Source organism: Leptidea sinapis, chromosome 26 (genome assembly GCF_905404315.1).
Source record: "Leptidea sinapis chromosome 26, ilLepSina1.1, whole genome shotgun sequence".
In the NCBI taxonomy this organism is placed as follows: Eukaryota; Metazoa; Arthropoda; class Insecta; order Lepidoptera; family Pieridae; genus Leptidea; species Leptidea sinapis.
Window position 1 is genome coordinate 5,093,528 of NC_066290.1, and position 144,179 is coordinate 5,237,706.

Sequence of the window (144,179 nt, forward strand, 5' to 3'; positions counted from 1 at the left end):
CGTTGGGGGCATACCAAAGAGGGGGCAAACGGGCAAGAGGCTCACGGGATGGGGAGAGGTGAGGCAACCGCCCATGGACATCCGCAACAACAGGTGTGTCAAGAAATGCGTTGCCGGCCTTTAAGGTGGGAGTATGCTTTTTTCTTGAAGGTCCCAAAGTCGTATCTGTTCGGGAAGACCGCTGCCGGTAGTTGATTCCACAACGTGGCTGTGCGAGGCAAGAAATTTCGAAGAAAAGGCGCGGTTGTGGAATGCCAGACGTCTACGTGATGCGGATGGTACTTTGCACGTAATGTCCGATGGTGGAATTCGGCCGCTGGAATCAACCCGAACAGCTCCTCTGAGCACTCCCCGTGATAAATGCGGTAGAAGATGCAGAGATATATCGACGCCAAGTATGCCAATACAGGCTGTGGCAGTTAGAGGAGTAATCTCGAATCGAGGGGATACAACAAAGGGAGACTTTTTAGTGGTGAACGCACAAACTTGTGTCTTCTTGGGGTTGAATTAGACTAAATTTTGTCGGCCCCATTCCGAGACTTTGCAAAGCATAGTCTCGATTTCAGACACAAGTTTGATCCGGTTCTCGTCAACGCTATCCCGGGACATGTTGGCACGGCCAGTGGAGGAATCATACCCCGTGCTGTCGTCTGCATAGCAATGAATATTGCTGATTTGCAGAATATCATTGATATGCAGAAGAAACAGCGTAGGGGATAGCACACAACCTTGCGGGACACCAGAATTTATGGGTTTTAAGTCGGAGCATGCACCGTTGATAACAACCTTGATGCTCCGATCAGCCAAAAAGCTAGTGACCCATTTGCACAACTTCTCGGGAAGCCCATAAGATGGCAGTTTCGCTATAAGCGCTTTATGCCACACCCGATCAAAGGCCTTCGCTATGTCCAAACTCACCGCCAACGCCTCTCCCTTCGACTCAACCGCTTGCGCCCATTTATGGGTGAGGTACGCAATAAGATCACCAGCTGAGCGACCCTGACGGAAACCGTACTGGCAGTCGCTGATCAGCTGGTGCCCCTCTAGGTATCCCAAGAGCTGGCGGTTGATGATCGACTCCATTACTTTGGAGAAAATGGAGGTATCAAGAAAACTCAGGCGTCGAGAACAGACATCCTCCCTGACGTAAACGCACACGCCAGCCCGTGGTATAAAGGAGTGTTCCAAATTATACCCCGGGTAGGAAAGGTAAGATGAATCAGCCAGGGAGGATATCTGTGTCTCGGTTAAAAAGAGCAGGGCCGGCTTTGCCGTCTCCAGGTGAAAGTGGACGGCATTTAAATTTGAGCGAAGCCCCCTGATGTTGCAAAAGTCCACAGCGAGTGTGGAGGAGGGTGATTTGAGCCTCCTGCGCTGTTTGCCCCGAGTCAGCGCAGATTTGCCCCCTCCAGAATACGCGGGGCAGCCTGGGCAACCACTGTTAGGTACAGGCCCTAATTGTGGACGCCCAGGGACGGATTCTCCAGGGCTGCATAGCCTGGTACCGTCCTGGAGTAGTCTCGTTTTAGTCTGTGCTGCCATTTGTATTTGGGAGGGGGGGTGTAGGCCTCCAGATACCCCACTCACCGGACGAAACACAGCGGCATATCCGCTATTTCACGCCGGTTTCGAGTGGGGGAGTGGTATTTCTCCGGGCGTGCCGGGCCAATTCGGTTGTGTCCGTGAGGACCCAACATGGCACTACCACTCCTACTATCACCGTATCCTACTACCACTCCTACGTCTTCCGTTACGTAGTCGCCATTCGTGGACTTTACTGCTCCACCACATCTGTCGAAGAAATGTGCCAATATGCCTTGTAATAATTGCAAACGCACGCCCTAAATAGAGATAGTGAGGTTGGTTTGATGCCCGTTCGTTGAGAATGGGACCCACCGTAATCGTATGCCGCTCAATAATGCCAAAAATCACCAATCGAATGTACCTGTTCGCAAACTGGCGACTATTTGCTAACATCATGTACCTTAACGTTAAGGCGAAGAATAAGCAGAAAACACGCAAACAAGGTGTTCTTATATAAGTTTTGTGGTGAAAATATAGCATTTGGAGCTATGAACACTACATTATCCTGTTACACATATCCTTAAGTCTTACTTGTAGGTTGCTAATGCTTGCTGTTAGTTAAACTTAACACTCCAGAGCTATTATGAATTATCAGTTTTGTTTGCAGTAAAACAAGTTTTTTCTCGGCATGATGCATTTGTTTAGTATACTGCTCTCATAAAAGTTGTTCTTATAGCTTTTACTTTTTTGTGTTGGTACATTTATTACGATTAGTAATCAATAACGAGGATTGCAAGCAATTAAACTGTTTGCGCCTGTTAAAATGTTAAATTTTCGACGCAAGAATTTTGAAAATATTGGCTTTGTTACATAGGAGTCGTGAACTCATATCGCTCAAGGTCGCCGGCATTTAGTGTCGCCTTAATATGACGAGAACATAAGATACTGCGCGGGGTCTTGCTTGAGCTAGTTCGATGCTGGAGTATGGGTGATTAGTAGGATAAGCACACCTTCTTTTAACTTTCTAATATTCTAATTACATAAATAAAAAAATTAATACAAGTGTTACTGATATCTATATTTTATAAATCACAAACACGGCGTTTTATTCCTCCCCAAAATATAAAATAGTCGAAAGGTATTAATGAGAAAAGCTTAAAATTGCTGAGATTGAGTTTTTAGGTGGTCGAGATCAAAAGCTATTCAGGTACAAACATTTCCCATAGAGTTACCTTGATAATGAGGTTTGTTCACGTATTAAAAATGGTCATTTTGTCCAAAATGGTTTGTTACAAGTCAGTATTTTTTAAGTTTTAACTACCAATGCTTATGCTTAGCATGCATACATAGGCAGGAGTCGAGCGGGTCACTAGTGATATACAAATAACTGTATTCTCTGCGGAATGCTACAGCCGGTCACAGTGTATCGGGAACAACCAATTTGAGCAACTCAGAGTAGTCATCGTCTAGTCTTCTTTTTATTGTCCACCCCTGGTGGAGGTGGAAGGAGGATATCAGAGCCGGGCCCTGTACCCTGGCTCTTCTTCTTCCAATACGTTGGAAGAGTCTTTGGGTGTGTAGGCTTCTTCGTTATTTCACAACTGCTTTTTTAATTTTTTTTCTATACCTAAATATTTTCACTCATACTCAGATGACGAAGATATCGAGCGAGAACGAAGGGCCCTCGCTGTCAGAGGAAACATGCTTACGCGACGATTCGCTAAATGCAGTAGGGATGTAAAGGCTACCCTATTCTTACTTAAAGCTTACTGCCTAGGTATATACACCTGTCAGCTGTGGGTAACATTTACACACAATGTATTTAGAAGAATAAGGGTCCAGTGTAATGATACTTGATAGGGCCCTTATGAATCTTCCGAGATGCTGCAGCGCATCAGGCATGTTCATTGAGGGTGGGGTCCCTGACATCTTCGCTGTAATAAGAACGAGAATCGCGATATTTTGGAGTCGATTGCGCAGCTAAAAAATAAAATCCTCACGGCTATACCTCACATGGAGAATGACAAAAAATAAATTGGACTTGTAATTAGTATTATGAATGTTTATATTTTGGGCACCACACCCCTATACAGTGATGGTTTTCAAGTTTTTATGTTTACTTTTAATTAGAATAAAGAATTAATGTTAACAATGCGACGTAATTGGCCTGAAATAAAAGAATTATTATTATTATTATAGTAACACGCGTACGAGAGATTTTTGAAGCAATAACGCAAACGCGCGCTCATAATGTAACGCTCGTTGAGGTAATGACGGCCAAAGTCAGCTCGAATCGACTAAGTACTTGTATAATTATACGTATTCTAGCCATAAATACTGTTACAGTTAAAAATAAACAAAATATTATATTTGAATTTGGAATCTATCATTTTGATGATGATTCACATGATTCATTGTTGTTGTTTGTTCATTGAGTTTTCTCTTTTGGCGCCAATACATTGTACAATGTTTTGCAATACACTTAAAATGGAGTGGGGTGGGGTGATAAAGAGAATCGCTGTGATTGCATAATACAAAGTCAAAGAAGCCAAATGCAATTTTTAAAACTGTTCCATACCCTTGGTATTAGTAAAATGATTGTGTACCGGGCTATTAATAGGTAGGTACAATGAGACCTCCTCTGTTAGTTATAGAAAAAGATCTGGCCGTCTACGTGGTGCTTGTACGAAAAAGGTGGTCAAATCAGTAAGGAAAAGAATACAAAAATATCCTGTCCCAAATCAAAATATTTTATCTCGGGAGATGAAGATAGCATCTAGAACCATGTCGCTTGCAGCTTTATAAGAGACGTACCTACTGGTCATTTCTTATCTGATAATTTAAAAAAAGCGGCCAAGTGTAAGTCGGACTCGTCCATGAAGGGTTCCGTAGCAGCAAGTAACATAATATATAAGTTATAAAGATAAGAAAATTATATTAAATTATTCATAATATGAAAAAGGCATAAAATCTATGCTTAAAATCATACAGTGCAAATGAGCTCTCATCAATTATACGTATTAAAAAAAAACTACTTACTAGATCTCGTTCAAACCATTTTCGGTGGAAGTTTACATGGAACATCCACGGACTAGTAAAAAATAAGGACTCCATTTTACCTTACATAACAGTGTAGCAGCATAATAAGCCGATTAACGTGTAAATACATAGCCCCACGCACACACTTACACTAATACAAGCCGACAGGCGGCCATTATGAGAATTGTCATCGTCTGTGACAGATCAGTTTGCGTCTCAATAAATTATTTTAAAAAGGCCGTCGCGCGATGTGAAAACGTGTAAAAACAGTACTACGGAACATAAAAATTGTCAAGGAATTACATTTCACAGATAGAATAGTCACACTTTTTTTGTTCTTTTCATAATACAAATTAATTCGATGTTTGGAACACAAAACTTCCACAACGCGTGATAGTAACATCCAGTGTGACCGAAAATAAACAGGGAAATTACCCGAAAAATTGGGTAATCCATATTTTAATGGTGTTCTAAGTAGATAATTCATTTTTTTTATGAAAATAAGGGTCGAGACGTGCAGGACGTTCCGCTGATCATAATTGATACGCCCTGCCCATTAAAATGCAGTGCCGCTCAGGATTCTTGAAATACCCAAAAATTTTTAAGCGGCACTACATCTGCGCTCGTCACCTTGAGACATAAGATGTCAAGTCTCATTTGGCCAGTAATTTATTTAAGTCTTTACCAACAATTTTTTAAAGTAGTGTGGAACACTACTTCAAACCGGCCCATATTTGTGTGCTTTATAACGTGCGGTTCTGGCCACATAACGAGTATTGTAATCTTTGAACAGAGCTACTCGAATTGTCGGGGTCCAGTACTCTCTGAAAATTTCCATTAATTGGCGTTGTGGAGAGACGTTGCGTCTTAGAAGACACAAAATGACTGACTGATGGCAGACCGCATTTGTCACGGGCATAAAAGTATGATTTATAATTTTGTCTTTCTAGTAAAATGACGCTGTACCGAGAGCTAAACTTAAGACCCTTTATCCGTTATATGTGTTACTATATGATGTGTAATTACTTAGCAACCAAATCACTATAAAGAACATAGGTAGTTGTTTGTTCTCTAAAAATCTACTTATTTGATACCACATCAGTGGCAAAAAAAAAACGAATTTAAGAATGAATTTTGTGTAGGTATTCTTAAAAATAAGAAATGTTAGTACGTCATTTTTATATCAGTTAAAACAAAGATACTGCAAACAAGACACGGGCACAGGAATCAAACCAGCAATCCTTACTTTCAAGGTGTAACTGTTTATGTAATTTATTTATTTACCCATAATATGACGATATTTATTTTTATTTAAGAAAACCATCTGATTATCAGATATTAAAAAATCGGAGCTACAAGTAACGTGGCTATATAATAACTATGACTAATAACGGAAAAAAATTTGTGGTATCTGGTATCCCCCGTAACTGCACACACACTAGCGTAATGTTGCTTCACTTCTTAATATCATGGCACGGAGTCCTTCTTTTTTTATTCGTCTGTAGGTACATCATATATTTTTTTAGTTTTATCATTCTCTTATTTTAGAAGTTACAAGGACACATTTTACCACTTCAGAAGTGTCCCCCGCGCAAATTATTCAGTTTAGAAAAAATTATATTACAAACCTCGATATTATTTTTGAAGACCTATCCATAAGTATCCCACACGTATGGGTTTGATGAAAAAAACATTTTGAGTTTCAAAGGATGGGAGGTACCCCCAAAATTTATTGTTTTTTTTTTCTAATTTTGTGTGAAAATGTTATTGCACGCGGACATTGTACAAGGTACCATCTACACGCTTCAATACAGGGCTACAGCAAACCCAAGCGCTGGCAGCTATTTCAGTCAACGGATCAGCCTAGTTAGCGGAAATGCTGCCAGTTTTCTTAGTAGGTAATCATAGTATCCTAACTAAAGTTAGAAGCATTGTTTTCCTTGAATAAATAATATACCGTACCGCTAAAGTGAAAGGATAAATCATACGTTGATTTGGGATTCCACAAAAGTTAAGGTTAATTAGTCATCACGGAAACGAATAGCCGATATTTAACATTGACGTGAAACAAAGTAATGCGTGTTGGCTTACGATCGGTGACTCGCGTCCATTACTTGTTGACGTCGTGTATAATTTAAAACTGGCATGCATGTATAATAGCGATGAACTGATGTTTTCCCGTTAAACTGGTATGGTAATCTCTGCGGAGTTGATTGTATGCGTCATTACCGATCGAAAACGGCAAGATTTTGCAACATATCAACGAAAACTGTCCAAACAGACGCGGGTGTTATCAAAACAAATAAAATGAATTAAATTAATAATTCCAATCTTAAATGCAGAACACGTTCTGTGTCTCATGCATATTCTTGTGATATGAATTATAATAATTATTGCTTAGTCGAGTTGTGTGTTTGTCTACGTCTTTATGTGTTGTGTTGTGTTCACGCTAGAGTGAGATAAAAAACATGGCGTTAAAATACATTGTTATTCTTGTGATTTCGTACTTATCAGCGACGGAAAGTTGTAAGTTCTTTGTTTTACCAGTTGTTAAGGCTAATTAGTGCTTTTACGCAAATTATCGTGGTAAAACGTGTTCAATGTTCTTAGTAACATAGAAGTCGTATTTTGTTATTGAGTAGAAGGACAAACTACCGTGCTGGTCACATGGCCTGGTGAGTGATCACCGCCCATACTTACTTTCTACACCAGAGGGATCACAGGACCGATGTCGGCCTTAAGTTTGGTGTAAGAATTAGTTGAAGGTGGAATAGGAAACATTTTAGTTAGGATGAAGGCGGAAGAAATGATTCTTTAAAACCAAACTATAGGTGAACCTCAGATTTGCAGGTAGATGATCTAGCAGCCTGATAATATGTGAACAATTTTGATTTGTCAATGTGTGTGTTAGCTAGTGGTTTATCATTCAAAATACTGAGGAGTAAGGAACTAATGTCAAGAGTCGCTGACTGTTAACTAGTTGTCTATCAAAATCAGTTAAAGTAACAACAGGTTCGCTTTCCTTTTCTATCTTGTTGTATCTCCGTTAGAGATGTTCTTCTCTCTCGCACATTTTTTTTTGCTATACGATAGTATATGGTTATTCTATGGTACAACTTGTTTTCCGCACCACACTGGTAATGAGAACATGTACCTATGTCCTGCAAAACCCAACGATACACATTTCTTTGAAGTAGCTTTACACGCTTATGTTTATAATAGCATGAAAGAACCGGTAAAGAACGTATAAATAACATTGAAATGTGTTAACTTTTGTAAGTTTACTGATCTTGACATGATATTTACTTTTAGCGGAAAAACAAATCATTAATTTTTCATTGGTATGTTTGTGTGTTGAGGCTTATCTTTGAAACGGATAATTTTTTAAATCACTTTAGCTGGAATAAATAAAAAAACTTTTATAACAAAATTGCTACGTGTGTGATGGTATATACTTATATTAAAGAGTATCTTGGAACTTTGAAATTTTAATTACTTACTTGATAACCAATTTATCTTATAATTTTAACTCGTTATTACCTCTCCCACTTTTAAAACAATTGTCACTCATTTTTTTATGCCTTTTAATCAAAAATAAATAGATAGATTTCATATCTGTTTAGTCGACACATAATGCCAGCGGCCTTCAGCTATTAGGAAGTAACTTGAGTCGCTCTCCATAACCTCAACACGTACCCACGCAATGCACCTTTCTTGCACCTTTATCAAGCATTCAATAGACATTTTATAATATTACTTCATCAATTTTTGTGCCTGTGTAAGGCCTTCCTTTATTAGTGATTTGGCATTACTTACCTTTTAATAATTTTTTAGAAACCTTTGCACGGCTTTGATCCCTATGGCATCACGTAAACTCACACGGAGGGTTAAGCTCAAGATATTCCGGTCCAACGTGAAGACCGTATTGCTGTATGGGTGTGAGATGTGGAAGGTCACCAAGTACATCTCTCATCAACTTCAGGTTTAGGTCAACCGATGCCTTTGCAATATCCTCGGTATTGACTGGCCCGACAAAATTTCCAACGATCAATTTTGGCAACGCTGTCATGAAGTCCCAATAGGCAACACACTGCTGCTCTTGGTAACTTCAACCAGCCGTCCCTGCCACCGTTGTACATGAGAAATGACACCCTGGCCCATACGGCAAAAGACAAAGCTGATCTTCTGTGCGCTCTTTTTGCCTCCAACTCGACTCTTGACGACAACGGAAACACACCGCCGACCATCCCGCGGTGGATGATTGTCAGAGCTCTATGCCTGAAGTACAGTTCAGACAGAAAACTGTTCCGCGAGCTCTGTTTTCGTTGGACGTCAGGAAGTCGAGCGGGCTGGATGGAATTTCCCCAATCGTGCGTGGGATATAGCGAACGCCATTAATCGTGTAGGTATGACACTAGGCGCTTCTCTCAAAACTTCCATCATTTGGGCTTCCCGAGAGCTTATGCAAGTGGACCTCCAGCATTTAAAGAAGCTCTCGCTAAATAACTGGATTAGGGATCAGACAGTAGAAGGTAGTATTTTGTGAACGGTACGTATCGCGCGGAAGTTCCTCAGTCTGTCATCCTACCCACCGGCGGAATTGTAGTGAACCTACGACGACGGGACTCTTTTTTTATATTTATATTCATAATGTTGTTTTTTAAAAATATGTTGTAGAAGGTGTAGAAGGGCCACCCTCTTAATTTAAACACAGAATTCTTATAATCACTGTATTTGGGCAGTCTCCAACTAGAATTCATAAGAAGTTATAAATACTCAAACTTAGCACTAGCTTATATAAGGCACGCCTGTCAACTGTGATAATGTTACCAACAGTACTGTTGTCTGTTAGTTGTCACTGCTGTAGTGGCAAGCTACTTGTAAAGATCTGAATATTTTATGATATTATAGTTATTCTAATCATATTTAAACTGTAGTGATAATTATATAAAAAAATACTTAAACAGTAATAAAAAATAAATAAAAGTAATGAATTATAGCAGTTAACAAACGCAGTAATTGTTAATAGGGATATCTTATGGCTATGCCGTTGGTAGCGTTTTGAACACATTAACAAATCCCCTGACAACTCCTGCAAATTTGTGTTTGATAGTGTCAAATACGTACGAGGTAGGCTGCAATAGTTCACATTAAGGTCGTTGTGCCTCTGTACTGCAGTATTATTGTTTCACAGGTATTGTAATAAATTAATGTTTTCAGCGTACCCTGGTGAAAGTTGCTTCGCTGTCGACCAGCCAGGTACATGTATGAGGCTGTCGAGATGTTCGGGACTCTTGCTAGAAATAAAACGAGCTGGGACTCCTATGCCTGCACACATGAGACGAAAACTGCAATCCCTTGGGTGTGGATTTGAATCTAATGAGCCCTTGGTAAATAGGTATACCATATAAATACGTTGAGTAAAGACAAAACACTGTTATTTTATGTGCTTTGTTAATTTTTTTTCACGCAAGTATTCTAGAGAAGAAGGCATAGCTTACAGACCTCCATTGGATATCCTCAAATTCTAAATTCGAATATTTTTATTCAAAATAGGATATGATTTCGTCTATTGAAAGTCAAAAACTAAAACCCATTTGAAAAAACACCTGAGAAGAACGGGCACAAGAAACTCAGCGGGCTTCTTTTTTGTCAAACATATAGTTACAAAGTAATATCGTACAATAAAACTTATTATTAAATAGCCTAAGGGCGGTCACTCCATTCCCAATCTGTGGTATCATTAAGAAAGTCATTTATTCTATCGTAACCTTTCTACACAAAAGTTTTTTAAAAACATCTCCGGCTATGATAAAAATTCTAACTGGTGGTCAGAAATGTAGACGGGCGAACAAGGCTTGTATTAATATTTATTAAAATATCTATTTATTGTATACAGGTATGCTGCGCCTCAATAACAGATAATTCTAACACGAACTATGATGATAAAGACATCAGAGAGAGACCAAGTCAACAGCAACCACATACTCCTGATATGAGTGATGTCAACAAGCGTGGAGAGAATGACAACTCAGAACAGATTCCAGAGGACGTAAGCAGACACCCGAACCGGCATTTGTTGGAGAAAAATTGTGGGACAATAGAGAGTGATAGAATCTTTGGAGGGAACAGGACGCGACTGTTCGAGATGCCGTGGATGGTTCTTCTGTCATATGAATCAGGTAATGCAATGTTATAATTAAAACACATTCAATCATCATAGGTATTATATATAATATATCATATGTATTGACGACCTGTATAGCCGAGTGGTTAGCGATCCTACCTACTAAGCTAGAGGTCCCGGGTTCGAATCCTGGTGGGTGCAAGTATTTATATGATGAATATGGATGTTTGTTTCCGAGTCATGGATGTTTAAATGTATTTATGTTTGTTTAAGTATATTGTATTAAATATATCGTTGTTTTGCAACCCGTAACACAGGCTATATATGCCTAATTTGGGGCAAGATAATTTGTGGTAAAAGTGTGTCAATATTATATTATATTATATTATTATTATATCTATTGACTATAATAATAGGTCAAACCTTGCATCATGTCTTTTTTTATTTCCGAAAATCATATTTTTTCTAAGAGACAATTCAAGACGTCGCTAAGGAAGAACAATTGCTTTATACAAAGATTCCGGAGAATGGAGAGGTGTATAAATAGTGAAGTAATATACTTTGAAAAGCAGTAAATATCTAAATATATAAAAATGAATTGCTGTTCGTTAGTCTCTCTAAAACTCGAGAACGGCTGGATCGATTTGGCTAATTTTGGTCTTGAATTATTTGTGGAAGTCCAGAGAAGGTTTAAAAGGTGAATAAATATGAAAATGCTCGGAATTAAATAAAAACAACGATTTTGATTTTTCTTTGATGTGTCCCCCGTCGTTCAGTAATCAAATTAAAATAATAGTTTAAAATGAATGAATGAACTTCAGCTGAACAGTTGTTAATTATATATCAGATTATTTTTATGTAGATTGATAAATCTTAATTTTTGTCGAAAAATAAAATTTCTGAACCTAACTGCACCAACAAAACAAAAAGTTTATCAGAAAGCTTTGAATTGATTAACAGATTGTATCATAACTGTGTGTGTCTTATCAACATCAAATTGAAACCTTATATATAGCCAGTATTTCAAGAAAACTCTGTTTTGTAACTTAGGAATATCGTGTGTATTTAATCGAAAATAATAATAAAATTTCATTCGTACCGAGCATTTTTTTTATTTGTTTTTATAAAAAAGATTCCTTTTGTTTGTTTTAAGTCTATTTTATACAAAAGTTTAGGTATTTTATTTATCGATTGACGCAGTACGAAGTCTGCCGGGTCAGCTAGTATTATTATAAACTTAATGGCACATCCTACGTCAAATCGCTTAGCAAGATCTTGACCTTTATCAATAATTCGATACCAATCACGTTAAAATAAATATATGTTATAGTTCACGATTCGATCTAGCTACTATATTATACAGAAACATGATTACAAAGAATTTCTTCGACAGAATAAAATCACAAAATTGTCTCCAAACCAAAACTAAACCGTCAGCATTAAAACAATACTTTGAATATTAACTTTAAAACTTTGCATAGTAACTAACTAAACTAAATTGAATGCAGCGATCATCTTACATAGATTCTTAAAATAACCATTTCATTAATTAAAAAGAAATATTTATTCGGATTTTTGTTGGATGCTCAGGATCAGTGTCGTTGTGTCTGTCTGTCTGTGGATGTCGGAGGGCGTGAGTACTGGCTGTGTCACTCAGCACTCGGGCACAGATATAATCTTACATTACTTGATCGCTGCTGCCAAATATTTGTTTTCAGTGGTTATAAAAAACACTAAATATCGAGAATTAATAAAAAGGCCTGCATACTAAATCACATTCTTTAAATATATTTTTGAACTCTTATACTCTTTGATCTAGCCACAAATTAGAAAATCCATTTTTCTTTATCATATCATATCTGGCAATAATTATATATTTATTTGCAAAAAACATAGTAAACAATGGTGTTAAAATATTGTAATAATGAGGTTATATGTTTTGCTAGCACTATTCCTGGGATGCAAATATTTAACTTAATACAATTAATATCATAATTTCTTATCCATAAATTCCTTAACACTATAAAAATTAAAAGCATTTAGCCAACTATATAGCTTATTCTTAAATAATCTAGAATTTAAATTTTTCATGCTACTCGGTAACTTATCATAAACACGAACATATCACATACACAACATCATGTAGAATGAGTCTTTGTGGATCACGTTGGTTCCGTAGATTTAGATCATTAGCTGACTTAAACAATTCTTTATTTTTTAACAAACATACATATTATCTTGAAAATATAAAGCGACGGCAAAGGTAACAATCCTAGTTTTTTTTTATTTTATTAATATGGGTTGACACGATTTCTCAGAAGGCATCCCGTACATTGCCCTAATACACTTTACTTGAGCAATAAATGCTCTGTTTATATCTGTACTGTGTCCCCATAATATAGAAAGCCCGTAACGCAGTAGCGATTCTACATGTGAGTGATAAGTCATGATAGCAGTTTTTCGGCTTGTTACGTATTTGACTTGTTTAAGCGCATATGTAAATATTAAATAATAACTCAGAAAGTGAGTTAATAGTGACGATTTCTTTCATAAATTTATATTCAGTTTAAATGAAGTTTATTTTCATTCTCAAAAAGTATTGGCACTTACATCAGAAATTGTAATTTAACAACTATAATATTTACAAACGGTTACGTTATTTTGAGGGTATCTACGTAAACAGAGCAATACAATAGTAAGGTGAATGCTATTCACAATGTTAATTTCAGATAAGATAATATAAATCAAAACACTCATGAAAATACTGTGCTAAAATATTTCATAATTATTCAGTTTATGTCTTTGAAGAATCGCTTCAAAAGAAGTCAATCTTTGGTCATTTATATCCGAGGGTTGGGTGTTGTATAACTTAGTACCCTTAAAGCATCATTTATGTCGTGTTTTAATATGCAACGCTTTTCATTAGGTCATTTTGGAAAAAGTGCTACGACCCTGTTAATTCCTATATAGAAATAAATTAAAGTAGGAATGCTCGCGTTAATTCAAAAAATATCCTTTACCACATTGTGGGAATGGCGCCATCGCCATTGTTTTATGAAAAACTTGAATAAATAACAAACTTCATGCGTCTCTTCTTCTCAGGCATCCATCACTCTTGCGAATGATTGTAACAATTTGATTGTTATTAAGTTCTTTATGAATCTAACAGTAAACGTGTGCTTAAAGACAATGTAAGCAGTAAGCACACTTTTCTTCGTAGTCGTCCACTGTCACTGTCCGAATCAAGTCTGAACTACACTAACTGTTTTACATTGCTGCTTATTCTTCAATATATTCTAAACAACTGGAGTAAATGCGGCAATGTATAGATATGGCAGTCGAAGATTAAAATGATGTAATTTGTGGCATGTTCCATATATCGGCTTTGTTTTTATACAACATATAGAACGTCATTAATGACAATAATAAATTTAAGGTCGAGGTCTAAAGCTAAGCTGTGGAGGTACCCTAATAAATGAATGGTACGTGCTGACTGCGGCCCATTGTGTCTCATTCCTTGGATCCAAGCTGAAGCTGCGAGCTGTGATACTAGGAGAGTATGACGTCAGAAAGGAAACTGATTGTGAGAGAATCGAAGGAGAGTTGTTTTGTGCACCCCCGGCTATGGTAAGTGTTAAATCTTTTATTCGGTTCTCCGTGTAGGATGCAACTTCGGTGTGCGAGTTTCTTTAGGGCTGCAATTGAGTTAAATTAATGAAAGTAAGAAGTGATTGTGATTGGCTATGATGTGAGTCGTATTCTTATTATTTTTATGATTTGGGGATTCTATAAATCCTAGGATCTATTGTGCCTCCTTCTTGCGCTAGCGCGCCTGCCCTCAACTTAAAAGTTAAGGAGGAGAATCGAGGCTACTTACTAGGATACGTGTTACTGTGTAAATTATATCTTCGAGACTTTTATAAGGCGTAGGATTCTCAGAGGGTCCAGACAGGGCACGTCCTCTGCTTTAAGTGAAGGTGTTTTAAGATACCCCAGCCTGATTCTGGCAATGGCTTCGCATTCCAGAAGAATGTGTATGGGGTCTTCAGTGGCTTCGCAGCAGAATCTGCACAGGTTTGATTCACTGAGACCCATTCTGGCTAGGTGCAGATTCAGCTTGCAATGGCCGGATAGGAACCCCGTGAGGGCTCTCAGTTGTGTCCTGTCCAAGCCTATGCATTTTTTGGCGCGCTTATGTCGATAGTTGCCTAGGAGCATCTTAGCTTGCCGATGGCCTGGTAGCGAGGACCAGTAACTGGCTGCCTCCAGCATTTCTTGATTCCTTAGGACATTGCGGATAAGAGATTCTCCAGCTCCACGAAAGGGTTCAGTGCCTATGATGGGGGATTAGGCTCCATCCTTAGCTAGCTGATCAGCTTTCTCATTACCTACTATACCTTTGTGCCCCGGTATCCAAGCCAGGGTAACTTTATTTCTCTGGCAGAGGACATCCAGTTTTCTTCTGCATTCCCACACTAACCGTGAAGTTATTGTTTAGGACGTCAGTGCCTTGAGAGCTGCTTGGCTATCTGACATTATGGCAATGTTCCTTGACTGGTAATTCCTGTCGAGGTTCATTTGTAGGCATCTGTCTAGTGCATATACTTCCGCCTGGTATATAGTTGCTGCTTACCTAAGGCTTCATGATAATTGATTGCTGGGCCAAAATCTCCAACACCGGTACCGGTTTGAGTCCTGGAGCCATCCGTTATGGTGTGACTGTACCACTTTATCGTAAACCGAGATTTAACAGCAAAATGGCAGATTCAGTGAATCAATTTTTTCTTTCAATCACGTTAATGAGGTTGATAAATACTCAATTGCCAATAGCAACCAACAATTAGGGTCATATCTCATGAATAAATTTTGTATTAAAAAAACATAAAATATTTAAAAAGGATTTTTAATAAAAAAAATTAATACCACCTACAAAAACATTTACAAACAAGCTATCATGCCCGGACGAGAAAAAAATAAGGACTCCGTGTCACCTTACATAACAGTGAGGCACCAAAACAAGTCGCACAACGCATACACTTACGCTAATACAAGCCGATCCTCCGCCATTATGAGATTTGACATCGTCTGTGACAGATCAGTTAGCGTCGCAATAAAATATTTTAAAAATGCCGTCGTGCGTTGTGAAAAGATGTAAAAACAATAATATGAAAGTATTTGTGGATCATGGACTCAATGACTGATTTATTGCCTTTTGATTTTTTTTATGTTTTTATAAATATAGTAAATTCTCTGTGAACCGCTCAACATATTTAATAATATTTACTTTCAGAATGTGTCAATCGAACGCACAATACCACATCCAGGATATCGACCCGAAACATTGTTCGACGATATTGCTCTCATTCGACTGTCGCAGCCGGCGGACTTTACCGTAGGTAAGAACGTATCACCCAAGCACAGCCCTAGCTACACCCACCAGCTTTCATGACTGACTACAACAGATTACAGATAACTCAGCTTATTAGAGGCGCGTTCATATTATACGCTCGGAGGGCAACTTTTCACACTGACGCAGTTTCGAACCTCCGAGTAAAACTTTCTGCTGACGCAATTTGTTTGTTTGACACCGGAGTGATGCAACTTTTTAATCCTTAATATTTTTTGTTGGAAAACATTGTTTCGTTTATCTGGCAATTGAGAATTGAGCAGGATATTAGTTTAATGTAGTACAATCATGCTTTGGGATTGCCAAGGTACTGCAGTCCCTCGGGTATGTTTGCTGAATCGAGGGTGCCTGATTTCTATGCTGTGATGAGAAAAAGAGTTGCTTCCTTCTGGGATAGACTCCGCAAATCTCAGAACTGCATTCTCCAAACGGTTTGTGACGGGATGCCTAGCAATATTTTTTCATATTGGCTATCTGTGCATAAAAACAAAAATAGTAAATAAATGATGGTGCTTGGACCAAGACGCCTGGGAAGAGCTTTATTCATAATAATATATTATTATAACTTTTGTGTAAATTTTACATTTTATCTTTATATAATGTATTAGAATATGAGTACTTATTTGTTTCATAATATGTATACTGGGTAATTTATCCTTTAATAAAAACTTATTATTATTATTATTAAAGTCACACAACTATAATATATTTTTTTCAGACAGTATGAAGCCTATATGTCTACCCATAACTCCAAGCTTACAAAATGAAAGATTAGAAGGACAACAGGGCGTGGTTGCCGGCTGGGGGTCCACAGAAGATGGGCTTCAGTCGCCCGTGCTGCTCAGCGTCGCCCTGCCCATCATTACTAACAGCGAGTGTCAAGGCATCTATAACGAGTACGTGTTCATTCTGCCTCTATTTAGATATTTTTATTTTTATACTAAATCCAAAAGAATTGCTAAAAGATATTTATGTGGTAAAGGTATCTACAATATAAATGACTTTCTTAATGATACCACAGATTGGGAATGGAGCGACCGCCCGCAGGCTAATAAATATTAAGTTTTATTGTACGTTACATTGTAACCATATTTTTTTATGATACAAAAAAGAAACTTCCTGAGTTTCTTGCGCCCGTTCTTCTCAGGTCTGAGGCATACTTTTTTAGAATGGGTGTTAGTAAATATTTGAATTTGAATTAAATTTATTTTTAAATCTGGCTATGTCATGCTTTGTCCGGGCATGTTTAAATTAAGTCATAAAATACCATATGTGGATAAGATACAGGCATGGAATACCATATTGTATTTTTTTAACTTGGATGGCGGTGATTTTTAGTTACAAAACTTTGTTTTTTTTTAATAGTTTGTAGAAAATTAAATCTATAATATCAGTCTAGTATGTTAATGTTTAAGTAAGTGTAGTGTTATGTTTAATTGAAGCGGTTTTAATTAGAAACAGCCCGGTAACAGACAGACGGACTGACATATGAATGATAAGATGGATGGCCAGAGGCATTTTAGTAAAAGGACATCCAAGTCTTAAAAGAAGGCAATAAAATGTGGAAATATTAATATATTTCAGATCACCGCACATTTATAACAAACAGTTGTGTGCCGGAGGTGTTCAAGATAAGGACTCATGTGGCGGTGATTCCGGGGGCCCGTTGATGTTACCTGGAAGATTCAGGAATCTTGGAGTACGCTACGTGCAGCGTGGCATAGTATCCTACGGGTCGAAGCGGTGTGGGGTTGGCGGGTATCCTGGAGTTTATACTCGAGTAGCCTTCTACATGAAATGGATATTGGATAATATGAGTGCTTAACGTTACAAATAATTAATGTATGATTGGACATTGAGGGCATAGTCCCAATTTATATGTCGCTGCATCGTATCCGGCTCGAAGGATCAAATTTCCCGCGGACTTAACTCAAACTCGAGCCCGATTTTGAGCAGTATTCATGCCTATTTAACGACGGGTAGATTCCAAAAAGATTACTCATTCTTTTTATACCTAGTATCCATGTTATTATAACTATTTTATAAGTTGTTGTACATTATAATTTGTAAATATTACAGAAATAAAGACCATTTTGTATTATTATTATTATTATTATTATTTTAGTGATTTTATGAATAGAAATTTTGTCGGGCAGCTGCTCGGACAGTCTTCGTTCTGTCAAAAGTTAATAGTAAAAATGTATCGATATTATTTAAACGAGTGTAAAAAACAAAAATAATTAATTTACGTTATTACTGAGTGAGCGACTGACTGCGAGTGACGAGAAATTAACAGGACAGCAACTTACAAACATTCAAATTCAAATTCAAATATTTTTATTCAAAATAGGATTTTAAATCACTTATTGAACGTCAAAAACTACCACCCATTCAAAAGAGACTGCCTCAGTCAGACCTGAGAAGAATGGGCGCTAGAATGGAATGCAAACACTAATTTGAGTTACTTAAAATACAAAATGAAAAGCTTCATATTATCTGAGCGATCTTATATTTGTTTAAGTGTCAATGTTACATCCTGCATATTGTTCAATATTTGGCATTACAGTATTTATTTAAACTCATGTTTCGAATAAAAGAAACCACTTTGTATAATACTATAATGAGCACAGCTTAAATTTTTTTTTGAAAATTTGCTCATGAAATAACCAAAGATACCTACACCTAAATAAGCCAAGATATTTAATTGTTTATTATTATTATTCCGAAAAAATAAATCAAAATGTATTTACTTAAATCAAATGAACAAAAAACAACGCTACTGGTACGCAGCCCAACTCACCTGACAACCCAATTTGAATTCGCGCGCATCAAACTCTCTGTAGTTTTAATTAAGGCGCTATAATCCTAAAAAGTAACATTTTTGAAAATCTACTTAAAATACTTCTATAAATACTACGGTTCCAGTTTCCATTCGATCCCAAATTCGTTCTCTGCCCCCTCGAGAAGCTCGGATACGGTATCCATATTGTTGAAATCATAATTTTGCGCGGCGGACATCTTGGATTTAAAAAAAACCTGCACGATACAAGGCTAGTAGGGTAGATGTTCTACTTACTAGTGGCCGTGCGCTAAACCTGCACGATACTTGTATCGTGCAGTACTACTAGCCTTGGCTAGTAGGGAAGCCCGAGAGTAAGAAATACTCTTCCTCAATCGGTGTCACTCGCTCTCTCCCTTGAAGAAATACCTCCTCAAGAAGAACAAAAACGTCTCAAATTTTCCTGACGCTCTATTCCGTTCCATTTTTAAAAAAATTACCCTCATGCGCCTAAAGAAGTTTCACTTCAAAATGCATAAAAATATCACAGCATTTCTTACTTTGCGCAACTGTAAGTTTTATAAAATATTACGCGGTCCGTCCGGGGTGAGTTCGTTGACCCGCATCGCTTGGCTCGTGTCTCTGCCATGCCCGGGTTGAACGTATATCTAACGCTATAGATATATATCTAAAAAGCGCTTTTTGCCTAGTGTTGGGAAAACATCGCCTTAAAAATAGTATCAAAATAAAAATAGACATAAGACCTCAAACAGAATATCAGTAACCAATAATCATTTGTAAAGCAGCTTACAAAAGAAGCTTAAGGTGAATTTTTTAGTAGTTCGTTATGTAAAACTTCAATTGGAAAACTAATCTTAATATTTAAGTTGCCCTCTCTGTATTTCTAGTCGCTTACTTAGTAATTTAGTCGCACGGCTACAATTTTAATATCTGAAATGATTATATGGATTTTATTATAAATCAATTTTCGTTGATACTGTAGTTAATTTTTCAGTTACTCAAATTCATACCGCTCAAGTTATTAAGACAATTCTTTTTTTTTATTCGATCGTTTTGTAATTCCCCAAAATAATATACGTATATGTAACGTTATTACCGAATGATCCCATTATTAATGTCTTAACAATAAGGAAGATTACTTACAAAAACAAGTTTTCCATTTCGTAGACTGCAATACTTTATCAACTTGATGGTACTTACTCATTTTTTTTTTATGGAATAGGAGGACAAACGAGCGTACGGGTCACCTGGTGTTAAGTGATCACCGCCGCCCACAATCTCTTGCAACACCAGAGGAATCACAAGAGCGTTGCCGGCCTTTAAGAAAGGAGTATGCGCTTTTTTTGAAGGTACCCATGACGTATCGTCGCGGAAACAGCGCATAACGAAGCTCATTCCACAGCTTGGTAGTACGTGGAAGAAAGCTCCTTGAAAATTGCACTGTGGAGGACTGCTACACATCCAGATGGTGAGGATGATATCCTAACTTGTGGCGTGTCGTGCGAAGGTGGAATTTGGCGGCAGGAACCAGGTTAAACAGCTCTTCGGAGCACTCCCCGTGATAAATGCGGTAGAAGACACACAATGAAGCGACTTCTCTACGCAACGCCAAGTAATGCCGTTCACAGAGCACTGGGTCCCCCACAATTCGAGCTGCTCTACGTTGCACGCGATCGCGCATCGAGCTGATACTGGGGTGCGCCAGGCCAGAGATGACAGCAATACTCCATGTGGACCTGCGCTTTGTACAGCGCTAGAATGTGGGCCGGCTTGAAGTATTGCCGTGCTCTAATTATGACGCCCAGTTTCTTTGAAGCCAATTTGGCTTTGCCCTCCAGATGATGATATTTATCATTGTTTTATGGTATACAATGTTTTTTGTTTGGTAAGTTGGCGGGTAAGCAAATGAAGCTGTTGAAACAGTACTTATTTTTTTGTATGTTTGTAAGGAAATGCATGGAATCAGTTCTAGTTTCTGAAACTTGTGAGTACAATGGCTCCAACCAATGAAAGGCAGTGATTTCACTATTCTATTTGCGTAAAACAATCCTTTTGCTTAATTTTTATAATTCAATGCCTTGCAATACGAGCAAATTAAGTTCATAGATCCAATAGCACCGCATTCGTTAGGGCTGTAGTCAATTGAAACGTCATAACTGAATGACGCTCGTGAAACATTGAATTCGACGCAAGACGACGCGATGCATGTAACACATTGACGTTCTATACATATGATGTAACCTTAAAAAAAGCTCGTACACCTTCCCTAAGGGCGGCGGTGACTACATAACACCTAATACAAACCCCTTTCTTTCAATTCGAAAGAAAACAAATTGAAAGAAATAGAATTTTTAATAAAATTGGTCCTTATTTATTTAATTTTGCGTTACTAATGCCCAAAGACGACGTAATTAGTACATAATAAGGCTGGCACTGCCTATTAAAATGTGTGGAAGTGGAATTTAGTGGTCTATGAAACGTGCAGTAAGAATTGACAATAGTTTGAACTATTAATTACAACATTACAAATTAGTGATATTATGGCGAAGGAATATAATCCGGCTAGGTTTGAAAGCGCACAGTTGCTTAAAACGTAGTGGATTTCGGCTGTTTCAATTTTTACAAGATTATACCCGTCATCTGTCAATCTATCAATGACTGCACGTTTCATATAATCTCTCTTTTCATAGAGAGTTTCACTAGGCTGCTAATGCTGTAAATTGCGGACAACGTCAACAACCACAGTCGAGACAGTGTGTACGTATTTAACAGCTTAACAAAGGCGTTTACCCACTATTTGTATCTATAAGACATATTGTAATCTAATATTATATGCTCTATGGCCTATGCTATGATTTCGATGTACCAACTTATCTCGTAGGCTATGGATTTTTATTTATGTTATTATTCATGATTTATTTTATTTAAGTTATTTTTTTTATAAATAATTTTACCTTAATTTATTTAATTTCGAGTAATCTTTACTACCTTTGGACGACAACTACTTAAGTAGGTAAGTAAATATAACAGATTTACTGTACTGTAGCTATCCAAATGTTTTCTTTAGTGTTAATTCGGCCAATATTTGTCTTTAAAAACAATTCGACACGTGTTTCGCCTCTACACGCGGCATCCTCTGGATATATGTTGTCTCGCCAAAATCTGGCATGAGACTGAAGACTTCAGAGAATAATAACACTAAAGAAAACTCAAAAATTTTGGATAATTATGGTTTTCTATAAAGTAACGCCCTACTTCAATAAATTTTCTGTACTGTAGCTATAAAACTAGTTATAGTAAATGGTATATATTGTGTTGAAACATGAAATACATACATTAGCGGTCTCTTGAAGCAAAGCGAAGCTGACCAATCAAAAGACTTTTGAAGTCGAATAGTTTAAGACGCAAACAAAAGTAAACCGTGATGAGTAAGATGGGACTTACAACCGGAGTCGAAAGTCGAATAAGGAATCGTTGTATTTTGTTGATAATTTTATATTATAAAATATTGGGAGTGGTATACCCCTCGCCAAACTCATTCGCTTCCAAGTTGTCTCCTAATATTATTATTATTTTTATGAAGCCCTCTGAGTTTGTTGCGCCCATTCAAACTTTTTCGAATGGGTGGTAGTTTTTTACTTCCAGTAAGTGATTTTATTACCTATTTACAGCAACTTAAAAATATTTGAACTTGCTGTAAATAAATACGCAGTAACATAAAAAGTATGTATGGGTACGCATGCGAAGAACTAAACCTCTTCGGCCAAAAAAACTTAAAAATAATTATTCCTCGTGCTATTTAACGTTTGTGGAAAGAACAATATTGTTATAAAGAAATATTAAATAAAACCATTGAAAATATTATTATACCCCATAATTTAGATAACGTACATTTAAATATCGTAAAATTATTGGCATACCAGTATAAAGAAATGGGTGTTTGTTACTTTACAAATCATACATACTTGAAAGTTGTAAATAAACTATTCTATAAAAGTATTCTTAAAACCCACGCTCAGAATTTAATCAGAAACTCATCACAACGTTCGTTTGTTGCATTGAAATGCATTCACGACTGTCTCAACTGTGTGTACCGAGTGTATACCGAACTTGAGCGACGCAAGCTATAACGTTCCGGCCGTTTGTACCAAGATAGAATACCTACTGTATACTTATTGCTAACATTACCGTGGCCGCAATACTCTGGGGACAGACATGAGGACTTAATTTGGACTCTTTCAAAATTTTCATTACAGGGATGTAACTACACCATCCGGCAACGGTTCCAAACTGGAAAGCCTTACAAATAAAATTGATATAAAGTTATAACTGAGAATAAACCAAGAATTCGCAAAATGTTGACTATATCGTTGACAACACGTGTCAATACAATGCTAATTTTGAAGTTTTCCGAATGTCAGGCAGCCTTGCAAATAAACGCGGGAAACGTTATGAGCCAATCATAGGCAAAAATGTCTATGTGCAAATTTTGCACATTCTTGGTTTATTCACAGTTATAAATTTTTACCGAGTTTATAACTAGCGTATAGATAACCTGACAGCCGATAATGCGTGAAAAATTTTGATTTGTCAATGTGTGCGTTAGCCAGAGGTTTATTATTCAAAATAATAAGGAACTTATGTCAATCGTGGCTGAATGTTTACGTGTTGTCAATAAAAATCCGTTACAGTAATAGATTCGTTTTATTTATCTTAAACTATCTTGCTGTATCTCCGTAAGAGATGTTCTTCTCTGTCTTTGTTTGCTCCGTGTAAATTAAAAACTATTTCAACAATATTGTCATATTGTTTTTGATAATTTGATACATCCTTGTCAAACCCCACAAAGGAACGTAGTGTTTAAATTCTCTTTGCCCACAAATAAACGCAAGCATGTAAAATATACATTATTATTATTCATACCTAAAAATTATGTCTAAAATGCCTTTTACCAACAAGGTACAGAAATATTCATGACTAAGTGCGATTTCGTTAGTCAGAAGAAGAAAGAAACTGATGATGATCGTTATCAACATAGGAGACAAGTGGGAGAAGCTGCTCCATCATCAAACCAACCAGGGCCTTCAGGAACACGTCAACGGTGCAGCAGGTCGATGTCACATTCCGCAACAAAACAGAAGATTACATCACAAGGCGGTACCAAGCCATTCCAAGACGACACTAAGATTACAAATGAAATCACATTTAGCCAAACCAAGCCCCGCCAGAGAAAGCAAAATGTAAGCTATTGTTTGTAAATTAACTTTATGTTAGTAGTTATCTAAATGTTAGTGTTAATTCCGCGTCTAATAGTGCAGTATGCACAGTGCAGTCCTAGATGCAGTATGCACCTCCTGCCCGCACGTACGACTTACAGTTAGGCCGTTTGTCCACCGCTACCGTCACCGGGACGTCACCGACAATGAGATAATTTCTGGCCGAGATCAAGTTGACGTGACCGTGATCGTTTTTTGTCCACTGCGACGATCTCAGTGGTTCAGTCAGTTTGTTGTAGTTGTCGTGGGTGGTAGTGTGTAGAAATAAAACAAATTAGGGGATGCGTTCAATCGACAACAACTTCTCCTTCTGCTTTTGTACGTTAGAAGGAAAAGCAAAGAATTTATCCGACAATACGCGAAATATACATTAGAGGAGCGATTTATGTACCTCACGACTAGTTTTTAACCGTCTTTAAAAAGGAGAAGTTTCTCAATTCGATCGGTTTTATTTTATGTATGTACACCGTTTACGTTGAGACTTATGATCCAATTTACGTAATTCTTCTTTAGTTCGATGCGGAATAGATGCCATTTGGTCCCATAAAAATTTTAAATAGTTTGGCCGAGTAGTTTTGATTTTATGAACATTTTATATAAATATTTTTGTTTTCGTGGATGATGTTATTATAGTTTGTGTACTGCTTATAGGAGTTTACATTGAGTTTGATTAGTGGTCGTAGACCACCTGTCATTCAAAGCTAACAAACGTTCTTCACAATATTTCAATGTCTCACAAGAACGTGAAATAGGGGATCTATATTATTGTTTAAGGCACGCGGAACCTTTCGTAGGCATAGATAGCTATTTAAAAAAAAAATTAATATATGACAATAAAAAAAACGAAATCTTATAGTTTACCTGATTAATGACACTAAAAAATAAAATAGAAACTACGTTTTATAAACCGACTTCAAAAACTCATAACTATAAAATAACTTAATAGAGATTTAATTTATGCAAATTTTATTACCTTTAATATTAATAAAATGCAATTATTTGTATGTACTATGGCCAAATCTTTGTCTTCTCGTAAGCCCAGTATTGACGACTAGGGATTAGAATTCCCGTATTAATATAGATATTTTATTTTTCACAGGATCGTGGTATCATCGACAAGCTAAGGAGTAATTGGAAGAAACTGATCCATTTCTGGTTGAAGAAATATCAGGATCCGTTCCATATGCAACTTCTAAAGAGCGTCATTTTCTTTACTGTTGGCTTAAAATTGTTCGATGATATTAAAAGGCATGTTGCGAAAACCGAGTAAAAATAAAGAATTAATTAATTGAGATTTTTTAGTTATTTATTGAAGTAGTTTAACCCCCTTATTCATAATGGTCCGCTAACTTTAAACAGCCGCTAAGGAATGTTTTTTCTCATTCTGACTTAGGTCAATAGAAGAAGACAGAGTAAGAATTAGCAATGCTTTAAGTTAGCAGACTATTATGAATAAGGGGGTAAATGTTTTAGTGTTCCAAGTCGGTTTATTTGTGATTCACGAAAATAGATTGCATAGACCCTCGAACTTAATTTAACTGAATATTATATAATATGCAGAATGTCTTAAGGAGCAGTAGATAGTGAAGGAAATAAAGATATTTCTCATTCAAGTTTTGGAGATTATGAGAAATACGATAGTGTATAGACGCTTCATTGTTTTGGTAAGTTTAATTCGTAAAAGAGTTTTATTTTGAGTGTTAGTACAACATTATTTTGCCCTGTAGATATTTATTGAGCAAATATGGATGGATTGTTCGACCTAGGCATACGAGTACATTCTAAAGTCAAATCGGCGATGTACCGAGCATGAGACAATAAAAGACAGGTTAACTTGTAATCAATCATTTAGACACGGACGAGTAAAAAAAGTATTTTAGTAGTCCTTGCGTTTAGAATGGATTTTTTTTAAATTTGAACGCAAAGGAATCTACTATGACAGTTCCTTCAAAGGGTTTTTTGTTTAATTTTAAATTTTTATTTGTATTTTTCTTCTTTAACTTGTTAATTTCAAAATCAGTTTAACCCGAGTCCAGTCACTTTAAGTGTTTTTTTCAGTATTTTGGCATAATACATTATCAAAGCGCGTTTGTAATCTGCAGTTGAGACACCCAAGTTGGTCTTGTGCTGTAAAAAATTAAACCATAAATCGAAAAAGCTGTATATTTTGCCCCTGCTGATTAATGGGATGCAAGGGATCTTGGGAGACGATTCTGCGTACGAATATAGTTTGTATAATAAACAATGAAGCTCAATAAGTAGAACCGTCTAGACACACCAGTCACTACGGTGCACGGTGTGGTGGTTCGATCCTCGCCCGCCACGTACCAATGTACGAACGTCTATGCGACGCTTAATAAGCTCGGCACTCGGCAACGGTCCAGCATTCTGCTATTTATTTATTATGTTGTTATTTCTCTGGTATTTCAAAAGAGTATCGACCGTAGTCATCACTTACTATCACGTTTGTTTATTTAAACGTTTTTCCTCGTCTTTCATAAAAAAACGTGTACAAACAAACATACGTTTTTTAAACACTACTTGTGGCCTCACTGACGAAATTACACCATATTTTAATTATTTCTTTTAATCATTAATGTACTGACACACTAGCTTTAAGAGGATATGTATGTATAAATGTTAGTCGAGTTCATCGAACAAAATATTTCACAAGTATAAAAAACATAAGTTTATCATGAGGAAAACTTGCAAACGGCTGATGACGCAGTGTTCGAGTTTAGCTTGCCGGTCAACTGGTATGACGGGATAGTAAACAAGTAACTACGTTATCACTTTGATTTATATTATTATATTACAACAGCTCTTCATTTGGTGGACTTATCAGAACGATAACGAATGTGTCGGAGAGAGCACTGTGTTAATAAATTTTAAATAATAATGACTGAATTATTGTGCGTCAACGTTGTGCTTTGGATTTTGTTATCGTACACCGGACTTGGATATGGTCAAAGTAAGTTTTATATTATTTTAATATTAAAACTCTGTGAACGACCAGAATACCACGATATATATCATTTTTTATCTGTTTGCACATGAACTTTAAGGTTAAGATCATTTATTGGGTTCATGCGCAGTTACAATTACTGTGACAAGAAATGTTGTATATTGTGGTAATTCCTTGCGGGATAGAAATTACATCAACTAAAAAGTTCGGACTTTTATCGAAATGTCAGAATTTTTGTCCGGACTTTTACTAAATTTTACAGTTTTCCCACAATTACTATGGTTACCATACTAATTTTGGGAAAACTGTCGCCTAATATACATTACATTGTTCCTTACGCTTGGAACGCTCCGGGTCTTACCTACTAAGGGACTTGGGCAGCAATTGTGTGCAAGACCGCAATAAACTAAATTAAGAATCTTATAATAATATGTTATGTTTTTAAAGTGATAACCTTCACTTCTAGGATTAATACACAAATAATATTTGAAAAACAAAAGATGAAGCCACAACCTGAGAGTTGAACAAAGTAAACAGAATTTTATAACGAGGCAGTACTCGAACGGTTAGCTCAGTTGGTTAGAGCACCGGCACGGGACGCCGGAGGTCGTGGGTTCGAATCCCCCACATCGTTCATAAAATTTTGTTTTTCAAATTATATTTGTGTATTAATCTTATAATACTGAAATATTGATGAATATTTTTTAATATGTATTTCCTTTAGCACTTTATTTTGATCAGACTGATTGTGGGTGCGTTCAGATGGACCTGAGTGTTATGATTTTTGGGTAACACCAACCAACCAATAAATTCATTTCAATCAATAGAAAGTATTTATATCTGTCATTATAATGAGTATGACTTGTATATGCCAGAAAAATATAATGTAGAAGGAGTATTTTAGGGTACCTTCTCTATTACAAAGAACACTGTAAATAAACAAACAATATAAATAGTGATATTATAATAGACACATAAACAAGGTGACATCCACTTAATAGAGACATTAATAAAAGTGTTAATGAACAAATTCTTACTTGAGTCTTTCTAGCCTTTGAGTAGAATTACATATTAGCCTTAGTGTAATACAAGTGGCACAACATTATAATAATAATATACATAGGTACTGTATGCTGTAGCGCTATTCAGTACGACCTGACATGACCTGTCATGTGAGGCCGTACTACTACTACTACCGTCCAGGCACATTCCCTTGCAACACTAGAGGAATCACATGAGCGTTGCCGGCCTCCAAAGAAGGTGTACGCGTTTTTTTTGAAGGTACCCATGTCGTATCGTCCGGCAAACACCTCACATAGAAGATCATTCCACAGCTTTGTAGTACGTGGAAGAAAGCTCCTTGAAAAACGCACTGTGGAGGACGGCCAAACATTCCAGACGGTGGATGACATAATGATGACTAATTTGTGCCGTGTCTTGCAAAGGTGGAATTCGGCAGCAGGAATCAGGTGAAACAGCTCTTCGGAACACCCAAACACCCCCCGTGATAGATGAGGTAGAAGACACACAATGAAGCGACATGTCTACGCTACGCCAAGTGATCCACCGTTTACAAAGAACTGAGTCCCCGACAATTCGAGCTGCTCTACATTGCACGCGATCAAATCGATCGAGCTAATACTGGGGTGCGCCAGACCAGAGATGACAGCAATACTCCATGTTTGGCCAAACCTGCGCTTTGTAGAGCGCTAGAATGTGGGCCGGCTTGAAGTATTGCCGTACTCTATTAATGACGCCCAGCTTCCTCGAACCCAATTTGGCTTAGCCCTCCAGATGACGGTGGATTTGGCAACCGCTCGAGATTTCGAGACCCAGTCTTCCGATACTTGGCGAGGCTGTAAGGGAAGTTTTGAACGTTTCTTCTTCTGGAGGTCATAATGTAAAAAGCTACACAAATAATAGGAAATGCGAGAAAAACAGATATTACACTAAAAAAACTTAACCGAATAGATAGTAGCAAATTTGTGGGAAGTGTCAGGTCCTACAAGTTTTGCGTACTATAGTTGATAGTGGCACTTCTTACTTACGTTGCTCGTTATTTAGCTATGCTATTGTGTGAGAACTGTCTTATCCTTCAATTTTACTTAGTACGTAGTTACAATATTATGTCAGATAACAAGTATTCAACACTTTATATACCTTAAGGGAGAAGTTAGTCTTGTAGGTTCTTACTACTAACATTAAATAGGTCGTCAACTAACCTAGCAGATCTTGCAATTGTATCTCATCGAAACGAAATGATATAATTACCTAAAAAATACAAAAAAATCACTGACATTAAAGCATCGTTTGTGGTGATGTGTAAAAACTGGCTCGTAGGTTTAGTGGTATAAGCTTCTATCACCTGAATGACTGATCTGGCCAGTAAGGTTCATGTTGGGTTCTTATATTCAGATGGGATGGTAAGCCGCATCGTAACGTAACGCGTTACGGCGCCAGTCTGTCTGGCTTCCCTTTCTTTTATGCATACAGCACCGGTGGGCAGGCTCCTCCTCTCTCACTCTAACCAATTGTTACTTTTGTAGGAGTAAATAATGATACTAATAATGTACATTCACAAAATTCTAATCTACATATTCAAGAATTGTATCTAAGAATAAAATATATGTTATAATCAATACAGAATTTTATTAATAAGTAACCTTACCTTACATTATTTATTTATTTACTTAGATAGTTACACCAACAACACGTCATTATACAATTAAAATTTTAGCAAGTACACAAGGGATAGTACGATACGCCATGTCCTTACAGCTGGTGTAAACAGCATTTACAATAGTATGTTAAGCATAACAAACTTCGAACAACAAGTTACAAAATTTCAATATTAAATAGTTCAACTTAGATTAGCTTTTTTTAATTTTTTTTCTGAGCTATGTTGTGGCCAGCCTTGTATGTCAGTAGTGGAGTTTTTTTTTTGGAAAGGACGAAAATTCATTTACGTATTGAAGACCCCGAAACGGGGCCCATATGTCGGGCTCAGGTGTAAACACCCCCTACCGACTAAAAACCTCTTCTGTGCTGATAGCAATAAAGGCTTTTACAACGAAGCCGGGCGGGGCCTTGGAGGCCGAATATGTAGCTCACAGGCGCGGGGTGTCTCGGAAGGAGACTCGAACCTCGGACCGCCTGCTCACTAGGCTGGATGGAAAGAAGGTCACTAAAGATCTAATATATCTGTTAGTCCAATGGACTCTACGTTTGTAAGTGTATCATATTAGATTTATTTTTTTCAGAGCGATGTTCTGGCCAGCCTTGTATATCGGTAATGGAGTGTGGAGGCCTCGTCAATGACTTGATGAAACGATCTAACAACGTAGCAGAAGTAGCGAGATCCATGCACTGCGGTTGGAGACGCGAGAGGGGCTCGCAACCCATCTTAGAGGTATTTGAAAGTTTCCATTGTCTGCACAACGAACGAGTTGCTCACAAACGTGATGTTTTTTATTTCTACCAGCAGTCAATGAATCAACAAGGGACTAATTTGCTGGCTGGACGAGTTTGACGTTCACAGGATGGTATGGTCGTGATTTTTTCGAAAGCGGCCTTAGTTATAGATCAGTTCAGCCCTGTTTCACTGTACATAATGTGATATATTGTGATAGCCACAGTTAACTATAACTCACTGATAAGATTGATTCTTTTCATGAATCTTATTATATCTTTTGGAGTGAGCTTATGTATCTTAGTGAGTATTTAAGTTTAAGCATAGGACTTCGCAGAGATGGTTCGTTTACGCTTTAAAGGAACACATTCAGAGAGCATGTGTAACGCGGTTTCATCTTCACTTTTATAGATAGATCTACACGCTGTGCAATCTTTGAGACTTAAGATTGAGAGATGTTTGTTTAATCTGCAGTGCACCGTTAGTGTCCTGGATAGAATGCGAAAGTTTTTCCTACTTAGCACTAATGCTAATGCGCAGCCGTTTTGTCAAAGGCATGGATTAGGGTTTTGGAATGTGCTAAACACAGAGTGTTACTCCAGAGTTTTATAGTTTTATACCCTCTTGTGAACATGATGTATTGATGGTTGATATAAGGTTGGCAGTTGCCTACAAGTCTTTAGACTGTTCAGTTTGAGTCTATAGCGGACAGAACCGCCTGACTATCTCTGTGGATATAAACACACTTGCCGACGTAGACTTTATTCAGTTATCCGCACATTCTATTATGTCTTAAATCTCTGACTGGATATCGGAGGCAAGGTTTCCCAAGTTGACAAATATGCCAAATTTGTGGCACTCCCCGTAAATTCCACAGCCAACGTCAGATCCCGACTTGTAAGCATCGGTATTCAGTATTATACATAGGATGGTAGGTGATACGCCCTGCCTATAACAATGCAGTGGCGCACAGGATTCTTTAAGGACTTAAAATTGTAAGCGGCTTCGCAATCGCATTTCATTAGCCCTCTCGCTATGGCACCCTCCAAACCGAACCACAATAATCCTTGCACACTACTGGTTGATGGAAGAAAAAGCCAAAAAGTGTGCACAGAAGCCTCCTATTTGTGTAAATATGCGGTAAAATGTTGTGACAGTTCGGAAATATTCTCAAAATTATGGTGATACGACAAAGGGAGATTTTGTAACAGTGTAAATATTTGTGACTGAGTTAAGCTTGTGCGAGTGAAAGTATTTGTATTTATTTTGTTGCATTTTATTTATACTTTATTGAAGTGAAAAACTTCTTTAGCGGCGTTGAGTACTTTTCTTGGATTGGGTATAAAATGTTAAACTCGCGTCATGACACGTGTCCTGATCGAAAATTCGTAAGACAATTTTATACAGTGTATTGGTACCAGGCAATCATAGTTGAAGAAGTGATTGTCTTATGTATGACACGAGTAGCTAAAAATATATTCTAACGTCATTCGCTCGACGTAATTATTGCAAAGATACCAGGAGAACATAAATATGGTAGTATGGCTAAGTCGAGTTAGTCAGTCTTTTGTGGGGCGTAAAAGTAAATACATTATGCTTTTATAACCCTGTTTCAGTTTTGCCGACCCTTAGTAAAATTTTTGAAAAGATTATTTTAAGCCAAATCTGACTCACTGTGACACATAAAAGTTACTTCATATAAAATCGAAACTGAATCTTAAAAATTTTTATTTCAGACAAAAGCCCGTTATTAGTATTAACCGAGGCAAATTAATGAATCAAATATTTTTCTTACATTCAGGTATGTTGTCCAGAAAATTTTAAATTTGACAAGAATAAATTAGCATTATTACCAAATGAGACAATCTGCGGAGTACAAAATTCTGATAGAATCTTTGGCGGCGAAATAACGGAATTGGACGAGCACCCATGGATGGCACTATTGCAATATTCTACACGTAAGTAATATATTATTACTATACTACTACTAGGAATTTTTAACTGACCATATCTTCCTATATATCTCAAAGAGAATGTGCTCCTTAAGCTGTAAGCATTTTCACTACTGACTTCAACCCAAAGGCCGCAACTATACCCTAAAGCGAAGCTTACTCTTCGGAAAGTGATGCTAATTATTTTGCCGTAGCTTCATGCCATAACTAAGCACTGTTTCCTCAAATCAGGTCAATCAAGCCATAGCAGCGTCTCATACAGAACTTTGATCAATGATGGTGTAGCTCGGAGTTAGACAGCCCCGACACGTCATTCGATCCTCACCTATCGCTCTTGTAACAAGAGCGAATAAGGATTCTCCAGGCAGACATTCAGAAACTCTCCAGACTTGGCTTTATTCAACTACCATCTTTTCTGTGATTTGGGCAATTTTTTGTTGTGTCCAAGACCCCAGAGTTCTACCGCAAAGGCTCTCATAATCATGAAGTTCAGAATAGAATCTCAAACTCTCCACAGAACTCAGCGGAACCTACTCTACTCCTCGGAGACTTGGGTCTTTTATCGCAAGAATATTCGTACACTGGTCAGATTTCATCTTAAATGCCTTTGAGACATTATGAACATCTGGTGGTCTGATTATGTCAGAAACACGCGTGTCTTGAAGCGTGCACAGGTCGGGGTCATTGAGATGTATCTGATGAGGTGAGAAGGTGTGCACATGTATCTCGCATGTCGGAGAGTAGAGTAGCAAAACGCAACTTCTTCTAATATTTTATAATGTTGTTTGAAAATCGGCCTGGAAGACATCATCATCACCAGGCTTAAAAATAACCTTCCCCTGAGATGACAGACATCTATATATAACTAGGGGAAATACTTTTAATAACTAGATATCATTATTCTACTTTTAAAAATAATGCTCAAACTTTTCCGTACAAAGCGGCCATTTTATACTTTAACCTCTAATTCATATGAGTTACAAAAGAATAATAACAATATTATTAATAATAGATATTATCAATTTAGAATAACTGTAAATGTAGCTTATTCAATTATTTCAGCTAAGGGTCTTGGGTTCTACTGCGGAGGTGTTCTGATATCGTCAAGATATGTCTTAACAGCAGCCCATTGCGTTTCAGAAGGTTCTTTTCCCGACAACTACAGATTGTGAGTACTTTAACCCAAGCAAAAGATCCCAAAAACTAGACAACCAGTGTAACTAAAAATATATTACCAATAGTTTATTTACAAGTCTACAGCTAAAGATATTCTGATTGAAAGGTATTCTGATTCTGTGTTTGATCCTTGTAACGTGTTCATTATTGTTTTTATTTTTGGCAGTAATCATTTTTTTCTTGCTCTTCATTTACGGTTTTGTATTTGTTTATTTACGATAATATATGATGTTAGTTAAGTTAAGTTACAAATGCGTGGCACTCAGTCACTGTCGGGTACCCCATACTTACGTCTGTTCCACGCACAATATGAGAAAGGACAGAATGAGCCAGGGGTTCACCTGATGTTAAGGTGGAAATACACAGCTACTCAGTATTCTTGCAAAACCCAAATTTTTTTAGCGGCATCGCAATTTCACTCGTCACCATGAAACACGTGCTAAGGTGAGATCTATAGAGCGTACTTAGACTTTGCTCAGACTTTACTTACGTAAAACTGAACTGAGTTTGACGAAACGCGAACATGACTTTTTCATTGGACTGTCTTAGCTAAAGCTCAGCATATTTTCAGCTATCAATTGTCTATAAAAACGAAATCAAAGATTATGCTAAGCTGACATTCAGCTAAGCTTCACTTAAGTAAAGTCTGAGTACCCTCTATAGATCTTATCCTAAGATGTTAAAACTCATTAGGCTACTCACTTTACTACTTCGGACACCCTTTCAACACAAACACGGCGCTAGGAAAAAGCGCTGCTGTCTGCTGTGGCACCCTGCGCTAAGCCTCCAAATGCTAAAAACTGGTCTGAGAATATTTCTTCATAACCCCACTGTAAATGAATTACAGGACACACACTCATTCACATCATTGTAATGACGGACTACCTACTTGGTCTGCCCATGACGTTATGTAATCTAAAACGAATACATAAATACTTATTGAAGTCTCAACACTAAATAAAAAGGAATTCTATTCGATAATCATTTCGGCCTTGGCTTTATCATGGTATGGTTGGCCTTAAATCAGTCTGGACTCAAATCTAAGGGTTAATTCGCTCTTTCTATTCTCCTGAGATTTGTTAAGTGACTTAATATGAGTCGTGTCATTAAGAGTAGGCCATGTCTCCTTAAACTGACCATAAATTGTAGTCCATGGGGTTCAAATCTGGCCTAGACAGAGATCAGTCATCAGCTTTCATAAAGTCCGTTGATTTCCAGTCTGGCTTGGGTATATCGGGCGGTGTGCACCAGGTGCGCAGTTGTTGCAGAGCTGTTGTTGAAAAACCAAGGTATAAGAGGCAACAACATTACAAAGAAATGTCTGTTCTCGACGCCTGTCCGTTATCCGTCAAGGTAGCATGGCTGGTGATCCTCTTGTACATATCACTCTTAGATTTGGATGGCAAGCGATTGAGTTGAAGGGAGACGCGTGAGCACTGAGTCTGGACACAATGAAAGTCTTTATAGCTAAGCTACCCTGCTTCCCGTGAAGGTATGCACTTAAATAATAGCTTTTTGGCTGATCGGTGCATTAAGGTTTTTATGGACGTTACATACCCTGACCTAAATCTTATAAACAATGCAATGGTGTCCCGCACGGCTGCGTGATATCCCTCTCAAAATGCTAAAACCAGTGGCGTTAATTGCCATGCAGACTACTGCACAGTGTATGCTTCTTACATCAGCAGTGCCAATATCTTTCGGGATAGCGTCGAAGACAACTAAAACGAACAGATCCGGTGATATTTAAATCACATAAGTGCTCTATTACATAAATGAATTGTTCTTCCCCAGGAGAAAAGTTCGTTTAGGAGAATGGAACCTTAAAACTGATGAGGATTGTGTTATGGATGACTGTACAGATGCACCCCGCGATATAAGTATTGAAAAAGTCATTGTACATAAAGGATACGCAACTGTAGAGAGCAATCAAGCAAACGATATAGCTTTATTGAGGCTTAAAAATGAGGTTCATTTTACAGGTAAGGTTATCTTTTTTAGATTATAGTATACTTTAAGGGAAGCTGGAAGAGCGATCATTTAATGGTTTATATGCATACGAACCATTAAATGGTATGTGATCACCGTGACCCATAACCTTATTGTAACCAGAGCCGACTTTACAAAGCATCCAATAAACTGGGCCATCAAAGCGAGATGCATAATAGATACAAAATTGCACGATTAAAACATTTAAACCAACTTTATGCTACCCTGACACTACATTGGGTCCATAAAGGTCACAATTTTATACCGCGGCATGCGTTGCTTTATTTTCCTTTCTTGTAATAAATTTTTAAAATGTATAGAAATTCTTCATAACTTCTTGACTCATATTGACATAAAGAACAAGAAATGAAATATAGGTGGGAAACAATCTTACGGAATTGTTTGTTTTTTCGAAATACAACCTTTTTATTGTAATCATATCCAGCCAGATACAAGTAGTACAGTCAAAGAGATACTTAGAAATAAATAAACAAAAAGTTTATAAGTGCATACTCTTTCACTGACCTATTTTTATGACTATATATTTTAAAAGTTACACCATTCGAATCAGTTATCTTCAAGAATCCTGAATAAGTTTATTCCTACACCATGTCATTAAAATAAGTGCTTATTTCATTGATAATTTATACGTCTAGATAGACAGTGACAGCTGTGAACACGTCGAAAATAATAGCGGCAAACTGTTAGCATCTATGTTTAGCAACAGCCGCACACTAAAACAAAATTAGTGACGAGTGTAAGACTCTAAAGTATAAGCCTGACCTGATATCAAATAGCAAGCTCTAGACGAATAAATTATCTAAGATTTATTAAATCATTAGTATTATAAGTAAGTAAGCATGTAATTTTAAAGGAAATTTACGAAATCACTATCAAGCTGATGATGCTATAAGGATAATGTAGAATAAGTTCGTTTCAGACTTCGTGAGACCAATATGCTTGCCGACAACACACGACCAATTGCTAGAAACGTACGAGAATAAAGAGTTGGAAGTGGTAGGCTGGGGCAAAACAGAAAAAAGTGAGTATATCAGTTAGGATAGTTGTCACATTTCCTATAAAATAGTATAAAGAAGTTGTTTCAGAATACTAGGGGCACTGGGTCACGACCTTGTACGCGGAACGGTGTAAATTCCATATATAAACACTTCCCATAAAGCCTCGTCTAGTACCAGAAGACTGGGTCTAGAAATCTCGAGCGATTGCCAATTCCATGGTTACCTATAGGGCAAAGCCAAATTGGCTTCGAAGAAGCTGGGCGTCATAAATAGAGCACGGCAATACTTCGAGCCGGCCCACTCTTTAGCGCTCTACAAAGCGCAGGTCCGGCCATATAATAGAGTATTGCTGTCATCTCTGGTCTGGCACCCCCCCAGTATCAGCTCGACCCATTTGATGTGAAGTGGTCTGTAAACGGCTGAATCACTTGGCGTCCGAAGAGCTGTTTCACCTGAATCCTGTCGCCGAATTCCTAATTCGCTTCACACGCCACAAAATCGGATATCATCCCAACCATCTGGATGTGTGGCGGTTCTCCACAGTGCGGTTTTCAAGGAACATTCTTCCACATACCTACTACAAAGTTGTGAAATCCTTGTGCAAATATGTCAAATTAAATTTTCTGCAGAATTGCCATTGGTGGATTGTCAGTGTCTCACAATATGATAAATGTTACTTAGGAAATGTATGTTCAAGCTAATTTCGACATACTTTTAATTATGACTGTTGAACAATGACGTTAATGTGGGTCACTATTCAATTTTGTCGTTAGCACATAAAAACGATAATGAAATTGTTTCATTGCAGGTTCGAGTAATTCTGATGTTAAGTTAAAAGTTCAGTTACCCGTAGTTTCGGAATCCAGGTGTAAGTCACTGTATAACCAAGCCAGTCGCCAGGTGACTTCAAAACAGCTATGTGCGGGGGGATCAAATGGCAAAGACTCTTGCAGGGGTGACTCTGGCGGACCCCTGATGGGTAAAAATTCAGATCAACATTGGGTGGCCGTAGGTGTTGTGTCCTATGGACCGACACCCTGTGCTACTGAAGGGTGGCCAGGAGTTTATACCAAAGTTAACGCTTACATTCCATGGATTCTTGAACAGATACAGCCGTAAATAGCTATGGAATTTAAAGAGTGAATGTAAATAAAGGAAGTTATACAAAAAGGAGACGGGGATTTCTAGGGCTGAAATGTAATAAGTTGAGATATGGTTTAAAAAAACTGTAAAATTTTTCTAATATAGAAAATTACCTAAATATAGAAAATTACCCTAATTCACAATCTAGTAAACGAGAAATCTTAAAATTAAGTTTTCATCATCTTAAAATTCACGATTAAAATAACTAAAAAATACATTATAATTAACATAATATAATGTCTTTAGTTAAAAATAAATTATTATCAACTTAATATTATAAAGAAATCGATCGGAGAAAAAATCGATTCTGAATCTCGTTCTATATTTTTAATCTGTGCTGACAGTGACAGCCACAGAATTGTCTAGAATGTCATTTGTCAATCACAAGTTTATTAGTATAGTAGGTATCGTTTGTGCGTACCTACCACAGAACACTAACTCTAACAAGGTACCTAGGCGATTTGTCATTTGAGTGTTTCCCGTTGTTTTATTGATATTTTCCTTGTTTATATTTGACTTCTGGTATTGTTAAATTTGTACGATTATTATCGTAAAACAAATAAACATTCGCATTCCAAAAATCAGCTGTTTTAATATAGATTGTTGCCCATATATTGCATAACCTCAATTTTACAAAACCTCCTATAACTCAGCTTTCAGATTGCCAAAAATCCTCAAATTCTTAGTGATGCTTTTTTAATTTATAAGCTATTGACACTAATTTCATCCTTTTACATCTTGGCCCATTAATGTATGAAAGGGTATCCGACTCCTTTAGTGATTGTTATTTCAAGGAATGAATATGAATAAAATAGCGACTAAATAAAAAACTTGTTTGATTGTTTTATTATAGTGTGCGCGGAAGCGTGGGCGGGGGAGGTAGACAAACGTCAAGCTAACTCAGTCTGCCGTCGACCATATGTATTGTGTGTGTCTTGTCAATCGCGCCCTCCTCCGTCTCTGCCCCCCACATACCTCAGAAGGTGACTAAATTAATAATTAAATCAATGAGTATTTTACAATAGCTGTAATATGCAAATTAGCGCGTAACGTGCTGCATCCAAGATATGAATCGTGTACATAGTAAAAATCGTTTTAAATATGAAATATATCATAAAAAGTAATAAAAATAAACTGTACAAATGTAAATTATCGTATATTTGACGGATCAACCTTTAGATCATGACGAACCCATTTTAGATCTTACATACAACTATAACAATAATTCTCACAAAGCAAGCCCACAAAATGATTGTGTATAATGTCATTACAGTGCATTTTATATAAACCAAAAGAATATATCGTACCTTGAGATGAACAAAAGCATAAGTGTAAAAAGTATATTTTATAGGAGATTGAAAAAACTATTTAAATTTGTATATCTTTTTATTTAGTAATCTGTCTAATCCACTTTTTTATTGAAAAGTTGTGTCAAAAAATCTTTTTTTCACCAAGTAAAAGTTAATACTGAATTAGTCATTTATTATTTTGTAAATTACGCGACTCTTCATTAGACAGTTTTTTTAAGTAAAAGTTTATGAATAGATACGTTCATTAAAAAAAAAATATTTACAGAAAAAATAATCGTGAATACATCGCCATGCAATGGAATCTTTTTTTCACTGAATTTTTTTATTGAATTATAAAAATAAGCACTCTTTATACCTTTATTCTCTTTGAAAAATATAATTCATAATGTGGTCAAAAGCATTAACAACTTTTCTCTCTACATATTTCTTTCTTACGGCGGTACTATAAGTTGTTACGGGAAAATTACTTAATTAATTAATGAAATAATAAAAAACATATTATTTTTGAAATGAAATAGTTTTTATTTAAATGAAAACCAGACACTGTTGTTTTTTAATTGACACCATAAACTTATCTGCTATTTTTAAAACACAAATGAGATAAAATATCACTTAAAATGAAATTAAAACATTAATAACGGTATATTTAGTATGAAACGAGCTCACAGAATTCAAAAATATTTTTTAGGAACTGCTGATATGAAATAAAAATTAGTAAAATTAATAAGTTTACAAAAAAAGTCATCCTCTTCGGACGTGTCTTGCAGTGTCTTGTAATTTTCTGCGGTTAAGGACGCGTTTGCTTATCCGACAAAAATGAGATACTTTTGGGTAGAGTTTGTGATGAAATGAAACTAAATTTAACAAAACTAAAAATTGCCACAAATAGATTACTTCTTTATCTCCAATTAGCGGGAAATTTTTGCTTTGAAATTCTGACATTTTATGTCGTAAAAACGATTATCCGTTACCTCTTCACACAAAATTTATGAAATGGGGCTTCATTCAAGATCATTTTTCTGCTACTACTTACATAATTTTATCTCTTAAAAAATACGTAAGGAAAGCAGATATAACTTTACGGTGACGTAAAAATCAACAAATCGACATAAGACCACTTATGCTTTTGTTCTTCTAATGGTACGATATTAATGAAATATTCATAAGATTATACAATGTTATTATTATAAAGAATTATTATCACGTGGACCAGGAACATCTATTTCCACACTTTTATATAATCTATATATTCTTTATCTGTTTATTACGCTTTTTAAATGAAGCGAGTCCTTATATGTTTTTTTTTTAATTTAGAAGTTAGACAATGCACACTGAAACATACAAATGAGTTTTGTATTCGTTTTTCATCATCAAGGTATCCAGTACTTTTGAACATGGACGCTATTATCGGGTCTGATGTGAACTCATTTCCGTCTGTGACCTGGCTACAATGTGGTGACCTCTTTGGGAAAACTGAAGGATTTTCCGATGCAATTTATAATTATGATAATTTATAATTCATTCATTCATTTGCAGCTGTATTCCACTGGATACTATGTCATAATTGGAAATACCACCCGCATCATGATGATCAAGGCTTTCTTTCTTAACCGCGCGCAATTTTTTTATGGAACAGGAGGACAAATGAGCGTACTGGTCACCTGGTGTTAAGTGATCACCACCGCCCACATTCTCTTGCAATAGCAGAGGAATCACAGGAGCGTTACCGGCCCTTTAATAAAATGTACATGTTATTTTGAAAGTACCCATGTCGTATCGTCCTGGAAACACCGCACTCATTCCACAGTTTGGAGTCAATTGGATCAGATGAAGCAGCTCTTCGGAACTCTCCCCGTGATATATGCGGTAGAAGATACACAATGAAGAGGCGTTTCTACGCAACGTCAAGTGATCAATTATTAATTTCGTATAATCGCGAAATAATAATTTTATATTTATTTACCTTGGACTATGGACTGGACAATCCAGTAAGCCGGTCCAATGTCGCGAAAGAGGTCACTCTTTGAATCCACGTGTTGTTTTAGCACGGGAAGCTCTGTGAAATCTTCTCGTCATAAATACCATATTGTCTGAAAACTATTCAACCAGTGTGTGTTGCCAGTGATGAAATACGGTACATAGACGTGGTCTCCAACTATGGAGCCTGATGAGGAAGCTCATAGTCGCTCAGAGGGCCATGCCCTAATTTACCCTGCGAGATCGAATCAGAAATCAGGGGATCGATAAGAGAACCAAAGTCAATGACATAGCCCAAATGATTGTGAAACCGAAGTGGCAGTGTGCAGGGCACTAGTTCGACGAACACATGGCCGATGGGGCAGTAAAGTCCGCAAGTCCAACAAAGGTTGGACGCTTCGCACGCTTGGAAAATTTTTAAAATTTCGGTAAGTTATTGGTTTTACCCTGTTTTTCGAAAATCGAGTTTTTATCAAATATTTTTTAAACGACTTTACCAATCGATTCCAAAAATAATAAGCACTTAACATCAAAAAACCACGTCGCCAGTCACCACCAAGCCGGTTGAAATCAGTTGATTCGTTCGTGAGCGGTGAGTTATCGTTGACGACAGAAAACCGAAAAGGTGTTTTCTCGGAATTACGAGTTCGATCAATTGAAAAAACTGCGCCGAATGCAGTCAACCAAGTGAAAATAGGCTCATTCATTTAAAAGTTATTCCCGTGTGAAAATTATAAAAATAGTGTTTTATTAAACCAGACTTTTGAGCTCGAAGAGCATAAGTATAAAGAGTCATAAGTCAATCACTTTGAAGCGTTTAGGTATGGAATTAGCGGGAAGTTTCAGGGATACGTTACGGGTACGTAGGTCTGGTTCATATTATTTTAATGAGGGTATCTTTTTTAACTGTTACTTTTTCTTTCTTTTACAAGCTCCATCATTACTTTTACAGTTTAGTTATCAATTCATATTTTCTTACTCAATAAAAATAAAAACTGCGGCCGGCAATTAATTCCACAAAGCGGCCGTGCGAGACATGAAATTTCTTGTAGATGACAGCACGGGCGAAGCCGTATACACGGAACACGCAGGTCTCTCTAGGGAAATGCTCGACCAGTGCCGGGAGAAATTTGTGCCTTCTATCCAGTCCTCTCTTGAAAAGGTTATTCGCCATACCAGAGATGACAGCAATACTCCATGTAAGTCCTGCCCTTTGTAAAGCGCTTGAATGTGGGCGGGCTTGAAGTATAGACGTGCTGTATTAATGACGCTTGAAGCTAATTTGGCTTTGCCCTTCAGGTGGCCACGGAATTGTCAATCACTCGAGAATTAGGGACCCAGAAATTCGATACTAGGCGAGGCTTTAAGGGAAGTGTTGTCGATGGAAGGTGATACGAGAAATATTTTTTTTTTGTCGTAAACACGCAAACTTGAGTCTTCTGGGGGTTAAATTGCACAAGGTTCAATTTACCACTTTCCGCGACCTTCTCACGAAAAGACTTGATAGAAGACACAAGTTTCTCCCGGCACTGGTCGTCGATTTCCCGAGAGAGACCTGCATGGCACGTGTAGATATATGGCATCACCAGTACTGTAGTAATTACAAATGCAGTAACAATTATGTAAATTTATCTATAAATCGTTAATTGACGGAATTTACAATGCTTACTCTCAAGAAATACGAACTTACTTAGAGAGAAAATAACAAGATCGAATTATGCGTTTGGTCCGAAAATAATGTTGTTGATTATTATTTTTTTTTGATGAACTGATGATTTTGATAAAAATCAGAAAAAAGATCCTTAAAGAGGTGAAAATTTCTGAAAAAAAAATACGACTCCCGGATCAGTAGCTTGAAAAACAGTAATTTTGATTTAATGTCGAAAATAGGGTAAAATAAATAAAAAAAATATAAATAAAACTACGAATAAAATAAAAAAAGGAAAGTAATAAACACATAAATATGTATAAAAAAATATAAATAAAAAAAGGAAAATAATGATGAAAATTAATAAAATTTAATTTATTTCCTTTTAAAATTCGCCCAGCAAAGCGGGCGGGAACGATTAGTTTCATTCAGTCAAGCAATTGCGAAGAGGCGCGGGGTACTTTATTTATGCGGCAAAACAACGTTTGCCGGGTCAGCTTGTATATTGGAGTAGGTGTCTTATTGTAGGATAAAATACCCATACTAGCGCACGCTCAGTATGTACCCTACTATCTTCCCACGTGAGTTTGTTGTCATCAAGGAAGCAGCCACCGTCGCTATACTAAGAAGAAAAGTGATTTGCTACAATATCAGGCTTTTGTCCGAGGGTATGGCGGTTCTGACTATACCTTACCTCAGCGCTAATATACAAGTGCAACCAGTCCTTGCAACGCGTGGCCTCTGATGACGGGGTGAAACTTCCATCGATCAAAATTCAAGGAAATCTGTGGTTCACTAGGTGACGATGCAGTGAATGAACTGGTAAGGCGGGGCTCACCAACTCAATTAGTTGGCATCATTGATCACTTAACACCAGGTAGACAATCGGAAAATGCTTGTTTTATTTCCCAGTCGCCCAAACGATTGATCTGCTTAAACAAACACTATAATGACACAATTATGGTGTTCAGCCTAACTGGGCACACACCCCTAAATAAACACTTTTTCACAATCGGCGTAACGTACAGCCGTAAGTATAGAAGCTGTCTGGCTAAAGACGATGTGGTAACTTATTAATACTTGAATGTACAGGACTGTGTGACTAACTGGAAAACATTCTCATAAATCCGAGGTCGTTTCAAGAATCCTGCGAAAATACTAGGAAGATTCTGAATATCTTGTTTGAGTAATGTAGGGAATTTACTTAGCATAAATTCTTTTTATACTATTATATTATTATAATTACGTTTTTTATACTAGTATTTTATATATTATGATAACTTTAAAATTATTATATAGACATAAAGTTCACCAACACTATGCGTTATCTAACCTATCTTACAGGAAATAATAACAGAATAATTCGCTATTTAGCCGCTTACGTCATAGCCTACTTGTCCAGTGTAAGGGATAGGTCGGCTGCGTCGCACCGAATGTTTACTTTTTAATGACTGTTACAATATATTATAATACTAATAATAATGAATAGACTGTGGTGTATCGGGATTACTTTTTGCTATTTGGCATCATATCAAGTGCTGTCTGAAATAGGTATGGCTTTTAATATTTGGTAATTCTTTTTTAAATTTTGTTTTGTAACGCCTTCTCCCAATGAGCATACTTCCTTGCACATCCAAAATTATTGAAAAAATTGTACACAAACAATTAATGCCATTTTTTTAAATCGAATGATATATTACCGGAACATTAAATCAGGTTTCAGGAAAAAAAGAGGTACTACCACTGATTTACTGGATGACTACAACATTAGCTCTATATCACTACGTGTTCTTACTGGCACAAAAAAAATACGAAATAAAATTATATTGAAGAAATCCGAGTTTAAAGTTCTAGTTCAACTCTCAGCTATAAAAAGCTATTCTTCTCAATTATCTTATAAATTATTGAATCACTTGATTGTATAATCACTCAGAAAGATTTGCCAACTATGTAAAAAAATATTCAAATATATTTAATGGCTCATGTAAATTAGCAAAATCAATGTATATAAGTAATAAAATTAAAAATAGCTCAGATAAAATAGAGTCGGTATCAGTGCTAGATTGGCCAGCAAATAGCCTGGACCTCAACCCAATTGAGCACCTTTGGTACGAAATCAACAAAAAAATTGCCACAAAAAAGTACCACAACTTTAGATAGAACATAATAAAGCTTTTTGTGAGTCATGGGCAAACATTCCTGTCGAAACATGTCAGAAACTGATAGTATCCATGCCACAAAGGTTTTGTTACTGGGTACTGATTTTTCACGTAATAAAATGGAGTTGTTAAAGAAATTTAAATACTGCAGAAATAGAGTTAAACAAAACTAGTAAAGTTTTGTTTAACTCTATTTTTCATTTTACTTTACTTTTCTTGTCCAGCTACAGAATTATACCTTAAATTGAACACATGTTTAACCTTTGATATTAAACAATTTTTTTCTTTTTATTTAATCTTTTATTTACAGCCATTTATTGCATAGTAATTGGACCAAACTATGCAAATAATAGTTGCTGAGAAATCAATAGGGTTTTATATTTATATGTTCATAACCGGTTATTTCTCTTTACTATCTTGAATGTCCCTAATTAGTTGACCACGACTGTATGTCAGTGTATTATTTAAGCGTATCCTATTGTATTTTAGAGTACGCTTGACAGCCCTAGCTGGGGAAAACCGATAAGTACATTGTTTATCAAGGGGATATGCGTAACGAGGTCACAATTATCAAAATTTTAGCAAAAAAATATCTATTTAACAAATTGAACGCAGATAAGGCTGTGTGCTGACTATAGTTTGTAATTATTTAATATCCAAATAAAAAAAAAAACAAACGAAAAACACATTAGACATGCATTTTCATACATTTTTTCTGTCCACATATTCGTATGTAAATAATAAATGACCTGATGAGGAAGCTCATGGTCACTCAGAGGGCAATATAGAGGGCTATGCTCGGAGTTTACCACCGAGATCGAATCAGAATTGAAGTGATCCGTAGGAGAAAATTAAATTTACATGTATCCTACTATGTTCGGCTAGAACTAGGTTTAGCCTTCACCATAGCGGCTAACTAAAGAAAAATGTGACCGCTGTAGTAAAGGACAGAGAATAAATACTAATAGAAAAGACGCAATTGATTCGTTGATTTATATTCAAACAATATAATTATTAAGAACTTAACATATACTTGACATGAATAATTAATTAATGTAGTATTAATTCGTTAGTGTAGCAGATGTAGTGCCTAAGACAAAGTTCACTAATTTGGCGATAATGGCTTCCACATAAAATATAGATATACTCAATGAACAATCATATAAAAATGACAGATTCCTAATTCAAATGTACTAATTTGTTTATTTTTAATTGTAACAGTATCTATAGCCGGACTAAGTATTATCTAAGGTGAAAAACATGAGATTTCATAAACATTGGCTACTGGTTGGGTATCAATGTATACGATGGCAAATAGGTCTATTTGGAAATTTAAGAGAGGTCTTAAGATAAAATAATAATAATTTAATAATAATTATGTTATTAATTATTTTGATAGAAGGTAATCGCGATGTTTGTGTTTACGAAACATGTTTACAAAAATGGTGAATGGAAGTTCTCAAGGCTGTGATAATTTATATATTTGCAGGTCTTTTATGTATGTTTGACTAACTTTGATGTAAGTAAGATTTGTTATGATTGTACCTTTTTTGATTAACAAGAGCGGCCAATGATTATATACTTGTGTACATCTCACAGTAAATACTTTTACATAATATAATATTATGCTAAATTCAGTAAATGTTGTTGAAAAATATAATCTTTTAACATTTACTTACAATAAACAACTAGACTCATAAATTGTCTGAAGCCAAAATCTGCCTCCGCGTCTATTAGTCAGAGTATTCGTTCAGTTGTGCTTTTACCGCGCTTTGAATACAACGCCACGCAATGACAGTATAATATCTAAACTTAAAACGCATGGAGTGTCGTATTTCAGGTAAGTATTTCTTTGTTTCCTTTCAATTAACGAAACTATGTAACTAACTTGACGTTTTTAATCATTTTGCAAAGATCCCCATTGTCTCTTGCGGAATAACTGCCTAAAAAAAACTTCAGGAAAGATTGTTTTAATTGTAAGTAACTATTTATTTTCAGTTCAATGTACGCCTGGAATCAATTGTGTTACCGTGTGGAAATGTCCTGGAATATTTAATCAACTTAAGAATAATTCCAAAGTAATGAAACTCCTCTATGGAGCCTTACAATGCGGCTGGGACGAAGGTGGACCTAAGGTAACTAACTAAAGTTTGACTGCTTATAGGAGCAACGGTAGAGAAATGACAATTTGTTCCCAATTAGAAAAACTATGTGACGAATATAATTTTGTAAAATATACAGGGTGGTTTTTTGAGAAGGGTGGTCATGGCTAAGTCCGAAAATACGAGTCTTAGAGAAAAGCATATTATACCAATAATGTAAATTTTAGTTTTTTTAAATTTCTTTCTTTTAAAAAACTTTTGATGGAAATCGACCCGAATGATTTAAAAAAAAATACATCCTGTATTATTGAACCAATAGACTCTGTTGTTGATAAGGATCAATCTTTTCAAAGTTACGTTATAGTAAAAATGAAAGGAAATAGAAAAATTTTACAATTTTTTCTCATATCTCACTTTTACCTAACTAATAAGTTGTTTAAAATGGTTTCCTTTGTCTGCAATGCATAAGTTTTTACGACTCTCTAATGACCTTAGTTTGAATAAGAGATCAGTTTTGTTTCGTTTAAAAATAATAAAAATAATTTAGTATTTCCTTTAATTTTTCGTAATATACTGCAAAGATTGATCCTTATCAGCAACACAGTCCTTTGGTCCAATAATACAGGTATGTAATTTTTTTTGAAAAAATCATTTGGGTCGATTTCCGTCAAAAGTTCAAAAAAAATAAAAATATGCAGTTATTGGTTTCTTATAAATCAAGGGCATGACTCTTTTTACGACTTTTCTCTAAGGCTCTAAATTTCGGACTTGGCCATCACCGAACTTCTCAAAAAACCACTCGGTATATTTAGAGTTTTCAGCATCATTTCTTCTTAAATTTTTCTCCATTTTTCTTTTTGCCAAAGTTACTTGATTTTTTTATTACTTGATTACTTGATCATTATAACATATGAAGCCACAACCTGAGAGTTGAACAAAGTATACAAAATTTTATGACGATACGTCACTCGAACGGTTGACTCAGTTGGCAGAGCACTGGCACGGAACGTCAGAGGTCGTGTTCGAGTCCCGCATCGTTCATAATATTTTGTTTTCAAATTTTATTTGTGTATTCATCAAAATCTTAAATGACAATCTGCAATGCGTTTGACAAGTAATATTTGACGTAAAATTGAACGAATGTGACGTGTGATAGATTCAATATCCACGTAACCAATCAGTACTTACACAGGACATAATTTTCATTTGTGAAATTGGCAAAACATACTCATAACATGTAGCATCCAATTAACGTTAATTGCGAAGTTACTAATCACAGCTTTTCTTGGACATGGTGAGCGAGGCCCTTAATGAAATATAAGTGTCTGTTTGTAGAATAGTAGACTTTACTAATGGATCATTTTTACCCCGCACTTATTCGGGCAGCACGGACTTTCACTGGCCGATAACAGTCCGGTGTACCTTTTGTGGTACACGGGGAGCGGTTCAGCCGCGCTCGTACCCTATCCTCATACACGAGCCCTGTGTTACTCTTTGGGCTCTGGAACTATGGACTTATCAAAATTAATAGTGTTTTCGTTGCGGACTTGTGGCCAAAGATCTAATACTGTATATAATAATAATAATATAATATACTGTATATAATAATATAATAAAAGTCAAAAACATGTCATATTTTTTTAAATGTTGCCGTATACTAACATAAAATAAAACAACTATATCCTTGACCAAAGAAAAACAAATGTTCCTTTAACCAGTGACAAAACTGAACTTGAAGAAGACAGACTTCCTGATTGTGTTCCTAGTAATAGATCCTGAGAGGTTATCCTAATAACCTTGATGATCCTGCATGTGACGGTTGTGTTCTATCCGTCCTGCCATATATTTTTTTTTTTTTATGGAATAGGAGGACAAACGAGCGTACGGGTCACCTGGTGTTAAGTGATCACCGCCACCCACACTCTCCTGCAACACCAGAGGAATCACAAGAGCGTTGCCGGCCTTTAAGGAAGGTGTACGCGCTTTTCTTGAAGGTACCCATGTCGTATCGTCCCGGAAACACCGCACAAGGAAGCTCATTCCACAGCTTCGTGGTACGAGGAAGAAAGCTCCTTGAAAACCGCACTGTGGAGGACCGCCACACATCCAGATGGTGGGGATGATATCGTAACTTGTGGCGTGTCGTGCGAAGGTGAAATTCGGCGGCAGGAATCAGGTTGAACAGCTCTTCGGAACACTCCCCGTGATAAATGCGGTAGAAGACACACAATGAAGCGACGTCTCTACGCAACGCCAAGTGATCCAGCCGTTCACAGAGTACTGGGTCCCCGACAATTCGAGCTGCTCTGCGTTGCACGCGGTCAAATGGATCGAGCTGATACTGGGGTGCGCCAGACCAGAGATGACAGCAATACTCCATGTGAGGCCGGACCTGCGCTTTGTAGAGCGCTAGAATGTGGGCCGGCTTGAAGTATTGCCCTCCAGATGGCCACGGAATTGGCAATTCCTCGAGATTTCGAGACCCAGTATTCCGATACTAGGCGAGGCTTTAAGGGAAGTGTTCTCGAAGAGCGGTGATACGGCAAATGGGGTGTTTTTAGTGGTAAACGCGCAAACTTGAGTCTTCTGGGGGTTAAATTGGACAAGGTTCAACTTACCCCATTCCGCGACCTTCTCGAGAGAGGACTCGATAGAAGACACAAGTTTCACCCGGCACTGGTCGACGTTTTCCCGAGAGAGACCTGCATGGCCCGTGTATACGGCATCACCAGTGCTGTCGTCTGCATAGCAATGCATGTTGGCGGTGTCCAACATATCATTGATATGCAGAAGAAACAGCGTGGGAGATAGCACACAGCCTTGGGGCACTCCAGCGTTCACGGGCTTGGGATTCGAGCAATAACCGTCGATAACGACCTGTATGCTGCGCCCAGTGAGGAAGCTGGAGGTCCACTTGCATAAGCTCTCGGGAAGCCCAAATGATGGAAGTTTTGCGAGGAGCGCCTTGTGCCATACACGATCAAAGGCCTTCGCTATATCCAGACCAACTGCCAGGCCTTCCCCCTTGCTTTCAATAGCCGCCACCCATCTGTGTGTTAGGTATACCAGAAGATCGCCAGTCGACCGACCATGGCGAAAGCCGTACTGCCGGTCGTTGATCAACTGGTGACCCTCAAGGTATACCAAGAGCTGGCGGTTAATTATGCTCTCCATAATTTTAGAGAGTAGGGAGGTAATAGCAATAGGCCTGTAGTTTGCCGGATCCGAACTGTCTCCTTTTTTTGGGATCGGATGGACAAGGGCTGACTTCCATGAATCAGGGACTACGCCTTTTGAATAAGAGTGCCGGAATAAACGCGTTAGCACCGGCGTCAACTCAGGGGCACACGTTCTAAGCACGATTGGAGAAATGCCATCCGGCCCGCTCGACTTCCTGACGTCCAACGAAAACAGAGCTCGCCTAACAGTTTTCTGTCGGAACTGTACTTCAGGCATGGAGCTCTGACACCGCGGGATGGTGATCGGCGGTGTTTTTCCGTTGTCGTCAAGAGTCGAGTTGGAGGCAAAAAGAGTGCACAGGAGATTGGCTTTCTCTTTTGCCGTATGGGCCAGGGTGTCATTCCTCATGTGCAACGGCGGCATGGACGGCTGGTTGAAGTTACCAAGAGCAGCTTTCGACAACGACCAGAACTTGCGTGTTCCGGTCGGGTAACTGGAAAGCTGCTCGCCAATTTTGACGACGTGCTTCGATTTCGCACGGGCGATTTGCCGCTTAAAAAATCTGGAGGCACGGTTATATTTCCTCTTCAGAACTTTGCAGTTCGGATCCTTTGAGCCCAGCGCCGCAACCCAAGTTCGATACGCCTGTTTTTTGCAGTCAGATGCTGCTTTAACTGACGCATCGAACCAGGGCTGTGATCTGCCACCGATCGGTACTACAGAGCTTGGTATAAAAATATCCATGCCCTGCAGTATCACATCGGCTACTGCAACGGCGCAGGCACTAGGATCATTTGAAAGGAAACAAACCCTGCCCCAAGGGTAGGATGCAAAAAAGGAACGCATCCTATCCCAATCTGCTGACTTGTAGTGCCTAACGCGGCGGGTCGCTGGTGGTCTGCGACGTTGGCGTCGGATAGGCACTACACTCCTGACCAGGCAATGGTCGGACGTTCCGAGAGGGTCGTCAACAGAGACCTGGTAACCATCGGGATGTGTAGTCAGCAGAAGATCTAATAAGGACGGCATGTGGCTATCCACATCCGGGAGCCGCGTCGGCGACTCAACCAATTGGGACAGACCATACGCCAATGCAAAATTATGCACAGATCGCCCTGCGTAGTCTGTGGTACGTGATCCAAGCCATTCGGCATTGTGCCCGTTGAAATCACCCAAGACTACGATTTCAGCGGAGGGGATCTGAGCAAGCACGTCATCAAATGCCGCTTGAACGCAGCCCATGAGGTGATCCGTTTCTGCGTTACCACTATGGGACCTGTAGACACACGCATAGATGCGGACGCGGTCCTCTAAATCTACGCGGAGCCAGAGAGTAGACAGGCCCCTACCCTCAAAATTGCCGAGACGGCGACAGCAGATATCCTCCCTAACGTACACACATACCCCGGCATGAGGCATGAAATTATGCTCAATTTTGTACCCGGGGTACGTTAAATATGACGTATCGCTAGGTCGAGATATCTGCGTCTCCGTAAGGAAACACAAGGCCGGCTGCGCCGTCTCAAGGTGGTGGTGGACGGCGTTTAAGTTGGAGTGAATTCCCCGGATGTTACAAAAGTCCACATTAAGCGTGGAGCGGGGTGCCGTGGTGTTGCTGCCCTGTTTGTCCTGTGACATACGCGGTACTGTGCCCTCCCCAGAATACGAGGGGCAGCCCGAGCGCGAATGCTCGGGGAGGGATTCTCCGGCTATACAAGAGCCGGTACCCTCCTGGGGTAATTTATTTTTTGGGACCGCTCTCATATTTTGTTGGGGGGGGGGGGGGGGGGGGGAATGGCCTCCGGTCCTCGACACTAACCTATGCGAAACATAGCGGCACTAGGCCGCTACTTCACGCCGGTATTCTGTGCGAGTGTGGTAAGTAACCCGGACGAGTCTGGCCCGATTGTGCTGACGTCATAAGACAGCAGCGTGACTCTCCCACTTTCAAAAAGCCCATAGTCGCCTCTTACGACACCCTTGGACCTGGGACTACCCTATTCTTTTTACGCCCCGAGGCAGCACAGGCAATATATTCATGTCCTACGTCCTGAATATTCATCATCTTCGTCGTTTTGTTCTTCTGCCTGATCCAATGATCTCTTCTTCAGCATCAGAATCTTCTAAGATTCTCCTTAATATGTCTTCATCTCCTATCTCGTCGTTTCAACACAACAATATTTAGAAAATAAGATTAACATTTACGTGAGCAAAAAATATCAAGAACGTGGAGAATTAGCTCTAAATATTGTGAGTGTATGTTCTTATTGATACAATCATTAAAATAAAATTGAGGGTAGGATGATATTTTTCTATCACAGTATGCATTATGTTGCTTACTTCATTGTTAAAAAATTAAACTTATGTCTACTATTACACTCATGAGTCCGAGCTTTTTATTTGAAAGAGTAACATCTCAAGTCCGTTTCCTAATTTGCCAATATTGGGGTTGAGCAGGTTATCAACTGTAAAGTAGATCCTGTAGAAGAAGCCACAAGCTGCGAGAAAGAACAGATTTAAGAACTTTACGTCACTCGAACGGTTGACTCAGAGGAAGAGCGCTCGCACGGAACGGGAGAAGTCGCGGGTTTGAATCCCGAAACGTTCATAAATTTTGTTTTCAAATTAATTTGTGTAATTAATCTAAGAAGTGAGTGTTATCACTATAAAAAAATAACAAGTAATAAGAATATGACGAGTTGTGTGCCTGAAATTGTGGAAAAAATCAACTAAAAGAAAACTCATAGTCCGGCCGTAAGTTCTGGTACAAATAAAAATATATTTATTTTTTTGGACGTGATGTTATCAAAATAAATCTAATCTGTATTTATTTTTGAAGTTTTGGCAATAAATAAAAAAGATTTCTATTCGAATTTTGGAAACTAATATACATTCACAAAAAACGTCACGTTTTTGCTATACATAATTATTTTTATAACACTAGAAATAAGGGATTGCTTGTAACTAATTCTAGTGAACTTCTTCTTTCCCTCTAAGCTTCATAATATACATAATATATTATTTTATAGCAATAAACATGACAGTACACTATTGTATATTTTATGAAAAGAAGCGCGAAAGGGTATCGAAAAATAATCTCGTTCTCCTTTTATTGATAGGGCCGGTGTTGTGACAAGATACTGTATATTATTTCATTTCAGGTCTGCTGTCCCGGCGAATTTAAATATGATCAGACAAAAATTTTCTTATTACCAAATAACACAATTTGTGGTATAGGAAACAACAACAGAATTTCTGGAGGAGAAGAGACGGCAATTGATGAGTTCCCGTGGATGGCACTTCTGAAATACCGAACAAGATCTCCGGGTGAGCAGTTCTAAAATTTGAAATATTTTATGTATTATTTCAACTTAATAAGAATCCAGTAAAAGCCAATATAAGTTTTATTCATAATATGACATGTGCATCTGTATTTGATCTTTGAACCAACCGCTTAGCGAGTACCCTTTGATATATTGATGAAGGCTCTTCGCTATAAGCCCCTTATTTCATAAACTATGGGGCCCCCTTGATGGCTCATGACCAACTTTATATATGGCATATTACTAGTCTAACCCTTAGTATTGTTACAACTTAAATACTTATAATTTTGTTTTTTGAATTCAAATTTCGAACGCTTTTATAATAATGTTAGAAATTTCGATTGTTCCTTGCCATTTCATTTATGTTTTCGAGGTTGATATTAATTACAGTATTGTAATCGGATGTTAAAGACAACAGCCACAAACAAATAGCAGTGATTGTATTTAACAAAGTGGATAATATGGAGCTATTTGTTATGTTTTTAAAGTGATAACCCTCACTTCTAGGATTAATAGACAGATAAAATTTAAAAAACAAAATTTTATGAACGATGCGGGATTCAAACCAGGTACTCGAACGGTTAGCTCAGTTGGTTAGAGCACCGGCACGGAACGCCGGAGGTCGTGGGTTCGAATCCCGCATCATTCATATTTTTTTTTTTTAATTTTATTTGTGTATTAATCCTAGAAGTGAGGGTTATCACTTTAAAAACATAACATATTGTTTAGATTTACAAGAGCGACATCTCAAGTCAATTTCCTATATGCAAATATTGGGGTTGAGCAGGTTATCAACTGTAAAGTAGATTCTGTAGATGAAGCCACAACCTGAGAGTTGAACAAAGCAAACAGAATTTTATAACGAGGCGGTACCTACTCGAACGGTTAGCTCAGTTGGTTAGAGCACCGGCACGGAACGCCGGAGGTCGTGGGCTCGAATCGTTCATAAAATTTTGTTTTTCAAATTTTATTTGTGAATATGGAGCTGTTTATTATTTTTAAGCCACTTCAAAAGCCAGGTATCACTCTTATGTTCGATTTTATATCGTTCTATGGATAGATACACCAACACATGCTCTGTCGAAGATCAAAAATATCGTGACTTACAAAATTGTAAATGCTATTTAAGGTTATTAAAAGGCATAAAAAGCATTTATTTTCTCAAAATTATTTCCTTTAGAATTCTTTTTGATGACATTTCTTATACTACTAGATACTACTACCGCTTCGGAAACAAATGGCGCTCTGAGAGAGAAGAAGCGGCGCAAGAAACTCTCCCAGCATTCTTTTATTTATTTTTTTGCGCTCTTTTCAATAAAAATATACAATATTGTACAGTCATTTCTATCGCTATAAAATAATCACAATCTAGTCCCAGGCTGTCCGATCATTTAGATATTCAGCAGTGGAGTAATAGGATTTACGACAGAGCCATTTTTTTATAAAACATTTAAATTTATTTATAAATAATGCCTGAACAGTGGCTGGGACTTTATTGTAGAAGTGTATACATTTTCCCTTAAAGCTATTATGTATCTTATGAAGCCTACTAGAATTAGTTACAAGCAATCCCTTATTTCTAGTGTTATAATAATGAAAATCACTATTAAGAGCAAAAAGGTGACGATTTTTGTGAATATATATTAAATTTTCATAAATGTACTGACAATATACAGTCAGGTATATATATATATATATATTTTACCTCCTCCTGCCCAGGCGTTTAACCAAATGCCATGTAATTTTGGCCGGTGTCATTTATAAAAGACATTAATATACACGTGCTTCCTGCCCAAGACAAATAAAGACTATATTATTGTCTTATGAGTATGTAGATTTTTTTGACTATTTTTTCGGATACCCTTGGACTATTCTAAATGCATTGGGGTAATTCCAATGTCTGATATATTTTGTCCCTTTGTAGCACATTGGGCACAATTACATAAATTACCTAAGCTGTATTTGTCCTTTTTGAAAGACATAGGGTACATTTAAATGAAAGGATATTTATTTAAATCAACATTTAATCACACAATCAGTTTCAAAAAGCTTCTAAATCAACTAATTAAAAAACTAAAAACTTAAATATAAATTGGATCTCGAAAATATCTGGCTCATCTGGTAAAGCCAAATTGCCTTCGAAGAAGCTGGGCGTCATACATAGAGCACGACAATATTTCCCCACATTCTAGCACTCTACAAAGCGCAGGTCCAGCCAAATATGGAGTATTGCTGTCATCTCTGGTATGGCACACCCCAGTAACAGCTCGAATTGTCGGGACCAACCATGATAATCAATCATTGTTCATATAGTACAACTTTCCAAGTTGAGATTTGTTTCTTCTTCAGGCTCAAAATCAGGAGTGTTAATATCGCTTAGCGATTCTCCCCTGCGCTCCGGAATAACCTCCGGGTCATCATTTCCTAAGAGTTCGTATATTTCAATGTTCGTTAACCTCAATTCTGTGAAGAAAATACCAAATGAGATTTTTAAATGACATAAACGTTTCGGAGACTACGAAAACACAAATACTAGCAATTTTTCAAAAATAACGCTAAAATCAAACGGGTTATAGATTAAATTAACCGTTAAATACATTCAATTCAAGAAAACACAAAGGATTATGTAATAAAAATAGATTTAAACTTATCTTGTCTCTGTCATCATCTTGGACGTTTGAGTTATTGCTGTCAGAAAATATTTTGTCTATGCCCCAGATCACATCTTGTCACTTATTAATTGCAAAATAACCAATCATAAAACAACATTAATGTAGCTATTTAGCGGCAATTTCAAATCCTGTGTATGAAAAATGATTTTCATTTTTGCTGGACAGAGGGCATAAAATTAAACTTAAGAATAATTTACTTGGGCAGGAACCGTAAAGTTTAAAATGTACTTTAAAAATACCAATGGGCAGGACAATATATTAATTCATCCTGTCTTTCAACTTTTTATTAATATTTATTTACTGTGAGACGATAAAGAAGTTGTGTTTTGTGTTTAAATGGATATATAAATGGATAAATATGAGTGAGACTATTGTGGTGTGGTTTATGAGGAACCTAATAAGGATAAAGTTTCAAATCTGGACCATCGAATTAGGATATGAAGAGTCAAAAAATCTCAATGCAGATTAATTTTTCAGTTTTTTTTTTATCTGAAAACCAAATCCTTTTCCAGAAAATAAAGGTAGGTTAGGTTAAGTTAGAACATAAATACATATGAGCTCGGCCGCAGGCCCCCCTCCTAAAACCTCATATATCGATGGTCAATATTGGAAAGTTTAACCCCTAATATTAAGCATAACTAATTATAATCATGTTGGTCAATAAAGTTATATGATATATATTTTTTCAGATAATCCTGGGATTGGATTTTTCTGTGGAGGTGTACTTATATCTTCCCGATACGTATTGACAGCTGCCCATTGCGTCTATATGAAAGTTGCAAAAAGGTAAAATCACGAGTGTCTAAAACGAATAGGAGACTAATAATAAGGCGTGCTGAGCACCCAGTACATTGCATTTATATCCGTAACGAAAAGTTTCATTCAAATAAACGGACAAATTGGGTTGAAACTATTAAAGAACATCCAACGTTGTTTGATGTTAAATTTATATTACTATATCTCCTATACTTAAATATTAAATATGAACACTTATGGTATATTTTCCTTTTTTTAGGATTATTGTTCGTTTAGGAGAATGGGACCTCTCAAGTTATATAGACTGTAATAATAACGATTGTGCTGATAAAGCTCTAGATGTAAATATTGAAGGAATCATAGTCCACAATGACTACGGTCCAAAAACTCAAGCAAACGATATAGCATTGTTAAGACTTAAGGACGAGGTTAAATTAACTGGTGAGTAAATAAATTCAACATTTTTAAATTAAATAGATTTCAAAGCAATTATTCCATACTGAAATGCCACTCTAAATACAGTGGGTATACGCTGAGACTCTTGCGCCCGTTCTTCTCATGTCTGAGGCACATTATTTCAAACAGCAGGTCGTTTTTGAGGTTCACTGATTTTAAATCCTATTTTGAATAAAAATATTTGAATTTTAATATATTTATCTTTATATCGATCTGACTCTCTCCGTGTAACGCTCAAATCTGAAACTCAGCTCGGTTAGAGAGCCCATGCAGCGAGCCGAACGTCCGTTTAAAAGCTTCGCTACAATATTATGTAGTTATTTTTTTCTGCAAGCATCTGAACAGGTTTCTGTTGTATAATTATTATTATGCTTCATTAATCTATTTTAAACTCTCAATGCATAAAATATTTTTTACATGTTTGAGTTGGTAGTAGGTATGTGTGGGGTTCTGTCTATGGAATCACAGCTCCAAAACCAATAGTCCAGTTTTTGCTTTAGTTTTTATATTAATAGTTAATGTTTATTATTGTTAATCTTTAATAATTTGCCCTGGGTGAAGGTTGTTATAAAATACGAAATCGTTTTTCAGCGTTCGTGCAACCAATATGCTTACCTATAACACCAGATGAAGACTTAGACCAAACACTAGTTGGACGGTTCCTGACTTCTGCAGGATGGGGGAAAACTGAACATAGTATGTATATCCAACAAAAAGTACATAATAATTTTATTATACTATCGTATATTTATTATCCTGCTATACCTAACATTATAAATGAAAGCGGTCATTATGAAATTTTGTACACATTTTGTCAGAGGTACAGAAAACGATAAATGGTAAATTTCATCCTAGGTATGAATTTATCATGGATAAAGTTACGGGCAGAACCTAGTATTTATTACTCGAACTTATTGCCAATTGTAACAGAAAAAAAAAAAACTTTCTATAGTTAATAAAAAAAAAAGAGGCCCATTTTCGCAGTATTATATATATATGTAAAGGTATTCTTTACTTAACTTTAGTGTTATAAATAGTATTAAGCAGTAGGTAATACTGTACTTAATTACAGGTACTTGTCTAGTCATTTCTCTGGTGGTGCAAGACATTATGGGGTTCAGGGTTCACAGAAATACCATTAAGTACTTATTACATTATTCAATTCGGAGAAAATCTGCTGCAGGAAAATTGTAACTGCGAGGTTGAAAGCTCGTGATCACACCATGACTAAATTTGATTCAATCTGAGGGACGGCTCGCAGTGTTCATGTAGAATTACAATGGCACGCACTTTGTCTTATGAGCTTATATAACTAATAATATTGATCGCCCTCTTTCATAATTATAATTTCATGTTAGATATAGACTCTTGGTACTTACTAATTATTTCGACATTTTTTTTTAATTATAAGAAAATTATGAGTGTAGATTGTATGGACCGATGATCTAATCAAGATCGCCCGGAATAGGTTGGTTGAGGTCAGCGTCGGACCGATCTTTGGGGAAGGCCTTTATCCAGCAGTTGACGTCTTCCGGCTGATATAATAATGTACATTTTAATGATATGTAGGTGTTGGGTATAAAGTTGAATTTTAATTATGTATTCGGTTGGAATCACTGTTATGCGTTTTTCAACATACAAAAATATAATACTTGATTACAAATAAATCCTATTACCAATCCTAAACAGTATTTAAATTGCCCATTTTATTTGCCCAAATGTTTGATATTGACGGAGACGTTGTAACTATGTTTATAAAAGAAAATTTTATTTGTACGTAATGAGGGTAGTTAGTGAAAAATTATTTGCTCGCTTTTCTATTTGGACCAATATTTTCATTCAAACTTATAATTCTTAATACTGATAAGTAGACACGCACCTCTCTTATGAGCATTATTTTTTCACTAAAGACACGGTGGATAACATATCGGTAAAACTATGTGAAATTCATCACAACGTAATTACAATTACAATGTTAGCGGATTATTCTGCCTTTCTAAAAATAAACTCTCACAGATACAGCTCCAATAATAGAGTACAAATTATACACAACACAGTATTTTTTTTTGTTTTTATGGAAAAAAAGGAGGACAAACTAGCGTACGAGTCTCCTGGTGTTAAGTGATCGACACTCTCTTGGAGGAATCACAAAAGCGTTGCCGGCCTTTAAGGAAGGTGTACGCGCTTATTTTGAAGGTACCCATGTCGTATCGTCCCGGAAACACCGCCCAAGGAAGTTCATTCATACATAGAAAATGAAACGCACTGTGGAGGACCGCCACGCATCCAGATGGTGGGGATGATATCCTAACTTGTGGCGTGTCGTGCGAAGGTGGAATTCGGCGGCAGGAATCAGGTGAAACAGCTCTTCGGAACACTCCCCATGATAAATGCGGTAGAGGACACACAATTAAGCGATGTCTCTACGCAACGCCAAGTGATCCAGCCGTTCACAGGGCACTGGGTCCCCGACAATTCAAGCTGTTCTGCGTTGCACGCGGTTAAAGGGATTGAGCTGTTACTGGGGTGCGCCAGACCAGAGATGACAGCAATACTCCATATGTGACCGGATCTGCGCTTTGTACAGCGCTAGAATGTGGGCCGGCTTAAAGTATTGCCGTGCTATATTTTTGACGCCCAGTTTCTTCGAAGCCTATTTGGCTTTGCTCTCCAGATGGCCGCGGAATTGGCAATCGCTCGAGATGTCTAGATCCAGAATTCCGATACTAGGCGAGGCTGTAAGGGAAGTGTTGTCGAAGAGCGGTGATACGAAAAATGGGGTTTTTTTAGTGGTAAACGCGCAAACATGAGTCTTCTGGGGGTTAAATTGGACAAGTTTCAATTTTCTCCATTCCGCGACCTTCTCAAGAGAGGACTCGATATAAGACACAAGTTTCTCCCGGCACTGTTCGACGATTTCCCTATTTTCCGAACAAATTCTATATTCCTCTTTAGAACCCTGCAGTTCGGATCTTTTGAGCCCAGCCCCGCAACCCGAGTTCGATACGCCTGTTTTTTGCAGTCAGATGCTGCTTTAACTGACGCATCGAACCAGGGCTGTGATCTGCCACCAATATCCTCGAAAATGATATTATTAATTATATTTATTGTTTTTGCAATATTTAGCTGTTCTCTTGTAAGTAACATTTAAAAGCTGTGTGTAGAACAAAGTTTATGATTGTATAACGAAGCTTGACCTTGAAAATTTTTCAAGAAATTAAATCACGCAAACACGAGAGTGTGGGATGGTATACACAATCGACACTTGCATCTTGAATATAGTATTGCAATATTAAAATAACACTTCGTTTTTTTACTTGATTCGCGTCAAATTGAACACAAAATAATGAGCTTTTTTCACGGTAATGACGGTTGTAGGACGATATCACAAAGCTATGTTAACAGTAGGAATGACACTCAATTTCGATTTTTAACTACAATCGAAAATTAATTATAGTTTGAAAGTAATCGGTAAAGGAGAATGCCGAAAAATGTATGGACCGCTGCCTAGACTTGCATCAAATTCAAAGTTTTTTTACATGATACGTAAATATCCACTGATTACCCACCACTAATTTTTTTTAATCAAAATCCGGGTTTTGATGTTATATGATGATAAAATGTAACATAACCTCAAAATCAAAGTAATTCGTATGACGTCCAAGTAATTATTATTATGTACAATTATATGTTGACATAACTGAACTACTTTTCATTAAATTAATTTCATTACATATCGAAAATAATTTACTGGACCTACCAAACCAAAGACGGCTTCATTACATATTTACCTACCTTGCAGATTTAGTACTTTCCTTGTGTAAATACAAATAAACTACACTACTGTGTAATAAAACACATAGATTTTTTAATAATAATTTATTTATTAATAAATTAATTTATGTTTTTATGTGCAACAATATTTATGTACATGAATAAAACGCGTTTATTAGGACAAAACATGTTTTGGTTTAGACTATTACACAGGTAGTAAGTACAACTAAGTATTTAAACATTTGGAGATTTTATTGATCGTGTTCACACTCATATATATAGATACAGTCAGTGTTACAAAACCACAGAAACTAAATAAAATTAAAACGCCTTATTCCTAAAGTATGCAAATAAGTCCTTTCATTAAACTGTAAGTAGTTCACCACAGTTCACAGTTTTACCAGTGGGAGGCTCAGGCAGTAATGTGTAAGCATTACCTACTGTTGACGCTCAGAATTGTAGTGCCACTCAGAATTTTCGGGATTTTCAAGATTCCTGAGCGCTGTCCTGTCATCAGCTGAACGTCCTGTTGGTCTCGTCCCTTATTTTCATAAATGTGATCTTGCCAAAATCGATTCTAATACAAAAACATTGTTCGATTCAATAAATGTCACTCAAAGAAATTGACGGCTTTTATTTCCGTCACTGCCAGTTACAGGAAAATCTATATAATGCTTTATTTTATTTTAAATTGAATCCCCTGTTCAAATCATTGATTCCGATGGTTGATTATGGCAAAAATTGAGTAAACAATTACTATATAAATTTCATTTAGACGCATGAGAAAAACCTAGGCGACATTTAGGCTTTCTCTTTTGTCTTATCAAATTATATGTGCTTGAATCCTTTATCGCACTTCTACTGATTCAGGAAATATGATCAAAAGGAGTTTTTTTTATAACAAATTTTAATACCACCTACTAAAAATTCACAAACAAGCTAACATCTAAATAATTAACTTTTAATAATAAGAGCTCTCCGAGTGGTTTTTGACTTTCAATAAGTGATTTCTTAACCTGTGTTAAATGAAAATATTTCAAATTGCTGTTCGTCGGTCTCACCGGAGTGGTCATGTCGCCTTTTGTATGTGTGCAAACATCATTTCAGTTGGTGTAACGGTTTTTGAGTTTTATGTGATCATAATAATATGTTATATGTAGTATTGATACAGTTTTCCTAATTTTATTAAATTTTAATTTATCAAATTACAGCGCAGTACTCTGACGTCTTATTGAAGGTAGCACTGCCCGTTGAGAACAATGCGAAGTGTGAAAAATATTTACCAAGTTTCGACAAGCACATTACTGAAAAGCAATTGTGTGCAGGAGGATCAGGAAACCAAGACACCTGCAGGGGCGACTCTGGCGGCCCACTGATGGCTCGAGGATTGGCTTCGAATACCAACTGGATTGTTTATGGTTTGGTGTCCTACGGGCCGTCACCTTGTGGAAAACAGGGCCTTCCCAGTGTTTATACCAGAGTGAGCGCCTATATACCCTGGATTCTAACTAATCTTTACCCATAGAATATGATAATAAACAATAAATAATGTAAATAAGTCGTTTTTATTAATATTAACTAAATAAATAACGTTTTCGTTAGCATGGTATGTATATAAATACCACCCGCATCACGTTGACGTCAGAAATTTCTTGCCTCCTACAGCCACTTTGTGAGAAAACATTCGCAAAAATACCTACAAACAGTATTAAAAACCCTTTTTTTGGATAAGAATTTTAATTGGAATCAGCCATTTTTGGTAATGTGTCGCATCTACCACAGTCATAGGGTCTAATATCAGCTGATAAATATAATATGCTGAACGCACTTGAATGGATCTACTCATTTTAATTCACATTTCTATCACTAATATTTCTGCTGATCACTTTCCACTGTTTATACAGTTATAAAAGTTAAACCGAACTTAAATAAAACAATTCACACCTCCTCCGAGCACATCCGACTTATTTTTATTGTGAACTGCGTCCCGAAACAATCGCGACCTCTAAGTATTACTTGTAATAACTCTCTCCATTGTTGAACTTTTCGATGCGGTACCACTAATGTTCAATACAACACGATTTTTAATCACTATCCTTTTTTAGAAAGTTAATCAGCTGTTTGTCCATTCTTAAACAGTCTATATACATACTAGCGCTGGTGATTACTTAATCTATTTGATCACAATTACTTAATATTTTTTTGTCATTGAGGGTAAAATACCCTATTGTATCAATTCAATGAGATTCAGCCAGGAATCACTAATCACGGTAGGGGTTAGTGTTACCCTAGGCAATTACTAATCATTATCCATTGAATATTCATTCACGCGTCATCAAGCAAGAGACCACACAGAACATTCAATTATGATTTGTGATTATTCTGGTTAATGAAATCGTTCCCTATTCATAATATGCTGAGCACATGTGAACAAGCTATGAATTGTTTTATTAATTATGTGGGCCAATCTCGGCGGCACTGCAATGCCGAGCCGACCCGTGACAGGAGTGGAGCGAGCCCCTAACACCCCGTCATTTTACAAAAATCAGTTTAATATACTGGTCCCGCTATGCGGGAACTTTCAGATATTAAGCTGAAAAGAACAGATACTACACTTTGATCTTAGCCAAAAGGCCGAGAAGCGATAACAAAATTGAACGACCCATGAATCCCCACTACTGTACAATAAATTGTATTAGCGCGTTGTAGGATTGAACTACAATATGCTTGAGACATCTCTGGACTCATATAGAAACTAATTGAACTGACTATCTGGAACATATTACAGAACTGACAATATGTTATGAAGCTGCGGTTTGTCGCAAGCCCTTTCTTGTGGAATGAAACATATGTCACTAGATGTCGCTGTTTGCAACAATTCATTGAATCAATAACAGCTGTTTATGTAAATTATGTTGCATAAAATCAAATTTTAATCATAGCATGCTATAAAATACTTTCTTTTTAAAGATTTCTTAGAATTCTTTCCTTCACTGTTTGACCGCCTTACTTACTTCATAATATGTTAATATCTATACTATTATCATAATAATACATGCTGTATGAAAAAAATAAGTGCCTATTCGATATATCTTTTGAAGTTGGTAACATAGGCAGTAGGTAGGTTGCCTAGTAGGTATGTTACTATTTCAAACAATTCATTTATTCAGGTTTAGTGTTCTTATTCCAAAAAATCTCGTTCAGTTATTATATTATGATTGTTTAGTAGTTAAAATAAATACTGTTGTTAGTTAAATTTATATACCTAGTTGAATGTCATCCACAGATAAGGAATTGACGCGATGATATTAATATTTTTGGTCATATCATACGTATGATGACCGTACTTGGATAATCTGGGCACGAAAGAATGCCATCGGTTCCTGTCCATTACGTTCCTCGCTATATCATAAAATGGAAGGCTGGAGATCGGCCACGTGGTGGTCGCTAGACAAAGATTTCCCCCAAAAATCGCCACGGCGATCGGTCCTGCGCTGCCGTCATCCAACTAATTCCAGCGATCTTGACCAGATCATCGGGCCTACAACGTCTTCCGGTACGTGGTCGCCATTCGAGGACACTAATGCCCCAATGTCTTATGTTATGCCCACGGTCTTATGAATGCCTCATGAAACTCTTATGGCGAAGTTTATGACGATTTCATTTATTAGAAGGTAGAAAAATGGATAAATATCCAGAAAACAGAACACTAGAAATAATTTTAATATTTCTTATGTTTTTCAGAAAATAAAACATTGTACCCATTACCAGAGTTCGATTAAAACTACAATTATTTTCACATAAACTGTATAAAATATTTGTACTTACTTGATAAAATACACGTTAACTAGTTAGAATACATAAATATTATAGAGATTCTTATAACTATCAATGGATTTTTTATGGAATGTCTCATGTTTATAAAATATATAAACCCATGAATAAATAATTGACCATACAAAAACATAATAATTACAATAGCACTTTAGTGACAAAAATGTGAATCCTTTATAACCCAGTGTCACGATTTCCGACAGCATGAAGTTAGTCGATAAATATAGTATAGTGTGAAGTGATATCTATACTCAAGGGAGCTATTTAGTAAGTGACACTTTCAATACATAACTACAAGTAACTAATGTTTTAGTTTAATCATGTGAAATATACACAAATAGTGGCTCAACTTGGACACCAGCGATCAAAGATGGGTCGCGGTAATGTAGGAGAGAGAGGGAGGGGTACGCGACCCCTCCTGCCCGCGCCATTGTGGTCGATTCCTTCCAATGCCCATCGGTACTCGTATCTAGGTTTCTCATGAATACGATATCAGTGGCACGCGTTGTGTTCTCATGCCATAACACGATTTTGCCATGCTCTCCATTTTAATTTAAATATGTAGGTAGGTAACCAGTGCTCTAAATTGATGGCAAGTTTTTGTAACAAACACGCTCATTTTTAATCATCAATATTTTGCAACAGAACAAATGAGATGACCCACTTCTTCTATTTATGATACATAATATAGTTTTGTAGGTATTCAATATTTTTAGATCAGATGAACATCTGCTCGTCTCGTCCCTTATTGCCATAAAAAAAATATCACTAGGCATGTTTTAAAAGCTGTACAACGCACCCAAGTGGTTTCTAAATAGAACTATATTTTGTAATTTAACAATTGGCTACTTTTAGCGCAATACTAATATAGATAGGCACATAATACATTATTTATAAACTCCTTACATCCTGGTCTTATACATAAACTATAAAATAATATAATTCATACTACTAAACTACATATAAATTATAAACTTAATCAAAATGCAATACTAACTCTTAACATTCAAATAAGAATCTTACTTATAATAACTTTCTATCAACTTTTATTTTAACTTTAATACAGAAAGGGACCAAATAGTTTGATGGCTAAAATAGGTTAAATCAAATGACATTATCATAACGCTATAAATTTTTACCAGTACTTTTTGGCACGTTTAAAACCATTGAACTTACAAACCATAGGGTCCAGATGAACATTTTTAAATACCATTTTAAGATCTCATGTAAGTCCGCAATGGCCAGTCGCATTGTTGTGATCGTTAACACCATAATAACACTAAGTGTTGCCCTAATAAAGTGTCCATACATTATTATGATTTCGGAAACCGAAATCTAATGAAAAAAATTCATATTAGGAGTCTTAATATAAGTTTGATACTTTAAACTAAAAGAACGTAAGAATACTGTTGTTTATACATTACATCATCATATACTATATTATGTAATATAGTTTAGAATTCATTGTTTATATCAGGTGCAGTAAATTATTAATCAATTAATTAAATCATTGATATTAAACTAACAGCCACATCAATTTAACTAAGTTATAAATAGGCCATAAATAAATCAGTTCAGATCATGAAATAGTGTAAAAAAATTGTAACACATTAGATTGTATGAACAACCGGAAAGGCTAATATTTTTTCTATACTTTGCAAAAATATGGCAATAATATACTTAAGAAGCTGCAGCTATTTCCACTGAAACCTCTTGACTTATTCCAACAGTTTCAGTATTATCTACAGACAAATTTTCTTCATTGTTTCCCAACTCGTGATTATGGTTTTCAATAACGGAATAAAAGTCATCCACACCGTTAACTTTGATACCATTAACAAGAGCGTCTTGCAGTTTGCTCCCGAATTCAGGATCAATCTCTGACACTGATTTCTGCAGTCTCTCTTTGTCTTCCTCAGACCATGTAGGATACCATTCATTGAAGAGTTTTATCTAGAAGTAAAAAAAAAGTTTGTGTTTTAACAAGTGTCTGCTCTAAAGGTTGATGCATCCAATATTCGATAATTTATATTTATACAGTTTATTATCTAATACTTTTATGAAGTATTTTATATTATTTCAACACAATTCTAGGTGCAGCATCTAACAAACTAATTTGTAATGTATATTAAAGCCATTTTAAAATACTCTATTTGATTGAAAAGAGTGCCCGTTGAGTTTCTTGTATGTCCTTCTTAGATATGATAGATTCAGTTATTTAAAAGAACTATTTATAGTGACATTTTAAAAGCACTCAGTTTAAACCTAATTGAATAAAATTTATTTGAATTTGAATTTGCAAGCTTACTAGTATCAGGAAAGCCATGTGAGTGCCTGACATCACTTAGATAAAATCATCCTTCATTTTATACATAAATCATGAATTTAAGTAAGCCTATGTAAGTATGAATCTATGGAAGATTCTTAGGGTCAAAAGGTAATAAGGTCAATAAGTAACACATTGTTAGATTACTCATAAGAAAATTTAAGGAATGAACTGGTTTCTCAGCGACGGGGAACTAATGGGCAGTTACTAAACCTAGTAGGCTCCATAGAATACACAATAGTATTACGGGCTGATGTTATACATTTTTATAGTAACACCACAGCATATGACCTATTCCCGTAGATAAAACCAGTTGTTATAATGTGTAATAATAATGTCTAGTAAAAACAGGGTAATTGTGTTACCTAGTAATGGACAACTCGCAGCAAAGGAAACGAAAGTTTTCAATAATTTTTTACTGTACAAATTTTTCAACCGGTCCTCAGAAAAAAAATACATCATAGCTTAGCGGGTGAATGGCCAAACCCACCTCAGGTGGTATTTATTGGGTATATATAGGTACAGGTTCGTGGAGTGAGTCCCACATAACCAACGCAGCCGGGTGCGCTATTATACATAAGCATTAACCCCCCCGTCCTATCGTACTTCCGGAGGGTAGGCCTTTCCCCCTTAGGCTGGGCTTAAATAATTAGATCTTAGATTATTCATACATCTAGATACTGTGAAAACGTCGAAAAAACATGAGTTTTGGACTAACCTCTATGTTGAGCAATGCACGCACACTATCACAAAATGTCATACAAATCGCGATTGTAGTACGTATCTTGTCACCCACACTAAAGTTTTAAACCTGGCCTGTTTTTAATTGGTTGTCTAATACTATCTAAGTAAAAATTATCTAAGTGAGCTGGCAACCAAATTGTGGTTTAATATGGTACAATTAAATAAGTAATTCAATATCTATTGTATTGTAGTTATAATTAGGTAATAATATTTGATAGTTATCGCAACTACTCTAGTTGATTTTTTTTAATATAAGAGGGGGCAAACGGGCAATAGGTTCACGGGATGAGGAGAGTTGAGGCAACCGCCGATGGACATCCGTAATAACAGGTGTCAAGAGATGCGTTGCCGGCCTTTAAGGTGTTCTCTTCTTGATTCAGTCTAGGGTTCAGATACTTACACGACATTGGAACAAACTTAGAGGTTTATCTTGACATGTCAGAGCGGCCAGGCAGCCAGCGAGCTCCTCCGACTTCTCTCCATGACTGGCAACCAGTATTGGTAAGAAATCCTCTCTTTGTAACTCGCTGAACTCTTGAAACCATTGAATCATGTAGCGAAGTTGAGCTCCTGATGATAAACCCGAGTTGGACATCCTGCGTATATAGTAACGAGTCTCTGTTTGTGCACCTGGAAACAATATGACACATCTTACTAATACTCTAATATTTCTTTTTAGCATTTACCACTTTACTTTTTGTTAGCTGCTACATCAAAAATGAATCATTAAAGTTTTTGTCTATATTACGTCGGACCAAAGGATACGCGCACGCAAATATAATTATTTTATTGAGTGATCTCCGTTGTTCAGAGCAACTTTTTTAAACTAGTTGCGTAACAAATATCGGCAAATAATTTGAACAAAAGTTTACCAAAAGTAAATTTTAAATACTTGCTATAAACTTATACTGTCAAAGGATTTAAGCTTGGAGTAACTTTACACTGCAATAATTAATAAAACAGATTATTTAATTATGAATAATTTATTTTATCATTTTCATTTTGGTTATATTTTACATGTATCAATATTTTGTCTCCTGACTCTGTTTTTCAAACACTTCTGCAGCATAAGTCTTTTTTTAACACAAATAACCATACATATGGGTCAGGATTAGCATGGACACTGTGGTTAGATTCAATGCTTACACCTATTTAGCCACAGACACTTTTTTATAATTTTACTTTACAATAAAGATGTCTTTGAAAACCCAAGGTATATTATTTATTTTATTAGTTGTGTACTAAGCAATAAAGCCTGGAGTTGTTATTGGTATTGACTGTTATCTACTACCATAATCAGTATCAGTAGGTATCATATCACAAATATTATCATTACATCCCTAGCCTACATTATCTTATCTAGGTATAATTAAATATGACATTAGTTCATACATTGTTTGTACAATAATTGTTCACTTAATATAGATATTCCATAACATAATTTACGCACAGCATTAGCACTTGATACATAAAATGATGCAATGCAATACAGGAAGGTAAACGACTTACATTTAATTAAAATCCATATTATGATGAAACAGTTATGCTTCAATTATTGACTTTATATTGTAAGGTTATAATTATAACATACTACATGCCTCTCTGATGATTTTATAATGCAACAAACAGTTATATCTGAAGAAGAAAGTGAAACAGGTAGTTATTACTGATATTGTCAGATGTTCTCAATATATTTCTAATGGTTTCTATGCATAGGTAATTTTGATCAGTTTTTGATAATTCTAGAGAGTTGTTATTGTTTTTTGTGCAAGCACAAAAGTGTATCAATCCTAACTTAAATTAAATTTGTTTAGTGATTGACATATCACAGCACTATAACTTTCTGTGGCAGATTTTCAGGCAATCTGATATTTAATTATTTGTATAATGAATCTCAGAAGTGAGGGATATCACTTTGAAAATAACAAATTGTTTGAAAGAGCGACATCTCAAGTCTTTCAAGAATTTCCTAATATGAAATCCTAGATCCTGTAGATGGAGCCACAACCTGTGATTCAAACAGACCAAGATTTACGAACCATGTGTCACTCCAACAGTTGGCTCAGTTGGTAAGAGCACTTGGACGTAACTTAAGAGGTTGTGGGTTTAAGTTCTGCATCGGTCATAAATTTTAGTAACAAATTAAATTTGCACAATCTAATACAGAAACAAATCTTATTTCTTTGTTGGGTTAAAACTAATCAAAGATTGTCTGCATAAGCAAAGAAAGTGGATAATGCCCACCCATACTGATATACGAACTGACCACAAAATCTAGAAAAAACAGTTCAATTATTATCCAAAACATATATTTTACCAACATTGACTGATTAATTGAGATATTGAACTCTTATTACAACTGATTAATCTATACTAATATATAAAGCTGCAGTGTTTGTTTATTTGTTTGAACGTGCTAATCTCTGGTACTACTGGTCCGATTTGAATGATTCTTTCAGTGTTGGGTAGTCCATTTATTTTTTTTTCAAAATTAGGGATCCGTAATAAAATTGCTATTTTGTAACACAAGGTGTAAAATCGAAAACCTATTTTTGTGTGCACTGCAAAAACTATTGACAATAGAACAAAATGATGTACAGGCTATAATATAGGCAATATTTTATTACTTATAAAACTATCGTGTGAATTATACTTTATATGGCAAAACAATGTTTGCCGGGTCAGCTATTTTTGGATATTAACATCATTTAAGGCCAAGGTTCAAGTATCAAAGGAAATTCATTTTAAATAATGTCAAGTAACAACAACAGATTAAAAAGGTTATATACCTAATTGGGTAGAGGGTTTCATATCTTGCATGATATATATTAAGACAAGGGACAGACAAACTTTTATAGCCTAAAATATTTCAGGCTTAGACTTAATATTTATTACTTTCACTTGTTCATGTGTCAGCTCACCTTATTCCGCACCTCATGAATAAGTTAATTAATTGATAGAGACACAAGTTTCTGGTATTTTCTATGGAAATGTTTAAAAATCTATATTTAAAGGTACTTTTAATAATGCAACAACATTTCAGAATTTTATGAATGCAATATATTCAGTTTGCTTAATACTTTGCAAAGTAATTAAATAATATAAATGTTCACTTACTTTCTGCTACAAGTGGTAAACAAACATTAGAGCCGAACAAAAAACTCATTTTTATCTTTTATGTATAACAGAATCACAAAACCAGTGTATTACCTATGGCTATAGTAGTGAAACTAACTGTATATTTGATGGACTATTAAATGTGAACAACTTTCCATTATACATAATCTTTCAAGGTTAAATAATTATATAAAATTTCTCTTGATACTCTTACATCACACACAACTTTCCAATACATTTGCATAAAACAGTGACGTTTAGATAGAATTCAACTTCCTATATAATAAATAGTACATGATCAATAACAAAAAAAACTCACCTGGAAATCGTGTAGCTACGTATTCGTTCTATAACTTTTGATGAAACTTTGAAGATAGAGCTTAGAAATTTAAAGAAATCTCATTTAATAATTAATCTAGGATTAACTTAGAGGATACTGTAAACTTATGTTGGTAATTGATTAAAGAATGTGTTGAACTTGTTCTTGTAATCTTGTATGTATACTAATAATATAGGTACTAATTATAATTCCTAGCGACAACTGACACTGACAGTAATCACAATTTATGTCACAAGTCGACTGTCGTTGTCGTAGACTGTAGAGCTAGAGTCAACAATGAAGAATGATAATGGGTGTGCGAAATCGCTAAAATAAACTTAATTACAGTAAAGTCTATGTATATCTGACGTATATAAATACACTGGTCTTTGTTTTATTTCAAAATACCTATTAGTTTAGATTTTACACACACTTAAGTTCACAAAAATGCCGTTTTGGACATCACAGGTCAACTCACTCCTTTATTTCGTGGTTGTGCTTTTACATATCGGCAACACATGACTTTCTTATAATTAAATCAAACGTTTCAAACAATATTTTGCGTATTTTCCTTGTAGCTAAATTCGAAGAAGCTGGGCGTCATCAATAGAGCACGGCAATACTTCAAGCCGACCCACATTCTAGCGCTGTACAAATCGCAGGTCCGGCCACACATGGAGTATTGCTGTCATCTCTGGTCTGGCGCAGTGCAGTATCAGCTCGACCCATTTGACCGCGTGCAACGTAGAGCAGCTCGAATTGTCGGGGACCCAGTGCTCTGTGGACGGCTGGATCACTTGGCGTTGCGTAGAGACGTCGCTTCATTCTGTGTCTTCTACCGCATTTAACACGAGGAGTGTTCCGAAGAGCTGTTTAACCTGGTTCTTGCCGCCGAATTACACCATCGCACGACACGCCACAAGTTAGAATATCATCCCCACCATCTGTATGTGTGGCGGTCCTCCATAGTGCGGTTTTCAAGGAGCTTTCTTCCACGTACTACAAAGCTGTGGAATGAGCTTCCTTATGCGGTGTTTCCGCGACGATACGGCATGGGTACCTTCAAAAAAAGCGCATACTCCTTCCTTAAAGGCCGGCAACGCTCTTGTGATTCCTCTGGTGTTGCAAGAGATTGTGGGCGGCGGTGATCACTTAACACCAGGTGACCCGTACGCTCGTTTGTCCTCCTATTCCATAAAAAAAAAGACGTGTGGCACTCGAGGACTGCCGCGGTGAAGCTATTGCATAGCATTTTTTATCGACTTATGCAATTGTAATTATTTATTTATTTTCTTTATGCAGGATTTTTTTAATGAAATTAATTTTAAAAAAAGCAAACGGGAACTGAGTAAAATTTAATTGATGCAATGCAAGATTTGATTACAGACAGACACCGGGACAGGTGGAACGAAATAAAAATGCTTGTCATAATAATAATAATAAAAGAAACGTGATAAAAAGGCTCGAACCTGGGACCTTCTGCACAACGAGCATATGTGATAACCGCTGTTCCACGGCAACTGTAAAAAGCGTGCCGAAATATCAATATACACCTAGTAAGTAAGTGTTAGGTTATTTTCGTTACGGAATTTCTGGATTCGGTCCCCACGCTCAAGGCCCGCGATAGAAGCTATGCAATAGCTTAAAAAACTCGTAACCAGTTCACCAGATAGTGATGATAGTTTAGATTTGAAATGGTCGATTTGGGATTTCCAAGTCAAGTTGCTGACAATTCTTAAGCCAAGGTATTTTTCTTCTTGTTTCTGCATTTTTATGCCATTTATGGTAAGTGGAGAATGAGACGGAATATTCTTGTTTCTGGCTTTAAAGATAACATAAGATGGTTTTGAGACGTTAATTGTTAGAAGGTTGTATTGGAACCAATCAAACAGTAGATAGAGATCCTCTTGCGCATGCGAGGTAATATCACCAATCGAGGATAAAGCTAAAAATCAAAATGAGTGAACATTCGTTACTAGGCGCATAGACATTATACACTCCTTTACAGTCATCAAAATGTTTTTTATGCGGGATTTATCAAAATTATTTGGAAAAACCACGCAAGGAAATTTATACCATACTTTGGTATTACGGGGAAGAAAGTACCGGGGTGACGGACACTGGAGACACAAACTAGAAATGAGAACAATAGGTACCTACTCCATTTGTGGCCGGACATGCGTCTTAAAGAGCGCTAAATGTCAGTTGGCTTGAAGTGTTGTCCCGCTCCAAATCAATCAATCAATCTAATTCTTTATTTGCGTATAAACATGGTATATTACGATGGTACAATCTTACAGTTTCACATGTTTCTCATCCAACTGAGCTAACCGTTCGAGTGACGTATTGTTGATAAAATATTGTACTTATGCTTTGTTCAACTGTTTAGAGGTCGTGGGTTTGAGTCCCGCATCGTTCATAAAATTTTGTTTTCAAATTTTATTTGCGTAATAATTCCAGAAGTGTGGGTTATCACTTTAAAAACATAACAAATAAGTATGCCAAAGAAGTTTCACTTCTTACGTCCGGACATACACAAACTGAACGCTACTGTAGAATATAAGGCCATTTAAGAACCATGAAAATAACGTAAGAGAATTGTGACTGGCTGTCTATTTATGTTTACTCAAAATTTTCCACTGGGTGAACCGAATTTGATAATTATTTTTTTTATTTGAAAGCTGTTGCTTCCCGTGTGGTCCCATTGTAATTGGTCCAGATCTGACAATGGCATCCAGTTGGTTTGTGTCATCCAAGATAGGTTTGTAACTACATACATAGTTATAGGTGAGATGTGGTTGTGTTGTGAGGAGGCGAGAGACGAGAGCGAGTCGCGGCGGAAGGACACCGATTCCAAGAATTACAATAATCGTAACTATAATTAATTAATAAGATTGTGTACAAATACGCAATTATTTTAATACCTTTCAGTGCATATTATATCTATTGTTTCGAAATAGTGTTTTTGAAGTCGGTTGTTTTTTTGTTAATTTTTTTTTTGTTATCACAGAGTGCACCTCTGAAAACGTGCTCTGGATAGGTCACGAAAAATCGGGTTAGCTAAGGTAATATTAAAAATTTAACTTTTACGCAAAATCTAATGTAAAAACAGTTACAATTACTCGCGTTTTTTAAAGTGTTTTATATAAATGTGTGACAGTCGCGTTAATTAAAGAAACTACTATGAAAATGAGTTGTTAGGTCGTGTAAATTATTTACACGCGTTGTAATCTTTAAAAACTGTTTTGTTTAAACTAATTTTCAGAACAATTTATGTTCTCTATTTCTTAATTGTATTTGCTTCGGGTATGCTGTAGGTGTACCTAAGCAATTCGTCAAATAAGCAGTTACGTCATAGGTTTCGATGTATTGACTACATTGCAATAATCAGGGGTATTATTATTTATTATCTCTTCCTAAGTTCCTTACGTCAAAATTAAAAAATATAAATTATTTGAGCAATTTTCAATTTGTCATATATTGATCATTTATACACTAGATAGACTATGACAGCTGTGAAAAAATCGAAAAATAAATTGAGTTTAGAACTAACCTCTATTTTGAGCAATTTACGCACACTAACACAAAGTGTCATACAAATCTCGAGTCACGCACACCACACTTATATTTGTATAAATTATCTAAGCGATGGGTATTCATTTTCGGCTCGTTAAAAAAAAACATTCACACTGTTTTCTATTTCTTTATTTCTGTGGTTCGTAATGTATTTGTTTAAATACAATAGACGCTTAGTATACTTATAAAAACGCCATTACTACCTTTAATCGTACATAAGAATAAGTCTAGCTTTCTGTGGGAAGATTACAAGTTAGAACATTGTCTGTCATCCTTGGATGGAGTTTGATATAAGTTACTAGTTACGACTTACGACTTTGTACGAGTCATAGTAATCCTAAATGGCAATAACAAATATATTACAAAGTATCACAGACAAAAATATATTAATTAAAATTAAATCCTTAAATATAATCATTGTCGTCTATACTTAAAAAATACTATTAAGGTAAGTAGATATAGGTACATATAATTTTCTTGAAAATATATAAAAATTGCAATTAGACAGCTAACGTACAAATACTTATTTTATAATTAATAACCTATAGAATACAATCCTTTATACACATACTGCGGTGAGGACTGGATAAAATGAAATTTATTTGTAAACTGTACCTACCCGAATTAATATAATAAATTTATACTTTTCATGGTAAAACAAACTTATCTAATTGTATATTGGTGAAATTACTTTCCCAGTTAATAAAATGACGCTTGATTATCCTTGTAAGCTGTTATCGTCACGCCTAAATAAATTTTAATAACTAATCTTTTTGAGGTTAATTGTCAAAACTAAATAACTCATGGTGCTGTAGGTAAATCAACAATCTACAATTACAGTACAGTCAATATTGATTAAAAAAAAACTTTGTCAACGGAAGTAATCATCGTTGTTCTGAAGCCATAATTTTTTAGCTTTTGTTTGCATTAAAAGTATATCCCCGCCATAATAATATTTTTCTTTGACCAATTAATCTACTCTTTGTAACTGCGCAACTATTCAACAACGTCGCGTTGCGTCGGAGCGAACTAGATATACTCTTTGTGTTCTAATCAAGGGTGTTTATTGTTTGTTAGTTTTAATTCATAGTCTCCAATACAATCATTCGTATAGATTATTAATTAGTACACGTGCATTTTTAACTGACTAGATAGTTTAGCGATAATCTGTATTTATTATCGCTACTGTTTAGTTCTTAAATTGAAGATAATATAATCCTTTCATTGTCAGTTTGATTATTTTTATAAAGAGGAGGAAAAATTATTGTAAATCACTTAATGATAAGAGATGATAAGTACCTCTCCTACCTATACATAGTACCTATAACATAGACTTTACATAAGTAGTGAAGACTATGTTATAAATTCTTATAACTGATGGAACGTTCACTGACGTAAAGTCAAACATTAGACTATGGTCCCAAGTAGGTATGATTAAATGGAATAAAGTTCCTGTATAACTTAGGTTAAAGATTGGTCTCCGATACTGCAGGCGTAGTCGCAAAGTGCGGCAACTAATACTACGCCCAAGTGGGCGTAGTCCAGCGAGTCTCGAAAAATGTGACGGTGACGTGCCATGACATGTTCTGTTAAGCTTTGATAATAATTAAAACTAAAATGTCGGGCTACGTAGTAAAACTTTGTAAACAAGAAGTAAGCAAGACACTGGGATCACATATCATCAGTAAGTATTTCGTATTTTATTAATTTCAATGTAAGTAATATAACATGAAGCGTATATTACAAAATTTTAAAGATGCCATTGAGTGTCAAGATGCCACGCACACAAGCATCTAACAGCTGCCATAATTAAAAAGCTATTGTTCTTAGGTGGTGTAGTATCTAGTTGGAGCGCAGCGGAGACCAATGCTTATTCTAAGATTTATAAGTAATAAAATTATCTTCGTCTCATGGATATACATATGTATGTGATGACACACACAGAAAGAATTGTGTTGTTTCTATAACAAATTCTCTTGCGATGATAACTATTTCTGATTACATTAACGCACGTTACTTCTACTATTTGTTATGTTTATTGCTGGAATGGAAAACCCAAGAAAATATTATTAGTAACTAGGTACCTACTTATTTTGGTTCATAAAAATACTATACAAGACTTGGTGTTGTATGTACCAATCTTATTATATTTATACAGAACTTTTCTCCGTCTATCTTTCGTCACTAATACTGATTTAGATTAGTCGGTAAGTATACAAAATAAACTTAATTCAATATAAGTAATATCATAACTATAAGTTTATAACTTAAAATTATTATAAAAATATTAATTATTAAAAAACTTACGAAAACAACATCGTGGCAATTAAAAATATAACAAGTATATGTATATATAAGTACCGGTACGGGTCTTGAACAGTATATTCCGCAATACAATTAGCGATAGTCGTACGTTAGTGCTTGACAATCAAGATCCGAACCAGACCTATACACAACTTATAAGTATTAAAAATAAAAAATAAAACACCAAAAGTCATTAGATTGAGGCAACACCCGCACCCACACCGCTTCTTGCGAATTATATTATTATTGAATATACGTCACATTACGAAATTTATCTTTTTACCACCATTATTTTTCTAATTGAGTTAATTGATATTTTTGTTCGATGTGTTTAGGTTCAACACGTTATCAATGCTCTAAAATATTAATAATAATAACCAATTATCACACATCGTAATAAAATGTTTTTTTAAGAGATTGTAAATTAACTATTATAATTGTAATCAATTTTTTGATAGCTGAGAGAACTAATTTCGATTTTATATTACAAATGGCTGCGAGGGAAGCGTACAATACTCTGAAGTCTTTTTGCATTTTGTTTTAATTTCAGTCATTTTCCGTGTTATTTATACTTCAGGAATCAACGTAATAAAGTAGGTATACAATTTTTTTGTAAATAGTTTCCCTATCGATGTTTGTTTAGCTGAGGTTGTCAATACTGGTTTTAGTACCGCAGACTCCCGCTACATGGCCAACAGCGCCAAAATGGCGAATATCAAACAGGCACAAAAGCACTTTGACAGCCGCCAGTCCAGTGGTATTGTAGTAGAGGTCAGTGAACGCGAGGACATGGAGCAACAATTTATAGAGCGTGACACTATGGTTATACTACATAAGGATGAGATACTTTTGCTAGCTTTGAATGTTTATGGTCTAGACTTTAATCTGGGACACCAATGGCACATATTTTCATTTTTAGTTTTTGCTGTGTAGGTACAATCTACATTATGTTATAAGAATTGATCTCAATATGGTTCTCAGAATATATTTACTTATACTTAAATATTGTTCTTTGAGTGTTTGGCCATATTGATCTATAATCTTTAGTATCTATAGTATACCTTCTACTGTTCTATAAGTTTATTAAGACATTTGCGTTCTTCCGGCGTAGGTATTGTACAATCTATACGTAAACAAAATTTTGCATTGAACGTTTCAGCAACTTTTCCTTTGATTTCTCCGATCTTCATCATCATGACTAGAAGTGTTCAATCATGGGAATGGCCATGGTCTCCGTCAGTGGTGTCAGTGTGTGAGTGACCGTGGTCTCCACCACCGTGCGAGTGACTGTGTGAGTGAGGAGCTGGAAAATATAAACATTATTTATTAGAAAACTGAAAGGCTTAAATGTTATTTTAAATAAAGTTTCTTATGCTAAAGTTGATATTGTTCATATTCCTTATGAACACAAATATAAGATCTGTGAAGTTATTGTGAGTAACTTTGACTTTGACTTTGTATATCTCCTCAGTATAAAAAAAAATAATAGATATTGGATCATAACCACTATCATCACTATCATCAGGTGAAGCTTATGCTCTATGTCTGTTGGCTAAGGACCAAGAAGGCCCATTGGTAGAATTTTAGGCTTTTTTTCATATACACTCGGTCGATTATAAGGAACGCGTGGTGCAAAGCCTGTGACGGCCTTCAGTATTCACAGAATGACTTCTTTAGAACCTAGGTTATAAATAGTGCGACTAGCCGTCTTCTGCAGGACAAAGACGGCATAAAAATCGGCTGCATTGCCCCGATAACTAATCAACATTACATTATTTAAAGTACAATGCAATTATACACCAAATACGTGGCTGCCTCAGTAGAATAAGATCTATTATAGAATCTTCTTATTTTAGTTTGTTTATTGTTCCATTTTGAATTCAGTTTAAAAATAAATAAAAATATAAATGAAACACGATTACACTCTCAATTAAAATATTATAAGCAATGCCGTAAGTGAATATTTAATGAAATATATATACTTACTCAGTAATTGCAGGCCGAACATCAACGCAAAACCGAACAAGGCTGCAAAGTATTGAAGTATTCCTGATCTGTCATTCTTCCAGATTTCAAAGAAGATGACATACAGGAGTGTGCCGGACGCCAATCCCTGCAGAACTACGGAGTACGAGCCAGCTGCCGTCGCACCCTCGCCTCCCACCAGCAGAATACCAATACCAATCCCGAGGGGGGAGACGATGGCAAACGTTGTGATGTAGATCACTGAGAGCCATGTCTTGGTTCGGGTCGCAATCAGTTCCACGCCGATGCAAAACGCAATCACTAGCTTGTGAGCTGAAACGGCACCCAACATGTACCTGAAAATATTTAATGATTATTGATTAGAGCATTTATAGCTACGTTATTGTAGAAATACTGTGACAGCTGTGAAATGATGAGCAAAACACACACACCAACACATAGTGACACGAGTTAATACGTACCTTGTCACGCACACTAAAGTAACAAACCTGGCCTGTTTTCATAGGTTTTCTAGCTATGATTGATATTCTTCATATTATTTAAAATTATGCAAACCAATAGGATTTAACGAGAGAAATTTTTAAGTTTGTTTCAAGTCAATCATTGGGTTTTGTCGTAATTGGTCGATAATCTATTAAGATGCCGTCTACGTACAATCCTTGTTTGAGTTTCGGTTTGAAGGTCGAATAGCTATTATAATGACTAGAAATGAGACTAAGCATCGAAACATAATGCATGAAAATGACAAGCAGATGGCGCGTCACTAGACATCTGGTCATGATCGTGTCTCGTCAAAGGATCAATTTAAGCTGTTCTGAACTCGAATTCAAAATTGAATTTGAAATCATTTATTGAACGTCAAAACGTAGGTACCACCCATGACCCAATGCACATTCGAAATAGTATGTCTCAGACCTGAGAAGAACGGGTGCACGAAACTCAGGGAACTTGCAATAAAATCTATGTTTTAAGTAGCCTAGGGGCGGTCGCTCCATTCCAAGACTGTTAGTCTTAGTAAAATTACCAACTTAATACTTCTAAGCGTTGATATACATATTTAAGATTTGAAATATATATGAAAGAGATTAATACATTTTAAAATCCGATAGATAAGGTTTAATGAATATTGTATACTTTTTAATAGATTGTATATTAAAAACAATTATAATATTGTAAAGATTTTGACAGAGAGTAACAGACAATCAACCGAAGGATGTCCAGCCCTTTCTACCTACGTATTTGATTCAAATTCCACGTAAATAAATACTCAATAACCATAATTTGGCCATGCTTAGTTCAGTGCCGAGGTGATATAGCCGAAACGTGCAACGTTATTATAATAGGTATCCAAAAAATCACATTGGCGGGTAATTAAAAAGGTTTTTTTATCTTTAGGTTAAATATATACCCCCTTCTTCATAATGATCCGCTAACTTTAAACAGCCGCTAAGGAGTGTTTTTTCTCATTCTGACTTAGGTCAATAGAAGAAGACAGAGTGAGAATTAGCAATGCTTTAAGTAAGCAGACTATTATGAATAAGGGGGGAAGTATATAATTGTTGATTTATGGATGTTTTTATGAATCCCTAGCGTGTTTAAAGATCGTATAAAGAACTATTATCTGTAGGTACTATACCGTATTATAGGTAAGTTTATACATAATGATGTATTAACATGTCATAAACATCACAATCTTAATTAAAGTATCAGTAAAAAAAAAAAGATTTAGAATTCAATCGTATCTACTAATCTCTCTTATGAACATTATTACATTTTCAATGAAAACTTTTTATTGAATCAAAATATACTTCTTCTACTCCTCAAGAGAGGGCGCTGCTTATAAATTACTTACCAGACATTGGAAGTACTTGATTCCAATCCCACGGCGAGGCCTTCGAACAGCTCATGGATGGACAGAGCGAGTACTATCAGTAGACCACGAAGAGCAGAAGTAACATCATCAGCACCGTTTATGGGCATGTGGCTATGGCCATGCGCGTGATGGTTATTTGTTTCAACGTCCTGAAATATTTTATAATTTAAGCTTAATAAAGGCCGAAGCTAAGTTGGAATATGATATCAATTTGTCAAAAGAAGGTTTTTCTTACATAGGCTTTGGCGACGTATTTACATGGTTTTTAAATTTAAATCAACGAGAGCCCATGGTTGGTTATGATTTGTAAGGCGGGCTTATAACAGTTCAGTTCAGTCCTGTTTCACTGTGGCCCAATGTAATCTGTTGTGATAGCCACTGTTAACTATAGCTAACTGCTAAGATTGATTATTTTCATGAATCTTATTAAATCTTTTGAAGAATTTGGCTTCCCAAGAAATGCTACGTTTACGTATTAAAGGACCACATTCAGAGAGAATGAGCAACATGATTTCATCTGCACTATTACAGAATCTACACAGTTTAATATCCTACAGAATCCTCTTAATGAGAAAGGTACAAAGAAAGAAGTTCGAAAAACCATATCGAATGATCTCATAGAATTTCCAGACAGAACTAAAACAGACTAAACCTTGATAGATATTGGTCAGAAATAAATTCCATAATAAGTATGATGTACAAATGACTTGAAGAAGCACTAAGAGAATCGATCACTCAAATTCGTTCATCTTTACGAGCGGTGATCAAGATCTATTGTCACACAAAACCATTTTTCAGTTTTAATTTCATATAGTTATTTAACAAATTAAATACTTATTAAACTATATATACATAAATACTCATAATTCGACTAATGCGAGTACTATCGTAAAACGAGTGTTGTGAGCACAAAAATATGACTGTGAGACAGTTAACTTTATAGCCTTGCAATATACTAGATAAACAAAGCCTGTGAGAGATGAACATCTGTAACGGAGATACAGCAAAATACGAAAAGCTAATCTCGCGTTACTGTAACCCATTTTGATTGACAGGTCGTAAACAGTCAGCCACGGTCATAGCTGCTTACAATTTTGAGTATTTAAGGTATAGCAATCGCCCATTGACAAATATATTGTTCACGTATTATCGGGCTGCCAGGTCGTCTACACATTAGTATATTACAAGTATATGGTTAATTTAGACCGTCCGTTTTTTAGTTCGAGAGCTCGACTCTCGTAAATTGCCGCCCTAGTCACATAACGATATTAACGAAAGAAAACATACTTGTATTGCCTACTACTCGGCTAAGTCGAGTTAGTGAGGTTGAGATCTATAGAGACGTACCTTGACTTTACTCAGAATACTTAGGTAAAACTTAGCTGAGTACAAGCTTAGCAAAATATCTGATTTCGTTTTTATAGTCATTTGACAGCTGAAATTATGCTAAGACAGACCAATGCAAAAGACAAGTTTGCGTTTTATCACACTCAGCTAAGTTTCTCGTAAGTAAAGTCTTAGTACAAGTCTTTTATGGGTGGGCGATGTAAACGTAACGTAATATTTTTCTTATATTACCTTTCCCTTCCTAATCGCATCCTGATCAATCAGGTCTGCGGTGGAATTTGTGACGCTCTTGTCACCAGCTACTTTGTCCACAGAATTGGCACGACTTCTTCGCACGCTCAAGTTACGCACCAACTGCGCTGTTGAGCCGCTTTTCTTTTCTCTGAAAAGTGTTTAAGAATAAAAAAAAAATATATAAATAAACTTCCGACTCCGCGGGACTGCCGGCGGGGTCTTGTCATGTAGGTGCAGAGTTTAAGACCGTAAGAAGGTAAAGCAATTGCTTTATCTTTTAGGTGATCGCGAATTCGGCACTTACACATTATCCCACTAATATCTTCCCTTTCTTGGCATGCGTCCGTGCAGAATGGGATATCGCTATGCCAACTTAAGCTAAACATTTTATTGAGATAAAACCTCTAGCTGCGAATGTAGCGGGCAACTACTATTAATAAAATTAATAGTGGTAGGTAATAGCACCTTCGTAACGACTTTTAATATCAAATACTCAGAACATTATTGAGTATTTTTGGCGATTCTAAACACTTTCGGCCTTACAAATAAAATTGTCATAAAGTTATACCTGAGCATAAACAAAGAGTTTATATTGTTTACAAATAGACATTTTCCAATAGTTTATTGGGACGTATTATAACGTTTCCCGCGTTTATTTGCATGACTGTTTGACAATCGCAAAACTTCAGAATTTTCATTGTATCGACATTGTTTGTTGTCAGGGATATAGTCAACATTTTGCATATTCTTGGTTTGTTCTCAGGTATAAATTTATACAAAGTTTATTTGTAAGGCCTTTAGAGAAATCCAAATATAAAGACAGTAATAAGGGGTTTCGATTAAATACTGTTTTAAGAAAGCTTATAAAATATCAAATAACTTTCATTGCGATCTTCGAGATATTCACTTAAAAGTATTTATAATACACTAGTGGACCCGACAGACGTTGTGTGTACAGGACACACGTCTTAAATTTGAAATATCGGTCCAGCCGTTAGAAGGAGTTAACTAACATACAGATGAGCAGGAGAATGATATTATATGGACGGAATTGTGAATCTAAACCATTCTCGTATCCACCTGAAGACACACAGAAATTTTTATTAAAATCGGTCCAGCCGTTAAGGAAGAGTTCAGTTACAACAGACACACAAAATAAATATATAATATATATTAAGATTTAGCTGATATATAAAACGATTATCTAGCTCACTTAAAAATAAAATACTAAAATACTTTTTTAATAAAACATTTTTTAAAGGATTAAAACGCATTCGAACATACATACAACGCATGCATACGAACGCAACGTATTTTACATTAGATTTTGCGTAAAAGTTACATACATTTTTATTACTATTTGCGTTAATACAATACACGCGTTTTAATCCTTTAAAAAGTGTTTTATTTAAATGTGTAACTCAACTAAAACACTTTTAAGACAAACTACTAACTAAAAACAATTTACTTAAATTAATTTTCACTTTCGCAAAGTAACGCCTACTTCAATAAATTTTCAAGAATGAAGATTTTTTTCTTTTAAATGGAAAAGAAATCGTTCAATGAATAGTCAGATACTAATCCAGAAAGCCAATGCCTGCGCAGGCTTAAAGAATTGAAGAACGAAAAAGAAAATAAGCTCAACAAATGGACACGTCCATAAAATCTGTAATCGGCTTAAATATTTTCGCGGAAATGAAAGGAGTCGTAAATATATAAAATAAATGGAGAAAGTTGTTGTTAGATCAATAAACAATCGCCACAATACTGCGCCTCAGTGTTTTACATTGTTTCTTGATATTTTTATTATAAATACGATTTCGTTCTCTCAAAGGGAAGTAAATTCAATATTTATTTACCTACTACTCGGATGACGTCACATCGTCGCTTTATTACGGTGTGCAAGACTAGCATTACTAGGATAAATGTAGTTTTATCCGTTTTAATGAGAAACAGCTACAATAACTTTAGAATATAAAGGTAAATTTCGACACTATATACAAGACTATAGTAGCTCAGATGGGACATTGGGTGATCCGGAAACAGAAGACCCGGTTCGAATCCAGATGTCCTATTAGTTTTTTTTTTAAATTCAAGTTTGTACATTCTTAAAAATCCGAGCGAAAAAAGATTATATTTTCAGTATTGTAGTTGAAGTTAAGGTGTTGCTGCTAATACTGATTATTATTATTGAAATCGTTAAAAATCAATGAAAGAATCTGGGTTAAGTAAAAAAAGTATTTAGGTACTTAGATACTATTATAGCGACACTGAAGAAGAGAAACTACAGAACTATTAACAAGAAAAGTCAAAACGTAACAATGGAAACATAAAAAGAAAGCAGTGATAACATGAAAATATCACGACATGTACCTAACGGTAATGAAACTGCAAACCGTACTGACGCAGCAGGGCGCGAGGGGGTGAAAGGTGAACGGGAGGGGGCCACACGTTCCAGCGAGGTCCAGAGTTAATAATAATAATATTGACACACTTTCTACACAAATTATCTTGCCCCGAGTTAAGCATATATAGCCTGTGTTATGGGTTACAAGACAATGATATATTTCCTACAATATACTTACTTAAACATACATAAATTCATATAAACATACATAAATACATTTAAACATCCATGACTCGGAAACATACATCCATATTCATCAAATAAATGCTTGCACCTACCGGGATTCGAACCCGGGACCTCTAGCTTAGTAGGTAGGATCGCTAACCACTCGGCTATACAGGTCGTCATAATAATAATAATAATGAGATAATGTGGCCATGTAGGTGTGTTTGTAGAGTAAGATCGCTGATATTTGGCAGCTGTTGTCCTTTTGGGACCACATGGTCGGTGTTAGTAATAAGTAACATGTTATTAGATATTTACCTGTGCCTGATGTAAACGTGGACCAACTCTTCGACCAAGTACATCAAGAAGAAACCACAGCACATCAGGAACGGAGCCAGCGAGAAGTCGAACTCTCTCATACGACCAGCAGCTGAAAATAAAGATACCTGTTACAAAACCAAGTTTTTAATCAAACAACTGGATTAATTAATGAGTGATCCCCCAGAGCGTAAACAGAATAGGGAAGTCGGAGGCTCAAAGGGCTTAGGGCTTCCACCAGTGAGGCTTCTTTGCTCAGGATGCCGAATAGATTATGGATGCCACAATGGTGCCTTTTTCTGCCTGAATCAGTAATTTGTAAGCATTATTGTGCTTCATTCTGAAGCCGGTAAAATAACCAGGCAAATAAGACTTAACATCTTATGTCTCAAGGTGAAGAGCGCAATTGTAGTGCCGCTCAGAATTCTTGGATTATTCAAAAATCTAAAAATCAGCTTTATTTGTCGTGTAGCTCCAATAAATGGCAGATAATAAAAAAACATTAATTGAAACAACACAATGCTTATTAATAACAGGTTTTTAAGCAAAATTAACCTACAGTTGCAATTAAAATTGATATTGTTCGTTAAGATGATAAAAAAATAACAATAAAACCTACTTACTAATTCTGAAAATATTCTGATTGGCTCTTGTCAAACAAAATACTCAAGTATTATTGAAAAGAACACCAATAATGACGTCCAATATCAGATTCACTGAGGAATACAGACTCTACTTTCAATAACAAGCCGGGCCGCATGCGGAAGTAGCTTCTACCACAAGGTAATAAATTTCATAATGCTATACCAATACATAATTTAATGTCAAAATAAGTATTGCTTTCATATAAAACAAATAACCTTGTATAAGCCTTGCTATTATTTTAATCTAGATTGAATATTGGTCCAGACAAATAAATATTATATACTTACTTATTTTTTTTTATAAGGATAAAGTATCTTTCGTATTTTAATCCGCCGCGTCTGTCTGTCTGTTCGCGAAAAACTCAAAAACTACTGCACCGGTTTTCATGCCGTTTTTACCAATGGATAGAGTGGTTCTCAAGAAAGGTTTTTATATATAATTTGTTATGTTTTTGCATATATTTTTGTATACATTAACGATATTTGTTGGAGGTGTCGGAAAAAAATATATATGTTTATATTTTACATAAGACGTGTATTCAATAATATACCTACCTGTCATATAACTGAGCTATAACACCAACATTGTACTACCGCTATAGAATTTAATAATTTCTCATGAAAGAAATCTTAATTTGCAAAGATTGAGTCACACAACATTGAAGACCATTCAATATTAGCAATACGACGACCTTGTAGTGACCACTTGTTCAATTAGGTTCCTATCAAGTTTATTATTTTGGCTGTTTCATGTATTCATTAATTATTTAAATTGGCTCTTCCATTACGAAGATATTAAAACTTTTTAAATACCAACCGCCTTACGATAAAATAAACAACATTATGATAAAACGCATAGCAAAGGTATAAATCTATATTTGAACGCATTTTAAGTCTTAATCTTATGACCTCCATCATAACTAATATGCCTCTATACTATACAATGTTACCATTACGAATGCCAAACGACATTTCAATCAATTATTTGAGCTTTTGTCTCTGAAAATAGACAGCTCATAATGACAATAATGTGTCAAACAGATGAATTGTCAAAAATGCAAACAAAGCAAAGAATTTCAATTTTACGCGGGAAACTTCTATTACGAAATGCTGGGACCACGTCATTGAAGTATTACATTAAAATATATTGTTTGGTATTTATTACCGCCGTGTTAATAACGCGTTATGAGGTATATTTATTTGGTTTACATTATTTTAAGTTAAAGCGGAAACAAATAGAATAAAGTCGAGAAGATCAGATTTATATTAAAAAGAATTTGTTAATTTCTATTTATTATATTATTATGGTTTGAGATGATGGTCTCGTTGCCAATGCTCTAAAGTCTAAATAAACAATAAACCTTTGGACAGATGTATCTAGAGTCTAGTCGGACATTATTCAATTCCATATTTGAAATTATTAATATAAAATATGAATAAATGTTGCATTTCTTTAAAATCCGTTGAATTGTAAAGTTTTAATGTTTATAGGTCAACAGTTGAAACTTGAAGGCGGAGGAGTTATTATGGAGTGCGGCGCGGCCGGAATGCGAAGTGTGTCAGTATATAAAAATACAAGCAATATGTCAGTAGTCGCTCCAAGGTCACCGCTTTATACTCGCTATATTTAAGAATATTTAACTAATAAATAGTATAAATGATAGACTTTATGAGTACTATTTATGACGCCTGTCTTCCAGAGCGCTAGGTAGAGACTTAGGGTATGTTCCGATATGCACTGCGACCACTGTACAGTGTGACGTCAATTTAGTATACTGTGAAGCCGTTCCTTTATAGCCAGTTATAACTACTAGTTACTATTTAAAACGGAACGTAATCCCGTATACTGTCAGGCGTATTTTTTTACGCAGCTTTCAAAGAGTGTATTATAGTTTTCTAGTTCATTAATAAAAAACTGTTGCTGGAGTACTGTCAAATTAAAATATTTGGGATTAAACTGTATGTATTGTTTTTAAAACGCTAGGTACTCGAGCGGTTTTGACTGATCACGTGATCAAAGTACTGCGAGTTGCTTACCTCGAAAACGCTGGTGCTCACAGTAGAATATGGCGGCGATTTATTACGTCATATATTTCCCTAGGGTACTGCGGCAGTATACTGGCAGTCCATTACGAAAAGAATTTTTCTACAGTGATAGCACTGTGCAGTGCTCGCAGTAGTATAATAGAGTATCGGAACATACCCTTAGTAACATCTCTGGTTCACCCCTTTCATACGTAAGCTCCTTTATTCTTTGACCGGCCACAGTTCAACACATCCTCGATCTATCAATTTTGACCTGGAAACCTCGAATTAAAATACGATTGGCCGATTTTGGTTAGAATACTTAATTGATTTGTCAACATACTCGATTACAAGAAAAGCCCTCGTTAGATTTATGGCCAAACATATTCTCGATGTTGGTAAGACCTCCATATAAATAAATAAACAAATTCGCACACTTCACTATTTTTTACAATTGTTTTCGCATAGATTACCGTGTGTGACCGATAAATAATCGCGACCACTGAACTTTGATTTCAACCGCTCGAATTGTTGAATGAAAGTACACGCAGATGGATCTTTCCAGAAACTTCCACGCCACGTTAGTTCTATAAATTGGTTGAGTCAATCTACTGTCATGTATCATCTCTACATGACCAAAATATCATCTCGTACAACACTCATTATTTTTTGTTACATTGTGGATATTTTTATATTTTAACTAGCTGACCCAGCAAACGTTGTATTGCCGATATTAAAATCGCGATACAAAAGTAACTGTTGATCGTAGGTAGGTGAAAATTTGAGTTGCACGTATTTTTTAATGCCACATTATAAAAAAATAAAAACAAAAAATTTCGTCCAAAACTTAAAAAAAAAAGTTTAAGGGTGAACAACCCTTATTACTTAGGGGTATAAAAAATAGATGTTGGCCGATTCTCAGACCTACTCAATATGCTCACAAAATTTCATGAGAATCGGTCAAGCCGTTTCGGAGGAGTACGGCAACGAACATTTTGACACGAGAATTTTATATATAAGATTATTGACACTAACACAGTCGCCCAAAAACGGCTGTATAGATTTGAATGACATAATACAGTTTGTTTCCTAAATTTTTATTTGTGTCTGGCACCGGTTGAGAGCTTCTGAATTCTGCTTCTCTGTGAAATTATTACAATCCTCATTTATTTAGACGTTATTTTTCAAAATGCGATGAACGATACGCTTCACGAAGACTAGCTCATCAAATACATAGTTATTTGATTACATTACCACATACATAATTATTTGTACACCAGGGAACTTTACAACTGTTTTATATTAAAGCTCCATCAGGAGAACAGAAAAGAAATCAAAGGAGCGCTAGTGATAGTATGTGCTAGTTGTATCGGTGGGATATATCAATATCCTCAATCTCCTTATATCAATAGGAGTTAGGGCAACTTGCGTTAACAATTATGATGTACCGTTGCCATACTGAGCTCATAACGTAGAGACCGCATTTGACATGAATATATTGACAACATTACTGTGACATTTTCAGTGGGAATCGAACCGGCTATCTGCAAGACAAATAGGCTAGATATTCTAGTCGAGATAGCTATTTAAGAACGGTGGGTCATCGGAATCTATATATGCGGAACATTCCACCTACCCGGAAAATTCTTAATACTTACGTAAATAGCTAAGTTATAGATACGATAATCCTTCATGATTGCTTATATGTTGTGTTCATCTTAATAATAAGGCATAATTATTAATATTTCTATGGTTGTGCTATAATTGTTTTGTCATGGTATATTTATCTAGGTATAATTAAATTTTATAAGAGTTTTGGCTTAGCTTATATATTTTTTAGGTCTGTAAATATAATTAAAAAGAAAAATTGTTTTTGAAAAATGTATTGGCTTATATGTAGTTGCTTATGTGTAATTATAACTACCAACAAACATGGGTACCATCGTACTATCAGAAAAAGCGCGTACATTTTTTTAAAGGCCGGTAACGCTCCAGTGATTCGTCTGGTGTTGCAAGAGAATGTGGGCGGCGGTGATCACTTAACACCAGGTGACCCTGTTTGTCCTCTCTTCCATAAAAAACAACAAAAACAAACAGTGTTTTATTTTCAATCGATACCTTAAGTTGATACGATTATCACTGAACTTAAGATGCAAGGTAACTACGAGTATCGATATACTCGTAGTTACCTTGCATCTGCCCTGGATATGAAAACAATGCTATCATTTTTGCTGTAACGCATCAGCAAACCTCTTAAGGTGTAACGTACTGTGATACGACTCTGTTCGTATCACTCTGACGCGTGAGATCGAATCCGATAAAATCCGTACACAACAGTATCTGCATAACCCCGAATGTACACTGCACCTCAGATAATTTATACGTCTAGATAGAGTCTCTTGCTGTTAGACAACCGATAAAAACAGGCCAGGTATATTAGTTTAGTGTGCGTGACTAGCTACGTCTTATAATCGCGATTTGTATGAAACTTTATGTTAGTGTGCTCGCACTGCTCAATATAGAGGTACAAAAGTTCTAAACTCAATTTTTTTTTTCAACGTTTTCACAGCTGTCGTAGTCTATCTAGACGTATAATTATTATTGATCTAAGCACTGCACATACTGAAAGCTCTACTGTCTTTGGCGTATCGTGAAATAATAATATGTCCATTGAGTCTTTAATAAATCCTTTACCGTTATAGTAAAAAATAACTTATTGTTTTTGTAACTACGCTGCAGTCTAAATAATGACTGTACATGTATGTTAATGATTATGTAAATTAGTTTAATTACTCATTGTTATTTGTTAATTGAAAGACGTATTCAATGTTCCATCCTTTACACGCGTATCTACACGCAACTTACATGTTTACCAACAGAATGAATAACAGTGGATACATATACATACACAAATAAGTACAAAATCGGATTAAAAATCACTTATTGAACTTCAAAAACCATCACCCACTCGAAAAGTATGCCTCAGATCTGAGAAGAACGTGGGCAAGAAACTAAGCGAGTTTCTTTTTTTTTTTATAAAATATCGTTACAATTTAATATCGCACAATAAAATTTATTATTTAATAGCTTGAGGGGGGTCGCTCCATTTCTAATCTGTGGTATCATTAAGAAAGTCATTAATGTTATAGTAACCTTAACCACACAAATGTTTCTTAACAATTCTTTTAAATATTTATACACATTTGTTTTATACATTTTCTGGGATCTTGTTGTAAAAGCATATACTTAAGAGTAGATTTACTAACTCAATTAACCGAGTGCTATGAATCAATTTTGGTAAAAATCAACCTACAGTCCAATGGGCGAAGCGAAAACGCATCGAATGGTGCTTCTGTTCTTGGACCAATTGAACTTTGTAAGCCTTCATACCGAGATCTTTATGCAAAATTCATCTAGCGAAGTGCGAGAAATGTACAGTTCCTGAGAACGATGACTGGTTCATGTAGATGGATGTTTTTGCACATTCTGAGCCATAGCCGTAATGTTTTCTATTAAAATCACTGGACGAGATCGTACACGGGTTGTTTTATCTAATAACAATCCATCTTCACGAACACGCTTCGCAATTTGACACACAAACTGAACTGAAGGTAGATCGTTTCACGAAAATTTTCCACGTTATTTTCTCACAGTTTGCGTTAAAGACTTTGGAAGTAAGTTTTTAATATTTCCCAAGTTTGTCCCAGCGTATACTTAGTCTGGCCATAAATACTGTATTACAATATAAAATAAACAAAATATTAAATTTGAATTTGGAATCTATCATTTTATATGATTGTTCATTGAGTTTTTCTCATTTTGGCGCCAATACTTACGCCAAATATTTTGCAATATTAGAATGGAGTGGAGTGATAAAGAGAACCGAATCGCTGTGATTGCATTACACAAAGTAGGTATTACTAGTTAGAATAGAATAGAATAGAAACACTTTATTAGCATTAAAAAAACACTCACACAAAAACACAAGAACTTACAATATTATTTAAAATCTTAAAATTCTAAATTAAATAACCTAACAAATATTATAAAAAATTAAAAATAAATAAATAAAAATAACAGTGTGAGCGTGATTCCCTGCTAAAAGGAGCTGACTCAGTATATTGTTGGTCAGTGCAGAAGACACTAACACAACACTGGTTTTCAGCAGCCCCTCGTGACATTTGAAGTAGAAAGTTCTTTTGGTCTTCCCATTGCATGAGGTATGAATATATTGGTGAACATTAAATTATAATAAAAAATATAGAATTGTGTTAATTTATAAATTACATTGCACATCAAGGATAAATATTATATAATGATTCTAAAATAGTTTTTTTATATTTCAATCTAAAATTTTGAACATTTTTTAATAGTCTTAATACTGGCGGTAAATTATTCCAGCACTTAGTAGCACTGTATCGAAAGCTACCCCTGAACGCTGTTGAATGATGCCGGGGCACTGCTAATATCTGCGAGGCAGATCTGGTCTTTATATTATTAGCACTGCGTTGTCCCAGCCATTCAAGTTAAGGGGTACAAGTAAAGGGGTACTTTAGTGTGTATGATACCGAAAAGCAACGTTGTTAAATGCAGACACCTCCGACCTTCCATGTTAAGTATATTGGCGTGTTTTAAGTATGGAGTAATGTGTTGCCTGGGCGGAATATTCCAGCAGAATCGGGCGCATGTATTTTGCAATCGTTGGATGGAACATTTTGTTTTGTACAGTAACCTTGGACCATACAGCACGTCACAGTAATTAAGCTTTGATAGTACAAGTGCTTCACATAATGTGACTCGAAGTTCGGTACTTAGATATTTTTGAATTTTGTAGATAACTTTCAGTCTATAAAAACAATTGGATAACACTCGGCTTATATATTTTTCGAAGCGCATGTTTTCGTCAATTATTAAACCTAAGTTACGCGCCTCGTGGACCCGCTCAATCTCTGTGTTGTTAATGATGACCTTCGGATTGTACTGCTCAGTCGTTTTCACAGACATAGGGGTGCCAAGGATTATAAATTTTGTTTTTGTGGGATTTAAAACTAATGAGTTACGGTCTGACCAACTGCAAATTTCATTAAGATCGAAATTTAACAAATTTGTGGCATGTAACGTATCCTTGGGATTAAATGAGATATACAATTGAATATCGTCAGCGAACATATGATACTTTGTATTTTTTATAATGCAGATTATATCTGCACTATATATATTAAAGAGCAGAGGTCCTAAAATTTATCCCTGGGGAATTCCTCCGTTGATAGGAGCACAGCTAGATAGTTTATAACTGCCGTTATCATCTTTGACTGCAACTGATTGGGTTCTGTTATTTAGATAGCTACTGAACCATTGTACAGCCTCCGGGCTCAATCCGTAGTACACTAACTTGGTAATTAATAATGATGTATTAACAGTATAGAATTCCCGGGAATAATCAAGCAGTACTAGCATAGTGGCTTTACCTTCCTCCTGAGCCTCCAAGATATTGTCAACTACATCCAGTAAAGCAGTGGTAGTACCTCTTTTTTTCCTGAATCCTGAATGGTGGTCCGGTAATATATTATTAGCTTCCAAAAAACGCATTAATTGTTTGTGTACAATTTTTTCAATACTTTCGATGCGCAAGAAGGTATGCTAATTGGGCGAAGATCTGTGTACAGTTCAGGGATATCTTTTTTAGGTAAAGGTCGCACTAGTGCCTGGCGCCAGAGATCAGGAAAGGTGCTAGACTGAAACGAGGTGTTAATAATATGTGTTAATATGGGCAGTGTATGTGACAAGGTAAGGAGTAACATATCAAAAGACACATCATCCAATCCAACAGCCTGTGATTTTATTTCTTTGATTGCTGTTATTTTATAGTTAGTAGGTAGAACGGGTCATTTCTTAACTGATAATTTAAAATAGAATATGGTGGTAAAACCGAAACAACTGTTGAAGCGGTACTCCTTTTGCGGGGGGGTCACAGAAAAATTAGTTTACGCATGAGAATATTTTACAACTGAGCAACATTTTAACAGAATTACCGTATTTATGCTCAAAGCTCTAAGGAAGCTTCCCAATTAGTCGACAGAGAGCAACGTGGGCACTATCCGACTTCATTGATAGTTTGGTTGGGGTTTTAGCTGTGAAGGACTGACTAAGCCATACTTTTGTGAAAAAGGTATCAAAATATCGGCACACACTTGATACACTATCAATATACCATTCTTGAGAAAATAGTAAAGTCCCTTATCAACACCATGTTCAATAACCAAGAATAGTCCTTCCAGCAAAATTCGACACCAGGTCATAAATCTCGGTCTACGCAGTCTTGGTTGGAAACGAACGTTTCAGACTTAGTTTCTAGTCCCGATTTTAATCGGTTGGATTATGTTTTATGGTTAGTTTTGGAGAGTACGGCTAGCTCTAAACGCCATGATAATTTGGAGCCCTTAAACAATCCGTACGTCAGTGAAGAATTTTCCCATGGAAAGAGTGCGTGCTTCTATTGATAACTGGCCTCAACGTTTAAAGGACTGTATTGCAGCCAATGGAGATCACTTCGAATAAGCTTTTTACATATTAAATTGTTTTATATTTATGTATTAAACAAACACACTGTAAAAGTAATAAATGTTATTTGCAATAGATTTTTTTTCATTTTTTATGGCAAAACTAACTAGGTAGTGTCCCATTTTGCAAATGTCCAAAATAAAAAGTGAATTTCATTCTAACTTTCAAAGTCAAAAAAGTAATCCTTACTTCAAATTTAAAAAAGGCAATAAAAATGCATTTATTTTCTCAAAATTGATTCCTTTAGAATTCTTTTTGATGTCATTTCTAATAACTACTTAGATACTACTAACTTTACCACCCTATATATTTCCGGGTACGAATCCCGGTAGGTGCAAGCATTTATATGATGAATATGGATGTTTGTTCCCGAGTCATGGATGTTTATATGTATTTATGTATGTTTATATGTATTTATATATGTTTTAGTAAGTATATTGTATTAAATATATCGTTGTCTTGCAACCCATAACACAGGCTATATATGCTTAATTTGGGGAAAGATAATTTGTGTAAAAAGTGTGTCAGTATTATTATTATTATTATATATCCTAGATTCTAGAACATCTAAAATCCTAATACATTTGGTAGATATTCATATAAAACAGTGTGTGCTTAACTTGAATAATAATATTTTTTTCTATATTAATATTGTAAGCACATTTATAAACTAATCACGCACCTTTAGTTGACTCGAAGTGCAAGAAGTTACCCAAACGAGCGTTACATAGCCCGAGCGCGACAGCTCATCATAATTCGATATCATCAAAATATGCTCAGTGCTTCAGCTTTTATAATTACTTTTAAATCTATGTTCTCACTAAGTCACTGGCAAAATCTACTTAATTGTAGATTTCTATTAAAATGTCCAAACCTGTTGTTAGTTGTCCAGATGTTACCAAACATTCCAACCCTCAAGAGAAAAAAAATTACTTATACTAAAAGCTACTTATACAAAAATATTTTATATAAGTAGCTTGTAAATGTTGATAGTACAAGTAACTAAGCTTTGACGCAAAGTTTTTCCCGGTGGCCTGGCTGTGGTTTTAAATACATCCACAACAATGGAAGTGGTTGAAATAGTTCTCATTGTTTCACATATTAAGCCGCACATTCATAAACGCGTCGGCACGCATTTATAATATAGGGTACAATGGAAACCCGATACACATCAGCAATACGAATATAAGCTGATGATTAAAATCAAGAGTTTGCCGCGCAAAAAACGTGTTTTGTTACCCGACTGCAAATAAAGGAGGTGGCTCTCTGGTGTGTGAAATGAAATTTATTTATTTATTTATATGAATTGTGGTCCTACATAGTTCACGCAAATTTATAAATTTAATTTCGGGTTTTATTTACTTCATAATTATAAATTTGTTTGTTTAGATTAGCTTGAGTGGTATCCGAAGGGTTTTCTGTATTTTAATGTGTACTGTCGCTATAACAACAATAAAATGGCCACTATTTAAAAAGTGTTTTTTCTTGTTTTTTTTTTTACATTTTGTTATGGATGCCCTTCATTTATGTAACTTTGAACCTAATTTTGAACAACTTCAAGACGTCCGCGTCGATTTATAATATAAAAATTTGTTAAGTTTCAAGGACCGATGACAATACCATATATTACAGCTACTTACTAAGCAGGGTAATAATAATAATAGCGTTACATAGAACGAAGACCGAACGAGTTAAATACAGTCTTATTAAATACATATAAAAAAGAATGCACGTAAACAAGTTTTCACTTCAAAAATATCGACCAGCAATATGCAGTTGTAATACAAAAAAAAAGAGTTAAGAAGAGTTTAATATAAAACACGCAAGCCAAAATTAAAATTAAAAAAAAAACCTTATTTCCTCTGTCATAAAGTTAAGCATCATTGAAGTTATGGAAGCTAATATGAAACTTTTTAATCTGTAGCCCTGACTCGAGTGAAAATATAGATCTAACAGCCCTCAACTGCAATAAACTTATTATTACTGCTTACGATACTTTCACAGATTATGGCCTTGTTATTGATGAAAGTGATTCGAAACTGTTTTAAGATTTAAGTAATCTTGTGCAAGATATTGCTGTTAAACGGAATGAATACGAAATAAATATAACCGTTTTGTTTTTGCCGTTCGAAATGCTTTTATTGATGAAACTGGTGGGCTTCGCTTAAAAAGCTTTCATGTTTAATCAAAATCATTTTAAGAGCTAAATTTTTTACCTTTTAATTTAACTGTTTACAAAACCGGTCACATACGCTACCATAGACTCTTTATTTTGTTGTGATGTCGACTTACAAATCAAATGCACGCACGAATAAGTGTCACGTTCTGTCAGAGCCGAACGTGCGAGCGAGAGAGACGAACAAGTGATAGAGAGACACGATCGACCTGAGCGTTCGGCTTACGACGCATCTTGTTGTTTAATTATAAAAAAAAGTAGCAACGGTCGGAGAGTGAAGGTATTATAGGTTATGTAACAGTTTTGACAAAAAAAATATTATGACTCATATAAACGATCGTATAAAAAATGTTTTTTTATTATGTTATCACGTAAAATTGTCATTCGTAAACCAAGTTTACAGAAAACTATTTTTTGTTTTCTTAAAATAATCTTGAACGTAGTTAATTTAAATATAGATAGATATTATTGATTATGAATGAATATGATATAATAGTGAATATAATATAATTTTTATTGATGCGCCATAATATTGATATCCATTGTACCACATTATGCCCCTCTGTTTTCTAGTTTATCCACAGACAATGTTAAATTCATACGCTATTTACAAGCGAAAAGCACTTTATTACGTCGAAATTACTTGATTACGGTGGGTTTTGTTGAAATTGTCAAATTAATGAATATTATTATAGCATGTGTAAATAGGTGGCATCAAACCAAATCTTAAAAAAGACCCATTGAGGGCATATGTGATGCGTTATTGAGGTAATAATAAAGTCATATTGAAATTACTTTCTTCCTTTTAACGACTATTCTCAATAGCGCCATAAAATATGCAGCCCTTTAAGTGTCGCTATATACGTAGAGTACACAGTGTACCTGCGTTCCAATGTTATATTGACGCGTTCGTGCAAATTCATGGCCATTGCATCGCGAAAGGTGTTAACAAAAGTACAGTGACCGCAGTCTGGTGTTAATTTACCACCTGCATGTAAAGGCCGGTGGCATGAAACTATGTGATTTATTTAGGTACAAATATTAATGGGCCTTGAAAACAACGGATTTTAATATCTCCTTTACTAATTATTATCTTTAAATATTAAACTGTTTCATCAAATTGAGAATGTATAATATCTTTAATGATGTATTTGGTGGATGCGATTGCTAATTATGACAGTAATCACGACCATCATGTTAACGAAGCATCCTTACACAAACAATAAATTTAAGCTCTAAAGGTTGATGCATCCCATATACGATAGTGGTAATAAATGGACTACCCAAAACTGAAAGAATCATTCAAATCGGACCAGTAGTACCAGAGATTAGCGCGTTCAAACAATCAAACAAACAAACAAACACTGCAGCTTTATAATATTAGTATAGATTACTTTTTATGAAATATTTGATATTATTTCAACAGGATTCATATATTGGATGCAGCAACTTACAAACTAATTTGTTATGTACATTACAGCCATTGTAAAATACTCTATTGATTGAAAAGAGTGGTCGTTGAGTTTCTTGTAAGTTCTTCTCACGAGTTCTACTTTTTCCGAACATATGGTAGATTCAGTCATTTAAATGAAATATTTACAGCGACGATTCAAAAGCTCTTAGTTAAACCCTAATTGAATAATGTTTATTAAGATTTATATAAAAATTTATAATCATGATGATAAATGTTTGCACATACCGGGATTCGAGCCCAAGATCTCTAGCTCAGTAGGCAGGGTCACTAACCACTGGGTTATATAGGTCGTTTTAAGCAATTTATTTATATTGGTGAATGTATCAGAGTGACATATAGTGTTTGTTTTATTCTGTTCACAAAAAAAAAATAACGCAGACAAAGTAATGCACCCACGAGTGGGGTCTAAATTATAACTATTATTGTATTAAAACACTTTTGAAAGTATTAAACCGTGTTTTCATAAGTGTTTGCGTAAAAGTTACATTTTTATTATTATTTTAGCTAGCCTGACGGTTCGTTGCCTTTTCAGAGGGACTGATAAAAATGGAGTTTTGACGCAAAATCTAATGTTAAAACATAGTTACAATTTACACGCGTTTCAATACTTTAAAAGTGTTTTATTTTAATGTGTATCACTCGCGTTATTTAAAGAATATACATTAATATAATTGTTATTATTATAACAGTATAATTGTAGTGTGTTTGATGTACCTACATTGTGACGGTCGCCTGATATTGAGCAAGTCACTGTCTTAATGGCCAGGGATTATGAAACGCGAAATCGTGGAAAGCTAACTGCAATGGCTCTCGTTACCTTGACACGTGTGATTGTATCGCAAGTTGACTGCACTATGGCGACAAAAACGAACCATAGACCATAGTAGAGCACAGACCATTTGACAGTCCGATAAATTACTTGTATTGTGCCGATAATATTTGTCTTTGTGTGCGTTAGCTCGTGCTTTAATATTCTAAATACTAAGGTGCTAAATACTAAGCAAAAATCAGTTATAGCCTAAACACATGATCAGATTTGGTGCGGTCCGGCGTCGTACTCGGTACATGGACATACCATCACACATGGCTCGCTACCAGGGGGCCTGCTCCTAAAATCGATATTTGATATATCGTGGCATTAGTCGTGTCGAATCCCACTCTTAGTTACATCGTATTCAAGGTCGAAACGACGATTGAACGAACGAAACATTTTTCGATATTATCGGTCCAACCCTACTCTTAGTTGAAAATGTCAGAGACGAATATTCGAATTTGACAAATACCAAACGTCACTTTTACGATAATCTCAACATAATTAAAATAATTATATGTGATTTCCTATTCAACAGGATTTTTTTTACTACCAAGTAATTTAAGTCATTTTGTTGATCGTTTATGCGTAGAAAGTAATGCAAATGGCCGCCTGAGAAATAGGAAGTCGACGAGAAGGGTTGAGTTACTTTTTTTTACATTTTATTATCCGCAAGTTTTGTATTATTTATTCAATGTTATATTCATTACATAATTTTTGAATATTTACATTTTGTGTAAATGATGTAAATTGGTGGTGCAGAGTCTGGCATGGTCCTTAGCGCCTAAGCTATGTTTTAACTTTTGTCACTTAACAACGTTATAGCACATATAATATTTAGGTTTTTCAAGGTTTGCACATAATTCATTCACACTAACATCGTAAAAAAATCAAAATATTAGTCTATGGTTACGATAAATGACAAGGAATTAGAACATTTGTTAGAATATTGGTGCGATATATTCGCGGTATTATCGTATCGTTCCGAATGTATCGTTGTCGATTTTGCGAGAAGACCTTCACACCACGTCCGATGGTTCGGCCGTACCAAATCCTATCATGTGTTTGGACTATTATAGATGTTCTTTTTTCTCGTACGCTTTGTATGTATGTTATTGTAATTCTATGATTTAAGCACTCAATGCAAACAGAAATGAGTTAAAAAGTAATTATGTGGATACATTTGGTCGGTGGTGTGTTATTCTAAATGTTCTACAGTAGATTTGTTTGTTTGTATGTATCTATTTAAATAGCCGTATATTTTACGTTATTATCAACTTTGTGTCTAATGACAATATCAACTATATTTTCGTTATTTAGTCATTAAATCTTAAACAGATTCTTCAGAATTATTCTAAAATATCGCGACACATACGATATAAGAATCAAGGATATTTATTACAAGCTGCTGGACGCTATAAGAATATTATCTGTGTGTAGCGTGATAGCTTGTAGCCTCTTATTAACATTCATGCAAAGTTGAAATTAAATATATTAATAGTTTTTGCGTTTTCCCGGACAAACATTCAGACAAATATAAAAAAATTGTATAAAGCATATTTTTGGATTCGGTATTGTTTATAGAACACACAGGAAGCATTCGTTAAGAAATATTCAATGTGAAATTATTAGTTTTTTCGATTGAACTAAGTACTTACATACTTACTAATCTAATTACTATCGAACAAATTAATAATTTAGTATTTAATGTAGGTGTTAAAAAAAATTGCAACGCAAAATAATAAAAACTAAATCTTTTACAAAAGAATCTAAAAATGCAGAATTTTGTACAATCATTCGAAAGAACTTGGCCATCAAAAACTGCTGCATTAAGACAAAATTTTCATTTTTTGTTGTATCATTGTAGCATAGACAATAATATTGTATACTTTATATTGTACTGTATATTGGATACTTTGTACTAAGGAAGCTGTAAATGTTAGCAATTTAAAACAAAATATTAAAAAAAATACCTACTGATACAATGATAATAACAACTGTATAAAAAATAGTCGTTTTTATAGGTTTACTTTGAAACCCGATTTCTAAATAGAAAAAAAAAAATACAACATTTGAAGTGGTGATGCAACCGCCCATGGACATTCGCAACAGCAGCACCAGCTGTCCGCAACACCACATGATGCTAAATCCTGGAACTGACACGACGAAGGGACCCTAAGTCGTGTCAGTTCGGGAAAACTGCAGGTGGTAATTTATTCCACAAAGCGGCTGTGAGAGGCGAGAAGGTCCACGCAAAACACGCGGTTTCCAGACGTTGTCACTTTTTGACTTTATGTCCGGTGGAGGAAGATGGCTGCTGGTGTCAACCCGAACAACTTCTATGAGCACTCCCCGTTATAAATACGGTAGAAGATGCAGTTAAGTCCAACATGCAACGCCAAAGAATCAAGCCGATCCGATATGACTAAACGTCATTGGATATGACAATATAATAATTACATTATTTTCTTGTCTGAAGTAGAACTACTTGTATTTGTCTCGATTAAGTAATACCTTGATAAACGTACTATAAGTGACCTGTTTGATATATGATAGTGATTTCCTATTACTCAATCATATAAGTATTTTAATAGAATTAAAACCAAAATGATCTGGTTTTCAATTGCAAAGAAAGATGTTAATTAAGAAGATAAGAAGGCTTAATAAAGATTGTGCCATGTGCTTCCCCGGGACATAAAAGGGATAGGGAGGTCCCTGGCCCAAGGGTGTCGTAGGAGGCACTAAGGGCATTTCCCAGTGGAAGGCTCTTTTGCACAGGATGCCGGTTAGATTATGGGTATTACAACGGCGACTTTTTCTGCCGTGAAAAGTGTTTACAACGAACGACGCCGAAGAAATTTTCTTGATAGTTTTCTTTCCCATATCACTCAGCATCAAATTCGAGACCAATCATACCGTGAGGTGAATATATATTTTATTATTATTGTACTCCATAATATAATAATTGGTTTTTGGTTTATATTAATTTACATAAGATATTTTAAATGTAACGTGATGGCCAATATCATAATTCAAATTCAAATATTTCTATTTAAAATACAATATATCACTTATTTAAAGTCAATACCTACCACCCATTCGAAAAAGCATGTCTCAGAGCTGAGAAGAAGCAGCGCAAGACACACAGCGAGCTTTTTTTTCATAAAAATCTAGTTATGTAATATCGTACAATAAAAGATATGATATTATAGCCCGAGGGCGGTCGCTCCATTCCCAAAATTTCCAGAGTTCCCGAGGGAGCGGGATACTAACTTAACTTGAAAAAGTCGCGTGAATACAAAGAAAAGGATAATAACGCCATTGCAAATTCTTAGTAATAGTCTAAATACTGATTTATTGGTCGAGGTCAACACTTACGGCTACCTACTAACAGATCCTTGATTCCAATAAGTAAATAACATTATCTCCGTATAGAGTTCCAAGAAATAATGCGTAATGCTAATCTATTCTTGTAGCAAAAATTGTGGTATTTAAATATAATTTGATGGCTTTATATGACAAATCAATGCAGATATTCTTAGTCACCTTAGCCACGACAATAGCCTAGCGTGAACCGTTATAAAAAGACATCTGTGGTACGGCCCTTTTTGTCTCTTGACACTCAACCAGTGAAGATATGTAATAGAAACTAAATGTATGCCTCTGCTTGTGGCGGCGACGTGGGGCAGGTCGTTCCCTTCCCAAAAATATGGTCGAGGGAGGCGATGGCTGGTCCATGCGTCATTCTCGTGAACGGGTGCTACTCGTGGTGGCTGGATGATCTTGTTACCGGGAGGTCTGCTTGATGTGTTTTTTATTATTATTATTTCCTTTAAAGTAAAAGTTATTATATATTTTATTTTATGAAATGCTCACATAATGCCTCTATTTATTTACGGTATGTGTGGATTGATGCATCTACTATACTCAATAACTCTCGTGTTTATAAGTATTAATTTACTTTTTTTTCTTTTTTTGACTTACTCGTGTAAGCCTTTCAGTTTTTGACATTTGAGTATTTTTGTTGCGTCACTTTGCATATATTGTATTTGAAATGATTTGTAAAACAATTAAAATGTTAATCTCGACTTAAAAGAGTGGCAATGAGTTTCTTGCTACTTCTTCTCATTAGCTCAACCCTTTATTTACGATGTAGCGGTAAATTCAATAAGAAACAATTTTTTTTTTGACATTCATAAGTATCATTTCTGTGACCAACATGAATAAAGTGTTTTTGAATTAGTATTTGAATATGAATGCAGGGAGCTGTAATAACTTAATATCAGCCTCTTCCATAAATAACCTGATATTAATTTCTCCTTTTCATTACTTGACGCATAAGGTTTTTCACAACCAAATACTAAAGAACAAAAAATTCATAAACAGCTAGAAGAAAAGTTATGTAATGTTGTGTAAAAATGTAAATGTAAAAATGTTATGTAAAAGAAAAGATATGTAATAGAAACTAAATGTATGCCTCTGCTTGTGGTGGCGACGTGGGGCAGGTCGTTCCATTCCCAAAAATATGGTCGAGGGAGGCGATGGCTGGTCCATGCGTCATTCTTAGCTTAATTCATAAACAGCTAGAAGAAAAGTTATGTAATATTGTGTAAAAATGTAAATGTAAAAATGTTATGTAAAAGAAAAGATATGTAATAGAAACTAAATGTATGCCTCTGCTTGTGGCGGCGACGTGGGGCAGGTCGTTCCCTTCCCAAAAATATGATCGAGGGAGGCGATGGCTCGTCCATGCGTCATTCTCGTGAACGGGTGCTACTCGTGGTGGCTAGATGATCTTGTTACCGGGAGGTCTGCTTGATGTGTTTTTTATTATTATTCAGCTAGAAGAAAAGTTGTATTGAGAGATCTCGACCGGTTGATTTATAGCAAAGACTAGATCGCCTTGGCTTTAAAAAATACAAAGCAGCTATTTATAATGTCAATCACGTAATGAGTAAGCCTGTAACTGCTTGTAGTTCATTATTAATTCGTTTAATTAAAAACTTAGCGCCAGCGACTGCTACATTATTTGGTAGGTAATAAACGAGACTCCGTGTCAATGTAACTTATAAAACTTATATTAATTGTAACTCTAATGTGAATTAAATAATTTAAATAGTGTGTCCATTTTTCTTACCAAGATCTTCAGGTTAAGTGATATATGAAGTGAAGTTGAAACCAAACTAAAATGTAAAAAATAATTTTCAATGAGCGTTTTTTTTTTTTTTTTTTGTTTCAACTTTGAATAGTCTGATTATGTATAATAAAAAAAAACATGTGTGCAATCCACACGTGGTAGAAGTGAAACCTTAATAAATGATAAAGAATTTTATAAATAAAAAAAAGAATTTTATTGTTTGCTTGTTGAAAATTATTTTCTACTATTAAGTTTTTTGGTTTTCTATAATAGCGTGAGTTTTAGTTTTTTTTTTAATTATCAATCCCGCCACGTGTAAAATAAGTAGTACAAATAGTATGTATAATAATGTTAAATATAAAAATCCTGTGTAAGTTTTTATTTTAATAATTGTTGGACTCTCGCTAAAATTAGTATATTCTTTATAGCCTTGGACCGAGACGAAGTTGCAATTGTGAATTGGTAAATATTAGCTTATAAGAAAAAGGGTGAGTAAGGAAGAGTTATCTAATACAGAAAAGTGATTCAAAACATTTCGTTTCTGTCTGCTTTCCTCTTTATTTTTTACTTAGCTCTAACTGTTGGACAAAGTATAATTATTAAATTGTTCATGTCACTGATTGTGATCCGGCTCGAAGGACCACGTTGTACGGTATACATGCTGCACAGCTTAATTTACGTATGGTTAATAAATTAAACGAGACTCAAGAAGAATATTTATTAAATTAAGTCTTTAATGGTTAATCGTTATGAGTAAAATAATTGGTGCTCTAACGTGAACTGGAAGAAATTATAGAAACGACAGCAATGTGGTATGCGAGGCTAGACTCGTACACGGGTATCGGGAATGGCCATCGTCATTATAAGATATTTTATATAAAACTTTATACTTAGATAATTAAAATAATATTGAATGAAGATATGTTCTTATATTATTAACCTTATGCGTAATTCCACGCTCACAAACTTGTGAGTTCAAGCTAGTTTAAAATATAGATTCCATTCGACGGTTCTGTAAATTGAACCTTAATATAACCTTGACTTATTCTACTGTATCACCTCAGCTCCCTCGATAACAATAATCAATAAGTTAGGATTACGTTGCATTGCTGAGACTGATATTACTTACCTCTTTGTTCTCACAATCAGTGACGCGTGGTGACATTAATAGTTTCTTAACAGCATTGTTGTGACTTGGTCACATAAGAAAGAAAATACATGAGATCAGGCCAGGTTTATTACTTTAGTGTGCGTGACAGCTACGTCTTACACTCGCGATACGTATGATTACACACTTTGATTTAGTGAGCGTGCGTTTGCTGAAAATAGAGGCTAGTATTTCTATTTTTTCGACGTGTTTACAGCTATCACAGTCTATGTAGACCATTCTAGACCAATATATATTGTCTAAGGTATTTGGCTTTTGAGATTGTATTTAATAAACATTTGAACTTTTTAAAAATCGTTTTGCTAAGTACCACTAACTTTAGATTGACAATTTTCAATATGAAAGTATTGTTCCGTTATACGAACACATTTAATACGCGACATGTTTTATTTAAACTAAACGTGACTTTATTACACAAACTATACAAGTAATGGACTGTGACGTGTGGAATGTATTGCTGACGGCTTAGCAATCCAAAGATATCTGACGATTGTGACAATTTCAATAATTAAATCGCTGGAAGTGAACGTTAAGAACGTATATGGAGTCCTACGACAATTTGCCAAGGTCCTTAGGGTGACATCTATATATATATATTATATATATTACTGGCTGACCCAGCAAACGTTGTATTGCCATATAAAGTAATTAAAAAACTTTTGGGGTATAAAAGTAGATGCATCCTATTCTCAGACCTACCAAATTTATCGTACTACAATTATTGTATTCGATTGCCATCTGGCAACCCTATAGCGGATTAGTGGATGGAACAGAATAATAAAAAAATAATTGTATATCGTAGAAGGGCGATAATTTCAAGTTGTATCTATTTTTTAATGCTGAATCACCCTTACATTTTGGGGGTTGAAAAATAGATGTTGGTCGATTCTCAGACCTACCCAATATGCACACAAAATTTCATGAGATTCGGTCAATTCGGAGGAGTTTAAATACAAACACCGCGACACGAGAATTTTATATATTAGATATTGAGTGTACTGAGGCTTTGCTCAGACTTTACTTATGTATACCTTAGCTGAGTTTAATAGTGCGCGAGCGTGACATTTGCATTGGTCTGACTTACCTTAAGCTCAGCATAATTACAGCTGCCAAATAACTATATATATAAATCAGAGATTATGCTAAGTGTACACTCAGTTAAGTTTTACTTAAGTAAACTGTGAGCAAAGTCTAACTACGCTCGATAGATCTCGGCCTTATACTTTGCTCACACTTTAATTAAGTAAGATTTAGCTGAGTGTTAGCTTAGCATTATCCTTGATTGAATTATATAAATCTAAGACAGCCCAATGTAGAAGTCAAGTTCTCATTTTATCACACTCAACACAAAGTTTTACGTAAGCAAAGTCTAAGTATAATGGCATAAAAGGCATTTATTTTCTCAAAATTTATTCCTGTAGAAATCATTATTGATGTTTTTCTAACATACTAGATACTACTACTGCTTCTGAACAAATGGCGCTCTGATAGAGAAGAAGTGGCTCTATAGCTCTCAATACAAGCTCTGTGCAGTCAAGAAACTGTCTCATCCCCTCTACACTAGAAATCTAACTGAGAACGTACTTAAAGTGACAACTAATGCTCGTTATGAGTACATGTCACCTCATAGGAGACTCATAGATCACCAGGCAGTAAATATTGATTTGGTAATGTGTAAATGTAGTGTAATTTGATACCCCATTAATCCCCATATATAGCCCAGTGAATAGTGTCCACTGAGTTAGAGGTCTCGGGTTCAAATCAAACGTACTGGCGTTTATATATTTATATATTATTATTATTTATAATAATATATATGAAGAAAATGCATGTTTTAATTCCGTACATGTGGGGCAATAAATAAATTACTAAAACAGTTATTGGCAGTAGTATGTTTGAAATTGGCGACAGAAATCAAATAAATCATAAGTAACAAAATTTCGCGGGCAAAATGTGATTTTCAGGCAGTGACATTAAAATATATAAATGTTAGTTGGTTTTCTGTTCAAGAATTTATAAATATATCATAATTTATAACAAAATTTATAACATATAGGATTTCTATTTAAAATTCACATGTCTATTAATAACTCTATCATCTACGTCATTTTATCTGTTGAAGTGTAAAGGCAACGCTCCTGCGATTCCTTAGAGTCATTGTATGAGAGTTTTTGTCTTGCCAAAACTATTACGAAACATTTTGATACTATCATCAAGTACATTATACTTCCGTCGTTGTCATTATTACGGATAAAACCATAGACTAACAATTATTATTTTTATTTTTTGTTTAAATTGTTGCTCGTAAAATATCTTTACTTATTTACAGTGTATGTGGATTGATACTACACCCTTTAACCTCTTCATTTCTAAAATTATTTTATTACTATTTTATATTATTTTATTAATTTTAAATACTCCTTTTTTTTGTAACTAACATAAGGAAGATAAGACATTTGAGTAATTTTATAAAATATAATGTAAAATGCTGAAACTGTAAATATGGATTTAAAAAAGAGGCAATGCCTTTCTTGCCAAGGGAAGACTTCCGAAGACGTCTTCTCATAAAAGTTCCGATGTGTTTGTAAAATCTTTGACAGTTATGTGTCATTTTGACCTAAGCGATTTGTTGATTTCTTTCATTCTTTCAAAGCGTGCGAGAGAAAAGAACGTCTCTAATACAGCAAGAGAGAAAAAGGAAAGCTGATCTTACATTAACAATGTAACCGATTTTGTTTGACAAGTCACAAACAGTCAACAACGCTTAGAATTGGCTCTTTAGTACTTTGAACACGCTAACGCACACAATGACAAATCAAAATTGGTCACGCATTATCGTGCAGTCAAGTTGTCTATTCGCTAGTTTATTCTAAGTCAACGGTTATCTCGTTATTTTTCATGTCAAAAAAAATTCGTAATCTATAAGTGTGTTCGCAACGTTATTATATAACGGTCGTATTCGCTATCAAACGTTATTCGTTATGATAAACGGCCTAGCAATTGATGCTTATCTTCCTTTATCTCTACTGACATAACTTTGAAATACGACCAGATAACAAGAGTTGTACAGATGAAAATAATACTACTGATTCTAAGAAGTTTACCGCTGTTGAACATTAAAAAAATGAGAATAGATTAAAATAAAAAAAGATATCTACATGAATCAAAACAATTTAAAAAAACTGTGCCATGATAAAAGTGAAAGCTTAATTGAGGCGAGGCGAAATAAATTCAAAGTCAAATTAACTTGATTCACTAAGCGCTTTTGAAGCATAAACAATAGGGAAGTCCCAGGCCCAAGGATGTCGTAAGAGGCGACTAAGAGCGTTTACCTCCCACTGGCTACTTTGCACAGGATGCCGGCTAGAGTATGAGTACCACAGCAGCACCTATTTTTGCCATGAAGCAGTAATGTGTAAACATTATTGTGTTTCGGTCTGAAGGGCTAATGCTGCCGTAGCTAATGAAATTATTGGGCAAATGAAACTTAACATCTAATGTGTCAAGATGACGAGCGCAATTGTAGTGCCGCTCAGAATTTTTGGGTTTTTCAAAAATTCTGAGCGGCGCTGCATTGTAATGGACAGGTCGTATTAATTACCATGATGTTCCTCTCGTCCCTTATTATCCCCAGAAAATTAATTTACTAAATTTAAATTTTAAATTACTGAATCTACCATATGTTTGGAAACAGTAAAGCCCGTGAGAAGAACATTCAAGAAACTCAACGACTACTCTATGAAATATCAATGAATGTTGTAGAAAAGCTGTAATATTACTGTAGTTATAAAAAAATTGATTGTATAGTGCTGCATGTACAATATATAGATCGGGTTCAAAGTTGAAAAACGTTTTATATACTTATAAAAAATTGCATTAAAATTAAAAAATAAACTGTAAATATATTATTCTATATTAGATGCATCAACCTTTAGAGCTTGAATTCAATGTTTGTGTAAGGATGCTTCGTGAACATGATGGTCGTGATTACTGTCATAATTAGTAATAGCATCCAAGTACAATGATTTATTAACAAATACGTCATAACAACGCAACGGTTTGAGGATAGGAAGCGTTACCTCTGGAGACGTTCATTCGAATCTCGACTAATGAATAAGTTTTGTAGTACCAGAAGTATAGAAATCATTTAAAAACAAAATAAAAGTATTTTAATTTTGAGTTAATTTTTCGTCTACGATCAACACCATCATCAGCCGGAAGACGTCCAATATTGGACAAAGGCCTAATCGGTCCTGCACTGCCCTCATCCAACCTATTCCAGTGATCTTGACCAGATCTTTTGTCCATCTTGTAAGGGGTCTACCAACACTACGTCTTCCCGTACGTGGTCGCTATTCGAGAACTTTACTGTTCCAACGGCTACGATACGGAAATCAAAACAATTTCGTATTTGTAAGATTCAAGCATAATTTTTGCGGTTTATTGTGTTTATATTGTCACTGTTATACGTAATCATAATTTACATTTGTTATGACTCATTGTACATGTTGGGTAACTGTGTTCACTATCATTAAACAATATTATTGACAAGGTTCATCCCCATTCCCGCATAAGGTAGGTATACCTATATATTATATTGTTTTGTGGTTTATTATCGTTTTGATTTGAATACTGTTCTATTGCATGGAACCCATATTATCAAATACATAAGAATAGGGTAGAGAGAGTCCAGACGAAGTTCTTAGGGCACCTAGCATACAAGGATAAAATACATCAAAAGGGGTCGATTGCCCAAATCTGTTGAGTAGGGTTCAATTGGCGGTACCAAAGCGTAATGCTAGGTCACATGCTATCAAAAAACTAACGTTCAGGTCTAGATTAACTAGATCGAACCTAGGCAGATCCACCCCTTTGTATAGAATAGTTGTCACCTACAACAACTTGGTTAAAAGAGCTGGTATAGATATTTTTCAGCACTCTGCCCCATGTTTCAAAAAAGAAGTCAAAAAAATTATGAAAGTACTGCAAGATGGTTAGTCATCATCGTTCGTAGTTATTGTTTTATTCTTTAGTTTTTCTTGGTTATTAAGTAAGAACATAGTTATTTTTTTATCAGCCTTTTGCTTGTGGCTTTAATTTGTAAAAATTTCTATCAAAAATTGTTTTCAAAAGTTTTAGTTTAACAAAGGATGTATATAATACTATTAAGCATGTCGAGTTAGCTTGTAAGTGGAGTATACAACATTATAAAAGAATTTTTAAATGTATCTATAGATTAAGGTAGTTGTATGCACGTTGGCTTCCTAATAAATAAATAAATTAATATTTTGTGTTCCGTAACTACAAGTGAATAAACACAGTTCTACGATCAAATAGGTATGTGACAGTCTAATTAAAGTAATTCTCAATATGTCTCTGTATGGTTACACGCATACCTTACACGACATATTTATGACATTAGAAATAGTACAACAAAGTAATTTATACGTGAGTTGGTTAGTTTATCGTAATACAAATCGTGCGGACATTCCCGGCGTCCGGAAATGAGATTATAAAGTGATATTTGCAAACAGGTTGCGCGGCGTGGCTTACGAAAGCTAAATTCGTAATAGGTATGTGTTTTCACCACTTACGACCATCTGATAGACTTTCTTCGTCAAATGTCTCGACTGTTTTACAAATCATCCGCCATTGTACTGTGACTATGACGTAATTGAAGATTTCATCAAACTCTTGGTTACATCGACAGAAATTGTTAAAACCCAGCCTAAACGTTTGCACGACTACGTCATCATAGTCATCAGTGGGACTAGCGTCCGAGCACATGTACACAATATATCTGCAGCTTACATCATTTATATGTCTAGAAAGACTGTGATAGCTGCGAAAACGTCAAAAAAAGGGTTAACAGTTAACGTCTATTTTGAGTAACGCACGCACACTAACACAAAGTGATATACAAATCGCGAGTGTAAGACGTAGCTTGCCACGAACACTTAAAAAATAAGCCTGGCCTGTTTTAATCAGTTGTCTAGTAGGAAGAGGCTCTATTTAGACGTATAAATTATCAAAGATGTACGTTTATGTGCTATTTTCCTCAATAACAATAATAATAATCAGGGACATTCAAAATAATCTGTACTATTACATTGTACAGCTAAGCTCTTTTATTTTAAAGTTCTACAAGGCCACAATATCAGTGAAAACCTCGTTCCCCTTACACCCCTTCGCGTTCATCATGTTGCGTTAGTACGGCTTGCAGTTTCATTACCATTAGGTCATGTCATTATATTTTCATGTTATCACTGCTTTCTTTTTGAATTTTCATTGTTACATTTTGCATTTGTTGGTAATAGTTCTGTATTTGTTCTGTGTCGCTAAAATAGTACTGCCAGAAAATTAAATACTTGTTTTATTTAGCCCAGATAATTTCATTGATTCTTCATAATTATAATAATAATAGTCAGCATCAAAACACAACTCGTTTACATCAATCTATAGTACTGAAAAATAAATCTTTTTTATTAACCGACTTCAAAAAAGGAGGAGTTTGTTAACTCAAAACTTTCGACTTAAATAATAATAATTCGTAAATTTATCATCCAATTTGCTATACGAATGTATAGCCAATTTAAGACTTTTATGATTTTTCTCATGGATGCCACCGTCAGATCTGGACCAAATTACAACACGGGAAGCACCAGCTTTCAAATTAAAAAAGAATTATCAAAATCGGTTCACCCAGTCGAAAGTTTTGAGGTAACAAACATAAAAATAACATACCGACGAATTGAGAACCTCCTCCTTTTTTGAAGTCGGTTATAAAAGATATTTCGGTAAAACTCTAACGATATTTCATTAATTTTGGCTATAATAACGTTTTTCTTCAATTTAATTGTTTTCAATTTCAAATTATAGTTTATACCAACACTTTGAAACGTAGAAAATGTTATATTTTTTTAATGGAGGGTTTTTCAATAGTGACAAGTATAAAGACCGCTTGTATAATTTAAAATGTTGATAAGTAGTTATCTTTATAAAACGTTAATTATTTCACTAGTGTACGTTATATCGTGAACTCTCCATATAATGAATTTATTACAAATTTTACTTCACAATAATTAATAAATCTAAAGAAATCTGCCTTTCGAACGAGCTGTAAGTAAAAAATGACATATCTCAAGTGTAATGCAATTTACCTACGAAATAAAAATATTTTTGTTTGTTTGTTTGTTTGTTTAATGAAGTTCTATCACTCTTGAATCTGATCCAAATATTAGATCGTTCTAGCAAACAAACTCTTCAACTTTATAATACTTAAAGGCATAAAAGGCATTTATTTTCTCAAAATTGATTCCTTTAGAATTCTTTTTGATGTCATTTCTAATAACAACTAGATACTACTACCGCTTCGGAAACAAATGGCGCTCTGAGAGAGAAGAAGCGGCGGAAGAAACTCTTTTTGGAACGAAGTTCCTTACGGCAGGCTTGGCGGGGATAGGGATTTTGCTGCGCGACCGAAGTGAAAAAAATGTGATAGTAAAACCGTAAGAAAAAATCCGTGGAAAAAAGTGCGTGGAATAAAACCGTCAAATGAGACGTGCGCACGCGCGACAGTCGCATACATGACACACATAAAATAAAGAGACATATTTTGTTATTTTAGTGGATAATTTGAATTACGTTGTTTTTTTATTTTAAGTAATTTATTATTTCCTAAAATACTGAATTTCCTAAATACTTTCTTGTACTTAAATAAAACCTAATCGGCAAAATTTAAGAGAACCTACATAAAATTGAGCACGATTTTTTTTGCAATTTGTGTTGATTCTACATTAGCCGAAGGAACTTCGTTCCTACCTGGTGTCCCACGACACCACATCATTTTTATATTATTATATATTTAGCATAGAAGTAGAAGTACCTATACGTCATAACATTAAGGAACAATAGCAGGCAATAAAACACTTTTATAACGTTTAATTGATAAATATCCGCACGAGGAAAGTTGGCCTGTAAGCAAACAACGAAAATAAACACGGACTAACTTACGTGAGAACATACGAAACGAACAATAGATATGTTTATTAATCAGAAGACACTTATATCCTTCCTATCTTGATATTTTTGAACATTTTGGCAATTTGGCACTGTACAATAAATACGTAGAAATTATATCAAGTAAGATATTATTCCTTAATCTTAATGATAAAGATATTCTACTAATTCCTACACATACCTTAGTTAGTTGTTTTTCAATTACTAAAAACAATAATAAATGCGCTAAATTTGTTTTTGGAGTGAAAATTAACAGTATTATTATACTTGTATCACAACTCTCCAACAATCCTGATGTCTAAAGTAAAGCATAAAATAAATTTAAATATATCAACAGACACACAAACATAGGGATTAAAAAATGTAATCTAGAGAGTTTGTAATCGTTAAGTTTTCAATACGATTAACTACATTAATAAATACTTTAATTGCACCAATTCCTCGCAAGTTTTAGTTGATTTAGGTTACAGTCATTATTAAATAATTTCACGCCTTTTCAGAATCCACATATCAAGCTGTTTGCATAACTAAATCTTACAAATTACAAAATGCTATCTAAAGCATATTAAATTTTAACGGAATCTACGTTAAGTTTAAGTTAATTACAATTAAATGCGACTGTACTGGCGCAGGTAATTCCCACGTACATGTTTAGTTTCCCTGTCACGATTGAGTAATCAAGCGACGTCCTAATTAGCCATCAGTCGCACGGACATGCTAAATATCGTGCGATAAGACTGTTGCGTATTTTTTTCTCATCTGCTGTTTCCAGTGGACCGCACTAAGTATATTAATTGGTGGAACACTTGTGGATATTCAGAAATTCTGATAATCACAAATATTTTGCACAAAAAGGAATTTTTAATGAATCTTTATTTATTTATAGAGAGGGCTTGATCACAGAGTGAACATGCTACCCTCATAATGATACTATTAACAAAAAAAACACATTTTATATTATTTCCTAAAGAGTTGAATATGTGGAAGAAGGCTAAGTCCTAAAATAATGATTTTTTTCTTTTCCAAAAGTATTTATAAAGTAAATAATGTTGTAAAATCGATGGTATTTGCGGAATCAGTCGCGTACAAGTGTAACTCACATTAAGCAGGTTTCTATTTTTCGTTGGCCATATTCTAATCGCAGTTTATTTTAAGAGATAATATTATTAGAGTTTATATTCAAAGATAACATTTTAGGGATTTGAAAGTCATCATTCTACATAGGAATGACGAACTTCAAAAAAATACATCTAAATTTAAATAAAAAAATGATGTAACATTTGTCAAAAATGAAGGTCAATTAGAATAATTACTAAAAGGAATAGCAGTGAGGTTATATTTGAGTTCACTGGATAGTGACTAATGATAGATCTTACGATCATTAGCCAACTAAGACCATACAGAGATAGCAGGAAAAGAAAATTACCATTTGAGGAAAATACTCAACACATTCTATGTATCAACGTTAATCTAAAAATGCGTTAATCTTGCATGAGAACAAGTGAATACCCTGATCTACCTTGTCTAATTATTTTAAGGAAAAAATAGTATTTGGACGTACTTATATACATATATCAGAAGGACAACTTTTATATTTACATGCTCCATTGAAAAATTGGACATAAAAATTAATATTTTGTTAAATAGTAGAGAAAATTGATGTTTTATTTTTTATAACCTTGTTTAATAGTAGGTAGGTATATGAATGTTGGCAGCCGGTTTCTTCTTGTATTCTTTTTATTATATAATTTTTAGTATCCTAATATTATCGAGTAGGAAACACATTCTCTTGCATCACCGTTGCCGGCTTTTATGGAAGGTGTACGCATTTTCCTTAAAGGTTAGAAGCAAGCTCCCTGCTTTGGTGTACGTGGAAAAAATTGCTTGAAAACTGCAGTGTGGAGGACCGCCAGACATCCTGGTGGTGAGGATGATATCTGGGAGTGCAGGCAGAAGTGAAAACTTGAATATTAACGTTGTGCAATTTGAATATTTTGGAATGGTTAGGGAATAATTACAAACGAATTGCTATACTTATCAGTATACAAGTTACTAGCATTTGTGTGGTTATTTATATTATATAAAAAATATCAGTATACAAGTACATACTAGCATTTATGATTAAAATTTAACACTTCAGAACTATTACAATTAAATTAAAAAGTTTATCTCTCAGAAAAAAAAAAACTTTCATCCATTATTTCAACGACTGTCTTACGAATTTTCGATCAGGTCACGTGTCCTGACGCGAGTTTAACATTTTATACCCATCCTAAGAAAAGTGCTCAACGCCTCAAAGAAGTTTTCACTTCAAAAACTTCAAATCTGTTTTTAAACAGCGGAGATATGAGGTAACAAACAAAACAAACTAATCTCAGTTGAACTATTTTATATTGAAATTGTTTAACTTGAGAAAAGCTTAGGTTATTACTTAAATCTTTAATCTAATATATAAAATTATCGTGTCATGGTGTTAAACATTGTACTCCTCCGAAACGGCTTAACCGATTCTCATGAAATTTTGAGTGCGTATTGGGTAGGTCTGAGAATCGGACAACATCTATTTTTCATCCCCCTAAATGTTAAAGGGGGGGGGGGGAAACACACGATTTATTTTTTTGACATTTTTTTTTAAATTTGTTCGATTATGAGTCAGTATTAAAAACACATATAACTTCATACAATTTTCACCTATCTACGATCAACATTTACTTTTGTATCGCGATTTTAATATCGGCAATACAACGTTTGCTGGGTCAGCTAGTTGATTATATAATATATTTTATTCCTAATTCCAATTCTTAAATATGTACATTTAAATTTTGTGTATTTATATTATTAGTATCATTAAATTCCTATAAAAGTAACAATTGGTTAAAATGTGAGAAGAGGAGCCTGTCTACCGCTGTCGTATGCGTGAGAGAAAGGTAAGTCAGACAGACTGGCGCCGTAACGCGTTACGTTACGAAGCGGTTTACGTTCCCATTAGAAGTTATCACTTCAAAGATATCGTCGGATTGAGAAATTCCTGCTGTTTTTGAAGCCTTTATTACACTTTCGATAACTTTATAAAATCGACACAACGACTTTTATAATCTGACAGATAAAACTGTGTCGCATCAGCTATTTTGTGATGAGCGCTGAATGAGTACGTATTGTTCTACAAATACGATATAATTGTACACGAGTGGTCTTCGCTATTATTAATTCTATCAGCGCGAGTAATAATAAACATACCTACTAAACAATTTCAAGTACAATGGCATAAATAAATATTTGTCTTTCGCGGCATGTGTTGCAAATGGCGGCAAACACATCAAGTATTCAAGTCCGAATGAAATAATGGTTTAATATAATATAATATGTAGAAACTCAAAAAACAGTATTTTTCATCGTTGACAGAATTTCAAAAAGAAAAAAATTAATATTCACGAAGGCTCCCATACAACAAACGTTATTTTTATAGATGGTGTTTTTATATAGATGATGTTTTTAGAGGTAATGGTACGAAACCTTTCGTGCGCGAGTCCGACTCGTACTTGGCCGGTTTTTACTTAGTAAACAGACGTTCAGGTATATGTGTCTACTCTGTTCAGGCCTCCGAAACGGCTGGACAGATTTTGTCGGGACATTTACTGGCGCTGAACTTAGATATAAATATAATATAATTTATTTATCAGGCGGTCGCTCATAAAAAATATATGAAGTTAGCCGAGTGTGCCAAATCACTAAAGTAACTGAAATATTTTTTGCATAGGATCTATTCGGGAATAAACGACTTTTACAAGAAAAAAATGCTCTTAAACTCCGTAAATATAAGGAAAAAAACATACAATATAGTCCAATTGAGAAACTCCTAATTTTGAAGGTAATAAGCTAATAACCTTAGAATGTGAGTTAAGTATGCTTTAAGTATAATTATTATGTTATTTGAGAATGGCTCGGTCATTGACACAAATACCCAGTGACTAGACACGGTTACACAACTGTTAGATAATGCTATCAACTGTAAGATCACGATTTATAAACCGACCCGATAGATAAACTTATTAATGACATCCATGTAAACCAGTGTTGCAACATTAATTGTTAATCGATTGACAATTATTGCAACATTATTAATTAGATAAATAACTCGCCGTTACCAACGACTTCGCGATTACCAGGGTAACCAATTTAGTGCATATATGTATATATGTGCATATACAAAACAAGGCAGAAGAGGGATATTCGCGCTATTTATAGCCTAGGTCCTAAAGAATCATTGAGAGCAAAATTGAAATTAACATCTTAACTGTTGCTTCTCAATATATTCTTGATAATTTTATGTACATAGACACAGAAGTGAATTTGCTAGAAACTGTCATAACCATAATGTTAACACCAGGAACAGGCACTAACTTATAGTGCCTACTACTCGGCTAAGTCGGCTAAGTCCTTCGTGGAGCGATATATGGGAACCTGTTGTACCTAGGACAGTGTTTAGATATCTATTTTTTATTTTTATTTGACAAACTGTATGCAAACCATTTTTGCATATTTTGAATGGTCATTTACTTGAGTATTTACCACCAAAATATCAAAAATGCATATTTCATACTTCCATGTGTTTTAATAATTACAACGAAAAAAGTGACTTATGGCCAAGGTACAACATACCCTATGTACACAAATAAAATTTGAAAACAAAATTTTATGAACGATGCGGGACTCGAACCCACGACCTCGGCCCATAACCTGCTGAATCCGTCCTGTGACGAATACGTCACTCGAACGGTCAGCTCAGTTGGCAGAGCACTGGCACGGAACGCCAGAGGTTGTGGGTTCGAGTCCCGCATCGTTCATAAAATTTTGTTTTCAAATTTTATTTGTGTATTAATCCTAAAAGTGAGGGTTATCACTTTAAACAACCTAGGCCAGTACTATGGTGTACCCAGGAGACATTGAGATATTGGGGGTAATTTATTGAAAATATAACTATTCTTAACTGAAACCGTTTTATTCGTTTAAATAACATATTTAACAAAAAATATCTCACAAATTCTGAACAAAATCAAAATGATTTATATACTTTCTTTTTCTAATGAGACAATATCTTTTATATTTTATAAGGAATATTATTTTTCATGAATTTGAAATAACTTATTAAAATATTCTCCTGGCCAAAGTACAACATTTTAATGATAAAACTGATTGACAGTGACTGAACAGTGGATTTCAAATTATTTTGGGTTATTTATCTCGTAACTTTATTATTGTTTTAATACAAGTTAAAGAAAAGAAGTCATATAAAAGTTCAGTAACTATTACAAAACGTTTAAGTTGTCAGACTTCAAAGCATAAAATACTTACTTTTTTCCCCAAAAAACTTTTTAACGTCGATAACACCAAACACCGAATAAAAGCGGTAAGTGACTTTTTTTATGGAATAGAAGGAGAAACGAGCGTACGGGTCACCTGTTAAGTGATCACCGCCGCCCACAATCTCTTGCAACACCAGTGGAATCACAGGAGCGTTGCCGGCTATTAAGGAAGGTGTACGTGCTTTTTTGAAGGTACCCATGTCGTATCGTCCCGGAAACACCGCAAGGAAGATCATTCCACAGCTTTGTAGTACGTGGAAGAAAGCTCCTTGAAAACCGCACTGTGGAGGACCGCCACACATCCAGATTGTGGGGATGATATCCTAACTTGTGGCGTGTCGTTCGAAGGTGGAATACTACTTTCAAACTGAATAGGCAGTACTGACGTACAGAATACACTAGACAATGGAGTTTAACATTGCGGGAATTTTTAAAACCAGTCTAATGACCTAGGTACACATAGTGCCAAGGTAGAGGTACAGGTTTCCCTAAATATTATATGCTTTTAGAACAAGATCCTACAAAATATGTATTACTAAATTAAATCAAAATAATTGTTAACAAACGTTCATGTGGTACTAATATAACATTAATACATTCTTAATGATACCGATTGGAAATGAATTTAATAATTTTATCATGTTTTATGATGTATAATTAGAACTGCTTTCAATTGTTAAATACAAGTCAACCGTTGAAGTTGTTTAAAATCATAATCACCTTGAAATAACATGTGGTGGCCAACTTGTTAATTAAACAAATTTAACATGAATATTTCAATGAAGAATTTGCATTAGCTAATAATAATTAAGGGTATCCGTGAATAAATTGTCTTCAACAATAACTGGTACTATGTATAGAAACATATCAATGATTATTAGCATTAATTTAAATATTGCCGGTCGGATACACTTGATATAGTCACTTTTATTTATTATGTTTCGACGGATTAAACTTATAATCAATACTCTTATATTAAAAATGAATAATTTTGAATTGTTTTTAAACGTACGCAGACGATAAACATGTACGGAGGTTCTGGAGATCTCGGAGGATGGTATGATGCGATGTGAATAAGATCAGGCCTCTTGTAGCAGTCAAAAAATAAGAGAGGAGTGGATCTTGAAAGATACAAAATTTCGACACTGAAGAGAAGAAATTGGTTATTTATCGGTACAGTAAACGGTAACAGTAATCAAAAGTACCTAACTGATAATATTACAACAAATAACGACTTAATTAATTTAAGGAATCATCTAACAAAATAGCTATCAATAAGTTGCAAATCTTACCTTGTAAGTCTTCGATGTTGTGATCAACCTCTGGCAGTAAATGCAGGAACGTTGTCGACAGCAGGACACCTCCTCCAAATGATAGAAGGCTGACAACCACTTTGTTTGTGGACTTCAAGTTCGAAGCGTCGTCGGCTTTGATCCATCGCAAGCGTTTCGCGAGCACAAGTGGTATCATACCACAGACCATAGAGGCACAGAAGAGTACCGCCATCGACACCCCTTTTGCCAAAATAACCCCTTGGGTATCATCATCATCTTCACTGTGTCTTAGCACAATGTCTGCCATTGTCTTGTTATTATTTCTCACGAGCTAGGAACAAGAGTGAACTGTTCTAAGGACACATGCTCTTTTATACCGGTTTGCTATCAGCGACTGCGCGTGCGCCGCTACTGAACGACGCGTCCGTACTATAACGACTAACGACGCGAAGCCTTCGTCACTCAGTTCGTTTCTCTCCCGCGCGGCACAACCTTCACACGCCGGAACAACCCGCTCACTAAATTACTTAACAAAATAACAAACTTTACGACTTTTTAAGACTTTAACGTTACTTTGTGAGATTTTGTAAATAGCTTTACTGTCCAATCACCAATTACAATTTATAATGCCTTCGGTTTATTGTAACACCGGTTCTTATGAATGCGGAAATAATTCATTTTTCTAGCGAATTTTACTCAATGACTATGTGTGTATTAGTTTAAATATTAAGTTATATGCTTGTTTTAAAGATTTTTTCCGTGTGTATTCTACAATCGAAAATAATAATAAAAATATCTTATTAGATAGTAATTGGATCTTTATAATTAGTTTTAAATCGAATCTAGAACTGAATTAATTAATTTATTACAATTCTTTAATTTTCAACCGATCGATCTGATATTTTACACGTTGGCCCAGTTTCGATGACAATACATTTTTAGGATAAGCATAGCTTGGAAGGGTATCAAAGTCAAAGTCAAATACGCTTTATCTAAGCTCTTTTGATTCATAATTATAAATATTTAATTTAAATTAATACCATACGTTCGACAAAAGTAGATCTTGAGAGAAGAACGTACAAGAAACTCAACGGCTAGTCTTTAAATATCAATTAGTTTGCTGCATCCAATATATGAATCATGTTTAAAGTTAAAAAGCGTTTTAAATATCAAAGTTCACAAAATGTAATAAATAATAAACTGTATAAAAATAATTTATGGTATATTGGATCAACCTGTCACAATTAGTAATCGCATCCAACAAATACAATGATTTATAAAGTTTTACAGATTGACCTGGCATCACAAGCAGCACCGATTAGACGGACGGACCAGCCATCATTCCCGTCTCACATATTTGAGCAAAGGACGGGTCCTTTGTGTGCCGGGGCACACGACGCCGCCGCAAGCAATGATGACATTTCAGTGATGATGACTAACCATTTAGCACACGCAAAATAACTACAAAATGCAATACAGTGGATTTTATGTAAACCAATAAAATACATATTTATAATTTTATACAATCCTAATATTATAAAGATTTATTATTAGGTGGACCAGGAGCATCTATTTTCCATACTTCTTTATCCTCTATTATATTAAAAGCTTTAACCGTATATTGGGCTTTTTGATTGAGTCTATTCCTTTATAGTTTTTTGGAATTTAGAAGGAGTTAAACATATATTATATTATTTGGAATTTTACTAAAGAACTGCACATCATACAAATGAGTTATGCATCCAACGAAATTTCGTTCGGGATTAATGATTTTATTTTTATTTCCTGTATTGATGGTATGAATATCTTCATTTTGAATGTATTCCTACATTCTATTAAGAACTATAAATATATTACAAAAATTAATTGGGATGCCACTGAATACTTTTGTGTTTAATGTCATTTCGAGGGATTCTGTAGAATTAAGATTTTAGATGACCCTAATTGCCCTTTGTTACTTAATTAATATTGATTCTATGTCAGCAGCTTTCCACCATAGCAAAATTCCATATGATATAATGCTAAAGTTACTACTAATAATAATAAGTTTTTCGTCGGTCAACAGTACAAATACGAAATTATGTGAACGCATTTATTATAGAAACCGGTCTTATATTTTGTTACCATGATATGTCTACTGCGCTCAAGGTTAGCTCCTTACGAAGATTTCACCTTCGCACGACACGCCACAAGGTACGATATCATCCCCACCATCTGGATGTGTGGCGGTCCTCCACAGTGCGGTTTTCAAGGAGCTTTCTTCCTCGTACCACGAAGCTGTGGAATGAGCTTCCTCGTGCGGTGTTTCCGGGACGATACGACATGGGTACCTTCAAGAAAAGCGCGTACACCTTCCTTAAAGGCCGGCAACGCTGTTGTGATTCCTCTGGTGTTGCAGGAGAGTGTGGGCGGCGGTGATCACTTAACACCAGGTGACCCGTACGCTCGTTTGTCCTCCTATTCCATAAAATAATAATAAAAAAAAAAAAAAAAAAAAAAAAAAAAAAAAAAAAAAAAAAAAAAAAAAAAAAAAAAAAAAAGAAGAAAATCCGCAAACACAAGCATATTTAATGAACCCCCTGATAGAGGTATGAAATGAAAGCTTGTTTTCGCATATCGAAAGGGAAATTATTTATAAATAATACCCTTTATCAATAAATATTTGTTGAACATTTGAAACATTTAAATAAAGCCTTTATAAAATATATACTTTTTGTAATGGCCTTACCATTCTAAAATTCGTATTGCGAACCACACACCATGCTAGACGATCTGGACATAATGTTAATTGTTGAGTCACTCACATGGCTGCCAGAAGTGGATAGACATACCATATTGGATATTTTGCTGAGAATAAGTCCCGAAATATACCAGGTCTCCGTCGATGTCCCTTTTGGGATGTCCTATCATTGTCTGGTCACAGAACACCAATGACCCACGTCACTAAAATTGGGTAAGTAACATTTTATCTGAATCGGCGCCATGTGGGTAAGGCAAATGTGTAAACAAGGTTCATCTTACTCCATTCCGCGACCTTCTCAAGAGAGAACATGATAGAAGAAGGAAGTTTCTTCCAGCATTGGTCAACGATTTCCCGAGAGAGATCTCCATGAAAGGTTAAAAGTCATTTATTTTCTTAAAATTGATTTTTTCGAATACTTTCTGATGTCAATTAAAAAACGACTACTATTTAATCAGCAGAAGGCTCAAGTTCGCGCGTTATAAAAGCAATTTTTGTGTCGACAATACTTGACAACACTCAACTTCATATCTCACCTAGTATTGGAATTGGTCTTGATATCTAGAGCAATTGCCAACACCGCTGTCACCTGGAAGGCAAATCCAAAATGGCTTCGATGAAACAGGCGGTCAAAAATAAGGTAAGTAATCAAGCCGGCGCATATTCTACTTGCACTATAAAGTGCAGTTCCCGCCACATAAAATGGAGTATAGCTGTCATCAGAGGTCTGGTGCACCCCAGTATCAGTTTGGACTATTGTACTGCGTGCAACGCAGAGCTACTCAAACGATCGGAGATTAAAGTAATGTCCATAATTAAAAATTATATTAGTACGTTCAGATAGATAAAATTTTCATTTTATACTTGTCAAAATATATTTGTATAGTACCTAATATTTGGAAAACTTGAGCTTCAATGAAGAATAATTTACTAGAGACTCATTGGCACACTATTAAAACATTTACAACTTCAGCTTTTAATAAAGAACCTATAATAGAAATAATCTATACAATGTAATGCAACAAAAATACTAATAATAATAAATCTTTATTTATTGCAAAAAAAAAATACAATTTTCCTTAAAATTACCCTCGACCCTAAAACTAGGACAGCCCGTAACATGGGGGTCAGTATCTTCCCAGTTGTGCAATTTAAAATGTCTAAATAACAAACATCAACATATTTTAAGGTGACTAACAATGGAGGTTATGCAACAAATGATGAACACAAAAACTATTTTATATATAATTTAGGGTGTGTGTTTTTGTGTGTTCGTGTGTGAATATGTGTTAAGCTTTTTATTTATCAAATGCTATAGCTAGTATAAGTAGTAGTTAACGAATAAGATTCTCAGTAGCTTCGTAATTTAGGTTTCTTAACATGTCCTTGAGTTTATGTCTAAGTTCATAATATATTACAATGCATAATTTTAAGTTTCGTATTAATATATTTGAAAAGATATCCTAAATAGTTAAATTGGTGTTGTGCAAATGAACTTTTTGTTCGGGTAATGTGTATTACAGGTCGACGTCGGGAAGTACTGTCCATTGGTGGAATTCGGTGTATCCGATGGTAACGAGTAACGCTTCTGTCTATATACAGCTGACGTACCGTAAGAAGTTCGGAGATTTTGTATAGTTCCTCAATAGGGAATCTACGAGGTTTACCGAGCATCGCCTTTATGATAGCTCTTTGCGCTCTTTCTACCTCAATGAAGTGTGAGGAGGCTGCTCCACCCCACGCAGATATGCAATAGATCAGTAGGGATTGACAAAGTGCTTTATAAACCTGTACTGTCAGTTGTTGTACAGAGGTTTCTAAATACGGGGATTAGCCTCCTGACTCTATTAGCAAGTGCTGTCGATGTCGATGATGACGCTGCCATATTATGGCAGTGTCATCGGCAAATGCATTAAGTTGGGCATTATCTAGTTTTATTAGCGTATACTAAAAAAACCGTCGGTCCCAACGTGCTTACCTTACCTTGGAGAATACCGTGTGTCACATTTAGGTTCTTGCTAGTACATTCATATACTTTTACTTTTTGCATCCTCTAAGAGGTAATTATTAAACCGTGAAGTGCGGTTCCTCGTATATCAAGGCCTTCCGCTTTTCGGCTTTTCGGAGTAGGAGAGCTATGGACACGATATCAAAGGCTTCCTTGAGGTCAAGTCCCAGACATTTGTTTCTTTGGTCCATGTGCTTGGAGACAGTAGTGGAAAGGGCGATCACAACATCTTTTGTAGATTTTTTAGCTACTAAATGACACAGTACCTCACTAAAAGCCACCGCCTGCAACTTTATAAGGTGCAAATTCGGCCGCACATGGTACTAAAGTAGTACTGTTCTCACCTCTGGGCGGGTGCTCCCCAGTACCAGCTTCTTCCATTTGACCGCATACAAGAAGAGCGGTTCGAATCATCGACGATCAAGCCATCTCCGATCGGCTTGATTCTTTGGCATTGCGTAGAGGTGTGGGTTCTCTCTGCATCTTCGACCGCATTAATCACGGGGAGGCTCAGAGTTCTTCAATTTCTTGCCCCACACAGCCACTTTGTGGAATCAATTACCGGCTTCGGTTTTCCCGAACAGATACGACTTAGCGACCTTCAATAAAAAAGCATAAGGATCTCCCACCTTTGATTGATGACACAGCTGTTGTTGCGGTTATTCATGGGCGGCTACTCCACCTCTCCCTATCCCGTGAGCCTCTTGCCCGTTTGTCCCCTCTTATATAAAAAAAAACTACTAAATGAATGTTTTGACTCGCTTCAATTTAAAAGCTTCCTGAGACTTATAATACAATAGTATGTGCATAACACTTCTCATCCCATCTTCAGCCACAAAGCCAAAGTGAGTTTGTAAAAATCCTTCAACTCCAAGAAAAAAATCAGTTTCATTATAGACGTTTCTAGATCAGATTATCACCTGCCAACATGTACGTACCACTTCTTAGAAAGTTTAAAAAAAGTTTTTGGAGGATCGCCAGCCAAGAATAGAGCTTGCTATTCAGCCTTTTAAACTATTTTTAAGCTTCAACTTCTACGGAACGTGCTTACATATTGATATGACAACATGAAAAAGTTGTATAAAAATACATTATTAACGTCTTCATATTATGTTGTTTACCTATTTAGTATAATTAAGATATATTAACAAACTATTTTTATTTCATTAATAACAAAAGCTTTTTCTTAAAATAGTACTTCAAATAACTCTCTACATTAAATTTGTAAAATCAATTTGTAGTTTGTATTTTATTTTCCACTTTGTCCTTTTTATTATTTGCAGTATATATTATACTTGTGTATATAGGTGCACTATGTATGTCTCGTGAGAATGGAATGGAATCATACTGATTCCATTACTCGATAGATATTGCTTACATTATTTCCCTTGGTGAACTATCAACTACCATAAAAGGCAAAACCATAAACTTAGTATACCTACTAGCGTAAAGTATATGTTTATATGTATAACTGTATGTTCTAGAGTTCTATATGAGGATATAACTCTAGTGATAATTTTAAACAATATGTTCAATATTTTTCAAAAAATTAAAAGCGATATTATAAGTATAAGATAAAATAATTAATAGTTATTCGAATTATTAATAGTTAATCGAATATTATAAGAACTACTATGAAAGTTTTCTATTCTGGAAGAAGAATGGATACTGGACGGATTTGTAACGATGGAGCGTGAAGTTGCAACAGTTTTTGAAAAAATCTTTACTTATTTCCAAAAATGCAATTAAAATAATATATAAATTTATGTATTTTTTTGCGCCCAGACAAAAGGGAAAGGCCTACAGTCCAGGATAACGATGGGAGGGAGGTGGTGAATGCTCATGCATAGCAAAGCAGCCTGCTGCGTTGGTTATGTCATACTCACATGAAACGTATAGTCTTCCCACTAAATACCTGAGCTTTGGGCATGCGCCTGCTAAGCCTTCATCGGAGGCGACCTCTTCTGGGGAGAGAGAGCCACAAGCGGCACTCCCCTAGGAGTATCCACTGGGATATAGAAAAGAAGTTGCTATTTAATTGGGTCTAGTGACATCAGAAGGATGACATGATCACAAATTGGGTTAATTTAAATGAATAACCCACAATTTATATATTATATAAATTTCACAAAATCATTGAGCTCATCAACAGACTCCGCTTTTCTTTAATGAGAAGGATGCCTATATTGAAGTAATCATAATGTTAAAGATTTAAAAAGTATTTAATTTAAGAATATTGAATACCTATTACAAATAAAACGGTTGAGTATTTAGGCTTATTGTGTAAATTAGGGTTGCCTTATCATAAATTAGCAATATCACCCAGTCAACCTTGAAGCGTTGTTAAAATTGATAAAAATACTTATTGCAATAAAACAATCTCCAAAGAATAAAATAAGTTTAATTACTTCCATTATTTTTGTAATATCGTCAGATAAATAAATCTACATCAATAGACAGAACAGAGTTTGCTCGTCTTTTGGCTGTGATACAAGATGTTGTCAACTACGCCGATTGCAACACTACTTAATAATATTATGATGACATTGTCAATAAGCGTATCACTCCGGCTAGGTATATAATTAAATAAACTACATCAATGCCGATATTGCATTAACCTGTGATGCCCAAGAGCATCTACATGCACTTGAGCATCACGGGTTATTCTAAAATCGGTATGCCGTATCAGTCGCGCCTTAATGAAGTCATCCGCAGGGCATTTGCCCTCTCGCGTTCTGGTGGCTTAGTTGAATAACACTAGTGGTTTGGGCACGGGGAAAGGTTCTATTGTGGGACCACGACTAACATCGACACTTTGTCTCGTCCTTGATGTCCAAGTTACTTCAGTTGATGCTAGGACTGCTGCTTCCACGGCGAAAGACAGAAAACGTCTCAAATATGTCGGTTTCAGTGAGTCTTAAAACTTTGTTATGTTTGGTGTCGAGACACTTGGCCCGTGGTCCCACAGTCGTGGAGAATGTACAAAGTACACTCTACTCGCCTGAATAGGGCTACGGGAAACTCAAGTGCTGGCCCTTATTTATAACATGGTTTATTTTGCATGGTCTTATAACTTGTTTCAATAGATTTTTGATACTTAAATCATCCTAATTATAAGAAATCTATACACGTAAAATGATATGCATTGACAGGATTCTGCAAATCTAATGATATCTACGTTACGTGTTGACAAAGAAATCACAGTTGCGTTGCCAGACTTTAAGGAATGCATAAGCGCTTTAATTGCAGGTACCGTCCTGGCATCACCGCAGAAGTAAGCTCATTCCACAGTTTGCTTGTACGTGCCAGAAAGTTCCTTGAAGGCAGCACTATGTATGAATGCCACATTCCCAGATGGTGAGGATGGTTGTACGAAGGTGGGATTCAGCAGCGGAAATCAGGTCAAGCAGCTCTCCGGATAACTCCCCGTGATAAATACGGTAAAAACACACAATGAACCGACGCCAAGTGATCAAGCTATTCGAGCAGCTCTGCATTAAATGGTTTGGGGGATACTGATACTTGGGTGCACCAGACCAGAGATTAGAGCAAACCGCCATATATGCCCGGAACTGAATCCTAGAATGAGGGGTGACCTAACCTCCAGTTTCTTTGATGCCAATTTAGCTTTGCCATCTAGATGAATTGGCAATCGATCGATATTTTTAGCATAATATTCCAATACTAGGTCGGTCCCACATAGCTGGGTATGGAAATATCGCTATATCACATCGGCTACTGCAACGGTGCAAGCGCTCGGCTCATAGAACGGAAACATCCTGTCCCACACACTGTAGAACTGGTAGACTTAAATTAATAGGTAATAAAGCAAATTTTTCATCTTCTGTTTTACATTATTGCAATTTACATGAAGATCTCTATTTAAAAAAAAGGAGCTTTCAATGTTGTAGTAGTAGTAGCAGTAGTAGTAAGTAGTCCTTGAGTTAATCTGTGACAAACAAGCATGTCAAAAATCATAGCTTACATACATTATACAATAAATATCACACAATATACCTACCATTGTTTTCCAGAATTTTTATGGCCCAATTCCAATGGCTTGCAATTGCAATGAAGGTGCTTGGTAAAAAGTGCTCAATTATATTTGGAATTTGCACCGGTATGACCAGAAAGACGAGTTTTTTTAGTGTCTGTCCAGTGAAATTATGGTATCGTCAAGATTTGGTCGCAGAATATTTTGTAGTATAATTCCTCAACTGATTACTATTACTTTATTAATACAATATTTAATAAAGAGCTGGTGCGGCTTGTGAAGCGGCTGAAAAAGCTAAAGCATGCAAATACAGGGGTCTAGGCTCCGAATATGATTTTGTCCCATTCGGTGTCGAGACCCCTGGTCCGTGAGGTCCTAGCGCTATAAGGCTTTTTAAGGAAATAGCAAAATGGTTAGTCGACATCACAGGAGACTGAAGACGCAGCTACCTCGGACAAAGAATTAGTCTAGCTATTCAAAGAGAGAACGCTGCCAGTATCTTCGGAACCTTCCCAAAAGCAGTCGCTTTTGGGAAGAAAAAAAAAACTAAAATATATTATTAAAAGGAGTCCCTTTTAATAATATATTTTAGTTTTTTTTTTTTTATGGAATAGGAGGACAAACGAGCGTACGGGTCACCTGGTGTTAAGTGATCACCGCCGCCCACACTCTCCTGCAACACCAGAGGAATCACAAGAGCGTTGCCGGCCTTTAAGGAAGGTGTACGCGCTTTTCTTGAAGATACCCATGTCGTATCGTCCCGGAAACACCGCACAAGGAAGCTCATTCCACAGCTTCGTGGTACGAGGAAGAAAGCTCCTTGAAAACCGCACTGTGGAGGACCGCCACACATCCAGATGGTGGGGATGATATCGTAACTTGTGGCGTGTCGTGCGAAGGTGAAATTCGGCGGCAGGAATCAGGTTGAACAGCTCTTCGGAACACTCCCCGTGATAAATGCGGTAGAAGACACACAATGAAGCGACGTCTCTACGCAACGCCAAGTGATCCAGCCGTTCACAGAGTACTGGGTCCCCGACAATTCGAGCTGCTCTGCGTTGCACGCGGTCAAATGGATCGAGCTGATACTGGGGTGCGCCAGACCAGAGATGACAGCAATACTCCATGTGAGGCCGGACCTGCGCTTTGTAGAGCGCTAGAATGTGGGCCGGCTTGAAGTATTGCCGTGCTCTATTTATGACGCCCAGTTTCTTTGAAGCCAGTTTGGCTTTGCCCTCCAGATGGCCACGGAATTGGCAATTGCTCGAGATTTCGAGACCCAGTATTCCGATACTAGGCGAGGCTTTAAGGGAAGTGTTCTCGAAGAGCGGTGATACGGCAAATGGGGTTTTTTTAGTGGTAAACGCGCAAACTTGAGTCTTCTGGGGGTTAAATTGGACAAGGTTCAACTTACCCCATTCCGCGACCTTCTCGAGAGAGGACTCGATAGAAGACACAAGTTTCACCCGGCACTGGTCGACGTTTTCCCGAGAGAGACCTGCATGGCCCGTGTATACGGCATCACCAGTGCTGTCGTCTGCATAGCAATGCATGTTGGCGGTGTCCAACATATCATTGATATGCAGAAGAAACAGCGTGGGAGATAGCACACAGCCTTAGGGCACTCCAGCGTTCACGGGCTTGGGATTCGAGCAATAACCGTCGATAACGACCTGTATGCTGCGCCCAGTGAGGAAGCTGGAGGTCCACTTGCATAAGCTCTCGGGAAGCCCAAATGATGGAAGTTTTGCGAGGAGCGCCTTGTGCCATACACGATGAAAGGCCTTCGCTATATCCAGACCAACTGCCAGGCCTTCCCCTTGCTTTCAATAGCCGCCGCCCATCTGTGTGTTAGGTATACCAGAAGATCGCCAGTCGACCGACCATGGCGAAAGCCGTACTGCCGGTCGTTGATCAACTGGTGACCCTCAAGGTATACCAAGAGCTGGCGGTTAATTATGCTCTCCATAATTTTGTAGAGTAGGGAGGTAATAGCAATAGGCCTGTAGTTTGCCGGATCCGAACTGTCTCCTTTTTTTGGGATCGGATGGACAAGGGCTGACTTCCATGAATCAGGGACTACGCCTTTTGAATAAGAGTGCTGGAATAAACGCGTTAGCACCGGCGTCAACTCAGGGGCACACGTTCTAAGCACGATTGGAGAAATGCCATCCGGCCCGCTCGACTTCCTGACGTCCAACGAAAACAGAGCTCGCCTAACAGTTTTCTGTCGGAACTGTACTTCAGGCATGGAGCTCTGACACCGCGGGATGGTCGGCGGTGTTTTTCCGTTGTCGTCAAGAGTCGAGTTGGAGGAAAAAAGAGTGCACAGGAGATCGGCTTTCTCTTTTGCCGTATGGGCCAGGGTGTCATTCCTCATGTGCAACGGCGGCATGGACGGCTGGTTGAAGTTACCAAGAGCAGCTTTCGACAACGACCAGAACTTGCGTGTTCCAGTCGGGTAACTGGAAAGCTGCTCGCCAATTTTGACGACGTGCTTCGATTTCGCACGGGCGATTTGCTGCTTAAAAAATCTGGAGGCACGGTTATATTTCCTCTTCAGAACTTTGCAGTTCGGATCCTTTGAGCCCAGCGCCGCAACCCAAGTTCGATACGCCTGTTTTTTGCAGTCAGATGCTGCTTTAACTGACGCATCGAACCAGGGCTGTGATCTGCCACCGATCGGTACTACAGAGCTTGGTATAAAAATATCCATGCCCTGCAGTATCACATCAGCTACTGCAACGGCGCAGGCACTAGGATCATCTGAAAGGAAACAAACCCCGCCCCAAGGGTAGGATGCAAAAAAGGAACGCATCCTATCCCAATCTGCTGACTTGTAGTGCCAAACGCGGCGGGTCGCTGGTGGTCTGCGACGTTGGCGTCGGATAGGCACTACACTCCTGACCAGGCAATGGTCGGACGTTCCGAGAGGGGCGTCGACAGAGACCTGGTAACCATCGGGATGTGTAGTCAGCAGAAGATCTAATAAGGACGGCATGTGGCTATCCACATCCGGGAGCCGCGTCGGCGACTCAGCCAATTGGGACAGACCATACGCCAATGCAAAATTATGCACAGATCGCCCTGCGTAGTCTGTGGTACGTGATCCAAGCCATTCGGCATTGTGCCCGTTGAAATCACCCAAGACTACGATTTCAGCGGAGGGAATCTGAGCAAGCACGTCATCAAATGCCGCTTGAACGCAGCCCATGAGGTGATCCGTTTCTGCGTTACCACTATGGGACCTGCAGACACACGCATAGATGCGGACGCGGTCCTCAAAATCTACGCGGAGCCAGAGAGTAGACAGGCCCCTACCCTCAAAATTGCCGAGACGGCGACAGCAGATATCCTCCCTAACGTACACACATACCCCGGCATGAGGCATGAAATTATGCTCAATTTTGTACCCGGGGTACGTTAAATATGACGTATCGCTAGGTCGAGATATCTGCGTCTCCGTAAGGAAACACAAGGCCGGCTGCGCCGTCTTAAGGTGGTGGTGGACGGCGTTTAAGTTGGAGTGAATTCCCCGGATGTTACAAAAGTCCACATTAAGCGTGGAGCGGGGTGCCGTGGTGTTGCTGCCCTGTTTGTCCTGTGACATACGCGGTACTGTGCCCTCCCCAGAATACGAGGGGTAGCCCGAGCGCGAATGCTCGGGGAGGGATTTTTAGGACCGCTCTCATATTTTGTTGGGGGGGGGGGGGAAAGGACGGCGGGGAATGGCCTCGTGTCCTCGACACGCCGCTACTTCACGCCGGTATTCTGTGCGAGTGTGGTAAGTAACCCGGACGAGTCTGGCCCGATTGTGCTGACGTCATAAGGCAGCAGCGTGACTCTCCCACTTTCAAAAAGCCCGTAGTCGCCTCTTACGACACCCTTGGACTTGGGACTACCCTATTCTTTTTACGCCCCGAGGCAGCACAGGGCAATCAGTTATCATTTTTTAAGGTTTTTAGATTAAGATTCTGCTTAAATTTGTAATTATTAATAATATTTATTTTAGTTACTTAATTTAAAATAATTAGTAACCCCTATTATCAAGATGTCGGCCGTGGGACAAGGGTGGCGACCCCACAAACTTGGTTTAAGCTTTACACTGACCTCCCCTTCGCATCAAAAAATTGCGTCCTCTGAAAACGCAACTCCAAATGTAACTTTTCAATGGACTATACAGACATCTCACATCTCCGCTCTGCCGCGCCGCTTGTGTCGCTCGCGGCACAAAATCAAACAAAAATGAGACATCTCCTCGCCTCTCCACTTGATCCATTTCCACCGTAGCTAAGCGGAGTCGAGATGTGGAAATAACGAAATTTGATTGATTATCAAAACGCATCCCCTCTCCTCTCCGCTTTGGTGGAAACCGGACCTTAGGCCAGCCAGACATGGCCTCTAACCTACAGAAACTTAGAAAAAATTAAAGTTTGTCAGAGAGGAATTGAGAGTACTTAATTAGGTAGTTAATTGGGTTAGTTTATTTGGGGCTAACACTAAGGGACAAAATTAGTAATATCACAATAAGAAAGAAAACCAAAGCAAAATTTGTATATAGCCTTATCAGCTGTTCTACATTTAAAATGGAAATGAGCTGGACATTTACAAAGAACAAAAGACGAAAGATGGTCCAAAGTAGCAATGAGCTACCTATGAATAGGAAACGAAATCGAGGCAGGCCTTATAAAAGATGGAGCAATATAGTAGAAACAGTAGGAAAGATGTGGACAAGAATTGCAACAGACAGGAACGAGTGGAAATTAATGGAGGAGGCTTTTACCACTAAAGGCGGCCCTTAAATCGAAAATAATAAATAATACTAACAAAATACTTTAATTTAAAATAGTGTAATATGAACACATACCTACTTATAAATATATTTCATAAGTAAATACATATAAATAAATAATATAGTTTATACAGCGAAACCTGCTGAGCCAATCGGAATAATGCTTATACCATAAGATACAACGTGAGAAGGTGTTAGTATATTATTCATATATTGATATATAGGTGATAACTTATACGGCACCTATATTTTTTAACTTAAAAATACCTATATATTCGCTATACAAATAATTCAGTCACGGATATTTCACTACATAAGACAACTCATACAATGAGCTGGCGTAGTGTACTTAATTTAAATAGCCAAACAGCGTTTGCTGGGTCAGCTAGTATTATCACATAATTGAAAATCTGTTGAATTAGTCGTTATACTGTGCAAGTCTCTAAATATTCTGATGAAAAAGATTTATATGCCATTACATGAATAAAACACAAAAAATAATCTATCCGTAATTTCGTTGATGCATTCAGCAGTTTTGGCGTGATAGTGTAAGAAACATCGGTAAATAAGATAAGTTTTTACAGTAAGTATTTATGACTAACCTTGTTAAGTTATTATATAAGTCATCATAGCTTAATGTTTAATCTACTTTACATATAACAAAACTGGTTGGTTTTCATGGCTATTAAATGTTACAGCGATTATCAAATCGCAGTCATAAAATATCAATACAATAAATTCAAGTAATCTCTGATTTACTGAATATTATTTTACAACTACAACGACATTTCCCTTCTTTGACGTATTTATTATTTTCGCACTTTATGAACATAGTGTTAGTTAATGGTAAATCTATACTAACAAATGGAGAGCCGTTTTCTTCCTTCGGTTTTACTGAAAACTACTGAACCGATCGTAATAATAGTAACACCATAAGCTGAGGCATGTTTCGGAGAAGGTATATAATTTATGGTGATTACTAATCCAGGACCTATATTTTTTTACTTTGAAATAACTATGTTTTTGTAATACAAATAATTCAGTTGACAACAACATAATTTATTTGGCAAAACAACGTTTGCCAGGTCAGTGCTTGTTAATTACTATAAAGATGAATAAACTAGTTTTTTTTTAATTTTGGTCAATCGGTTAATCGATAGCTAAGCAAAAGTAACATTTGCACTCATATTCGAGTATAAAAAAATCCAAATCGATCTAGGTATATACAACGGAGTTATGAGGGAACAAAAAAAACAAGAGTTGAATAAACGTGAGAAACTTGCTGAGAATTGTGTTGTAAACAACACTAATACAAAATACGTGATATTTTGTAACTTTCTCTTAGATATAACTTATTATTCGTCAGTCGTATTGTTTCTATAAGACTTGACGGGGCTTCCCAAGAAGCAGTTTAGTTTAACTGAAAATATTAAGGAAATATTGCATTCCACGAATACAGATGAGAATCTTTTGTCCTTAGAAAATGTATCTAAAATGTTTTTAATTCACGTAATTCAAGACTTAGATCTTTCGTGCCTTTGAATCAGAGAATAACTTTCAACTATATTGGCGGACATTTTGCTTTTCACTTAACAACAATTACATAGTTTAGGTCTACTAATTAAAAACCTTCACCGCCTCAAAGGTCTATTTCTTATTATTATTATAAATCACGTTATTATAATCCGTAGAGATAATGTATTATAATCATTAATCCGTGTAGCTTTGAGGTTTTGGCTTTTTTTTCGATACTGTCAAGAAGAATATAAACATTGATTAAATTATTTAATTTAATTTATTTATTAGTAACAAATTTATGATTATCTATTTCAATTTACTTTTATGTCGAATTCAAACGAATTATAACAATTTCTAATATGCAAAAGTCCCTTTTGCACATTAGAAATTCACTAGTTTAAAGCGTACGTTTCGTAAAAGCTTCAGTTGGTATCTCTGTCCCCTGCGTGAAAAAGAGAGAAGGAGAAGCTACAAAGCCTTCACAATAGAAGAACTAGAACTAGAAAGGTTCATTCAAAATAACTTAAAAACGTCTTAATATGTGATCATATATATTAATATGTGCCGCAATAATGTGAAATAGTTTGCATTATAAATTAAATATCTGTCGAATAGCATAAGAAGTTTCGTTCTCAGTGCAGCTCTACGACATCGCACGATTAGTGATATTTATAACCTGCCTCAATACAGAAACACAAAGCAACAATATCAGCTTTACAACCAGTCCCTAGTAAATACTTTGCATACAATCTGGTTTCGATGCGCATTTGGAAATACCGGTACCTAGTATGACGTGTGCTATTTATGATAATGCGATTCTTGTCTCCTGTTGTGGACATAAGGCTTGGATCTTGATGTTAATTGGAATACATCATTTATTCAAACAATACAAATCTTCTAGCTATATTTATAATACTATGATTAAATTAAATTAAAACTATAGTTAGGGGGAAGTTTACCAAAAAAACTGGCAGTATTTCCACGTATCCTACGTGGTCTGTTGACTGAAATAGCTGTTAGGGTTTCCAGTAATGTAATTATGGCACGTAGATAGCACTTTGTATAATATTCTCCGCGCCTCTGGGTCACGCGGGCCAAGTGTCTCAACACCAAACGGCACAAAGATGTATGACTCACTGAGACTTATTTGCTACTACCTTAGGCAGTCTAAGCAGCAGCCGCCGCACTAACTGAAATAATTTGGACATGAGAAAGAGGCAGAAATACTTGTCATCGCGGCGGTTATATTAAGAGCGACAAATGCCCTGAGGATGACTTCATTAATGCTGGCGTGACGACTGATACGGCCTGCTGACTTTAGGCAGGATAGCCCGTGACGCCCGAGAGCATCTACCTGCACACAACATCGGCATTCATGTGGTGCAATTAATTATGTCTTATAAATTATTTTAATTCCGTGCTATCCACAAAATTTGGTATATATTGAATATAATAATTAATAGGTAGCAGAAGTAAGGGATTTCAGATTAAAACTAGAAAAAGTATTTAAGTTAGTTATTATAGAGATATTAGAGTTATTTTATCTTCTAAAACTTTGGATTTCCCATCTACAGAACACAGAAAGATTGGTCAAAACGATTTCATATTTGTTAATTATTTCAATCATGATTTTTCGTTCTTTAGTGTTACTGTTATACACAGTCAGAGCTAACATTTCTTATGACTCAATAGTCTGAGTAATTGTGTTCAATACTTATTGTTGAAAAAACTAATTCATTCCGAGGTTTATCCCCGTTGTCTCATGAAGTATCTTGTCTTGCGGTTTATTTTTTTGTTTTTATTTGGGTTCTGTACGTGTGAGTGAAAAAACACAGGACTAGTATCTTCTTGTCGCAGACTTGTCTGTCTTCTTGTCGCATAATTTCTATAATATGGGTATGGGTATAGTAAATATGGGTGTCTACCCATATTTACTTTTAAGGACAAAATATTACTTTTAGGCCATAGAACTGATGATTAAGGCAAGGTTTAACTTCATCTGCACGTGTCCCTCCTGAGACAACAGGCAACGTCTGTCTGAAGTCACCAGCAACAGTACCGTGACTCCGCCCATAAGTCGGTTACAATTCCTTATATTTTGGAGAGTCCTATTTAGAGCTTCAATGCCTTTCTTGTGGGCCATGGTATACTCATCCCATACAATCATTTTAGCTTCTCGAAGCATTTGTGCCGTGTTCAGATTCAACGGTAATTTGAAAGCAGAATGAGCCGTCTTGCCTCCATCTAAGTAACTAATTATAACAATTTTTTATTTTATAATTTTACCATCGAAGGGCGTATGTGTCAAAGGTATTTTAATTATAGGTACCGATATACATTTCATACAACCTTCGCCTCCTCCCCCTTTCACCCCCTTAGGGGAGGAGTTTCTCAAATCCATATCTTACACCTATGTCCTAGAAAGAATATATCTTCCAAATTCTAACTTTGCAGGCTTGGTAGTTTCTAAGATTTTGTGATGAGTCAATTTTCGGGGAAAATCTCTTATAGGTATTATACACAATGAATATTTAGAGATTTATACAATACATATTATTATGTATTGTTCAAAACTTCACATAGATTATACTTACGATAAAGTATACTATAATTAGAAACGTATCGATAATAGAAAAGCTTGAAATTAAAGTGATAAAGTACAAAATATAATAAATAACAATATCTTATAATACTGTATAAGTGTTTATAATTATTTGATAATTAATATATGAAGATTACTTATTGTGTTGGACGATACGATCGATTCGGGAAATATTTTCGTACAGGAACAAGGACATTGTTTGATAATACGGACATTTACCCCTTATACATAATGGTCCGCTAACTTTAAACAGCCGCTAAGGAGTGTTTTTTCTCATTCTGACTTAGGTCAATAGAAGAATACAGGGTGCGAATTAGCAATGCTTTAAGTTAGCAGACTATTATGAATAAGGGGGTTAATGTTATACATATTCCTTGATAATAGAAATAATATCTCATCCAAAGACTTACAATATACTAGCGTTTAGACGTCCTGATTCAAATTCAAATATTTTTATTCAAAATCACTTATTGGATGTCAAAAACTACCACCCATTCATGATAGACTGTCTCAGACCTGAGAAAAACGTGCGCAAGAAACTCAGGGGCTTTTTGTTCATAAAAATATGGATTACAATGTATTACATTACAATCGTACAATAAACATTTATAATTAAAGAGTCTGAGGGTGTTCGCTTCAGTCCCAGTCTGTGTGATATCATTAAGAAAATCGTTAATGCTTTAGTAACTTTTCCCACACAAACGTTTTTAACAATTCTTTTGAATTTCGTCACACATTTGTTTTGTACATTTTCTGGGATCACATTGTAGAAGCATATACATCGCCCAATAAAATACAACAGCATAACAAGTTTATGTTTCTTTCACGTGTTAACAAATTCTTCAATGTGCTTATGAACATATAGAACATTATCAAGAATGTTTTGAGAAGCAACAGTTAAAATGTTTATTAATTTAAAGCCTTCTCTATAGTGTTCTGAGCAACCATGAGGTTCCTCATAAGGCCCATATTTAGCGACCACGTCTGCGTCACACTTGTTAAAAACCTTCGTCTTTAGACACTGGTATTTGGGAACAGTGAAAACAGAAAAGTGCGCTATTAGTGGTTCATAGTAAAAGATCCAACAAAACTCCCCACTCCGTTCTTCATATATTTTATAGTATATTCAGAGCTGTAAACCGTTTAAGGAGGTCGAGTAGTGGGAAGGTTATAAGCTATAGCACAAAGAGGATACGACATTTATCTAATTATCTGACATCCTTTTGTAGAAAAAAACATTTATAGGTTTTTTTTAGTTTCATAAATTCAGTTCCGACCCAATTTTATTTATTTAAAGAGACACTTATGAATGACAAAGATACGTTTCGTTACCATTTACCAAAATAGGTATGAGAAATGTGTAACACTCGATCTTGAGTCTTTTTATATGAATATGTTAATTATACGTCTACATAGACTGTGACAGCTGAAAGAATAGCGGCGAACTGTTAGCCCCTAACAAAGTGACTGTTGTAGCTGTCATGTACACAAAAGTTATTTATTTTATTTTATTAAAACGGTTTTAAAACACCAATTACGTTTATAAACTACATCTATTGCTATTGTTAGTTTCCACTATCCGACGACTCACAGAGTTGGGGCAGCAACTGCACCGACCACTTAGATCGGGCAGTAAATAGGTCAGTCATTTGGGCTTCTAATTCTTCTTCGATTAATTTCAAGACTCGCTGTATGCGAGCGTGTGGGCTACCGTGCGACAGAGGTACCACGGTACACGCCAGAAGACGGTGATTTCTGCAACGAGTTCGAGTGTAATAAGCCTGTCCTGTTGTCATCCATTGTCTCTAACAGGAAGAGGCTTTATCTCGACGTATAAACTATCAAGGAATATCTATGACAAGTTCAATGATTAGTAATGTGACAAGCGATAAGATGTAATATGTCCGTCACTCAACATGTAAGTTGATACCAGTAGGATCCGGCCCCGTGTGCACTGGTTCCCAGGTAGCTGGCTAAAACTACAGAGCTTGAGAATGTGCGGGCAATTTTCCGTTTCGGTTTTGAGGACGCCGCAGCTTGGGAAATTTCTACGCTGATAAGACTTAACATATATCTCAAGCACAATTTCGACGCCAACGCTCAAAATTTTTGGTTCAATCAAGACGCATTGCTTATAATGGGAAGGTCGACTGCCTAAGTCGGCAATTTCGGCGTCGAGGCCGTCGAATATCGAGTGACGTTCAGTTAAGTAGTCACTTGGAAGAGTAGTTAGTCCAAATTAACTCTTAAAAGCTTTGTATACTAAGTCAGGCCAGACAGTAAGTAGTTCACTACGAGCCACCGCTTGCAAATATATAAGGCTCAAATACAGCCTCACATGGACTTCTGTTCCTTCCATTTCACCGCATACAACGAAGAGCGGCTCGAATCATCGACGATCAAGTCATCTACGATCGGCTTGGTTCTTTGGCGTTGCGTAGAGATGCGGGTTCTCTCTGCATCTTCTACAGCATTTATCACGGGCTCAGAGGATTTGATCGGGTTGATAACACCAACCGAATTCCACCATCGGACGTTACGTCAAAACGCTAAATACCACCCGCATCACGTTAACGTCTGCCATTCTACAATCGCTCCTTTTGCATGAAATTTCTTGCTTCATACAGCCACTTTGTGGAGGCAATTACCGGCTGCGGTTTTCCCGAGCCGATACGACTTACGGATCTTCAAGAATAGGACATACTCTGGCAACGCATCTCTTGACATCTGTCATTGCGGATCTCCATGAACGGTTGCCTCACCCCTCCCCGTCACCTCTTGAGCCTCTTGCCCGTTTGGACCCTCTCATATAAAAATTGAGTTATTCAGGTGTACGTCTGCCTCGACTATTCACTTTTTTTCATAAAACTAATATAAGCTGTTTGAATTATAAAATAAGCTATGCTTTTAATGCATGTCTTAATCGCGAAGCGCGTAGACCGGACTATCTTCTACAAGGGCGTAAAAATCAAAACTCCTACGTTTTCTCGAATAAAGATAAATAATTTTTACATTGATTAATTGGTATTTTTACATAAAAAAATTGGTGTAAGTGACTTATGGCGTGGATTTTATTATTATCATTTATTTCTACTATTAATCATTTACAGGAAGAATCTTAAAAGCTAACATAGTCCCGCAAAACTGCTTGGACAGTTTGTCTGCAGGATCATGCATTAATTTATATATATTATGTAATAACCATCTGATATTATAACATATTATAACGTATATATACCTCTTATACAATATAGTTTTATTGCTGCTAATCGAACAATGAAATATGAATTTATTGAACACTCGCGATAAAGTCACCTGAAGATATGTGCCGTTATCAATATCACGTTGATGTGACATTGTTGTTAACGGATAGCGGCGTTTAACGATTAACGGCGATAACGACCGTAGCCGTTACGCGTGACACTTGCGTAATGACTTAACAATAAACATATTATGATTATATCTTAATTAATTAAAGTATTAATTTTACTTAATCTGCCATATTTAATTAATCGGAATAAGCACCGTTCGATATCTGTGATATTTTTGATTTATTGTTGCGATGTACGATCGATAGAGCGGGCCCTAAATATCTACATAGTATAGGTATATTTCAAACTATTGAAATAAAACTTCTTTACGCACACTTAAATACTTACTAAGAAACCCTTTTTAAAGAATATTTATTGAACAGACGGCACGTATACGATTTTCTTTATAGAATTTAAATATTACCCATTAACAGGGTTCTAAAATCACTTATTAACTCTAAAATCTATATTATACATTGCATACAGCGCTATTTACGTTACATTACAATATTGATTTATTATAAAATATTTTTAATAATACCTACAGATGTTAATAGATATCAATATACCTGTTTTGATAACTTATTGTATCCAGTATCTTTTTGTGTTGTTGCTTCAAGCGATAAGATCGAACTGGAAATTTTTACTTCATCCAAATTATTGCACTTTATGCTAACAAAAGTTGTTTCAAATTTAAACGATAAATAGTCGCGCCAAAAAGCGAGCCGCCATGATCGTGACGTCTTAAAAACATTTAAAATAAAGAAACGTCAAATGTCAAGTGTAATCCTTTTTATTGATTTTTATAAAAATAAAACTTTAACTGACCTTTTCTAAGTTTTCTGCTATTGGTTTGTGGAAGTCCAGAGAAGGTTTAAAAGGTGAATAAATAGGAAAATGCTGTTAAATTAAATAAGAACAACAAATTTGCTTTTACTTTGATGTGTCCATACATAATTTCTATGAGAGAATTTATTAACGTACGGTTTGACAGTTCTGCTGTGAAACAATTTCATTACGACAGCAGGGTGCATATTTTACGAAGTAATTTTTGATGTTATGATATATTATTGACAAATTCATATAAAAACATTATTTTATTTATTATATACAGAACAACGTCTGTCGGGTCAGCTAGTCATTAATAAAACTGCAGTTTTAATTTGGAAATATAAATAATTGTCATGTTTTTATAACAAATTAGTATTGAACTCGTATTTCTTATCCTAGAAACTCTAGAAATAATAAATTTTCATCATAATCCGCCTCGAGCCAAATAAATCTATGTTTAAAATTATGTTAAGAATACTAATACTTTTTATTTACCCTTAGCCGTTGTACCTAAATATTGTTTTTCATGTATTTAGAACATTAATTTAAGTCTATATATATATGTTAATGTCTATATTTAAAGAGGCTCATTCCTGCAGTCAAACTGTAAAAACTATTTTGCAGGGTTTTGTCATATATTATATATTTAATAATGTAATATCCGGACGACCGAGCCTTGCTCGGATTTTTAAGAATGTACAAAACTTGAACAAAAAAAAAACTAATAGGACATCTGGATACGAACCGGGGTCTTCTGCTTTCCGGATCACCCAATTTCCCATCTGAGCTATAATAGTCTTGTATATAGTGGCGAAATTTACCTTTGTATTCTAATGTTATTGTAGCTGTTTCTCATTCAAACATGGATAAAACCATTTTTTTTTAATTGAAACCTAGCTAGATCGATTTATCACCCCCGAAATCCCCTGCATACTTAATTTTATGAAAATCGTTGGAGCCGTTTCCGAGATTCAGATTATATATATATATACAAGAATTGCTCGTTTGAAGATATAAGATATGTCAAATTTTAGTTGCCACACTCCTACGAAACAGCTTGATAGAACTGACAATCGATTGTATTTTTTTTATACCAACCCCAAATTTATACTTGCATTTCTTTTATTCATTTATATGGCAATACAACTTTTCTCTGGCCAACTAGTAAATAATAAAATATAACTTAATATCTTTTTTGTATTTTTTTAAGTCTGTATTTAATATCTAATTGTGATCTATTCAGATATTCTGTCGTGATTGAGTATCAAACATAATGTAAACAATTTTATTATAATATAAATACAGAATGCCCGCAGAATGCTCCGCAGTTGGATTTTTCAAATATTCAGTTTTCATTTTTTCAAAGTATACAGAGGGTTTCTTTACTTAAGCGCATAATAAGAGGGGTTCATAAGAGATAAAACAAATAATGAAAGAAAACCTTGAAAAACATTCAGATATGTAACGAAATCTACTCGTGTATAGATAGCCTAACGTTTTGTTTTTAACGCCTTATCAATAATTTTTCACGCGCTTTGTGGTAATAATAATAAATGGTGATAACAATTACAGGCCTCGAGATATTATATTGTCATATTGATAGATAGTAAGTTTTAATTATTTTAGACATAGGTACCCATTTAGATAATGTAGGTAGTTATACAAATTTTAGTAGAAAGGAATTAAATTGCAATGATATTTTCTATATTGTGTACCTACTTAGAGTTTCATACGCACTTTTTCAACACAATTGCGTGGGAATAACGAAAATTATGGGAAATGACACCCAAGCTTTTTTTTGCACACGCCAAATGTAAGGTTGTTGATTACATATCATAGTTATACAGCCTACTTCTAAATTATAATAAAATTATAGTCATAAAATGCATATTTAATTTTTTTTATGGAAAAGAAAGACAAACGAGGGTACGGGTCATCTGGTGTTAAGTGATCACCGCCGCCCACATTCTTTTGCAACACCAGAGGATTCACAGGAGC

The 144,179-nt window shown here is 35.7% G+C and overlaps 5 protein-coding genes and 2 non-coding genes across 12 annotated transcripts; 4 read left to right on the forward strand and 3 right to left on the reverse strand.

The window, feature by feature from the left end:
- The first annotated feature begins 6,804 nt into the window (after positions 1-6,804).
- LOC126972547 (CLIP domain-containing serine protease HP8-like) lies at positions 6,805-25,758 on the forward strand. Of its 4 annotated transcripts, XM_050819389.1 has the most exons (9): positions 6,805-7,089; positions 9,784-9,953; positions 10,463-10,745; positions 14,127-14,317; positions 15,981-16,086; positions 16,816-16,993; positions 23,936-24,137; positions 25,273-25,421; positions 25,734-25,758. In XM_050819389.1, exons 1-9 carry the CDS (start codon positions 7,032-7,034, stop codon positions 25,741-25,743), a joined length of 1,347 nt encoding a protein of 448 aa, XP_050675346.1. In that variant the 5' UTR covers positions 6,805-7,031; the 3' UTR covers positions 25,744-25,758. The 4 variants fall into 4 exon arrangements, with proteins under 4 accessions (XP_050675346.1, XP_050675345.1, XP_050675347.1 ...); XM_050819388.1 differs by lacking the exon at positions 25,734-25,758 and having other exon boundaries at positions 25,273-25,462; XM_050819390.1 differs by lacking the exons at positions 23,936-24,137; positions 25,273-25,421; positions 25,734-25,758 and adding an exon at positions 17,682-18,198 and having other exon boundaries at positions 6,809-7,089.
- Positions 25,759-26,950: 1,192 nt separating this feature from the next.
- Positions 26,951-38,407, forward strand: LOC126972554 (CLIP domain-containing serine protease HP8-like). The gene is made up of 7 exons (XM_050819401.1): positions 26,951-27,144; positions 30,399-30,547; positions 32,349-32,505; positions 33,562-33,667; positions 35,470-35,657; positions 36,605-36,706; positions 37,492-38,407. The coding sequence occupies exons 1-7, from the start codon at positions 27,072-27,074 to the stop codon at positions 37,800-37,802; spliced, it is 1,086 nt and encodes a 361-aa protein (XP_050675358.1). The 5' UTR covers positions 26,951-27,071; the 3' UTR covers positions 37,803-38,407.
- Positions 27,699-27,774, forward strand: Trnap-ggg (transfer RNA proline (anticodon GGG)). Its single transcript has one exon. It is a non-coding gene; the product is annotated as a tRNA-Pro (tRNA).
- Positions 38,408-44,152: 5,745 nt separating the features above from the next.
- On the forward strand, positions 44,153-62,741 carry LOC126972555 (CLIP domain-containing serine protease HP8-like). The gene is made up of 7 exons (XM_050819402.1): positions 44,153-44,312; positions 46,919-47,055; positions 53,364-53,529; positions 56,887-56,983; positions 57,213-57,394; positions 58,001-58,105; positions 62,395-62,741. The coding sequence occupies exons 1-7, from the start codon at positions 44,243-44,245 to the stop codon at positions 62,706-62,708; spliced, it is 1,071 nt and encodes a 356-aa protein (XP_050675359.1). The 5' UTR covers positions 44,153-44,242; the 3' UTR covers positions 62,709-62,741.
- An 895-nt stretch (positions 62,742-63,636) lies between these two features.
- Positions 63,637-63,829, reverse strand: LOC126972610 (U2 spliceosomal RNA). The gene has a single exon (XR_007731169.1). It is a non-coding gene; the product is annotated as a U2 spliceosomal RNA (small nuclear RNA).
- A 1,144-nt stretch (positions 63,830-64,973) lies between these two features.
- On the reverse strand, positions 64,974-71,716 carry LOC126972572 (uncharacterized protein C14orf119). Of its 3 annotated transcripts, XR_007731156.1 has the most exons (4): positions 71,205-71,356; positions 68,488-68,717; positions 66,022-66,970; positions 64,974-65,991 (listed from the first exon to the last, which is right to left on the reverse strand). XR_007731156.1 is itself a non-coding variant. In XM_050819433.1 (3 exons), the coding sequence occupies exons 2-3, from the start codon at positions 68,680-68,682 to the stop codon at positions 66,698-66,700; spliced, it is 468 nt and encodes a 155-aa protein (XP_050675390.1). In that variant the 5' UTR covers positions 68,683-68,717; positions 71,524-71,716; the 3' UTR covers positions 64,974-66,697. The 3 variants fall into 3 exon arrangements, 2 of the variants coding, with proteins under 2 accessions (XP_050675390.1, XP_050675389.1); XM_050819433.1 differs by lacking the exon at positions 71,205-71,356 and adding an exon at positions 71,524-71,716 and having other exon boundaries at positions 64,974-66,970; XM_050819432.1 differs by having other exon boundaries at positions 64,974-66,970.
- Positions 71,717-75,212: 3,496 nt separating this feature from the next.
- Positions 75,213-120,891, reverse strand: LOC126972553 (zinc transporter ZIP1). The gene is made up of 6 exons (XM_050819400.1): positions 120,404-120,891; positions 85,734-85,845; positions 82,841-82,991; positions 81,242-81,411; positions 79,390-79,724; positions 75,213-78,706 (listed from the first exon to the last, which is right to left on the reverse strand). The coding sequence occupies exons 1-6, from the start codon at positions 120,690-120,692 to the stop codon at positions 78,612-78,614; spliced, it is 1,152 nt and encodes a 383-aa protein (XP_050675357.1). The 5' UTR covers positions 120,693-120,891; the 3' UTR covers positions 75,213-78,611.
- Positions 120,892-144,179: the final 23,288 nt, after the last annotated feature.

Excerpts from the sequence above, each read along its gene's own strand:
- LOC126972547 (XM_050819388.1), top strand. The coding sequence starts at position 7,032 with ATGGCGTTAAAATACATTGTTATTCTTGTGATTTCGTACTTATCAGCG. Across the intron at positions 10,746-14,126 it reads TCTTCTGTCATATGAATCAG|GTCGAGGTCTAAAGCTAAGC; the intron begins GTAATGCAATGT and ends AATAAATTTAAG. Across the intron at positions 14,318-15,980 it reads TTTGTGCACCCCCGGCTATG|AATGTGTCAATCGAACGCAC; the intron begins GTAAGTGTTAAA and ends ATTTACTTTCAG.
- LOC126972554 (XM_050819401.1), top strand. The coding sequence starts at position 27,072 with ATGACTGAATTATTGTGCGTCAACGTTGTGCTTTGGATTTTGTTATCG. Across the intron at positions 27,145-30,398 it reads CGGACTTGGATATGGTCAAA|AGCGATGTTCTGGCCAGCCT; the intron begins GTAAGTTTTATA and ends TATTTTTTTCAG. Across the intron at positions 35,658-36,604 it reads AAATGAGGTTCATTTTACAG|ACTTCGTGAGACCAATATGC; the intron begins GTAAGGTTATCT and ends AGTTCGTTTCAG.
- LOC126972555 (XM_050819402.1), top strand. The coding sequence starts at position 44,243 with ATGAATAGACTGTGGTGTATCGGGATTACTTTTTGCTATTTGGCATCA. Across the intron at positions 57,395-58,000 it reads GGACGAGGTTAAATTAACTG|CGTTCGTGCAACCAATATGC; the intron begins GTGAGTAAATAA and ends ATCGTTTTTCAG. Across the intron at positions 58,106-62,394 it reads ATGGGGGAAAACTGAACATA|CGCAGTACTCTGACGTCTTA; the intron begins GTATGTATATCC and ends ATCAAATTACAG.
- LOC126972572 (XM_050819432.1), bottom strand. The coding sequence starts at position 71,253 with ATGAGTTTTTTGTTCGGCTCTAATGTTTGTTTACCACTTGTAGCAGAA. Across the intron at positions 68,718-71,204 it reads TTTACCACTTGTAGCAGAAA|GTGCACAAACAGAGACTCGT; the intron begins GTAAGTGAACAT and ends TATTGTTTCCAG. Across the intron at positions 66,971-68,487 it reads TAAGTTTGTTCCAATGTCGT|ATAAAACTCTTCAATGAATG; the intron begins GTAAGTATCTGA and ends TTTTACTTCTAG.
- LOC126972553 (XM_050819400.1), bottom strand. The coding sequence starts at position 120,692 with ATGGCAGACATTGTGCTAAGACACAGTGAAGATGATGATGATACCCAA. Across the intron at positions 85,846-120,403 it reads CAACATCGAAGACTTACAAG|CTGCTGGTCGTATGAGAGAG; the intron begins GTAAGATTTGCA and ends CTTTATTTTCAG. Across the intron at positions 78,707-79,389 it reads GTTCGGCCTGCAATTACTGA|CTCCTCACTCACACAGTCAC; the intron begins GTAAGTATATAT and ends TATATTTTCCAG.